General features: G+C 47.9%; 4 protein-coding genes across 5 annotated transcripts; 2 read left to right on the forward strand and 2 right to left on the reverse strand.

The window, feature by feature from the left end:
- Positions 1 to 28,069: 28,069 nt before the first annotated feature.
- Positions 28,070 to 36,380, reverse strand: FKBP6 (FKBP prolyl isomerase family member 6 (inactive)). The gene is made up of 8 exons (XM_059037254.2): positions 36,212 to 36,380; positions 35,877 to 35,994; positions 35,443 to 35,532; positions 34,471 to 34,673; positions 33,107 to 33,226; positions 29,583 to 29,777; positions 29,348 to 29,457; positions 28,070 to 28,160 (listed from the first exon to the last, which is right to left on the reverse strand). Exons 1-8 carry the CDS (start codon positions 36,266 to 36,268, stop codon positions 28,070 to 28,072), a joined length of 984 nt encoding a protein of 327 aa, XP_058893237.1. The 5' UTR covers positions 36,269 to 36,380.
- A 5,285-nt stretch (positions 36,381 to 41,665) lies between these two features.
- LOC131740879 (E3 ubiquitin-protein ligase TRIM50) lies at positions 41,666 to 49,418 on the forward strand. 2 transcript variants are annotated; one of them, XM_059037234.2, is made up of 6 exons: positions 41,666 to 42,064; positions 45,248 to 45,343; positions 46,279 to 46,509; positions 46,619 to 46,641; positions 47,739 to 47,863; positions 48,820 to 49,418. In XM_059037234.2, the coding sequence occupies exons 1-6, from the start codon at positions 41,666 to 41,668 to the stop codon at positions 49,407 to 49,409; spliced, it is 1,464 nt and encodes a 487-aa protein (XP_058893217.1). In that variant the 3' UTR covers positions 49,410 to 49,418. The 2 variants fall into 2 exon arrangements, with proteins under 2 accessions (XP_058893217.1, XP_058893218.1); XM_059037235.2 differs by having other exon boundaries at positions 46,622 to 46,641.
- A 5,944-nt stretch (positions 49,419 to 55,362) lies between these two features.
- On the forward strand, positions 55,363 to 95,798 carry NSUN5 (NOP2/Sun RNA methyltransferase 5). The gene is made up of 10 exons (XM_059037236.2): positions 55,363 to 55,510; positions 55,615 to 55,737; positions 56,235 to 56,409; positions 56,506 to 56,614; positions 92,799 to 92,937; positions 93,029 to 93,144; positions 93,851 to 94,029; positions 94,235 to 94,445; positions 94,521 to 94,661; positions 94,737 to 95,798. The coding sequence occupies exons 1-10, from the start codon at positions 55,418 to 55,420 to the stop codon at positions 94,849 to 94,851; spliced, it is 1,401 nt and encodes a 466-aa protein (XP_058893219.1). The 5' UTR covers positions 55,363 to 55,417; the 3' UTR covers positions 94,852 to 95,798.
- Positions 95,066 to 121,166, reverse strand: POM121C (POM121 transmembrane nucleoporin C). The gene is made up of 13 exons (XM_059037223.2): positions 120,514 to 121,166; positions 119,351 to 119,566; positions 118,894 to 119,052; positions 116,993 to 117,073; positions 114,898 to 115,069; positions 103,368 to 103,459; positions 102,650 to 102,723; positions 102,092 to 102,216; positions 101,875 to 101,977; positions 101,450 to 101,626; positions 98,885 to 100,555; positions 97,642 to 97,764; positions 95,066 to 97,286 (listed from the first exon to the last, which is right to left on the reverse strand). Exons 1-13 carry the CDS (start codon positions 121,080 to 121,082, stop codon positions 97,189 to 97,191), a joined length of 3,660 nt encoding a protein of 1,219 aa, XP_058893206.1. The 5' UTR covers positions 121,083 to 121,166; the 3' UTR covers positions 95,066 to 97,188.
- Positions 121,167 to 121,896: the final 730 nt, after the last annotated feature.

Raw genomic sequence — 121,896 nt, forward strand, 5'->3', positions numbered from 1 at the left:
TTGTCCATTTATTATTTATTGTGATCAATTATGTATTTTGGACTGTGCTGTTTATCTTCCTTTTCCTTCATTTCCTTTTCTCCTTTATTGTTTTCCATTATCTTGGTTACATTTTCTGTATTCTTTTCTTCCCACTCCCTGCTCCGCATATTACTTTGGAAGTTATACATCCTATTTCATTCCCTTTGTAGGTTACCCTTAAATTTTTAACTTGTATACTTGAACTAACAATGTCTGCAGCATATGCCTACCCTTTTAACTAATACAAGGAACTTAGTCACCATTGGTGCCCAGTACTTTAATTACATCTTTTTATACCCCCAAATTGGTTACTGTTATCATTAGATTTACTCACATTCACTCACTTTTATTTGTATTTTTGTTTATCATTCTGCTTTCTTTTTTTTTTTTTTTTTTTTTTTTTTTGCGGTACGCAGGCCTCTCACTGCTGTGGCCTCTCCCAATTGCAGAGCACAGGCTCCGGACGCACAGGCTCAGCGGCCATGGCTCGCGGGCCCAGCTGCTCCACGGCATGTGGGATCCTCCAGTGCATGAACCTGTGTCCCCTGCATCGGCAGGCGGACTCTCAACCACTGCGCCAACAGCGAAGCCCCCATTGCTGCTTTCTTAACACCACTTCTTCCTGGGTTATAATATATACCATATATAGGAGATATGTGTACCATACAAAGGATATATAGGACACATACTTTTATATAGATATATAGTCAGTCCATAAAAATTCTGTTAGTAGTAAAATTTCTCAATCTTTATAAAAAATAACCTTATTTTTATCCTTGCTCTTCAATAATAATTTAGCTAAAGAATTTCTAGATACACTCTTATTTTCTCTTAGCAACTTGAAGATACTTTTTAAAATTAATTAACTATTCATTTTTGGCTGCGTTGGGTGTTTGTTGCTGCGTGCGGGCTTTCTCTAGTTGAGGTGAGTGGGGGCTACTCCTCGTTGCGGTGTGCAGGCTTCTCATTGTGGTGGCTTCTCGTTGTGGAGCACGAACCCTAGGAGCGCAGGCTTCAGTAGTTATGGCACACGGGCTCTAGAGCGCAGGCTCAGTAGTTGTGGCACACGGGCTTAATTGCTCCGTGGCATGTGGGATCTTCCCGGACCAGGGCTCGAACCCGTGTCCCCTTCGTCAGCAGGCGGATTCTTAACTGCCCCACCAGGGAAGTCCCCGAAGATGCTCTTTAACACAGTCTTCAGGCTTCTAATGTTGCCATTAACAAATCTCCTGGCCGTGTCATTGTCATTCCTTTGAAGGTAATCTGTCTTTTCTCTCTGGTTGCCTTTAAGATCTTCTTTATGGTGTTTGGCAGTTTCACAGTGATGTGTATAGTTCTGAATTTATTCGTCTTACTGGAACCAGTGCTTTTTCAACCAGTGCTGAAACTGAGGATTTATATTTCTCACAAAAACTGGAATTTTGTAGACATTATCTCTTTGAATATGTCGTCTCCACCATCTGCCTGTTCTCTTCCCCATGGAGCTCCTGTTAGATGTGTGTCAGGCCTTCTCATTCTATTCATGTCTCTTGCGCTCTCTGGATCAGTAAGCTTCCGTTGTATAACACATCATCCCCAAATGCACTAGCTTAAACTAACAACCATTTATTCAGTTCACGATTCTGTGTATCACCAGTTTAGGCCAGGCTCAGTCGGGTAGTTCTTACGGTCTTGGCTGGGCTCACTCATGCATCTGTGGTCAGTTAAGGACTGGCTGGTCTGGGATGGCCTCAGTTGGGATGGCACTTCTTTGCTCCACACTGTCCCTCACCTTCCAGCAGACTACTCTGGGTTTATTCATTAAGGGTTTTAAGAGAATGAACAGAAGTGCCCAAGGCCTCTTGAGGCCAAAGCTCAGAACCAACGTCACTTCCACCACATTTTATTGGTCAAATGAAGTTGCAAAGGCAGCCTAGATTAACAGGGTGGAGGAAAAGACTCCGCTTCTTGATGATAGGAGCTGCAGCTACAAAATCACATGGAGGAAAATGGAATTTTATAAAATTAAGAAAGTGCTACTATACCTCTGTATTTGTGTCATTTTTCTCTCATGTTTTTTCTTACTCCTTTCTTTATCATTTTAAACATACTTATTTTGGACTTCCCTGGCGGTCCAGTGGTTAAGACTCCATGCTTCCATTGCAGGGGGCATGGATTCAATCCCTGGTGGGGGAACTAAGATCCCACATGCTCTGTAGTCTATCAGATTGGTTTTGGGTGTTTAATCTTGCTGTTTTTGTATCTCCAGACTTTTGACTGGGGTTGGGTTTTCTTCTGCACACTACCAACTCATCTTCATCAGGGCTTTATCTGTGGGAGTCCTGTGTGACCTCAGTTGAGGACTTGTTCTTTTAGAGCAAGTTTTGTATTTGTTTCTGTTAAGTAACCCACAGATATTACTAAGCCTGGGACCAATATTTATGTTAATCTCTCAGTTATAGGTTAACAGGTGGAGTTACGTTGAATCTAAGACCTGTGTCAGCACTGGCTCGTGGTTCACAAACTCTCAGGAGGCATTTAAAAAATTCTACCGGCCACGCTGAGACAGACAAATTTCCTTCTTGTCCTTTTGTGCCTAAAGGTCTTGTTGTTGTTGTTTTTTTCCTTTCTTTTTTGCACATTATTTCACTGAAGGTATAGCCCCAGACAGTTCCAGCTTTAGTTGGGGTCTCTGTTTCAAACCCCACTCTGGGTAGATGCAAGGCATCACCTTCTCCGGATGACAGCCTGCCCCCATTTCCTGCCTGTGCCCTCATCCCCCTAGCAGGGCAGCTGTGGTCCATTTACCTTTGTTATCCTCTTCGTTTCTAGCTCTTGGAGATTTCCTTTTGGTTCTTAATTTCTTGGATTTAAAAGGCAACTGTCGGTGGCAGTTTTTTGTTTTAGTTTTAGCTGAGCTTTCCTAGGTGTTCACAGCAGGATAGTTTTCAGGTTATATAATCTACTCTATTGCTCAAAACACAAGTGCAAATACAAACACAAATTCACTTTTTTTTTTTTAAGGACTGGAATCAAAATTTCCTGGCTGTCAAAGCAGGTAGAAGATCTGCAGAGCACAGTTTGAAAACCACTGAAACAGAAGAGCAAACCCAAGCTTCTTGCCACCTGCTTCCACAATTCTGGCCCTCACGCCCTTCATGTTCTGGGACTTGGGGTAAGTTACTTAGCTTCTCTGAGCCTTTTGTTTCTCTTCTGTATGGATGACCATACCTAACTCCCAGAACCTGGGAACTTGCATGGAAAGCCCTGGCCCTGCGATGCTTGAGGTGGGAGTCTCTCCAAATGGCAGTCTTTGGTGTAATCTAGAACGTTGCCTCAGGCGTTAACACCCCTCTGCCCAGCCAGGTGAATGGAGGGCTGGCTGGAGGCAGGTTTCCAGGCATTGTTGCAGGCTGCTCTGAGCTTCCTCACAGACAGGAGTACAGAGCAAAGTCTCCCCAGGCAGAACCCCGGACCCAGCGGTCCTTTCTCTCCTTTGCATCCATTTCTGGGAGGACAGCCCGTGCTGGCCACACCTGACCACAGTGCTTTCCAACCAGCCCTGGGCAGGGACCCCTTGAGAAGGCACCTCACCCCCTCCCCGCTGACCTCGGCTTCCCAACAGCCCATTCATCCTAGGGGTCGGGGGTGGGCTGCGGGCGGTGGTGGAGAAGGATCCCCGTCCTCTCGCCCCAGATCCCGGGGCCGGGATGGGGGACACCCCAGCGGAAGCGGCGACCCCCAGGGAGGCCCGTGCACAGGAAGAAAGGCATTTCTGTCTCGCTCTGAATCCGCCTCGGGTTTCGCACTTCCCTTCCCCGGGACAATCCCGACCTTCACCGTGAAGGAACTTTTGCAAACACACACACGCACATGTATTTTTGGAAGAAGGGGAAGAATTCCAAGAGAACCTCTGCTCGGTTAAAAATGAAGTGAAGATTATATTAAGAATGAAAGGCGAGCGGGGCCGCTCAGGCGCAGACAGAGGGCCCTTTCATCGGCCGGGCCGCGCGCCGCGGGCAGCTGCCAACACAAACGCGGGCGGAACAGAACCTGCGGAGCCGCCGGCCGCTGCCAGGCCGCGTCCCCGCCGCTCGCGGGCTGGCGCCGTTCCCCGTTTCCGCTCTGCTGACGCACCGAAATCGCCAGGCGGCGGGGACCCCGGGCCGGGCTGGGGGGCGCTGTTCCTGGCCAAGCTTCACCTGAGCGCCTGGAGGCCCCAGGTGGGGCCCGGAGTTTCCCATCCGCGCGCTTCGGTCCACACCGCTGCCTGCCTCCCCTCGCTGGGGCCGCCCCTCTGCCCCGGGCTGCTGTGCGTCCTCAGCCCAGCCCCCAGCGCATCGTGGGTGCTCACTGGGCTCCAGGCAGCCTCCTCCGTGAAGCCCGCCTGGATCATCCCTGCGCTGGACTCCGACGGGGGGCCGTACCTGGTCCTTCCTCGAGACCCGTTAGGCCCAAGCAGAGTCTGCAAACCTCCTGCAGCCCCTCACCCAGTGCGAACCTCTCCCATCCCCAAAGGTGTCCGTGGGGCGAAGAGAGGGTCCATGCCTGACGCCAGCCCCAGCCGTGGCTGCCGAGTGTTCCCCATACAAATCTCCCCCTGGAGGATGGGCAGCCTAATGGTTTGCTAACCCAGTAATGGTTATTAATTAATGGTTGTGAAAGCCATTCAACCTGACCTGTTCAATGGGCACAGCCAAGTCACCCTTCCCGACTTCTCAGGACTCGTGTGAGGCTGAGGAAAAAGTCTGAGGAGCAGTAAGCACAGCTTGGGAACTGCAGGGTGCCCAGGCCTTTCTCTATGAGGCAGGCACTCCTGGCCACTGCCCAGATCTGCCCTACTCATCCCTCCCCCAAGGCACTGCTTCCCACCCCCTCACAGGAGGATTAATCACTCTATTCAGAAGCTCCAGGACTCCCCGTAGTGGGAGAGGTTATGTCAGCCCACAGCCTGGCCCCTGGGAATCTTCCTTCCCAATCCCACCTCATCACTTGGCTCCCACCCCGATGCCAGAGGAGGGCACTGGTCCTGTTGGCCAATCAAAGACCACCACCCCCCTGCCTGACTGGTTCTGGGATGGGCAGTGACCCACCCTGTGAAAATCAAAGCTTCCCTGTGAAAGCCGGCAGTGAGGCTCTGGGTCTTGGTGCCTGAGAGGAGTGTGAGCTTGAGGCTGCCAGGGGTTCCCCAATGCCTAGAGGAGAGCAGAGGTGAGAGATGCGGTGAGGGGGCGAGAAAGACGAAAACGGAGACACAGACGTCATCCTGGGTCGGCAGGACCCAGCTGTGCTGCAGACAGGGCCGCCCCGGGCCACCCACGACAATGACCAATCCATTCTCTTTGGGTTTGGGCCCCAGTAAGTTGGGTTTCTGTCAGCTGGAGTCGAGAGTCCCACCTAATATCCTCTCCACACCTGAACAGTAAGACCTGAGCCCTTGCACTTGGTACTTGTGACCTTCACAATGTGCAACCTGCTTCCCTTTCTGGCCTTGGGCTGCCTTACCATTTACGAAGGATTTTCACAAGCGTGATGGGAGGCGATCCTGACGGCAACCCAGGTGTTGGATAAGGAAGCTGAAGCTTCAGGGTTAAGTGCCGTATCCAGGGTCACAGAGGTACAATGTGGACCAATTCCAGCCTAGTTGTCTCTGACCACAGCCAGTCTCCCAGCCACAGCAGCCAGCCTCCCTCTCTCGTCCTAAGCCCTCCCTCCCACCCGCTCCTAAACCCCACACTCGGGTGTCTCCACAGTGCAGTGGCTGTGGTTCCCCCCACCCCCCGCCTCCGCTGCTGACCGCTGTCCTTCACAGCTCAGTGTGTGTCCGCCTCCCCTCCCCCTCCTCTGAGCCTGCAGTCTGCACCAGTCATTTGGCGTTTGTGCTTCCAGTGCTGTGGGCTGGGTTGCTGTATCCCCACCTTGCTCCCCAATGCACGGAGTCAGGGCTAAAGGCAGGAGCCTGTCCCATGCGGCTCTAGGTGTGCCTTCTGAATACTGAGGGGGCAGAAACCACAGGATGTGACAATGGATGAGATTTGGGAAGTGAGGATGGGAGAGGAGAGTCAAATATGACGACCCCCTTGGTTTGTTTCTGGCTTGGGTGTGATCATTAACTACACTCAGAAACGTGAGAGGACACCCGGGTTACCCAGAAGAGACCAGGGAGGGGAGGTCTCAAGGCCCCTGGGGATACAACACAGAAGGTCCAGAGAGGACAGGGCTGGAGGAAGAGGTTCAGGAGGCTCTGAGGTGAAGGTGGAGGCTGAGCCCCTTGGGAGTCGATGCGTTCACCCGAGAGGAGCTCATTCATGTGGGAGAGAAGATGATCAAGGACAGAACCCCAACATTTGCGGGACTGGCAGAGGAGGGGGGCTAGGTGGGGGGGGGGAAAGTGGGGAGAGAAGAGGAGGAGGGTCAGTGGAGAAGACAGAACAAGGAGAGGCTTTGTGAAAGCTACATGAGAAGGTGCTTTAATAAAGGATTGCTCCAAAGTGGCAAGTGATTCCAGAGGTCCATGGGAAGAAGACTTCTTTCCAGAAGGAAGGTGCCCCTCTGGACATTCAGCTCAGGGGTCACTGAGTAGTTAGTGTCCACGGATTGGTGGTGCTGATGTGTGACAGCAGTGGGCCAAGGGGCAAGCGATGGCAGGGACGCCGAGAAAGCAAGTGCAGGCAGCTCAGCCGAAAGCCCAGCGAGTGTGGGCTTAACAGAGAGGAGGAAGATACGCTGAAAACCACGTGACATCACTGAAAGACATTAGAGACCTAAAAAGACTTCATGTTGCGAAAATAGCAATACTTCGCAAATTCCTCGATGCAGTCCCTACTGAAATCCCACCCCAAAGCTGCCTTTTTTGCAGAAATTGACAAACTGATCCAAAAACTCACATGGAAAAATGCAAGGAATCCAAGTAGCTAAAACAAACTTGAAAAAGAACAAGGTTGGAGGATTCGCAATTTCTAATTACAAAACTTACTACAAGGCTACATTCATCGAGACTGGTAGTGGCATAAGGATAGACATATAGATCACTGAAATAGATTCGACAGTCTAGAAATAAACCCATACATTTATGATCAGTCGCTTTTTGACAAAGGTACCAAGACCATTCAGTGGGTTTAGTCTTGAATATTCTCTTCTACAAATGGTGCTAGGAAACTGGATACCCACATGCAAAAGAATGAAGTTGGTCCCTTACTACATACCATATACAAATATTAACTCAAATGGATCAACGACCTAAATATAAGAGCTAAAGCTATGAAACTCTTAAAAGAAAACATAGGGGTAAATCTTCACGACCTTGGATTTGGCCATGGTTTCTTTGATATGACACCAGCAGCATAAGCAACAAAAGAAAAGATAGGCAAATATGGACTTCATCAAAAATTTTGTGCTTCAAATGACACCATCAAGAAAGTGAAAAGCCAATCTACAGAATGGGAGAAAACTTTAGTAAGCCATAAATCTGATATGGGACTAGTTCCAGAATATATAAAGAACTCTTTCAATTCAACAATGAAAGGATGAATGATCTAATTAAAAAATGGTCAAAGGATCTAAATAGACATTTCTTCAAAGAAGATATACAAGTGGCTGGTAAGCACATGAAAAGATGCTTGACTTCAGCTGTCCTCAGGGAAATACAAATCAAAACCACAATGAGATACCAGTTCACACCCACTAGAACAGCTATAAAACCACTACTAGTATGACGACTACTACTACTATTACTACTACTACTGCTGCTACAACTCCAAAATAACAAGTGTTGGCGAAGACGTGGAGAAATCAGAACCCTCATACATGGCTGGTGGCATGTAAAATGGTGCCGTTGCTGTGGAAAACAGTATGACTGTTCCTCAAGAAATGCCATGTGGGTCTACCACATGACCCAGCAATTCCATTCCTAGGTATATACCCCAAAGAACTGAAAACAGGTGTTCAAACAAAAATATACACCAATGTTCACAGTAGTATTATCCATAATAACCAAGAAGTGGAAACAAAGCAAATGTCTACCACCTAATGAATGGATAAACAAAAGGTGGTGTATACATACAATTGTATATTATTCAGCCATAAAAAGGAATAAAGTATTGATACACGGTACAATATGGATGAACCTTGAAAACATTATACTAAAGTGAAAAAAGCCAGAGACAAAAGGCCACGTAGTGTATGATTCCATTTATGTGAAACGTCCAGCACAGATAAATCCATAGAGGTGGAAAGGAGATTGGCGGCTGTCAGGCCCTGAGAGAAGAGAGCGGAGTGTGATTGCTGATGCGTATGGCCTTTCTTTCTGGGGTAATCAAAATATTCTTGAATTAGATATGGTGATGGTTGTACGACCTGCGAACATGCTTTTAAAAAAAAAAACCAAACCATTTAATTATGTAACTTAAAAGAGTGATATTCACAGTATGTGAATTTTGTCTCATTGTTTTAAAGGAGGAGGAATATATGAAGACATCCTCTTGTACAAGTTGTTAACTCTCCTGGAAGGGTAATGAGGAAATTGCCAACAGTGAAGGGACCAGGAATGGGGCAGAGGGCGAGGGTCGGAGGGAGGGCCCTTGTACATCAATTCTGAGTCATGGGAATGGATGACATTTTTCAAGAAGTAAATAAATAGAACAAAATAAATGGCTGTGGGTGAAAGGAGGAGGCAGGATTGAAGGAGTCTTTTTTTAGGAGGGAGAGACTGGGCCGTGTTTGGAGGCAGAAGGGGAGAAGAAGCCTATGTGTCACAAACAGAGGAGGCTGGTGAACCGCTGAGCCCGGATCGACAGCACAGCAAGGGGCAAGGGGTGGGCATTTCCCCCACCCCTAACTCCTGCCCCGAGGACCCTGGGGAGGAGGTGAGGGGGGCAAAGATACAGAAGTAGGGGTGAGGGGAGAGGGGGGTCTTATTTCATGCCTAATGACGTTTATGGTCTCTGTGGAGGAAGAGGCCAGGTCACTGGACCTGGAGATAGGAGAATGGGGTGCTTGGAGAGGAAGGAGGGGCATGGGCATCACGGGCAAGGCGAGGAAGGGCTCCCTCATGGAATCCAGAAAGGAACCAGTGACGCAGGCAGGGGCTGCTGAGTAATTCTGAGGTTGGAAATCCACCTCGGTGACTTTCACATCCATTCCACGGAGCTTGAGTAAGGCTCTTTGTGTGCCGGGACACTGTGCTATTGATGGCGGGCAGCTGTGGGCTGTGGCCAAGCAGGGGTCAGCCCACCTAGGCGGCTGCTTTAGACTCCAAACGCCACCGCACGGGGTGGAGGCGCCGGCCCTAGCAGAGGGCCACAGCGGGGGTGGTGCCCGGGGAGTGACCCTCGGGCTGGGGAGCCACGCCATCTCTGGGGTGGGGACCGAACTGGGTAGTTCAGAGGGGCTGACATCCTCGTGACCTTCAGTCCTCCTAGTCAACTGCACATTTTCCAACAACTATTCACAATTAAGTTGGAAACCCTCACTGCATTTCCAGCCAACTAGTTGCTGTCTGCTGTTGGCTCCTAGGGCTCCTCTGACACCGAAGATGCCATCGGGTTTGGCTTTCACAACCACCACGGAGGGAGGTAAGCCCTGTTGTTAAGGTGTCCCTGTGCCCGCGGCCCTTCTCTGGGTCGATGATCGTCTCCAGATCTGCAGCCTGCAGACATGCCCGGGGTTCTGCAGACACGGCCCCCACTTGCCCCACCAGCGCTTGCCCGGACCTCTTTAGCAGTCGCTGCCGCCCATGGCTCATGCTGAGTTCACAGTCTTTTTGTGTCTGACCCGGTTTCGTCTTTTTTTTTCCATCAAGGGTCCTTGAACCAGATTTCCTCAACACAGCCAGCCAAGGCAGACCTCATCTCAAGCCACCTATTCTGCATTATCTTTCTGACTTGTCCATAAGGATTTCATGAGGTATGTGAACATAGCTCATAAGTGAGCTCCATTTATTCTTTCAACAAACCGGGGCTCCTCTCTGACTGTGCAGGGGAATGGAGGACCACAGTCAGGTGACATCCCATCCCTGTCCTGGAGGAGCTTACAGCCTTGGGGAAGTCAGGCCACACCATCCAGTTACTGTGGGGTGTTGGGAACCAAGGGCCTGGGCATCTCAGAGGCAGCTATGTCAGGGTGGTCAGGGAAGGCTGCCTGGAAGAGGGGACGTTTAAGTTTTTTTTTTTCTTTCCAGGTTTATGCATGTATTTATAACTATCTTATACATGTGGTTTTTGTAAAAAGAAATTAAAATAATTTTTTAAAATATGAGAAATGTTTTAATACCAAGAAAAGAGGAAGCTTTATGATTTTATTTGCCAGACTGGGGGCAGAGAAGTTCACTCTTGTGCTGAATGGCCCCCATCCCATGATTGTTGGGATGACTGACGGTTTGCTGAGGACACGTGTCCTGCCTCTTTGTGAGCCCTGGAGGCTTCCACTCAGGATTCTGTCTTAAGTTAAGCTTTGGAAGAGGAATGGAAATGTGGTCTGGTCTGAGAGCAACACATGGGGAGGTACGAGGGGTGGAACGGTGTGAACATTTAGGAACTGCAGGTGGCTCAGCGTGGCTGGAAGGCAGGGAGCCTGGCAGGGAATGGCTGGAGATAGGCCAGGCCTCCTGCACTAAATTAGAGAGTTTGAACTTTATCTCAAAGGCTACTGGGAGCAATTGAAGCATTTAAGCCGGAGCAGGATGGGGCTAGCAGGTGGAGGAGGGATGGAGTCTAGGACTGGGGAGGCTAGGGGGAAAGGTGTCCAGTGATCAAGGAGAGAGGTCGTTACATCTGATCCAGGAAGGGCAGAGGGATGGAGAGTTAGGGGCTGATACAAGGGACGCTACGGAGGCAAAGCCCTCAGCTCTGGGATGAGGCTGAGCGGGAGGAGGGAGGGCAGCAGGGCCCCCGAGGGTCTAGCTCAGGGCTGGGGCCGGGGGGCAGCAGCGTGAGGGAGATGACTTTCACTGCCTCGTGTGAGGGTGTGGAGATATACTCTGTATGTGCGGAGGTCTCACGAGTCACGCAGGAGTCCCTCCAACACAAGCCACAGTAGCATGAGTTTGGCAAGCCTGTTCCTGATGAACAGATGACGACGCTGGCATGTCTCCGCTTACTTATCCATCTCGCAACTCACCTCGAGAGGTTCTCAGAAACCAGCTTAGATTTTGCATCGGCAATTTGGATTCAGGTTCCACTGGCATCCAGTGAGCACCTGTCACAGTTGCTGCACAAACACCGAGTCACTAGGCAGGAGAAAGTGTGGGGCTCTTTCTGGGGCCATGTGACCCTTTTTCTGGAGTCCATCTTTTCCAAAGTGGCCGTTTGTCTGGAGTCCACCTCCTGGTGCTGTTCTTATTTCCTGACGTTTCTCAAAGAGCAGCCACAGAGCCCCCGCCCCGCACCCCCCAAGTCAGTTCCCATCTTGGATGGTGAATTGTCTGGGTCTGACACAGAAGGGCATTTCTCCTTCTGTCTGAGAGGTCAGTGAGGACGAGCCCAGCAGGAGGGGGCTGTAAAGGGAACCGGACGGGGACACAGAGATCTGACTCAAGTCCTGCTCTACCTGCAGCTGCGTTTTTAGTGTGATGGGTTTTGAATTAAGAAAATCACATTTGTAAGAAACATAACATGTTTGGGTTTATTACAATATTTATATCATATCACCTTATTATCTATCTTCCGGCATTTCCGTCTCTTTCTAGAACGTTTGCCTCCTAGGCCAAAAACACGAGTGCCATGTGTGCAAACGCAGACACACAGGCTTAGACGCCAAGAGGGAAGAGATATGGGAACATATGTATATGTATAACTGATTCACTTTGTTGTAAAGCAGAAACTAACACACCATTGTAAAGCAATTATACTCCAATAAAGATGTTAAAAAAAACAAAAACAAAACACACAGGCTCTTTTGCTTAACTGATGCTTTGGATTAAGTCTGACTCCTCACTGTTATGATGTCACTATCATGACTGGGTTGACCAAAGCGATTAGAGAGGTCAAGGTAAGCTTCTTAATGAGGTCAGGAGAGAAGGAGCCAAGTAAAGAGCCCGGCCCTTCCCTGCAGCCAGCCTGGCTCTTGAGGCCGAGAGAGAACAGACATCTCCAGGATTGCTGTTCCCCTGGGGACGAGTCTGCAGGGCTCCCCAAGGCGCAGAGGAGGGTGTGATTTCTCAGCCCGACACAAGCACAGCTCTCCGTGACGTGACCCATCCCGTCTGTCCGCCCAAGTGACATCCACGCAAAGACTTACTTTCGCAAATGTGCAGATTCACAGATGGGTCACCTCCGGGCCTCTGCCCCTGCCATGCTCTCTGCCTGCCTGCAGCGGGCCCTTCAGGCTCCTCCTTTGTCACAAGTCACCTGCCTGCAGAGCCTCTCCGCCTCTCCAGCTGTGCTGAGGACTGACCGCACTTGCTGCCTTTTCCTCTTGGAGGACAGGGGCCCAGGAGTCGGGCCCCAATGCCCAGCCTGACCAGTCTTCTGGAGCGACCATGTGAAGCAGCTGGGTCGAGAGAGAGGCCTAGAGCCGTCCCAACAGGTCTCCACCCCATCCGGGGCCCTTCCAGTCCCCCAGCCCAGGGCACTTGCTGCTGCAGCCCAGGCGGGCTGGCCCGGAAGCATAGAACAGGTTTTGTCGCCACCTATTGCCCGGTTTGCTCAGCAAAAGTCAGCCGGGGCCTCAGGCCTCGTCTCGAGGGAAAAGAGCCCAAACCCTCTTTAGAAGACAGCAACCGGCCTGGGGGGCGAGTGGGGAGAGGTCCCTGAGCACCTCACAGAAAGGGTCCCCCTCCATGCTAGAAGCGCTCCAGCTCGGCCCTAACTGCGTGACCCGGGCCAAGACCTTCCATCCTACGCTGCAGCCATGGCTCTCAAGTAAGATGGGAAGTTGTCGGCGAGGGTCCAGGAGGGGACAGCAAGGCTCGCAGAGGAGGGTTAAGCACCGCGGCTAGGTGGGGACGACCAAGCCCTCTGCGAGCCAGAGGCCTGGCCAAACCAGGCCCGCTGCCCCGGCTGTGAGGCAGTGATTTACATCCGGGCTCTAACGGGAAGAGCCCGGAGGCCCTGGGGGCAGCGTCTTACTCTCTGGGCCAGCTTGTTCCTTCCCTGGTAAGTGCGGGGCCACTGCTCACCACCCAGAATTGTGGCAAGAACGAGCTGCAGCGAAGCTGTGAGGCCCTGGGCTGCCCCTCAGGCGGCGGCTGTCATCACCCAGCACCACACTGTCCAAGACACCACGGGGAGGCTGGCTTTGTAACACCTCAAACACACAAGTTTTGCAAGACCCGAGGTGCACAGAAGTGCAGGAGGACTGGCTGGCTCCAGGGTTTCCAACTGTCTTGAAACAGCTCCCCAGAGAAGGGAGCAGATTTCAAGGGAACCCCAACCCAAATGCACAAACGCTTCACCCTTAGGTCAATCAAAACGAATTGCTCTGGCTCCAGCAAACAAACCCAGCTCCACTCACTGATCCAACTGGTCTCAACGAACGGCTGTCCCTCTACCCTACCTACTGACTTTACAAGTTTAAGTGAATTCACACAATTTACACTGGATCTTGCAAGGACAAGGAAGTCTTTTATTTGCTTACAACAAAAACATCTGTAGCATAATTCTCTCTCCTCGAAACTGAGAGCCCTACAGAAATACACACAGCTGTGTCTATTTGTATTTACCCGGAGACAGGAGCAGCGGGAAGGGGCTTGGGGCTGGAGAAGAACCAAGGACTACTTCTATTTGAAAAAACAAGAAACCGCCTTTACAAAATAGCATTTTTCTACTTGTCAGTAGCTACCCTTTCCCCTCCTCCGTATGAAAACGTGAAGCAGAAAACAGCACCTGTGAAAACACCTCAGCAGCAGCATCAGAGATGAGACAGTGGCCTCGGGCTGCGGAACCCCAGCCCCTCTTCCAAGCCGGTCACTGCCATGCAGTCTGCCCTGGGGAGTTTCTTCCAGAAAGCTCCCTCCCCACCCCCCATGACGACGGAGAACTGGGCAGCCTCGCTTCTCTTGCTTGTCGTTAGCTGAAGAATCTAGGAATCAAACACAGCAGTTAGAAACACAACGGGACTCAGACATCCCAGAGGGGCGCCCAAGCCAGTCCCGGGTCTGCGGTCGGAGACAGACGCCAATGCTGCAAGGCCCCTAGGGGGTGGGTCCGGGGAAGTGGTGACCGATTAATACGGTGGCTTTGAAACTTCAAATCAAGAACACAGTCTCAGAAAACCAGACTAGAAGGGACCCTGAGACCATCCGGTTCAACTTCATTGTTCAGATGAGGCCCCAGAATAGATGACTAATTCCTGAATGCAGGCAGGGCTTTTATTCATTAGACTTTCTCAACTGTTCCACAAGGACTAACACTCCTTCCACCATTCAAAGACACGAAAAGCACCCCCCAAGAGCCAAACGTACAGCAGCCGCTTTCAATGGGACACACAAAACCCGTGACACACCAGACAGCGCGAACCGCTCGGGATGTGACCAGACAAGAAGCCTGGACAGGCCTCGCCAGGCAGTTCCACAGGACGACTGGCTTCATTCACCACACAGACGGGTAACGTGGGCGCTGACGGAAGAGACACACTGTGGTACTTCTTCCAGAGCCCAGAGACCCAAGCGGACTATTTCCGGCTCTGTGATCCTGGACAAGTAATACCTCCTGTTCCTCACCTATAAAATGTGCCTGACAGTGTGTACTTCACCGGGCTGTCACAAGACCAGTGTGACACTGTCTGAAGGCCGGAACACAGTGAAAGCTAGTATGACAGCCCATCGATGGCTCTGTGGTGCTGGCTCTGCTGGCACTGCCCCCTGCCCCCTCCCCGGAGCCCAACGCCGGCCCCAGAGCCACGAAGAACGCTGCTTGGTACACAGGGTTGGGTGCTGACTGATGCGCCACCCCAGCCTGGTGCCCTGGTGTGAGCAGCTGTCTGGGCCATGCTGTGTGGTCCAGGGGGTGGGGGTCAGAGTAAGAACACATCCTTCACTCCCATCTTGCTGAACAGCAGTTTCTGAGTCGGGGGTGAGACCTGCCCTGAGACACTCCCCCCAACCCAACCCCTGGGCAGAAGCGGGTGGGCTCAGCGCAGGCAGGAGGGAGGGCCAGTGCTGCCTCCAGATGTCCATCTTGCTTCTCATTTAAATCTACCATGAAGGGTGCTTTTCCGTGCCTCTAAGTGCTGTGGCGCTCCGCTGGCTACGCCTTGTTGGCCGGCCTTTATGACAAATTAGAGAAAAACATGGCACCAGTGAAATGCAACGGACAAACCTCAAAGTCGCCACCTCCTGGGACTCTCTTTAGAGGGATAAAGAGATGAATAAACCAAAACACATAACTGCTGTGAAGAACAAACCGCAGCGTGTTGGGATGCAGATGATGCAGGTGGTTGTTGAACATAAAGTAACTGGAAAGACATCTCTGAGCTCTGAATCGCCAGAAGGGCTTTCCAGGTTGGAGGACCGTCGATGCGAAGGCCCAGAGTCAAGACCACGACTGGAGTGTGTGAGAGGCACCAGGAAGCCAGCGTGGCCAGGGTGGAGTGAACACAGGGAAGAAAGACAGGAAGGGGCCCCGTCACACGGGCCACAGGGGCATTAAAAGGCAAGTCACTGGAGCTTCTGAACAGAGAAATGACTTTTTAAAAAGATGATTCTGGCTGCTCCGTGGAAGACATTGCGAGGCTTAAGGACCATGGCAGGCAGGGCAGCCCCCTCGCCTGGGCCCTGCCCGACAAGCCAAGGTGAGGTCGTGACGTGGTGCCCGTTTCCTAGTCCAGGCGCTCGAAAGCTGGCAGCTTCACTCCTCATTTTGAGCACCTCACTTCCCACTCATTTCCCATTTATTCCTCTGCAAACCCACGCCGCCAATAAGCCCAACTATTCTAAGAGCAGCACACTGGAGAGGCCGCTGTGGGCTGCAGCTGACAGTCCACTCACATGCCTGCCCAGGAGGAGGGCCACCCCAGCCGCGGAAGCGGAGGCATCTGCTGTGCTGTCAGCATCCAGGAGAGGAGGGGATGGGGCAGAGCCAGAGCAGCTAGATGGGGCCACGGCCACACCGGGATGCAGGAGGGCAGACACATCAGACGCACTTTCCTGTCCAACCCCACGCAAGGTCATGGAGAAACAATGGGGTCTTGTGATGATCTGTGATGCAATCACACTGAGAAATGTCCAGTCTTGGGGCCGAAACCGACCTGACACGCCCTCTGATCTCCTGTAACTGCCCTCCAGCTTGAGTTCCAACAGCAGCTGGAGTGCTCAGGCCCAGAACCTACTGATGAACCAAGACAGAGCTGCAGCCACAGAGACAGTAAGGAGAGAGGGAGGCCCACGGGACCACTGACTAATTCCACTACTATATGCCAACTTCGTTATACAAACATACAGACTCATTCTAGCATTAATGTGAAGAATGAATTTACCCTGTATAGGTTTAAACTCTTTGATCAGGGTAATACAAATGGTATTTTAAGTCAGTAAGCAGAAGGTTTGGGTACAACTGTTTAGACGTTTGATTAAAAATAAAGTTAGAGGGCTTCCCTGGTGGCGCAGCGGTTGAGAATCCGCCTGCCGATGCAGGAGACACGGGTTCGTGCCCTGGTCCGGGAAGATCCCACGTGCCGCGGAGCAACTAAGCCCGTGAGCCATGGCCACTAGGCCTGCGCTTCCGGAGCCTGTGCTCCGCAACGGGAGAGGCCACAACAGTGAGAGGCCCGCATACCGCAAAAAAAAAAAAAAAAAAAAAAATAAAGTTAGAGGGACTTCCCTAGCAGTCAGTGGTTAAGACTTCGCCTTCCAATGCAGGGGGTGCGGGTTCCATCCCTGGTCCGGGAGCTAAGATCCCACATGCCTCGGGGCCAAAAAGCCAAAACATAAAACAGAAGCAATATTGTAACAAATTCAATAAAGGCTTTAAAAATGGAAAAACAAATAAATAAAGTTAGATCCCTACTTTAAATTAAGGATGTAAATAAACTGCTGATATCATAAAGATTTAAACATAATAAGTAAAACTATAAAAGTATTAGACGGAAACAAGACATTACTTCTAAGTTAAGTAGTGGAAATGCAAATAAATGAGATGCTGAACTTTGCTAGTAATCAACGAAACACATTAAAACATCAAAAAGGTATAATGAGGCCCTTCCCACGGGTGTCCTCACTTACTGAAATCCTTTCAACAGAGCCCATGAATCTGGGAAGAGCTAACTGCCTCAGCCCGCCCAGCTGGGAGCCCCACGCTACCAACATGCTCTCGCTCAGGTTCCCTCCCTGCCCCTCCTCCGGAGCTCCTGGGCTCTCCTTGTGCTTTTTTCTCCAAGTCCGTGGTCCCCCCAGACTCCTCCCTCTTGAGCATCAAGCAGCCTGAGGAAAACAGAGAACTCCTGTTAACCTATGAAGAACAAATTTAGTTTCATTTTGCCTCAAATTCTCCTACTGAGTTTAAAAGTCTTTCATAAAAAACTAAATAAATAAAAAAGTCTTTCATTACAAAATGTCCTATGAATGCATTTGCTTAGGGAAGGAACATGCTCTTTTGTGTTAGAGGAACTCTGCTGCTCTCCCAAAGCAACCAATTAAAATTGCACAATATTTCTGGACTTCCCTGGTGGCGCAGTGGTTAAGAATCCGCGGGCCAATGCAGGGGACACGGGTTCGAGCCCTGGTCCTGGAAGATCCCACATGCTGCGGAGCAACTAAGCCCGTGCGCCACAACTACTGAAGCCCACTCACTCTAGGGCCTGCGCGCTGCAACTACTGAGCCTGCGTGCTGCAACAACTGAAGCCCACACGCCAAGAGCCCGTGCTTCACAATAAGAGAAGCCTCCGCAATGAGAAGCCCGCTCACCGCAACAAAGGGTAGCCCCCGCTCGCCGCAACTAGAGAAAGCCCGTGCGCAGCAACGAAGAACCGATGCAGCCAAAAAAAAAAAGCACAGTATTTCTATCCCTGCCATGAAGATTCAATATTATAAACCATAATAAGAGGTCAAAGGCTAAAAAAAGCTTATCTTCATGACAGGAAGGCATTTGATAACAATCTTTCCTGATAGAAGCCTTTAGTATAAAAACATTTCCTTAACATGGTAAAAAGAAGAATATATCTCATTCCTTAACATGGTAAAAAGAAGAATATATCTCAACCGCAAGTCCGCATCATGCTGAGCAGTGTAGCAGCAACAGGTCACCCACTATGGTCACGAAAGATGCGGTGCTGAGCCGTCACCACCACCTAACGCTGTTCTGGAAGCACTCAGCCCACATGGTGAGATGGGCTCTGAATAAAATAAGAGAAGGTGAAAAGGAGAAAACAAAGTTACCATTACTTGTATACGATGATCATATGCCTCGAGTATCCAGGGAAGCAACTGACATTTTAATAACTCTCAGAAAACTGAAAAATTCAGAAAGGTGTTTGGTTACAGAGAAACAGGCAATTTATAGAAAGGACACGTGACTGTAAACATGTGAAAACATGCCTGATCGGGGACATGCCAATCCTGATAACAAGATCCCATTTTGGATGCACCAAACTGGCAAAGATTAAGACATCTAACAATACAAATGATGGCAAAGCTATGGAGTGGAATCTCAGACACTAACTACCAAAGGGCATGTAAAGTGGTATAAACACTTGAGAGGTCAATTTAGTGAGTCCCGGTCCAGCTGAAGATATACATGCTACCACCCAGTGACACGACATTTAAATAAATACCACAGAAAACTCAGGTGTGGGGATAACTATGTCATCTCCATCCATCTACCATCTATCAATCACTGCTGATTCCTTCCTAGGATGGAATGCTATTGGGTCTTTTTTTTTTTTTTTTTTAATGAGGTAGTTCTTTGTGTGCTAACCTAGAAAACATCCAAATTGCATTACGGTACAAGATGTATAATTCTATCTGTGGGGAAGATTACACTGACACCCACAATCTCGAATATCCATAAAAACCTTTAGGGAGGGACACAGATGAAACATCAGTGGTTACCTCTAGGGAGTAGGTTTGGGGACTGGGAGGTTTTTATTCTCCGCTTTTTGGGTTAAAACTATAAGCAGGTAGCATTTTTATAATTTAAATTAAAATATGACAAAAAGTTATGGGGTGGGGGGTGGTAGAGGAAACAGAACAGCAGAATGCTGATAACTCAGACTGTCATGCTATTCTTTCTAAACCTGCATAGGTTTGAAAATGTCCATAATAAAAAGTTTAATAGTCATCAGTGAAAAAGAAAACTCAATCTAGTCTGTGCCCCATGAAATGACTGTAGAAATAAACCCTGTATTCAATATTCACTCAGCACGAACATGTGCCCGGGAATGCAGATGCGTAGGGAGAGCCTCCAGGATCAGACACTGGGATTTTATGAGGTTCAGTCAGCTGAATTTTCAACTTGAAACCGATAAAAAGAAACACTTTAGCATAAATGAAAATGCATCAAAACAGAAAAGTTCAAATTTCATTTTGAAAATCCAATACTTATTGCACACTGAGGTGCAAAGGGCAGAGAGAAAAGCCATCATGTACCCAGAGCTCAAGGAAAGATCAGCCAGGAGACCCTCAAAAACAAAAGAAGTCAGACTCAGGCAGAGAACACAGACAAAGGTCCAGCAGGGCAGACTCCAGCTGAATATATTAATACTAAACAAGCTGCTTCTGAAGAGAGTAAACCCCAGGCCTGGGGAAAAGGCACAGTCACTGTGAAATAGAAACTCAAGCAATGATATGATAGGTGTCCACAACAGTTGCACAAAATAATGGGCAGTAATCAAAGAAGAGTGTGAAAATGTAACAGAGAAGACGGAGAAGTGATGTAATCCTGGAACCAGGAGCCGGAGGCTGCGGAGCCTGGGATGTTTATGTTTGAAACCCGAGGACAAAGAGCCAAGGATCAGGGCAGGGTGAGCAGAGTTCCCACGGTGTCGTGCACCATCCGCAGCCCCGGCCCAGGGCCCTTCCCTCCGGTCCTGCAACGGTGAGCCAGAGTGAGCAAGCCGACATGAACAGCACCTGTGAGAAACCTCGAGAACAGTCGGTCTTCACCTGTTATGGGTCATACAGCCCCTTGAAAAAGCTGGTGAGAGGACTTCCCTGGTGACACCGTGGTTAGGAAGCCACCTGCCAACGCAAGGGACACGGGTTCAATCCCTGGTCCGGGAAGATCCCGCGTGCTGCAGAGCAGCTAAGCCCGTGGGCCACAACTACTGTGCCTAGAGCCCGTGCTCCGCAACAAGAGAAGCCACCGCAGTGAGAAGCCCGCGCACCGCAGTGAAGAGGAGCCCCCGCTCGCTGCAGTTAGAGAAAGGCTGCACACAGCAACGAAGACCCAACGCAGACCAAAACAAACAAACAAACAAAAAACCAAACAAAAAAAACTGGTGAGAGCTATGGATCGCACTTCAAATCCCAGAAAATGCACAAATGCTGCACATTAAGGTGAAGATTCCTAGCCCCTCCCTGAAGCCAGTTAACTAGTTCTCTTTCTCAAAACGCATTACTTAATCGGAATAACCTAGTCTGGGTATCTCAAACATCCAACTGGGGGAAAAGAATTTTACAAGGAGTCCGAGCCCACTCACACACTCTGTGATGTGCTGTGCTGGCCACCTCACCAGCTGGCTGTGTCCTCTGGCTTGTCTGGTTCTCCATCCTGCCCCTCCTGCCCCCACCACCGCGCCTGGCGACCGTTCAAAGCCAGCGCTCGCTGCCGCGCCCACCTTCATCTGCCTGTCCCCGCCTTGGCCCTGGCCTCTGGAGGCCTGCTCCACAGCGACTCTTCCTGCTGCAGTCCCCGCAGCCTCCCTGGTGCGCTCCCCAGCCCCAGCCGGCTACGCCTCTCTACTTCTCACCGCCGCAGCCAGCGTGAGGCCGGCTTCACCGTGTGTCCCCTCCCTGCTGGGAACACACATCACGCTCTCTGAGTGGTCCCCCGAAGCCCACACCTTTTAGCTCTAAACTGAACCAGAGAGCACCCCCAGGCCTCTGCCCTGACTCGCGGGTGGCCTAGGACTCTCAGCACACTTCCTCTGATGACAGCCGTCAGAGTGCACAGCCATCAGGTGCCACAGTGCCCCGGTTAAGGCAACAGAAGACAAGATCAAGGAGGGGTCAAAAGTGCCACTCAACTGCCACCCTGGTTTCAAAACAAGCTTTACATTATTCAGCATGTTTCTAATTACCATCCACCTGCTCTCTTCTCTGGTTCAGACTCCCAGCTGAACCTCCCACTCGTCCTCCTGGCTGCTGGCCTCTCTCCTCAGTTCCACGTCGGTGCTCCCAGGGTCCGTCCTTGGCCCACGGCCTTCCTCTCTCTACACCTCCTCCTGGGTGACTTTGTCACATTCCTGGATTTTAGCGCCCTGCATATATGCGTGGCTGCCACGTGCTCTCCAGCCAGACGTCCTCTCTGACCCCCACACTCACAGTCAACTTCCTGCCGGCTACCTTCACCTGGACGTCCTACACGTACCTCAAGTTCCTCAAGCCCACAAAAACAATACCTGCCCCAAGCCTCCTTCAGTTGCTAATGCCTCCAGGGACCCAGCCATCGAAGCTGGAAATCTGGAGATCATTCTTGATTCTTTCCCTCATCCCAACACCAAAGCATGTGACTCTGCCACCTGAAGAAGTCTCTCCCTCGGCGCCCTGCTCCCCACGTCTGCATTCAGGCCCTCGTCTGCCGGCTCAGAGGTTGGCTGCGACTGTCTCCTGGTCTAGTCCTTTCCCCTTATACCATTTTCCCCCCGGCCACCAGCATTTCCTTTCCACACAGAGGAAATGTTCCAAGGAAGGCTGTTACGATTCTCTTATCTGGGACGGAAGGGCCTAAGTGGAGAACATTTAGGACGTATGGTTCTGAGTTATCTTTAAAGAGAACGGTAGTTCCCAGTTTGTGGTGATACATAAGAGGGTGTGACAGATAGAATAATGGCCACCCCCCAAAGGTGTCTACCTCTTAATTCACGGAACCTGTGACTAGGTCACCGTATGTGGCAAAAGGGAGTTTGTGGTTAAATTAAAGATCTTGAGATGGGAGAGTATCCTGGATTATTTGGGTGGGCCCGACGCATTCAGAAGGATTCTGAGGGAGACAGGAAGGTCAGAGTCAGAGAAGGAAACATGGCTACAGAAGCAGAGGGGAGGGAGGGCCTGAGAGAGAGGGAGACGCTGACCAGGGCAGGAGGGCATGGCAGTTTGCAGATGCTATGCTACCGGCTTTGAAGATGGAGGAGGGGCCACTAGCCAAGGGAGGCAAGCAGCGTCTCCAGGCCGTCTGTTACAGCCGCGGTAGGAAACGAGCGCAGAGGAATTTTCTTACGCTCACGGCTACCACATGCAGCTCACCGAAACTCATCACCACCAGCAGCAGCACCAAGCCCTGTGATGTGCCGGGTGCCGAAAAGCACGAAAGGGCCAAGGCCTGCGCCTGCCTCTCGCAGCCGTTTCTGTGCAGACTGTGAGGATGACCGCGGTGGGGCTGATGCAGACCGCATCCCTGTGCACATACCCCGTCCCCTGTGCTACACAGGGTCTGTGCTCATTCCCTTTGTCTAACAGCTCTGAAAACCCTTCTCTGGGTTCTGGAGACTCTGAGGCTCATCGCCATTCACCTCGGCTTCATCCTGGGTCCGGGACGGCTCTGGCAGGGCCCTCAAAGGGCAGTCAGGAGAACCAGACCGAGGCTCCTCATCCTCTCCCTGAAGTGTCTCAAGGCACTGAGAGGCTTACTACATGTTCATTCCTCACTGCCCAGGCTCACTTCTTTCACTATTTGCCTGTATCCTTATCTACCCAAATCAGGGTCTGGCTTACGTAGGCCTGGAGACAAGGCTTCTTCATAATTAGCTAATTATGAATCCAAGAAATTAAAAACAACTGAGCCAACATCTGACAGGAGAAAGAGGGGTACAGAGTGGCCTTAAAGATCTAACCGCTTCATCCTACAGGTGACAAGACCGAAGCCTCTGCAGAGGGGTTCGATGACTCGGCTGGTGTCACAGAAAGCAAAAGCTAAGACCGAGGACCCCTGTTTCCCATTTTTCAGCCCCATAAGGAAAGGTGATGATGGCACTTCAGTAATCCCTGGTTTGAAGCTTAGAGAAAGGAACCTAGTCATCGCCTGACATTTAATTAACTAGCCCTCACTGATAGCTCACCTACTAAGAACACAGAAGTAAATCTCAGTAGGCAGCAGGTTTGGGGCCTGTTACGGCGGCCAAGAGAGGCTGCAGAGAGAGGTGAACGGGCCAAAGAAGCTCTACCAGCGGAAACGTTTCCCAGGAAGGGGTAGAAGGAAGAGGTGCCAACCTCAGTGGAGTTATTTATAGTCGCACAACAAAGGGATGACTTCAGTGACAGCCCTGAGCTGGGAGAAAAGGCATTTCACAGATTTCCTAACGATCAAGAGACTGTGTCTAACAGTTTGCCTGGCAAACAGCACGGCCCTCGTCTGAGAACAAGAGGATGCCTGCCTGGCCCTGTTCCTCTGGAGAAAATACATCTCCATTTGGAGGAGAAAAAAAAAAAGTGAAGATGCAGGGAAAGTCCGTCAGAATTAATACATAAAATCATAAAGATACACTTAAGCAAGTTATTATTTGTTCAGGATTCAGACGAGTCGCTAACTGGAGGCATGAGATATCTTTATAGACTCAACAGTGGATTTGAGAGTTGCTCCTTAATCCCTTTGGGAAGAGGCGGATCAAACGGCTTCTCCGTCTGGATCTGGCCACACACTGTGAGGGACGATGCTCTGCTCCCAGGGTGTCCGGGCAACTGACCGGTAGGGCCGGACACAGGAAGGCTATCTTGGAACAAGGGAACCCCTGACCCCAGAGGACCCCTCGAGCCTCGGCCCCGAGCTCTGTGGGGCCTGCTGCTCCAGGGCTCACTCCGGCCTACATTTTGAACCAGGACTAAACGGATCCCAGAATCTCAACTACAGGAGTGGACTCTCCACAGCTCGGCCTCTATTTCTACCTGAGCCTCCTGGGAGCTGCTTTGACTTCCCAGAAAACACTTTTTATTTAGTCTGTTAGGATCCTCTTTCCCTGAGGCTGGCCAAGCAACACGCCTCAATCCTCTTTTTTTTTTTTTTTTTTTTCCGGTACGCGGGCCTCTCACTGCTGTGGCCTCTCCCGTTGCAGAGCACAGGCTCCGGACGCGCAGGCTCAGCGGCCATGGCTCACGGGCCCAGCCGCTCCGCGGCATGTGGGATCCTCCCGGACTGGGGCACGAACCCGCGTCCCCTGCATCGGCAGGCGGACTCTCAACCACCGCGCCACCAGGGAAGCCCAATCCTCTTAATTCTATAGCCCAAAGGCTTCAGTTTCTCTTAAGTATGGAAAAGCAGAGAAGAGGGAGGAAACTCCTAAACACTTAAGAAAGGAATAAAAAAGCCCTGACCAACCAGTGATAACGCTCCAGCTGAAGAAAGAAGCTGAATATATTCAAAGCCTCAGCTATCACCTGGGGTTTACATTTCAAATCAAATGAAAATGGTCACAGTTGTTTACACACACGCAAACAGCAAAAGGGTCTAATTCTCTGAGCTTTGTTCCTTCCCCAATCTGTAAAACGGAGATAATTTCTCCCTCAAAAAATGCTGGGAAGATTAAACGGGCTTATGGACATTACGGAGCCCTGTGGACATGGAATGATACTCAGACTCCAGGAAGAACTGTTAGGAAACCCGTCACCCGTGAGCTCTCCTGCCCACTCATTACAGACCTCTGCTACTCCCACAGGTCAAGTGTAAGCATCATGTCAATTCCAGAGACCACACAGCAAACAGCGATACCTGTAAATGTATAAGTACTCAGAACAACTAGAAGAAAATATGTGAACTTACATAACAGACATTTAGTGAACATCCTTCACACAAAAAAGGGTTCTTACAAAACAATGAAGAAAAGACCCAAGAGTGAGCAAAGAATATCAATAGGAAATTTGCATAAGGAATATACGGGGCCAATAAATATGCAAGAAGATGCTCAACTTCACTAGAAATTGAGAATATACAGATTAAAATAATACAGGACTTGTACCCCCTATTTTAGGGGGGAAAATCCACCCGAGGAAACTCTGGGAAGCTAGTATAGGAGTTCGTGCCCAATGCAAAGCCCCTCCCTGTGGTATTTAAGGATCTTCAAGCACTTCAGTGAGCTCCCATCTGTTCAGCCTTAAGGAGGATGAGTCGAAAAGCCCTGCCCAGGTGACAGAGCTCCTGGTCAACTTTCCTTACTGTTTCATTCTTACATGTGAATAAGCAAGCAAGAAACACCAACCATTTGTGGAAAGTCTACAACACGGAAAAGAGAAAAGTCAAAGCAAGTGAACAGAAAAATAAGCAGTTAAGAGAATAAAAGAAAATGTGCAAGAGTGGTCCTTATCTTTTAGAGATACACAGGGAAATCCTTTTGGATAAAACGATATGATAACTGGGACTCCACACCCTCCAAACCAGGCCAGAGCCCTGCTTCGAGATTTTTCAAACTGGAGCTACAGTTGGTTCAGGAAGAGGAGGGAGGTGTGGGTAAGGAATACCCCTCTCCAATAGAAAGGCTGTGTAAATGGATGCCTGGGCATTCCTTAGGGCAGGAGAGAATGAAGCAAAGATGAGACTGATTCCCTGGGGCCCAGTCTCTACCTGCCCGACTACTGACTGTTCACCATCTCCTTGGATTCTGCGAGCCACCCCAGGATCCCCTCAGTAAACCTCTTTTTTAGTGGACACTAGTTAAAAATGGGTTTCTGTTACTGGCAGTGACATGAGTCCTGAGAGCCAATACAAGAGTCAGCCTGGAAGGTATGGTTTCAAAGAGGCTGGGCTAGCATTTCAGCTATTTCGTATTTGATCCAACTGACATTTACTGAGCGTCAGTCACGTGCTAGGCGTGGTTCCAGATGCTGCAAAATACAAAGGTGAAAAGGACGTGGTCTGTTGATCTCAAAAAACTGCGTCTATCACCAGAGGCTTAGAGAATATAATTGACAGAACTCTTGTTCCATCAGAAGTATCTAACATCTTTGAAGACAAGATGGAGACGAGTCAGTAGCATCTAACATCTTGGAAGACAAGTACACATTTTGAATGATCCTAGTTAGTTAGAACTAGTTGGCAACATAATCTAAAAACCTAGACATTTTAAGTGACTCACTAGGCACAAGTACAACAGAAAAAAAGGGGAGCAGCAAGACCAACGACGTGAAAGCCGAAACGCGTTACAGCCTCGATGGCAGTGAGAGCCTGAGGACCGTGGCCATTGCTGGTGATAAGACAAGCTCGAGACTTAGGGATATACCGCCGGAACCACCTAAGAATCAGCGGCTCCAAAACGTCTGCCAGATGCAGAAGGCTGGGAGGTGAGGACAACAGAAAGGACGCTTGTTTCCCTGCTGGGTTTTCCAAAGTCTGTTTCTAGGACAGAGCTGGGAAGAATCAGATCTTCATTAAGTGGCAGAACGTGCCGGCTCACAGCTCAAAACGTCTGGCAAAAAGCCACTGGGCGTCCATTTCTGGCGGACACTGACAGTCGCCAAATGAGAAGAGTCCTCTGGCTCACGTCTCAGCTCAGGAGACCTGCTAATACGCCAATGTCCCCGCAAGACCCGAAGGCCAAGGTCACAGGGTCACGGTCAGTGGTGACGGCCACGTTACGTCTGATACCGACTGGCTGTTTCTGACGGGGCAGGGACAAGAGAGTACAGATCACTTGCGAAAGCCCTGAGATGAATGGGCCTTTTCACCGCCGTCTTCTCTCAAGCCTCTTTTGTAGGGAGATGGAGGAGGCAACAAAGGAGAGATTTATCATCACGAGCCCGTCCAGCAGCTGTTTTCTTGTTGTCCCTTGTTTAACTTCTCTCAAGAGAGCAGAGCTATCGACCCAGCTAAGCAGGTGTTTAAGGCAGGTGATTCTGTTTCCATTAGTCTTCTGAAGTAACAGTAAACCAGACAAGAGGGTTATGTCATGTAGTCCTGGGGAAACGGCAACCCCGAGCAGCTAAACCCTGGGTGCAGCAGGACCGCGCGTGCCCACCCCCTGCCGCTCTGAAAACCTTCCGTCTCTAGTTCTCAGGATACTTGGAACTTAGCAGTCACCAACCATTCCCACCCTCGACGTGTGGATCGTCTTTAACAACGTGTTAGATGGAAGGTGAGGTTGGAGGCTTTCAGGTTTTGGGGAGAAACCAGATTAAGAAAAGCATTATCTTCAACACCCAGATAAACCATTGCATTAATAACTATACTCACAGCTTCACGTTTCCACGCTACTGTGAGGGAGGTGAACATATACCATGAAATATTTCTGTTTTCAACTTTAGGCTTAAGGCTTCCCAAACCTATGAATCTGACCTCCAGCCCTGGATGGACCTCCCTCACTTCTGAGATCTTCTGTGAGAAGGCCCACAGCACGTGCCGTCCCCCTGCACCGCAGCGGCCCGTCAGCTCCAGGAAGGAGGGCTTCTCTCCTCATTGTAGGCAGCACTAGTCACTGGAGGCCAAGGAGGAGAGCCCACCTCCTCACCAGACGGCCCCCGGCTTACGATGATCTGACTCACGACTTCTCCACCTTATGATGGTGCAAAAGCGATACACGTTCAGCAGAAATGGTACTTGAAATTCTGGGTTTGGATCTTGGCCCGGCCTAGCAGCATGCTGTCCCAGTGGCTCTCTGATGCCGGGCAGCGGGCCAGAGCTCCTGATCGGCCCGCAATCACGAGGGTAAACGACCGACACGCTGACAGCCATTCTGAACCCAGACGACCATTCTGGCTCAACTTTCAGTACAGCGCTCAATGAACTGCGTGAGGCAGTCGACACTCTGTTATATAATGAAACCAGGCTTTCTTTGGGCTGATTTGGCCCAACGGTAGGCTAACATCAGCGTTCTGAGCACGGTTAAGACCAGTGAGGCTAAGTTAGGATGTTCCGGGAGGTCAGATGTATTAAATGCGTGTTTGACTTAGGATATTTTCACCTTACGATGGGTTTATTGGGACATAACCCCACCGTTACAGGGAAGACCTGTACTAGACAAAATCCTGAAGCTTTTCATGCATCAGTCCTTTCCTTACCTTTAGTTTTCTCCTACTGTAGAGCCGTGTTCACCAGGAGCAAACATTCGGTGACACATTTCTTTCTCTTTACCCACGTAATCCCTGTAATAGCTGTCGGAAGAAATACACAGTAGTTACCGAAGGGCTGTCTCTGTGGGAGGTGACACCTGGTGGCTGGAATTCTCCACTCAGGTCCAGAAACACCGAAACTTCAGCAGGCCTTAAACCGAATCAGGACTGGGAGGAAGCAATGCTGGGGGGTAGGGGGTGGGGGGATGGGGGAGGCTCCCGAGGGCTGTTCCGAAAGCCCTTGGACAAGAAGCGCACCGTCTGCAAAGATGGCAGCCTCGAAGGCCGGGAGCCGCTGTCAGTGAGGCTGCCCGGCACCTCACACTCAGAGACCTCAAACTTATCTTGAGATTTTCCTGCTAAAGAACGGTCAGACGCCAAAATTTCTACACTTAACTTGACAGGATATTTATAAATACCAGAAAGGAAACTGCTAGAAAGTGTTAGAGGCCTGAAATGCAAACAATCGGATCCAAATAAGACGCACACACACCTCAGACCTTTTTTAATGGCAAGAAAGCTTTAACTAGCAATCTGGATTAAACATTTAAAAATGTTAACAGGAGTAGAAAAATCTCACCAATACAGAGGAACAAAAGAACACCAAAAAAACAAACAAAAAAACCCAGTGGTTATAATATGAAGTAATGGAATATCGGTGATTATGTTGAAATCTTCAAGGTTTTCTACAATGAACGTGTAGCTTCTACAATCAGAAAAAGTTAGATTACTTCAAGGTTGGTATCAATATCACCTGGGTAACAAGAGGGTCACCCTAGGGTATGACTAGACTCGAAAGAGCCATTTCACATCAAACCAGGATCTGCAGTCAGTTGAGAACAGCAGTCCTCAGTTGGTGGCGAGTAGGGAAGAATATCCCAACACTGCCCTTTCTGAAAGTCACACTGGCCATCTCTTTAGGGTGCTTCCTTCTGGGGGAGGACAGGGAGGTGGGCGATGGTCCAGGCATGTGTGTTTGGAGGCCTGTCCTACAGCGCCCTCCCCGCTGCCTCCCCCCCCCCCGCGCCGCGCCCCGCCCCCCGCCACCTGCTGCCTGGGAGCTGTGGGTCAGAGTGCCGAGCACTTCACAAAGCCAGCTCTAGGGGGCGCTGCCTCCCAGCACAAGCCCGGCAACATCAAACAGGCCTACACCCCAGAGGGCAGGCCCGAGTGACAGCCACACCACACGTTCCTTCCTCTGTTTGCACTCCTGCAAACACAGGTCTCACCTGGCCAGTTTCTTCAGCTCGTTATTGATGTCGTGATTGAAGGGCTGTTCCTTCTGGGCTCGGACTAGAAAATCCCGGGCCTTCTGATACTCAGTCATGAGGAGACAGGCCTGTCAAAAGGACAAAATGTTAAAAGCACACTTTAGGGAAGACAGCACTTCTGCAGTGCCCAAGCTGCACACCACTGCCGCCTTTCTTCGGGCGTTCATTCCCAAGTGCCTGCCCTCCAGCTCACCTGTCCACATCGGAAGAGGGCCTTGGTGTTCTTTTGGTCAATGATCAGAGCCTGCTCTCCATAGCGCAGGGCCATGGTGGGTCGCTCCAGCTTCAGGTACGTAAAGGACAGGTTAAGGAGAACAAGGAGCTTGGCGGTCTCCACCAGGTGCTGCTCGTCAGGGGGTGCTGATCGTCGGTGGAGAAGCAACAAGGCCTGCGGAGAAGGAAGACAGGAGGTCAAGAGAAGGTGGTCTTATATATAGCAAACCCTAGGAACACACACACACACACACACACACACACACACACAATTAGTGCTAAAAAATGAGCTTAGCAGAGTTACAGGACACAAGATAGGAGAGTTAGTTGTATTTCTTTACTCTTGCAATAAATAATACAAAAACGAAATTAAGAAAACAACTCCATTTATAACAGCATCAAAAAGAATAAGAAAAGTGGCAATAAATTTAAAGTGTAACCCTTGTAGACTGAAACCTATAAAACATTGTTGAAAGAAATTAAGATCTAAATAAATGGAAAGACATCTCATGTTCACAGATCAGAAGACTTAATACTGTTAAAATGGCCAGAGTGCCCCAATTGTTCTACATTTGCAATGCAACCACTACCAAAATTTGCAAAAATGGACAAGCGGATCTGAAAATTCATATGGCAATTCGAGAGATCCTGAATAGCCAAAAAACATTAAAAAAAAGAAAGAACAAAGTTGTAAGACTCATACTCTCTAATTTCAAAATTTATTAATTACCAAGCCAGTGTGATACCCATAAGGACAGACATATAGATCAGTGGAACAGAACCAACAACGCAGATTGAGAATCCAGAAACAAACCTATATACATCTAGAGTCAAATGATTTTCAACCGGGGCCACACCATTCAATGGAGAAAGAGCAGTCTTTTCAACAAACGGTGCTATGATAAACGGATGTCAACATGCAAAAGAATGAAGCTGGATTCCTACCTCAGACAGCATACAACAATTAACTCAAAATGGACCACAGACTTAAACCTAAGAGCTCAACTGTAAGACTCTTAGAAGAAAACACCGGTGTAAATCTCTATGGTCTTAGATTAATGATGACACTGAAAGCACAAATATCTAAAGAATAAATAAACTGGACTTCATCAAAATTAAAAGCTCTTGTGCTTCAAAAGCCACTATCAAGAAAGTGAATGAAGAAAATGACTGAAGGCTGACTGGTGTTTAAGAAAAATTACTATAGGGACTTCCCTGGTGGTGCAGTGGTTAAGAGTGTGCCTGCCAATGCAGGGGACACTGGTTCGAGCCCTGGTCTGGGAAGATCCCACACACCACGGAGCAACTAAGCCTGTGTGCCACAACTACTGAGCCTGTGTTCTAGAGCCCGCAAGCCACAACTACAGAAGCCTGTGTGCCTAGAGCCCACGCTCTGCAACGAGAAGCCACCTCAATGAGAAGCCTGCGCACCGCAACGAAGAGTAGCCCCTGCTCGCTGCAACTAGAGAAAGCCCACGTGCAGCAACGAAGACCCAATGCAGCCAAAACTAAAATAAATAAAATTTTACAAATAGTGTATATGTCAATCCCCATCTCCCAATTCATAAAAAAAGAGATATATGCACCTTACATTCATTGCAGCATTATTTACAGTAGCCAAGATATGGAAGCAACCTAAGTGCCCCAAAATAGATGAATGGATAAAGAAAATGTGGTATATATACACAATGGAACATTATTCAGCCGTAAAATAGAACGAAATCTTGCCATCTGTGACAACACGGATGGACCTAGAAGGTATTATGCTAAATGAAATAAGTCAGAGAAAGATAACGTCTATTGGTATTTCCCTCCTCTTCTAACAGAGCCTCCATTTCATTCAAAGCAGCAATGTACTAATTAAGCCACACTTCCCAGCTTCTTATACATATACAGCTAAGGGCAAATGCACATTTACCACGGGTCTGGCCAATGAGATATAAAGGGAAGCTGGGGTAGGAAGAATTCTGGAAAGCTCTTAATATAAATAAACACACCAGACTCTTCTCCCCTCCCTTCTTCCTGCCCAGATGACCACATGATGCTGCAGGTTAAACTACCATCTTGGGGGGGAAAAAAAACCCAACAAAAACATGCTTAAGGGCAGCTGAACAGAGAGACCTCTGGAACCTGAATCCCTGGTGGCTTTGTGGAACTGCTATGCCAGGCTTCGACTGCCTCCTTTCTTTAAATTTTATTTATTTATTTATTTTTGGCTGCGTTGGGTCTTCGTTGCTGAACGTGGGCTTTCTCTAGTTGCAGCGAGCGGGGGCTACTCTCCTTTGCGGTGAGCAGGCTTCTCATTGCAGTGGCTTCTCTTGTTGCGGAGCATGGGCTCTATGGTGTGCAGGATTCAGTAGTTGCAGCACACGGGCTCAGTAGTTGTGGCTCATGGGCTCTAGAGCGCAGGCTCAGTAGTTGTGGCGCACGGGCTTTGTTGCTCCGCAGCATGTGGGATCTTCCCGGACCAGGGCTTGAACCCGGGTCCCCTGCATTGGCAGGCAGATTCTTAACCACTGTGCCACCAGAGAATCCCCGACTGCCTCCCTTCTTATGTGAGAAATATTACGTCTCTAGTTTATTTGAAAAACTGTTTTTCAGGATTCTGTGGTTTACAGCTGAATGCAAATCCTGAATGTTTAGTGTCACTATGCAAATGAGACAAAAATCAGAACGCCTCTAAACTCTATCCTGTTTGCCTCTAGAACTTAGGGTGCAAAGTTTGGCACACAGAATATGTTCATAATATTTGCTGAATGCATTTCAAGGCCAACAGTGAATTCCTGTCAGGAAAACCTCCACAGGAAGCCAAATCACAATCAGAAGCTTGATGAGAATGGAGTCACAATTAGATGAATCTCCACTGTCAGAGAGACATGAAATGAAGACGGCAAATGGGGTGGAGAAGTCAGTAGGCAGAGAACCCTAAACTAGAAGGAGAATTTAAAAAAACTTTTTAATTGAAAAACACACACAGTTAAGTACAAAAGTAAGTATCCAGCTCAGTGAATTTTTTTTGTTTTGTTTTTTTTGAGCTCAGTGAATTTTCACAGTCTGAACACACCCACACAATCACATCCAGATCCAAAACCAAACATTACCAGCTCCCCCAAACCCCGTGTCCCCTCTCCTAGTCTTTAGCCCTCTGGCATGCGGATTTTTAAGCAAGATTTTTCTTTTCTTTTTTTTTTTTTTTTGTGGTACATGGGCCTCTCACTGTTGTGGCCTCTCCCGTTGCAGAGCACAGGCTCCAGACGCACAGGCTCAGCGGCCATGGCTCACGGGCCCGGCCGCTCGGCGGCACGTGGGATCTTCCCGGACCGGGGCACGAACCCGCGTCCCCTGCATCGGCAGGCGGGCTCTCAACCACTGCGCCACCAGGGAAGCCCTAAGCAAGATTTTTCTTAACGGCTGTGTGTGAGGAGTAGGAACAGAGACAAAAGTCTGTACCTTTTAAAGAAGGAAGTTTGCAGGGTCTAAACTTGTACCTTAAAGCAGTCTTACCCGTTTATATCTCACTTTGGCATCATAGAGACGATTCTGGCGGAAAAGGTAGTTGCCAAACTCCCGTTCAGTAGCTGCCACTTTTAGGACCTTCGGAAGTGGAAACCGATCCTGTTGCTCCTGAGGATCACAGACAAGGACACTGAGCGCCCCAGGGCCACAGTGCCAGTGTCATTGCAGCCGCCAGTTCTGCTCCTTTAGATTAGGGACCTCCGTTCACTGCCACGGGTGTGCTGAGCGCTGGGCTAGGTGGCTCTGCACAAGTCACCTCTGTGAATCCCAACAGAAGCCACAGCAGGTCGGTGCCACTACTGCTCCTGTTTTACAGACTAGAGGCAAAATGAAGTCTACTAGTTTAGTCCTACCCAGAGATGCTCCCTAAAGAAGCAGTTCCTCCTAGAATTAGCGACTGATGGAACTTGCCAAGCACAAAAGTCAGGTATCAGAACAACCACTCACCCAGCAAGCAGTTACCACGTCTTGGTCCGCCCGGGGCCCTGCTGGCCCTTCTGGCCACGAGGCTCTACCCGTGGTACACATCGGAATCACCTGTAGAGCCTCTTTTTAAACAGATGTCCTAGCCCCACCCCCAAAGATTCTAAATCAGTACACAAGAGTAGGGACCCAGGTTATCTGCAAGAACCTCTGCTTTGTGGAAAGATGAGAAAAAGGTAAAATCTCTCACTTGAAGTGGTGACAGTTTAGCTGGGGAGATGTCATATACAGATGTGAACCTGGGGTGGACATCTAAGGCCACAGGTACAGCCAGGGTGAGACACCATAAATAACAAGGAGCGCATGGGACGGCCGGCAATCAGAAGCCTCGTCTCTACCGGATGAGTTAAGTGAAAGGCTACAAAGGAAAGGCAGTTTTTAAGTTATGAAGACAGAGGCCATCTGTCCCAGTTTGCCTGGGATTGTCCCAGTTTACACCCAATGTCCTGGTATCCCATCTGGTTAATAGTACCTTTCACTCTCAAGGGTCCTGGGTTGGACAGTAAATTATATGACCACCTCAGTTATGAGCTATCAGTGCTTGACTTGCTGGGAACCAAACAGCGTTGAGAAACAAATGTTCCTTGTCTTTCAGGGAGAACTAGGCAAACAGTGACTGAAAGGTCAGTTCAGCCTGGTGGTCCATAACAAACCCTTGGCCTAGCACATGTAACCACACACAAGAGCCAGCAGAACTAAGACAGACACATACTAACAAGTGGTGGGACACTCCCCCGCTCCCCACCACCACACAGGAGGCTGGGGCGGAATCTGGGGCTGAGGATCATCATTAGGGCAGGATAATTACCAAAAACACAAACCCGTCCCAACTCTCTGTCAAGTGCTGACATCTGTGCTCCAGAACTTACAGCTGAGAGGGCACAAAACTTGTCTGACTCAGCAGAATCCAGGAAGTCAAGCAGCTCGATCTCGAACAAGACGGTAGAGTTTGGGGGGATCAGGGGAGGACAGCCCAGCATTCCGTAAGCGTAGGTCGGTTTGAACAGAAACCTGGCCAGCTCTCCTCTCCGCATGCTCAGAAGGCCCAGTTCCATGCCCCAAAGTGTGATATCTGGAAGAAGGGACGAAAAATACACGGTGGAAGCTTGCCTAGTATCCTGTCCCAGTGCTATCCATTTCCTCCCCCTTCACGTCCACATCTCTCCACATGGTATCCCAAGCCTTCTACACTGTGGTCCCAACTCACTTCTCAGCCTTGTTTCCCACCACCCCAGACTCTAACTCCTCCAGGCTCTGCAGCATTCTGGCCTCTACATCTCTGTTCAGGCAGTTCCTTCTTCCTGCAATGCTGTCCTCCTCCCCCAGGGCCCAGCTTCTACCCTGAGTGAACCCTTATTCAAACTTCAGGCCTCATTTCAAATGCCCCCTCTACCAGGAAGTCTTCCCAGCTGGAATTAATTGTGCCTTCATTAAGCACTCCCATAGAACACTGCTTATGCCTCCATGAGGTTAGTTGTCTGGAGTTTGCCAATCTCCACCATACTGACCCCAGCCTTTCTAATCATCTGAGTACATCCTCTCTGTTCACCCTGCCTTGTAAAAGAGTCATTCAATAGATGTCGACTTAGTAAACTAACAAAGAAGAATGCGGCACCCCACGTTTAAGTCAGGATGCAAAGGTCACCTTCCTTGCCAGGCAGGCCATCTCCCGAATACCTAGGTCTCAGGGGTGAATGTGGGAGACAATGTTTAGCAAAACCCAGCTTCAGAAAAACCAACTTGAAGACTCAGTTCTCTAGACAGCTTTCCAGTCCTAGGGCGCTGCCCTGCATCAGTTCCCCAAGCTGCGGCGTCTTTTCCAGCTCCTTTTCTGAACTTACCCTCTCCAAGTTTCATGAGCTGAGGGGTTTTCCTAAAGCAATTGGAATCAAAAGGCTTGTCCATGTGCTCCAGATACCCAGAATATTTCACTAGGACAGAAGAAAGAGACAGTGGGAGAAAAACAGACCAAAGCACTCACGCCTCCACATGTAATCTCTTTGTCACACAAAAGCAATGTGAGTACCAGATACCCTTAAACTGCCCCACACTCTGAGCGATAGGAGAAACCTTTGCTCAATGTCTGGATGCCGGCCCTTTGGCTCTGAGGTTGAAGAGCTGGGCTGGGGGGCCTCCCAGAGCCCCTTGGTCACAGCGGTCTCACACAAAGGGGTAGTGAGTTCCCTCGCTTATCCCTTAAAACCTGAGGAACCGCCAGCACTAGGGCATCGCCAGCTTCCCAAGGGCAGACGGCACCCAGGGCCGCACGACATACCGAGCACCGAAGCGTCCGGTGTCACCAGCTCTCCAGAACCCTCTCGGATGACATCCTTCAGCACGCCCCGGTCCCCGGAAAGGTCCAGCATCCTTTGACTTAACCGCTGGTACGGAGACTTGTGGGGAAAGAAACACAAGATCTCAGAGTCCTCAGCTGACACCCGACTCCGGCGGCCCCAGCTCCTGACTCCCCAGCGCCCGGGCCCTCACCTGGCTGGGGGCGTCGTCCCTTTGCAGGACTCCCAGGTTCCGGGCGCTGCCCCCCATCTCTGCGCGGCCTGCCTCTCCATCCCGCTGCACTCCCCCAGTGGAGACTCGGCCTCCCCTTGATACCCTGCCGTCCGCATCCCACGGCGGCAATCCGTTCAGGGACCGCGAGGAGGCGCTCATCGCTCCACTCCAACCGCTGCCAACCGCCTGCGGGCTCACGCCGTGGCTGAGTGCCGCGGGCTGCACCCCGCGCCAGCGGATGCCCGGCAACGCGCGTGACCCGTCACGTGGTGGGGCCGCAAGGAGCTTGATCCCGCGCGAGTCGAGAGCTCGAAGGGCATGACGGGAAACGTAGTGAGGGCCCACGGAGCGTGACGCGACACGTGGAGCGTAACTGGGCACATGACGGGGGAGCGCAGAGCAAGATCAGGCATCCGGTGAGGACGCAAAGAGCATGACAGGGGCCCGTGGCAGGGGCGTGTGGTGGCATGGGGCGTGTGGTGGCATGGGGCGAAGGCGCAAGGAATGGGACACGCAGGTGGTGAGGATCAGCAGCCGGGCCCATGATGGCCGAGCTGCGGGCACGTGGCCAGCAGAACACGCTGGTGGGGACAAGGCCCCAGAGACGGCGGGCTGCTGGAAGGGTCAGGCCTCACAGCCGTGGGTTATTTACACCCTCCGTCCTTCTCCATCGCCTTCAGGGGAAACGTAGATGCAGACAGGACTTTAAAGTCAAACTGCCTAGTTCCTGAGAAGACAAGGTGATGGCCCTCACCTTCCCAGCACCGGAGCTGCAAAATCTGCCGCGCCGGCACTCTTGTGGAGCAAAGGAAGAATAGCCCTAGATTTCATCCCCTCCAGCCTGTTCCCTGCGTCCTCCCACTCTTGCCAAATCGAAGACTGGATGCCTTTGGGTATCCTCTCTCTCCTGCACCTGCCTTGCCTTGACTACGGATCACTTCCTTCCACTTGTATGTGTCCCCAGATACCCCGCCTTAAACCAAACACGCCTCCCTTTGTCCCAAGTGTCCCCGCTGGTACGGGTGGTCTCATTCCTACTCTCCGTGGGAAAAACTTCTCAAAAGGGTTGCTGCAAAGGCTTTCTCGGCTATTCTGTCTCCACCTCCTTACCCTCCATTTTCTTTTCAACTCACTTCAATACCACTTTCCCCTGTTCCACGCCACCATTCTTCTGTTGTTGTTGCCAAATCCGTCAGATGCCTCTTTGTGCGCAGGTTACTGGATTCTTGTCAGCATTTGATGAACCTGACCTGACTGACCTTTAAATGCGTTTCTTCTCTTGGCTTCTGTATTTAGTTTTCTTTCCCTCTTGCAATAGAGGACCACGAAACTAGCTGTTTAAAGCAACACGTATCTGTTGTCTCACGGCTCTGTGCATTAGAAGTCTGACACCAGTCTCACTGGGCTAAGATCAAGGCATCAGCCTCACTGGAGGCTCTGGGGAAGAATCCACTTCAAAGGCCATTCAGCTTGTCGGCAGATGCAGCTCTCGGCCTGAGGTCCCCATGTCCTTGCTGTCAGCCAACAGTGATCCTTAGCTTTTAGAGGCGACTCTGTGGTCCTTGCACGTGGGCCCCTACGTCTCAGAGTCAGCAACAACATGCCACTTCCTTCTCAGGCTTGGAGGGAATATTATCTGATTGATATTTTTATAGGCTTTCCTCATTTTTATAGGCTTTCTTCCTCTATCTGCTGCATCTCTCTCTGAGTTCAGACAGGGAAAGTTCTCTGCTGTTAAAAGGTCATGTGATTAGATTGGACCCACCCAGATAATTCAGCTCCATGACTGTAATTACATCTTCAAAGTCCCCTTTGCCCTGTAAGGTGGCATATTCACAGATTCCAGGAATTAGGGCATGGGTATCTTTGGGGAACCATTCTGCCTGCCACACCTTCCTGGTCACCACATCCTCCTGATTCTCCTCCTACCTGCCTGGCTGTCCCTTCTCAGTCATCCTCCTCGTCCTGACCTCTAAACATTAGCAACCTCGGGGCCCTGTCTGTGGACCCCTGTCCTTCTCTATCCCCAATCCCTGAGAGAGCCCAACCATTCCCAGGTTTAAGTATGTGATATACCAGGCCCGCCTAGAGCCTCCCCTGGGAACCAGAGCTCTAGGTGCCTGTGTCCAATTGACTTTTTCAGTGGTTCTCAAAGTGTAGTCCCCAGACTAGCAGCATCAGTGTTGCCTGGGAACTTATAAAAATTGGGACAAAATGGTTGGACCCATCCCTGTCCTCCTGAATCAGAAAGTCTGGGGCCTGGGCCCAGAAGTTTCTCTTTTAACAAGCCCCCATGTGATTCTTGTGTCTGCTGAAGTCTGCAGGCCACCGGGCTGCTCAGTGGCTCCACCTCGTTGCCCTCGGTCAGGCATCTGACTCTGGATTGTCCCATCTGCCTTTTTCACCTTGATCTCCTTGGCATCACGATCCACCCACCCAGGTGCTCTAGCCACTACAATCTATTATCTACACAGTGGCTAGAGGGATCTTTTAAAAATATAAATCAGATCATATTCCCTTGCTTTAAAACCCGCCCATAGCTCCCACTGCGCTTGAAATTAAATCCAGACCTTTGCCCTGGTCTACAGGGCCCTCCCTGCCAACCCCTCTGACCTCATCTTCTGACGTTCCCTCTGGCTTGACTGCGATCCAGCCACCCAGGCGCCCCCTCTGGTGGATCTCAAAATACCGTTGACCCTTGAACAACAGGGGTTTGAATTGCAAGGGTCCGCTTACATGCAGACATTTTTCAATAGTACGTATTACAGTACTGCACCGTCCGTGGTTGGTGGCATCCATGGGTGGAGAGGGCCGACTCTAAGGTATATGAGGATTAACCCCACGCTGCTCAAGGGTCAATTGTACTGAACTCTTTCCAGCCTCAGGCCTGTGCACTTGCTTACCCGTTGCCTGGACTGCCCTCCTTTCAGGTGGCTGGCCTCTTGGTATCCTTCAGTTCTCAGCTCAACCATCCCTCCTGAAAGATTGTCCTGCCCCCTTCTAGAATGCATCTCACAATCCTGCCACTCCATCTCCCGCCTTCTTACCACACCATTTACTTCCTGCATAGCATTTAACGCTATTATATTATCTAGTTTATTTATGGCCTCACCCTACTCCTACCCCCATATATTATAAAATCCAAAAGGACAGAAGCCTTGTCTGTCTTGTTCTCTAATGGATCCCTAATACCCAGCCTAGTGCTTGACTCATAGCAGGTTCTCAATAAATATTTGTCCAATTCAATAAAATTGGCTTTTTACCTGCCTATACCAGACCTTGGTCTAGCTTGTCACTGGGGTAGAGACCTCACCCCGCTGACAGACATGGGTGCTTAGGCCTGCAGGGGTCGTGGCCTGCTGATCCAAAGCTCCTTGTTTCTTAACACTTCTGGAGACCCTCACCCACCCCCGTCTTTTCCATTCAGTGAGTTCCCACCACACAGCCGTGATACGAATAGTAGAGTATGACCATAATATTTATTAGCTATATAACAAAATGACATTGAACTTCTAAACCTTTGAAATAACCTTAATAAAAATGATTGTAGGGCTTCCTCGGTGGCGCAGTGGTTGAGAGTCCGCCTGCTGATGCAGGGGACACGGGTTTGTGCCCCAGTCCAGGAGGGCTGGGCCCGTGAGCCATGGCCGCTGAGCGTGCACGTCCGGAGCCTGTGCTCCGCAACGGGAGCCTGTGCTCCGCGATGGGAGAGGCCACAACAGGGTGAGGCCACAACAGTCAGAGAGGACTGTGTACTGCAAAAAAAAAAAAAAGTTTGTAATTCAACAATATTGAGTAAGAGAAGTTGGACACAAAAGAATACATGCTATGGGGCTTCCCTGGTGGCGCACTGGTTGTGAGTCCGCCTGCCGATGCAGGGGACACGGGTTCGTGCCCCGGTCTGGGAGGATCCCACATGCCGCGGAGCGGATAAGCCCGTGAGCCATGGCCGCTGGGCCTGTGCGTCCGGAGCCTGTGCCCCGCAACGGGAGAGGCCACAATGGTGAGAGGCCCGCGTATCACACACACACAAAAATACATGCTATGTAATTCTGTTTATTTGAAATTCAAAGCCAGGCCACATTAATCTGTGATGATGTAAGGTCAGGATAGTGTTAGGGGTTCTGAATGGGGGGTGCATGAGGAAGCCTCTGGGTGCTGAAAATGTTCTGTATCTTGATCTTTTTAAAAAATGTTTACCAGTTTATAGTAAAGAACGCAGATGAATGGCCATATGAAAAGGTATATAGGGTGAGTCTGGAAGGGTCCAGAGTGCAGGGACTTCTGTCCCCGTGGAACCGGGTGCACCACCTTCCCGGCACATGGATGTGTTCACCAACTCCGAAGCTCCTCCGTATCTTGACCTTGTGAATGAGTATACACGTATAAGTTGTACTGCAACTGTGTGGTCAAGATTTGTGCACTTTATAGAAGTTATACATCAGTTTAAAAATCTAGGTAACTAAAAATACCTTCATTATTCTAGAGAGAGAGAGGGAGAGATTGAGATTCAGAAAGAATTGTGTCAAAGCACGAGTCCACTCCCGTTCGGGGTCTGTGAGGTATGAATAGGTACCCGGTCCCTCTGTCTCCGCCCCTCCCCCATGCCCGGCCAAGGTGAGCACCTGAGTATTGCCGTTATCAGAGCCGGCTGAGCAGAGGCTGCCTCCCTGGTCCCGTGGATATGGCCTAGTTCCAGCAGATTCTGAGTGACCTTGAGGACACTGGGGTGTTTCTGGGAAAGGGGAGGAGGAAAGGAGCAGAGACTAGGTAGAACTGCCTGGTGTCCAGCTACAATCCCTAGATCTCCGCCCCTGCTGTCCCATCCTGGGGAGAAGAGAAGGCAGAGCAGGTCGAGTGGATGATGCTGGTGTGAGGCCCCGGTGGGGGGCTCGGCGGATCCCGAGAGGCCAGGTAGTCCAGTGTGGGCTTCCCCTGGCCCACTGCCGAGCTCTGGTGAGACGCCAGTCAGTTTTTACGGAGGAGCAGGCTGGGGGCTCAGGAGACCGCTCTCCAGGGTCCCAGACTCTCTGGAACAGTGTTGTTCTAAGACAGAGCTCTGCTTTAGAATGGCCTGGGGGTGGCAATTGTCAGTGCAGATTTCTGGGGTCCATTTGAGATGTCTGCAGGGGTGACTCAGGAATTCTATTGTAACTCTGCTTCCAACAGCTGCTCGCCAGTTTGAGAACTGATCTAGAAGGTGGGAAAGACCTTGGCTTGTTTTGGCTCTCCAGTTCTAGGTCAGGACACCTGCTGGGCTGGAGCTTGCATTAGTAGCGCCACTCCAAATGCCCCTGCAGATGGCCTCTTTCGTGTTTACCTCCAAATCCGAGTTAAAAATGTAGAATCCTGGACCTCCAAGTGACCACACTTTTCATTTAAGCCCTTTGTTTTAAAGATGGGAAAACAGACCCAAAGTCATAGCGGGTCAGGACTGGAATCGAAGACTGGCGTCCTTAAGAGCCTCTCCTTTCAGGGCCCTTGGGGGCTGGGGGCCAAAAGCGTGGAGGGAGCAGGCTCCAGGGAGGCCGCCCTGGGCTCCAGCAGGCTCCGTGGATGGCGTGGCAAGTGAGCGTGCCCGAGCTGGAGGACCGCCTGCAGTGCCCCATCTGTCTGGAGGTCTTCAAGGAGCCCCTGATGCTGCAGTGCGGCCACTCCTACTGCAAGGGCTGCCTGCTGTCCCTGTCCCGTCACCCGGACTCGGAGCTGCGCTGCCCCGTGTGCCGGCAGGAGGTGGACTGCAGCAGCTCCCCGCCTAACGTCTCCCTGGCGAGGGTGATCGAAGCCCTGCAGCTCCCCGGGGACCCTGAGCCCCAGGTCTGTGCGCACCACCGGAACCCTCTCAGCCTCTTCTGTGAGAAGGACCAGGAGCTCATCTGCGGCCTCTGCGGCCTGCTGGGCTCCCACCAGCACCACCGGGTCACGCCTGTCTCTACCGTCTACAGCCGCATGAAGGTGGGCAGCGAGGCTGCTTCGGGGTGGGGAGCCGGGCCGCCCCTGGGGACACAGAGCCGGGGCCTGAGCCCTCGGGGCCATCGCCCGGCACAGAGGGGTCCAGGGCCAGCCTCGTTCTGGAGCACAACTTGCGCAGCGTTTGCTCATCCACCGATCGATCACCTTTTGAGCAGCGCCTCCAGTCTCCAGGTGCTGGGGACTAGGTGATCCACCGGATGGAGAGCCCCCTGCGTCACGTGCTAGCCCCCTCCCCTGCTTTAGTCTTCTCTGTAGCCCTCGTTAGATTCTCGAGCGCTCAGGGCACCGCACTCTCAGGCAGGTGAAGACAGGGAGTTTGTTTCATTCCCTGGGATATTTCCGTGCCTGGCACCGTGCCGGCCAGGTAGTAGATGCCCCAAATGTATTTGTGGAATCAATGGATTCCTGCCCTCATGGACTGTTGCGTCAGGACTAGCAGATCACTGTTTACGATGAATAATAATAATAACGATACCATCTTAGGTTAGTCTGTTGATATAAGATTTATGAAGAGTGGGGTTATTGTCGTACTTGCAAATGAGGAAACAGGCTCCGAGACGGTAAGGGTCTTAGTCAAGTTCATACAGTTTGTCAGTGGCAGAGCTAGGACTCACACCAAGGCCAGTTTTCATTCCCCTGGCACCAGATCAAGGAAGGACAGGAAGGGCTTTTGGAAGTAAATTGTAATAGGGTACCTGGCCCGGTGTTTGGGTGGGTGGGGGGCTGGGGGCACTAAGGATGAGGAATGAGGAAATTCAGGGGAGGGCGCAGGACGAGGGAAAAGCATCGAGATCCGTAGACAGAGGGGCCCCTGGAAGCTGTTCCAGGGCTTTCCTGGCTGAGTGCTCTGGGCAGCATTTCTTTGCTCCTTCAACCCTGGGAGAGAAGTAGGAAAGGTGCACAGGGCCAGCCAAGTCAGCCACCAGCTTCCCCTACCCACAGACATTTCCTGGGCATCTGGTATGTGCTGGGTGCTACACTGGTGCCCATGGTACAGCAGTGGGCGAGAAGGTCACCCTGCACCAGGGCTCACAGTCTGGGGGTCTGACAGAGTCCCGTGTGTCAGGTGCTGCTGTCAAGGTTAAGAACAGGCAATGGTGAGACCCTCTGGAACACGGCTCCTGCATGGTCTCAGGTGGTCAGGGAAGGCTTCTTGGAGGAAGAGGACTGGTAAGCCAAGGCCTGAACCATAAGGAGGACTTGAAAGGAAAAGAAAGGGAGGAAAAGCGTCCTAAGTATCAAAAGAGCACGTGCAAAAGACCAGGAGGCAAACAGCATGGCACATTTGGGGAATTATACATTGTTCCAATAAGCACGAGGGAGAGTGAGGTGGGAGTGAGGTGAGGTAGGCGGGGGTCAGGTCATGAAAAGGCCTGTGTGACATGAGACTGGATTAGGGGTTTATTCAGAGAACCAGGGCTGGAAGATTTTAAGCAGAGTCGTGATGTGGCTCGATTGCTCTGCCAGAGGATACGTTGGGAGGAATCTACATACAGGCGGTCGCTGAAGCCACAGGTGTGGAGAAGAGCAACCAGGAGAGTCTGCAGGAGTGATGGGGAAGCTGGTGCCCCCAGGAGCGTAGGACTTAAGATTTGGGTAGAGAGAAAACTCTGAAAAGGGGCCGGAAGGAATTCACTGAGGGAGCAGGAACGTTGGCTGAATGTAGCCTCCAGAAAATCAGAGGAACAGAGCATTTTGACTAGAAGGAAATCACTTGTGTGAAATGTCTGCTGAGGATTGAAAAGAGCCTGTCTGGTTTCACAATAAGAATTGGTTATCTTGGCAAGAGTGGTTTTAGGGGAGTGTGAAAGGAGGAAGCCGAATTGCAGTACCGTGAAACTGAGTGGAGCTTTATTAGCAGAGGGCTGCCTGGCGGAGGAGGAGACTTTTGGGAGCTCGTCATCTCTGGCTGGGAGCTGGGAGGGCTTGGCTCCTGGTTTTGGATGTGGGTTTTTGTGATTTCAAGACTCCTCCATGTGTGGCAACTCAGTTCCGTTCCGTTATCAGACCTCTTTCATGCATTCCTGTTTTCTCCTAGCGATTGGGATCTTAAGATACTTTATTTATTTGCATAATTTTGTTCCCACTCACTGTGGCCCAGTTGATGAGAAAGAACTAGTCCCATCTCTCTTTGCCTTGGGAGGGTTACCACTGGGATGCCCTTCGCAGGCTCCTATGACATCGGATGCCTTGTTACGGAGAGCAAGGACTCCGTGTTCATTTATCTCCATGCTGGCTCTATGTTTTTCTCAGCTCCCTTCCGGAAAGGCTCTTGCAGCTGACTTCTGCTTGGGCGCTGTCTAAGCCAAAGGTTCTGCACAGTCCCTGGGCACCAGTCAGCAGGGCTCCATTAGGTCGTGCAGCCAGACGGTGCTCTAGGTGGTTCCGGTTGGATCCCTAAGGTTAAGTCAGATGTGGGGCCAGGGCGACCTAGGAGACGTTTACTTCAGCCTGGGAGGCCCTAAATCCAGGCTGGGCTCAAGCCTGCTGGAGATGGATTCAGGTCTTTTTTTTTTTTTTTTGTGGTACGCGGGCCTCTCACTGTTGTGGCCTCTCCCGTTGCGGAGCGCAGGCTCCGGACGCACAGGCTCAGCGGCCATGGCTCACGGGCCCAGCCGCTCCGCGGCATGTGGGATCTTCCCGGACCGGGGCACGAACCCGTATCCCCTGCATCGGCAGGCAGATTCTCAACCACTGTGCCACCAGGGAAGCCCGGATTCAGGTCTTTATAGGGAGTGGGAGGCCACCAGGTGACCCCTCCCTGGGCCATTGCATGCACCATTGGCTTCACTTGGGGCCAGCCTTTGTGTGATGACTCTTGATGAAATGCCCACTAATTCTGGACCTGCTGGTGACCAGCAAGTTTACCAGGTGGGTTCCCTACGGGCAGCATTCTATGCAGGGAGTGTTGACTTCAGATCGGCAGTCGCCCCGCTCGGATGTTGCGTGGTGACTTCTGGTGGCTGTAGCAACGTGTAGCATCTCTGGCCACGGCGTAGAGAGTGATGACCTGGAGATCTCTTCTGTCCAGGCAGTCCGTGCTGTCAGCGTGGAATATTCTTGAATAGCCTTTCCTGTTCTGTGCTTGTGGCCGTCGGGCTGCCCCCGGGAGCCGGGGGAGGGGCGGTGAAGGGGCCGGTGGCTCACAGGGCCCATTGCCTCCAGGAGGAGCTAGCAGCCCTCATCTCCGACCTGAAGCAGGAACAGAAGAAGGTAGAGGAGCAAATTGCCAGGCTGGTGAACAACAGGACCCGGATTGTCGTGAGTACCCCGCCCCCTGTGCCCTCCCCTGGGACCGGCCACCCGCCTTCCCTTTCCCGCAGAGCCCGGTTCTCATCTGTCCTTTACAGGAACCCATGCCTTCCATATAAAGCCAGAATTGAAAGCGTCCAGGGTGGGCTGCGGGAAGTGCAAAGGCTCTTAGAGGAATTCAGCACAGTTGTCAGGACTGTCGCCAAGTTGGCTTGTGTCCTCCACGCCCTTGAGACTGAGATAACCTAGAACCCAAGTCCCGGAGGCAAACAGCTTAACACGTGGGCATGACTGCCCGCCCTCTGCCACCTGTGTCTGCTTGACATTGACAGCCTGGGCAATGCCCTCCCAGTCCCTTAGAGGACGGGCACGGAAAGGCTTGAAGCCCTTGGTGGCTGTCTGCTTTTCCTAAATGAGGGGCACTTGGGTCTGGGAGTCTGTGGAGCCGGGGCCCTACGGGTAGTCATGAAACGAGCAGGAGACCAGCATCCGCTGAAAGTCAACTCAATTAATCTTCCTCATCCTGGAGAGGGAGCCCGCTTTACCCCGTCTGATGGAGGCAGAACTCAGGGTCACACGGGGAACCCTTGTTATCTCACTCCAAAGTCTGCTCTCCAGGGCCTTTCAGACTTTTTTCCAGTCGTGGAACCCCGTGATAAAGCAAACTCTTCTGTTCACACTTGTTAGCAGAGACGGGCACAAGCAGAGCCACTGTGTTGGATGTGAGGGCCGGGGGCCCAGCCCCTGCGCTGCCGCTGTCGTCCCCCCCGGGACCACACCCGGGTCCCCAGGCACAGCGTGTGAACACCTTGCGGGAGTCAGCCCTGGGGCTTGGGTACCGGGACCAGCCCGGTCAGAAGGCCCCGGAAGGCCTGAGCTGCCAGGCTCTGGGGACGCTGAGGTCAGCCATGGCGCCTGCCTTGACCGGCCCCTCCCTGTCCCAGAATGAGTCTGATGTCTTCAGCTGGGTGATCCGCAGTGAGTTCCAGGAGCTGCACCATCTGGTGGACGAGGAGAAGGCCCGCTGCCTGGAGGGGGTGGAGGGTCACACCCGTGGCCTCGTGGCCTCCCTGGACATGCAGCTGGAGCAGGCCCGGGGCGCTCGGGAGCGGCTAGTCCAGGCTGTGGGTGTGTTGGAGCAGTTCGGCAACGAGAGTCACCATGAGTTCATCCGGGTGAGTGGACAAGGGGGTGTCCCCTGTGCCAAGGCCGCCGGGGCTCCCTTCCTGTCGGCTTCCGCGTAGCCTCGTCCATGCTCTAACGCTCCTCCCTCTTGTCTTCCAGAAGTACCATGCCATGGCCTCCAGGTAATAACCTCGGAGGGCGCTCTCAGCGAGGGCCTGGTGGCTGCGGGCGTGGGCGTCTCATCCCCACTAGATCCTCCCTTCAGTTTTGCTGGTGCCGGGAGCAGCTGCCCACATCTGGCTCTGTACTGAGCCCAGGGAAAGTGACAGCCTTGCCTTTAGGGGTCTCCAAGCCTGGTGGGAGGCGGCGGTGAAGTATGGTTACATCGCTATGGGCCCCTAGAACAGTAGAAGTTCACACAAGCTAAAGAATTAACACAGAGGGGGAGGTGACTGGGGGGAGATCGGCAAAGACAGCGCCCAGGTGGGACGGCTGAGAAGGACAGAGGACAGGCGTTTGCCAGGCACGCTGACTCACGTGAAAGGGTCAAGTGTGTGCAGGTTTGGAGTGTTGTGAGCATTTCAGTATCACGGGTGTAAAGGACGATGCAGAGCAGAACAGGAGAGGAGGTGGGTGATGGTGGGTAAGGAAACACGCCCCATGGCTTGTAGGAAGGGGGTGGATCCATGTTCCAAACGCAACCAATGAGTCACCTGCGCAGTTCCTGAGCCTTCCCGTGCCACGTTTATGAGAGTCTCCTTGTTTTCTCCAATTTCCCCTAGTCTTAAGGACAATTTGGTTAGGATCATTGGCTTAAATGAATGGACAGAGGATCTGATTGGCCGAGTTTGGTTTCCACTCCAGCTGGAGCTGGGGGCCAGGGTCACCCGATACAGAGAAGTGGTCCTCAAACAGTGCATCAGAACCACCTGGAGGGCTCAATTAAAACAGAGGTCACCGGGCCCCAGTAATGGGTTCTGATTCTGCAGGCCCGGGGGGGGGGGGGGGAGCCAAGAAAATGTGCATTTCTAACAAGCCCCCGGGCGCTGCTGCTCTCAGACCTGCACTTGGAGAGCTACTGATGTAGAGTGTTTCCCCTCCCAGGAAGGAGGCAGGTCCTCAGAGGGGGGCGGCAGGGGGTGAGGGCAGCGGGTACATGGTGGTCATCTTCAGTGCACGGTCTTCTGAGCTGTGGCTTGGCTGGTTGGACCTGCGTCTGGGTGAAGGGCTGGGGTGCACGGTAAGCAGCTCCACCATCACTGTGGACCTTTGCCCCCAGTGCAGAGCTCCAGCAGGCCCGGCCCCTGGAAGGCGCGTTCAGCCCCGTCTCCTTCAAGCCAGGCCTGCACCAGGCTGACATCAAGCTGACTGCGTGGAAAAGGCTCTTCCGAAAGGTTCTGCCAGGTGAGACCCCACCCACCCATCCTCCTTCCAGGGTATGAGGCGCAGAGAACTGCAGGGGGGGCTGGCACAGCTAAGGGTGAGGGCGCGGTGGTAGACTTCTGCCAGCAGGGGGAGCTCAAGCCCAGTTCCATCTCTTACTAGTGACTGGGAGACTGGTGTAATTTTTGAGCCTCAGTTTCCTCATCTGTAAAGAGCCCACCTTGCTGGGCTGCGTAGTTTCTAAGTAGACGTGTGTGTGTGTGTGTGTGTGTGTCTCTGTGTGTGTGTGTCTGTGTGTGTATGTGTAGTTTAGTGCTTAATAAATGGCAGCGGCTGCTCTGCCAAAAAATAACTCGGACCTTTAATTAACTCCTTCATTACTAGCACATAAGGAAGATCAATCAATAGACTGATTTCATCCAACAAAGGCACAAACAGCGTTGATATAAGAACAAAAGGGGGAAAGGGGAGTACAAAAAGTGCAGATAATCTCTGAACCATGAATGTTGTTTGCACGTTTTGGGTGTAAACTGATTAGCTGGCAGCGAGCAAAGAGGTCAGTTGGGATAGTTTGTCCTTGACTGGGCTGCTAGGGTATCCAAGAAAGCCACTGCCGTTGTTAGAGTCTCCAGAAAACCTGGGGAGTGAAGCTGAGGCGCCCACGTGACGGGCCGTCTCCCAGATCCTTCCATGGGCACCTCCGCCTTAGGCAGGCCGCCTGCACCGTTTCCCTTGCCAGAACGCCTGGGCTTGCAGCAGCCCATCCTCCACCCTTCAGGCATCGTTCACTCATTCGGCAAATGTCCTCAGGGTTGCCTGCTCCAGGCCCCCAGCCCCTTCTAGGCCCCGCGGACACAGGGAAGAGGCCGACTCAGTTCTGCTCCCGAGGAGCTCAGGGCCTGCCATCGGCCTCCCTTGGGGCAGGGCCTGCCGCCTTCTGCGAGGCTTGAATACACATCTCCTCTGATCTCTCCCAGCCCCGGAGTCCCTCAAGCTGGATCCTGCCACGGCTCACCCGCTCCTGGAGCTCTCCAAGGGCAACACGGTGGTGCAGTGTGGGCTCCTGGCCCAGCGGCGCGCCAGCCAGCCCGAGCGCTTCGACTACAGCACCTGCGTCCTGGCCAGCAGCGGCTTCTCCTGCGGCCGCCACTACTGGGAGGTGGTGGTGGGGAGCAAGAGCGACTGGCGCCTGGGGGTCATCAAGGGCACAGCCAGTCGCAAGGGCAAGCTGAGCAAGTCCCCGGGCCACGGCGTGTGGCTCATCGGCCTGAGGGAGGGCCGGGTGTACGAGGCCTTCGGCTGCCCGCGGGCGCCCCTGCCGGTGGCCGGCCGCCCTCACCGCATCGGCGTCTACCTGCACTACGAGCGCGGCGAGCTCACCTTCTTCGACGCCGACCGCCCCGACGACCTGCGGCCGCTCTACACGTTCCAGGCCGACTTCCAGGGCAAGCTCTACCCCATCCTGGACACGTGCTGGCACGAAAGGGGCAGCAACTCCCTGCCCCTGGTGCTGCCCCCGCCCAGCGGGCCCAGCCACCTCACCCCCCCGCAGCCCACCAAGCCGTAGCGCTGCTCGGGGGGGCCGCCTTCCCAGCTGGGCACGGGCGCTCGAGGGGTCCCACCGGCTCTGGTGAGCAGAGGTTATGTAGTCGTTCGGGGAGGGCTTCCTGCCTGGGTGTCCCTAGAAACGTTTAACGATAGGGAGAGAAGGACCACGGTCCCACCCCCAGCAGTCAGGGGTGTGTTTATTAACCTCTTTCCAGGATCTGAACCTGCTTCTTAACCAGCGGAGCCAGGCCTTGGGGCCCGCGGGTCAAGCTGGGCTTCCCTTGGTCCCTCCTAACTGCGATCTCTGCTTACCCTTCCCCGCGAGGGTGGAAACGCTCCCACACGTGACCTCCCCCCATCACTGTGAACTTTAAGTAACTTTAAGGATAATAAAATTGACGTTACTTCTTCCTTTTCAAATGATCTGCAATTATCAACCGCTGTACGTACCCACTGCTTTATGCTCAGGCCTTTAAAAGCAGCTCCAGCCTCTGGTGGGGCCACATCTTGCTTCCACCCCCTGCCCATCGGTCTCTGGTTAGTCACAGCAAACACCCCGTCATCGCTCTGTCCCCAGAGACTTCTCTCAACTTCCCTCTCTGTTAGAGAAGATGGAAATGACACTCCTGCAGAGCAGAAGTAAGTAGGGGCCCGGTGGGTGTACGGCCCATCCCTGAAAGCTGCCGGGCACGTGGGAGTGGGTGCAGAGCCCGGGTCTGTGCGTGCTGAGCCTGCCCTGTGGTCGCCCCAGACCAAGGCTGGGGCAGCCGAATCCCTTCCCAGGAGCGTGAACGTGGGAAGGGAGAGCGCGAGTGGCTGGGGCTGAGTCGTCTGAGGTCTGGTGCTTTAGAGAGAAGCTCCCCGGCCTTGCGCCCTGAGGTCTGTGGACCCGCCCAGGAGCCTTCCTTGGGCCACAGCCCTGCCCTGTTGCCCTGGCACGAATCCACATCGGCCACACAGCCGGAGTCTCAACCCACAGCCTAGCTGAACGATCCTCCGGGAACAGAGGAGGAAGGAAGACCGTGAGGCGCTACCTCAAGGCCATCTTTACCCACCTCCTTATCCTCACGGGAGGCTCAGGACACCGCCTCCCTGGCTGTGAGAAGCTCTGAAGCTTTCTGACCCCCTCCCCTCCCAGTAGGGCTGCAGTCTATAAAAGAGCTTAGCTGCGTCTAGAACTGGCTCCTCGGCAACGGGCTAGCCCACAAGCCGAGTTGCAGCCACGAGCCCTTTGATTTCCACACCATCCTTTTTGGAGTGGGCAACAAGGCCCACGTGCAGCTCCCACCTTTGGCTAATCTTCCTCCTGCTGTCTATGTAAGTAAGAAACTGAATCAAAAGCTGGTTGTTGTCTCTTGATCAGCTGAATCTGTCGGGCCTTGACCTTGGTCCGCTGTATGCTTAACACCTTCCAGACTTGGTTTTTGGTTTTGCAGCTCTTCCTTCAATTCCATGAATCTACCTCCAGTCTCCACCCTTCTCCACCATGCTGTGTCCTGGGAGGCTGGCCCCGCTGCAATGCAAACCCCTCTGGCTTCCTGTTGGGTTCAGCTGAGGGCAGGGACTGGCGGGAGATCCCAGGGCAGGAGAGGGAGTTGGAGGTATTTATTTTCCTGCTTTTCTGCCTGCTGGGCTATGCGCTGGCGCCTTCCCTCTACCAAAGACTCCTGGCAGGCAGCCCTCCCCTCTGCTACTCTTCCTTCGTTCCTGTCGGTGAACAGCGAGCGCTACACAATCTTCCGTAGGTCCCCTTAACTCTGACTGTTCTTTTGGAAATAGTCCCTTCTTTAAACTCCCCTCAACTAGTCCCTTATGTGCACCTTTCTGCCTCCGGCCAGACCCTGACAGACACAATGGCATACTTCTGCGCCCATTTAATAAATCCCCTCTTTTGTTTGGCTAACCAGAGTTAGTGTTTGTGCTCGCAACCGAAAGGTCTAAACTGATACACATCCAATATGCAGAAGGCAGAGGAAAGAGCAGTTAACTCTTCATGTGGAGTTGGCATTTAAGCTGAAAGAAGTGGAGGACAGGCAGAGGAGAAGAGCCTTCAGGGATCTAGGGCCAAAGGGGATGCTGCAGCTGGAGCTGGGCCTGGAGATGATGGTGGGAGCTGATCCGGCGGGGGGGGGGGGATCTATGCTACTCTAGTGTATGTTAACTTTGTCCCGTGATAACGACAGCATAGGAGTGGGCGAGTCTGCCCAGGGAGAAAATATCAGACTGACAGAAAGGAGGTCAGAGAATGGAACACCAGAGTCTAGGGGAGCAGCTTAGACGGGGTTGCCAAGCGGGGTTGCCAAGGAACCTTAGAAACGGGCAGAGAGATGGGAGGGGACGCTGGCAGGAGAGGTCATAGAAGCCAAAGCTTTCCAACAAAGAAGGTGTGTTCAACAGTGCCATGAAACCCCAGATTCAGCAGGAAAGGCCTAAGGAATCTTTGGAGATTCTTGGTAGTTTGGGAGGGACCCATCTCAGTGCAGCTGGCGGAAAACGGACTGCAGGCAGTTAGATAATAGCATGTGATGAAGAGGTAAAGGCAAGGATTGCTGATTCTCCATTTTAAAAGTTTGATAGTGGGACTTCCCTGGTGGCGCAGTGGTTAAGAATCCACCTGCCATTGCAGGGGACACGGGTTCGATCCCTCATCCAGGAAGATCCCACATGCTGTGGAATGACAAAGCCCGTGCACCACAACTACTGAGCCTGTGCTCTAGAGCCCGCGAGCCGCAACTACAGACGCCCACGCGCCTAGAGCCTGTGCTCCGCAACAAGAGAAGCCACCACAATGAGAAGCACATGTATCACAACAAAGAGTAGCCCCCACTCACCACAACTAGAGAAAGCCCACACGCAGCAATGAAGACCCAACACAGCCAAAAATAAATTTTAAAAAAAGTTTGATAGTGAAGGGAAAAAGTAAACTGGGTCAAGAGATTGGGAGAAGGTGGGATTAAGAGAAGGCATTTTTAGGACAGAGGCAGTGCTGTCCAGCAGAAGTATATGAGCCACATATGTAGGTTTATGTTTTCTAATGGTCACATTTTAAAAATTAAAAGACTCAGGGCTTCCCTGGTGGCGTAGTGGTTAAGAATCCTCCTGCCAATGCAGGGGACGTGGGTTTGAGCCCTGGTCCAGAAGAGTCCACATGTTGCGGAGCAACTAAGCCCATGTGCCACAACTACTGAGCCTGCCTGTGCTCTCGAGCCCGTGAGCCATAACTACCGAGCCTGTGTGCCACAACTACTGAAGCCTACGCACCTAGAGCCCATGCTCTACAAGAGAAGCCACTGCAATGAGAAGCCCACACACTGCAACAAAGAGCAGCCCCTGCTTGCCACAACTAGAAGAAAGCCCGCACACAGTAATGAAGACCCAACACAGGCAAAAATAAACAAATAAAATAAGTAAAACATTAAAAAAAATTTAAAAGACCCATGTCAGCTAGCACTCAGATCTTGATTTCTTCTTTTTTTTTTTTGCGGTACGCGGGCCTCTCAACGCTGTGGCCTCTCCCGTTGCGGAGCACAGGCTCAGTGGCCATGGCTCATGGGTCCAGCCGCTCTGCGGCATGTGGTATCTTCCCGGACCGGGGCACGAACCCATGTCCCCCACATCGGCAGGTGGAATCTCAACCACTGCGCCACCAGGGAAGCCCAGATCTTGATTTCTTAATACCAATCTCCAATAAAAGGAATGAGGGCTCCTTGGAGAACTGGCTGATTCTGGGACTAGAACAGGAAATACACCAAATGAGCCTTAGTATCTTGTAGTGCCAGGAGGCAAGGAAATGCTCAAAACCAGACAAACATGAAAAAAAAAAAAGTACAGTAGTAGAGCCCTGTGAAAAGGATATAGGAGCCAACTGAAAGCACTTCCAGTGGCCAAAACAAGAATAATTTGAGCAACAAAATATTTTGGATTACAGTCCAAAGTATAAAATAAAAACCCCTGAATCCATACTGATATAAATAAATGATTGTTTAATTAAATGGGGGAGAAGAGATAAATCTGTGCAGAAGAATTCCCAGTAATTTACATAGCTACTCTGCCCTCAAGGAGGGGGAGCATAATCCCCCTGCTCCTTAAATGTGGGCTACACGTAGTGACTTCTTCCCAGAGAGGACAGAGGGTTACAGAGTAGCTTTACAGTGGAGAAACTGGACAAACACTCCCTCAGCCAGGTGATCAAGGTTAACATCAACAGTGATGTCACTTTGGTACTATGTGCCCTTGCTCTGATGTAATGAAAATGTCCCTTTACCTGTGGTCTTTCTCCCCAAAACTCATAACCCTAGTCTAATCATGAGAAAAGCATCAGACAAGTTCCAAGTGAGGAACGTTCTACAAAATACTGACCAGGACTCCTTAAGGTAATCAAGGTAACCACAAACAAGGAAAGTCTGAGAAACCTCCTGTCACAGACAGGAGGAGCCTTGAGAGACATGACTAAATGTAATGTGGTGTCTTGGATGAGATTCAGGGACAGAAATGACATCAGGTAAAAACTAAGGAAATCTGAATAAACTGTGGACTTGTATCAACGTTGATGTACCTGTTACCCACTCACCTGAAGGAGGGGGGATTGTTTTAGGATGGGTCAACTCTAGTACAGCTGGTTGTCCAGAACCACATCAATTTGTGCTCTGTTCATCCATTCACTCCTTCACTCATTCAACAGATATTTATTAAGTCCATACTGTGAGAAAGACACTGGTCTTGGAGCTAAAGGGAGATGAGTGTCAAGACAGACAAGGATTTGCCCTCAGGAGTCAGATGGAGAGACAGAGAATAAATCATAACCACATATGGAATAGGTGCTATGAAGAAAACAGATGATGTAATTTGACGGGGGGCGGGGGAGGAGAGTTCCACTAAAGATCACTTATGAACCAACCTAAAGCTACAGGAGTGCGTTAAACCTTCAAGTGACTCAGTGATTTTATTGTAGCTAGAGTCAACCTTCTTGCAAAACGCTTGCTTATGTGCTATTAGTAATACAGAGAATATACAGGCTGGAATATTCTAGTTCATGGAGTCCTGTCTACTTGAATGCTTGAGATACAAGTGTACTGGTTTTTGGTTTTTGGTATTTTTTCTTCTCAATCAGCCCATTATGTAACCAGTAACCGCATGGGTGCTGTAGACCCAAATACCACACAATCCCTGTCCTCCCAGGGGTGAGGCTGGGGAAACGTTCCTATAGATGAATCCTCACAAGGATTGCATAAAAGGCTAGCCATTGGGAAACAAAGAGCCATTTCTCACATCACGTGCCAAACCTAATTCTAAATGGATTTAAGTGTGAAATGATGAAGCCGTAAGTGATTTCTATATTGTAGTGGCGTGAAGCAGTTTTCAAGCATGACACCAAAGGCAGAAACCATAAAGGTAAGTATCTTAAAAATGAGAACTCTATATTGCCCAAAACAACTATAAACTGCATTAAAAAGCAACAATGGGGACTTCCCTGGCAGTCCAGTGGTTAGACTCTGTGCTTCCACTGCAGGGTGCGTGGGTTCCATCCCTGGTTGGGGGAACTAGGATCCCGCAGGAGGCACGGCCAAAAAACAAAAAAAAGCAACAATAAATTGGAAAAAATGGCAAAACCTAAGATAAGAGATATATATTGTTAATCCATAAAGAGCACCAAGGGAAAGATGGTAGAAGAATGAACAAAAGACATCTACATGTCACAACAGAAATACAAATGACTAATAATATATGAAAATATTCAACCTGAATCACAGAAATTAAAACATCAATAAAATCTCATTGTCTGTGAAATCGGCAAAGATTGAAAGAAAAGAGAAGAGCTACGAAGACGTGGTGAACCGGGCTCCCAGCATCGGCCTCCACTCTCTGCCAGGCACCTGGCACACGCCTTGCGAGTACCTGGATGGGCACTGTGGCTCCCGGATCCGGAACCTCCTGCCCTTTGACCCCGGAAGTCCGGGCGGGATGGGCGGCGCGGAGCCGGGCGCGCTTCGCGACAGAGCCGTAAAGGCGTGCGCGTGAGCGCGGAGGATGGCGTTGTACGCTGCAGCGGCGGCGGTGCTGGCGGGCGTGGAGAGTCGTCAGGGCTCCCTCAAGGGGCTGGTGTACGGCAGCAGCTTCCAGGTAGCGGGGTACGGGGTTCGGAGTTCGGGCCCGGGAGGGGGGCCCGGCGGGGGCCTTCCCCGGCCCGGCCCCCGCCTCACCTGGGTTCTCTCGGCCGCGCGCAGAACGTGAAGCAGCTGTACGCGCTGGTGTGCGAGACGCAGCGCTACTCCGCCGTGCTGGACGCAGTGATCGCCAGCGCCGGCCTCCTCCGCGCCGAGAAGAAGCTGCGGCCGCACCTGGCCAAGGTGACGGGTGGGGTGGGGTGGGGTGGAGTGGGGCGGGGCGGGCGGGGTGAGCCCCTCCTAGCCCGGTCCCAGCTCCGCCACCGTGCACGGTGTGACTCTGTCAAGTCGCTCCTCCGAAATGAGGAGGCGCAGTCCTTCGCTGGGTTATGAATTGAGGTGGGATGAACATGCTTTACCTTCGAGCCTTGTGTGAAAGATAAAGAACGGAAGTGCAAAGTAGCGACGGCAGGGACTCTCTAGGTAAAACAAAACGGTGATGTTGACTAGGGAGGAGGGTTGGCATCCAGAGCTTTCCTGGTGAGAAGCCGTGGGGAAAGGGTTCAGGACTGAGAAGCAAGGCACCAGGTTCAAATCATATATCTGCCATTAATTTCTTGTGTGACCTTGAATAAGGTATTATCACTTTTACCTGTTACCGTTTAGCTCTTCCAGTTCCAACACTGGCATTCCAAGATATTCATGCTCAAGGTTTTCTGTCTTCCTTCCCCCATCCCCAGGTGCTAGTATATGAGTTATTGCTGGGAAGAGGCTTTAGAGGGCGCGGGGGCCGATGGAAGCCTCTGCTGGACCGGCACCAGGCAAGGCTGAAGGCCGAGTTGGCTCGGCTCAAGGTTCGCCGAGGTGTGAGCCAGAATGAGGACCTGTTGGAAGGGGGATCCAAACCTGGCCCAGGTGAGCTGGAAGGAGTTGTGGAGGTGGAGGTAGCCATCGGGCCCTCAGGAGAGGGCCATCCATGTTCCTACCCACTCACTGCTGATGGTTGCCTAGCCTCCCAGGTGCCTCGATTTGTGCGAGTGAACACTCTGAAGACCTGCTCTGAGGATGCAGTTGATTATTTTAAGAGACAAGGATTCTCCTACCAGGGTCGGGCTTCCAGGTGAGTTTAGAACTTTGATTGGCTGCCCTCATCTAGGAAGGAGCCTGGTGAAAGGGATCAGTGGGGAGAGAGTCAGGGTGGTTTTGACTGCGCTCAGGTTTTCTTCCTACTTTTCCAGCAGTTTCTCCATTTCCTTTCAAGGCCTGTCTTCCTTCATGCTTTAAACAGTGGTTCTCTTGGGAGCCCTGTTGTACTGATACATTTTTCTAAGTGTATCCCTCAGTTTCTTCGCTGGCTCTGACTCCTGCTTCTCACGAGATCATTCTGTCTCCCAATCTAGACTTCTCTCCTGTTGTCCTACTCTCAGGTTCATGTTACTGCTTCACAGACACCACAGTCGCAGCATGTGTAAAACCAAATTCATCTTTCTTTTGAACTTTGCACTGTCTCTTTTTAACGTTAAATTATTCATTCAAAATTTAAGATTTAAGAGAAATGCTGCCAAAATGGTGTGCTTAAATGCATTATTGGATTATTTTGCAGTATCTTTATATATATATATATACACACACACACACATATATATATATATATATATTTTTTTTTTTTTTTCTTGTGGTACGCGGGCCTCTCACTGCTGTGACCTCTCCCATTGCGGAGCACAGGCTCCAGACCCGCAGGCCCAGCGGCCATGGCTCACGGGCCCAGCCGCTCCGCAGCATGTGGGATCTTCCCGGACTGGGGCACGAACCCATGTCCCCTGCATCGGCAGGTGGACTCTCAACCACTGCGCCACCAGGGAAGCCCTGCCGCATCCTTTTTAAAAATAGACGTATAACACGTTATTAGTTTCAGGTGTACAATGTGATGATTTGGTATTTGCACATATTGCAAAATGGTCACTAAAATAAGCCTAGTTAGCATCCGTCACCGTACATAGTTGTAAATTTTTTTTCCTTAGGATGAGCACTTTTACCATTTATTCTCTTAGCAGCTTTTAAATGCGCATTGCAACATTATTAACTGTAGTCACCATGCTGAACATTACACTCCCGGGACTTGTTTTATAACTGGAGATTTGTGCCCTGTGACAACCTTCACCCATTTCACTCTCCTGTACCCCACCCCCTGTCTCTTGTGACCACAAGTCTGTTCTCTGTATTTATGAGCTTGGTATTTTGTTTTTGTTTTAGATTCCACATAAAAGTGAGATCATACAATGTATGTCTCTCCGTGTGACTTATTTCATTTAGCATAATGCCATCAGGGTCCATCCATGTTGTCGCACATGGCAAGATATTATTCTTTTTAATGGCTGAATAATATTCTGTTGTGTATATATATCAATTTCTTTATCCACTTCTTCCATTGTTGGACACTTATGTTGTTTCCATGACTTGGCTGTTGTTAATGCTGCAATGAATGTGGGGACGCGTGTATCTCTGAGTGTTTTTGTGTTCTTTGGATAAACACCCAGAAATAGAATTGATGGATTGTATGGTAGTTCTTTTTTTAATTTTTAAGGTGCCTTCATACTGTTTTCCATAGTGGCTGCATGAATTTATGTTCTCACCAACAGTGCACAAGTGTTCCCTTTTCTCTACATCTTTGCCAACACTTGTTATTTCTTATCTTTTTGATAATAGCCATTCTAACAGGTGTGAAGTGATAATTTGGGGGGTTTTCATTTTGTTTTTATACAGCAGGTTTTTATTAGTTATCCATTTTATACATTTTAGTGTATATATGTCAATTGCAATCTCCCAGTTCATCACACCACCACCCCCGTCCCCTGCGCCACTTTCCCCCCTTGATGTCCATACGTTCTCTACATTTGTGTATCAGTTTCTGCCCTGCAAACTGGTTCATCTGTACCATTTTTCTAGGTTTCACATATCTGTGTTAATATACGATATTTGTTGTTCTCTTTCTGACTAACTTCACTCTGCATGACAGTCTAGATCGTCACTACAAATGACCCAATTTCGTTCGTTTTTATGGCTGAGTAATATTCCATTGTATATATGTACTACACCTTCTTTATCCATTCGTCTGTCGACGGGCATTTAGGTTGCTTCCATGACCTGGCTATTGTAAATAGTGCTGCAGTGAACAAGGGGGTGCGTGTGTCTTTTTGAATTATGGTTTTCTCTGGGTATATGTCCAGTGGTGGGATTGCTGGGTCATATGTAATTCTATTTTTAGTTTTTTAAGGAACCTCCATACTGTTCTCCATAGTGGCTGCATCAATTTACATTCTCACCAACAGTGCAAGAGGGTTCCATTTTCTCCATACCCTCTCCAGCGTTTGTTGTTTGTAGATTTTCTGATGATGCCCATTCTAACTGGTGTGAGGTGATACCTCATTGTAGTTTTTTTTTTTTTTTTTTAACGTCTTTATTGGAGTATAATTGTTTTACAATAGTGTGTTCGTTTTCCCTCTACAACAAACTGAATCAGTTATACATACACACATGCTCCCACATCTCCTCCCTCTTGCATCACCCTCTCTCCCACCCTCCCTATCCCACCCCCCCAGGCAGTCACAAAGCACAGAGGTGATCTCCCTGTGCTATGCAGCAGCTTCCCACCAGCTATCTAATTTACATTTGATAGTGTATATATGTCCCTGCCACTCCCCCACTTCGTCACAGCCCACCCCTCCCCCTCCCCATATCCTCAAGTCCATGCTCGAGTAAGTCTGTGTTTTATTCCCGTCCTACCACTAATCTCTTCATGACATTTTTTTCCCTTAGAGTCCATATATATGTATTAGCACATGGTATTTGTTTTTCTCCTTCTGACTTACTTCACTCTGTATGACAGACTCCAGGTCCATCCACCTCATTATAAATAACTCAGTTTCATTTCTTTTTAGGGCTGAGTAATATTCCATTGTATATATGTGCCACATCTTCTTTATCCATTCATCTGTTGATGGACACTTAGGTTGCTTCCATGTCCTGGCTATTGTAAATAGAGCTGCAATGAACATTTTGGTACATGAGTCTTTCTGAATTATGGTTTTCTCAGGGTATATGCCCAGTAGTGGGATTGCTGGGTCGTATGGTAGTTGTATTTGTAGTTTTTTAAGGAACCTCCATACTGTTCTCCATAGTGGCTGTATCAATTTACATTCCCACCAGCAGTGCAAGAGGGTTCCCTTTTCTCCACACCCTCTCCAGCATTTATTGTTTCTAGAGTTTTTGATGATGGCCAATCTGACCGGTGTGAGATGATATCTCATTGTAGTTTTGATTTGCATTTCTCTAATGATTAATGAGGTTGAGCATTCTTTCATGTGTTTGTTAGCAATCTGTATATCTTCTTTGGAGAAATGTCTATTTAGTTCTTCTGCCCATTTTTGGATTGGGTTGTTTGTTTTTTTGTTATTGAGCTGCATGAGTTGCTTATAAATTTTGGAAATTAATCCTTTGTCAGTTGCTTCATTTGCAAATATTTTCTCCCATTCTGAGGGTTGTCTTTTGGTCTTGTTTATGGTATCCTTTGCTGTGCAAAAGCTTTTAAGTTTCATTAGGTCCCATTTATTTATTTGTGTTTTTATTTCCATTTCTCTAGGAGATGGGTCAAAAAGGATCTTGCTGTGATTTATGTCGTATAGTGTTCTGCCTATGTTTTGCTCTAAGAGTTTGATAGTGTCTGGCCTTACATTTAGGTCTTTAACCCATTTTGAGTTTATTTTTGTGTGTGGTGTTAGGGATTGTTCTAATTTCATACTTTTACATGTAGCTGTCCAGTTTTCCCAGCACCACTTATTGAAGAGGCTGTCTTTTCTCCACTGTATATCCTTCCCTCCTTTATCAAAGATAAGGTGACCATATGTGTGTGGGTTTATCTCTGGGCTCTCTATCCTGTTCCATTGATCTATATTTCTGTTTATGTACCAGTACCATATTGTCTTGATTACTGTAGCCTTGTAGTAGAGTCTGATGTCAGGGAGCCTAATTCCTCCAGCTCCATTTCTCGTTCTCAAGATTGCTTTGGCTATTTGGGGTCTTTTGTGTTTCCATACAAATTGTGAATTTTTTTTTTTTTTTTTTTTTTTTTTTTTTTTTTTTTTTTTTTTTTTGCGGTACGCGGGCTTCTCACTGTTGTGGCCTCTCCCGTTGCGGAGCACAGGCTCCGGACGCGCAGGCTCAGCGGCCATGGCTCACGGGCCCAGTCGCTCCGCGGCAAATTGTGAAATTTTTTGTTCTAGTTCTGTAAAAAATGCCAGTGGTAATTTGATAGGGATTGCATTGAATCGGTAGATTGCTTTGGGTAGTATAGTCATTTTCACAATGTTGATTCTTCCAATCCAAGAACATGGTATATTTCTCCACCTATTTGTATCATCTTTAATTTCTTTCATCAGTGTCTTATAGTTTTCTGCATACAAGTCTTTTGTCTCCTTAGGTAGGTTTATTCCTAGATATTTTATTCTTTTTGTTGCAATGGTAAATGGGAGTGTTTTCTTAATTTCACTCTCAGATTTTTCATCATTAGTGTATAAGAATGCCAGAGATTTCTGTGCATTAATTTTGTATCCTGCAACTTTACCAAATTCATTGATTAGCTCTAGTAGTTTTCTGGTAGCATCCTTAGGATTCTCTATGTATAGTATCATGTCATCTGCAAACAGTGACAGCTTTACTTCTTCTTTTCCTATTTGGATTCCTTTTATTTCTTTTTCTTCTCTGATTGCTGTGGCTAGAACTTCCAAAACTATGCTGAATAAGAGTGGTGAGAGTGGGCAACCTTGTCTTGTTCCTGATCTTAGTGGAAATGGTTTCAGTTTTTCACCATTGAGAACGATGCTAGCTGTGGGTTTGTCATATATGGCCTTTATTAAGTTGAGGAAAGTTCCCTGTATGCCTACTTTCTGCAAGGTTTTTATCATAAATGAGTGTTGAATTTTGTCAAAAGCTTTCTCTGCATCTATTGAGATGATCATATGGTTTTTCTCCTTCAGTTTGTTGATATGGTGTATCACGTTGATTGATTTGCGTATATTGAAGAATCCTTGCATTCCTGGGATAAACCCCACTTGATCATGGTGTATGATCCTTTTAATGTGCTGTTGGATTCTGTTTGCTAATATTTTGTTGAGGATTTTTGCATCTATGTTCATCAGTGATATTGGCCTGTAGTTTTCTTTCTTTGTGACGTCTTTGTCTGGTTTTGGTATCAGGGTGATGTTGGCCTCATAGAATGAGTTTGGGAGTGTTCCTCCCTCTGCTATCTGTTGGAAGAGTTTGAGAAGGATAGGTGTTAGCTCTTCTCTAAATGTTTGATAGAATTCGCCTGTGAAGCCATCTGGTCCTGGGCTTTTGTTTGCTGGAAGATTTTTAATCACAGTTTCAATTTCAGTGCTTGTGATTGGTCTGTTCATATTTTCTATTTCTTCCTGGTTCAGTCTCGGCAGGTTGTGCATTTCTAAGAATTTGTCCATTTCTTCCAGGTTGTCCATTTTATTGGCATAGAGTTGCTTGTAGTAATCTCTAATAATCTTTTGTATTTCTGCAGTGTCAGTTGTTACATCTCCTTTTTCATTTCTAATTCTATTGATTTGAGTCTTCTCCCTTTTATTCTTGATGAGTCTGGCTAATGGTTTATCAATTTTATTTATCTTCTCAAAGAACCAGCTTTTAGTTTTATTGATCTTTGCTATTGTTTCCTTCACTTCTTTTTCATTTATTTCTGATCTGATCTTTATGATTTCTTTCCTTCTGCTAAATTTGGGGTTTTTTTGTTCTTCTTTCTCTAATTGCTTTAAGTGCAAAGTTAGGTTGTTTATTCGAGATGTTTCCTGTTTCTTAAGGTATGATTGTATTGCTATAAACTTGCCTCTTAGAACTGCTTTTGCTGTATCCCATAGGTTTTGGGTCGTTGTGTCTCCATTGTCATTTGTTTCTAAGTATTTTTTGATTTCCTCTTTGATTTCTTCAGTGATCACTTCGTTATTAAGTAGTATATTGTTTAGCCTCCATGTGTTTGTATTTTTTACAGATCTTTTCCTGTAATTGATATCTAGTCTCATAGCGTTGTGGTCGGAAAAGATACTTGATACGATTTCAATTTTCTTAAATTTGCCAAGGCTAGATTTGTGACCCAATATATGATCAATCCTGGAGAATGTTCCATGAGCACTTGAGAAAAATGTGTATTCTGTTGTTTTTGGATGGAATGTCCTATAAATATCAATTAAGTCCATCTTGTGTAATGTATCATTTAAAGCTTGTGTTTCCTTATTTATTTTCATTTTGGATGATCTGTCCATTGGTGAAAGTGGGGTGTTAAAGTCCCCCATTATAATTGTGTTACTGTCGATTTCCCCTTTTAAGGCTGTTAGTATTTGCCTTATGTATTGAGGTGCTCCTATGTTGGGTGCATAAATATTTACAATTGTTATATCTTCTTCATGGATCGATCCCTTGATCATTATGTAGTGTCCTTCTTTGTCTCTTGTAATAGTCTTTATTTTAAAGTCTATTTTGTCTGATATGAGAATTGCTACTCCAGCTTTCTTCTGGTTTCCATTTGCATGGAATATCTTTTTCCATCCCCTTACTTTCAGTCTGTATGTGTCCCTAGGTCTGAAGTGGGTCTCTTGTAGACAGCATATATATGGGTCTTGTTTTTGTATCCATTCAGCCTGTCTGTGTCTTTTGGTGGGAGCATTTAATCCATTTACATTTAAGGTAATTATCGATATGTATGTTCCTATTACCATTTACTTAATTGTTTCGGGTTGTTCTTGTAGGTCTTTTCCTTCTCTTGTGTTTCTTGCCTAGAGAAGTTCCTTTAGGATTTGTTGTAGAGCTGGTTTGGTGGTGCTGAACTCTCTCAGCTTTTGCTTGTCTGTAAAGGTTTTAATTTCTCCATCAAATCTGAATGAGATCCTTGCTGGGTAGAGTAATCTTGGTTGTAGGTTTTTTTCCTTCATCACTTTAAATATGTCCTGCCACTCCCTTCTGGCTTGTAGAGTTTCTGCTGAAAGATCAGATGTTAATCTTATGAGGATTCCCTTGTGTGTTATTTGTTGTTTTTCCCTTGCTGCTTTTAATATGTTTTCTTTGTATTTAATTTTTGACAGTTTGATTATTATGTGTCTTGGCGTGTTTCTCTTTGGGTTTATCCTGTATGGAACTCTCTGTGCTTCCTGGACTTGATTGACTATTTCCTTTCCTATATTAGGGAAGTTTTCAACTGTAACCTCTTCAGATATTTTCTCAGTCCCTTTCTTTTTCTCTTCTTCTTCTGGGACCCCTATAATTCGAATGTTGGTGCGTTTAATGTTGTCCCAGAGGTCTCTGAGACTGTCCTCAGTTCTTTTCATTCTTTTTTCTTTCTTCTGCTCTGCAGTAGTTATTTCCACTATTTTATCTTCCAGGTCACTTATCCATCCTTCTGCCTCAGTTATTCTGCTATTGATCCCATCTAGAGTATTTTTCATTTCATTTATTGTGTTGCTCATCGTTTCTTGCTTCCTCTTTATTTCTTCTAGGTCCCTGTTAACTGTTTCTTGCAAATTGTCTATTCTATTTCCAAGATTTTGCATCATCGTCACCATCATTATTCTAAATTCTCTTTCAGGTAGATTGGCTATTACCTCTTCATCTGTTAGGTCTGGTGTGTTTTTATCTTGCTCCTTCATCTGTTGTGTGTTTTTCTGTCTTCTCATTTCGCTTATCTTACTGTGTTTGGGGTCTCCTTTTTGCACGCTGCAGGTTCATAGTTCCTGTTGTTTTTGGTGGCTGTCCCCAGTGGCTAAGGTTGGTTCAGTGGGTTGAGTAGATTCCCTCGTTGGGGGGACTAGTGCCTCTGTTCTGGTGGATGAGGCTGGATCTTGTCTTTCTGGTGGGCAGCTCCTCGTCTGGTGGTGTGTTTGGGGATGTTGGTAACCTTATTCTGATTTTAGGCAGCCTCTCTGCTAATGGATGGGGCTGTAGACCTGTCTTGCTCTTTGTTGGGGATAGGGTGTCCAGCACTGTTCTTTGCTGGTCCTTGAGTGAAGCTGGGTCTTGGTGTTGAGATGGAGATCTCTGGGAGATTTTTGCCGTCTGATATTACGTGGAGCTGGGAGGTCTCTTGTGGACTAGTGTCTTGAGGTTGGTTCTCCCACCTCAGGGACACTGCCCTGGTGCCTGGCTGGGGCGCCAAGAACCTTTAATCCACAAGGCTCAAAATAAAAGGTAGAATAAATAGAGAGGAAAGAAAAGGAAGGAAGGAGGGAGGGAGGGAAGGAAGGAAGAAAGGAAGGAAGAAATGAAGGAAGGAAGCAAGAAAGGAAGGAAGGAAGGTGCAGAGGAAGAAAGGGAGGAAGGAAGAGAGGAAGGGAGGAAAGAAGGGGGGAAGGAAGGAAGAAAGGAGGGAAGGAGGGAAGAAAGGAAGGAAGAAAGGACGAAAGAAAGGGAGAAGACAGAGTAGTATAAAGTATAGTTATTAAAATAAAAAATAATTATTAAGAAGAAAAATTTCCTTTAAAAAAAAAAAAAACAGAAAAATGGGTCGGTCTAACCCTAGGACAAATGGTGAAAGCAAAGCTATACAGACAAAATCTCACACAGCAGCACACACATACACACTCACAAAAAGAAAAAAAAGGGGAAAATAATAGTATATCTTGCTCCCAAAGTCCACCTCCTCAACTTGGGATGATTCGTTGTCTATTCAGGTTTTCAACAGATGCAGGGCACTTAAAGTTGATTGTGGAGCTTTAATCCGCCACTTCTGAGGCTGCTGGGAGAGACCTCCCCCTCTCCTCTCTGTTCGCACAGCTCCTGGGGTTCAGCTTTGGACTTGGTCCCGCCTCTGCGTGTAGGTAGTCCGAGGGTGACTGCCCTTCGCTCAGACAGGACGATGTTAAAGGAGCAGTTGATTCGGGGGCTCCAGCTCACTCAGGCTTGGGGGAGGGAGTGGCACGGGGGCGGGGCGAGTCCGCGGCGGCAGAGGCCGACGTGACGCTGCACAGGCCCAAGGCGCGCCGTGCGTTCTCCCGGGGAAGCTGTCCCTGGATCCCGGGACCCCGGCAGTGGCGGACTGCACGGGCTCCCGGGAGGGCCGGTGTGGAGAGTGACCTGTGCTCACACACAGGCCTCTTGGTGGTGGCAGCAGCAACCTTAGCGTCCGACACCCGTCTCTACTGTCCGTGCCGACAGCCGCGGCTCGCCCCCGTTTCTGGAGTTCCTCTACGCGGTGCTCTTAATCCCCTCACCTCACACCCGAGGAAGCAAAGAGGCAAGAAAAAGTCTCTTGTCTCTTCGGCAGCTCCGCGCCCGCTTCTGGGGCTCCTTTAAGCGGCGCACTTAATCCCCTCTCCTCGCGCCCAGGCAGCAAAGAGGGAGGAAAAGGTCTCTTGCCTCTTCGGCAGCTCCAGACTTCTCCCGAACTCCCTCCTGGCCAGCCGTGGCGCACTAGCCCCCTTCAAGCTGTCTTCACTCTGCCAACTCCAGACCTTTCCCTGGGATCCGACGGAAGCCCGAGCCTCAGCTCCCGGCCCCGCCTGCTCCGGCGGGGCGAGCAGACAAGCCTCTCGGGCTGGTGAGTGCCGGTCGGCACCGATCCTCTGCGGGAATCTCTCCGCTTTGCCCTCCTCACCCCTGTGGCTGAGCTGTCCTCCGCGGCTCTGGAGCTTCCCCCTCCGGCACCCGCAGTCTCCGCCCGCGAAGGGGCCTCTAGTGTGTGGGAGTCTTTCCTCCTTCACGGCTCCCTCCCACTGGCGTAGGTCCCGTCCCTATTCTTTTGTCCCTGTTTATTCTTTTTTCTTTTGCCCTACCCAGATATGTGGGGAGTTTCTTGCCTTTTTGGAGGTCTGAGGTCTTCTGCCAGCGTTCGGTGGGTGTTCTATAGGAGAAGTTCCACGTGTAGATGTATTTCTGATGTCTCTGTGAGGAGGAAGGAGATCTCCACGTCTTACTCTTCCGCCATCTTTAAGCCGTCTCCACCTCATTGTCCTCATTGTAGTTTTGATTTGCATTTCTCTAATAATTAGTGATGTTGAGCAGCTTTTCATGTGCTTCTTGGCCATCTGTATTTCTTCTTTGGAGAAGTGTCTATTTAGGTCTTCTGCCCATTTTTGGATTGGGTTGTTTGTTTCTTTAATATCAAGTTGCATGAGCTGTTTATATATTTTGGAGATTAATCCTTTGTCCGTTGGTTTGTTTGCAAATACTTTCTCCCATTCTGAGGGTTGTCTTTTCATCTTGTTTATGGTTTCCTTTGCTGTGCAAAAGCTTTGAAGTTTCATTAGGTCCCATTTGTTTATTCTTGTTTTTATTTCCATTACTCTAGGAGGTGGGTCAAAAAAGATCTTGCTGTGATTTATGTCCAAGAGTGTTCTTCCTATGTTCTCCCCTAAGAGTTTTATAGTGTCTGGTCTTACATTTAGGTCTTGAATCCATTTTGAGTTTATTTTTGTGTATGGTGTTAGGGAGTGTTCTAATTTCATTCTTTTACATGTAGCTGTCCAGTTTTCCCAGCACCCCTTATTGAAGAGACTGTCTTTTCTCCATTGTATATCCTTTCCTCCTTTGTCATAGATCAGTTGACCATAGGTGCGTGAGTTTATCTCTGGGCTTTCTACCTTGTTCCATTGATCTATGTTTCTGTTTTTGTGCCAGTACCATATTGTCTTGATTACTGTAGCTTTGTAGTATAGTCTGAAGTCAGGGAGTCTGATTCCTCAAGCTCCTTTTTTTTCCCTCAAGACTGCTTTGGCTGTTTGGGCTCTTTTGTGTCTCCATACAAATTTTAAGACTTTTTGTTCTAGTTGCCTAAAAAATGCTATTGGAAATTTGATAGGGATTGCTTTGAATCTGTAGATTGCTTTGGGTAGTATAGTCATTTTCACAACATTGATTCTTCCAATCCAAAAACATGGTATATCTCTCCATCTGTTGGTATTATCTTTAATTTCTTTCATCAGTGTCTTATAGTTTTCTGCATACAGGTCTTTTGTCTACCTAGGTAGGTTTATTCCTAGGTATTTTATTCTTTTTGTTGCAGTGGTAACTGGGAGTGTTTCCTTAATTTCTCTTTCAGACTTTTCACCATTAGTGTATAGGAATACAAGAGATTTCTGTGCATTAATTTTGTATCCTGCAACTTTCCCTAATTTATTGATTAGCTCTAGTTTTCTGGTGGCATTTTTAGGATTCTCTATGTATAGTATCATGTTATCTGCGAACAGTGACAGTTACACTTCTTTTTTTCCAATTTGTATTCCTTTTTTTCCTTTTTCTTTTCTGACTGCCGAGGCTAGGACTTCCAAAACTATGTTGAATAATAGTGGCGAGAGTGGACATCCTTGTCTTGTTCCTGATCTTAGAGGAAATGCTTTCAGTTTTTCACCATTGAGAATGATGTTTGCTGTGGGTTTGTCGTATATGGCCTTTATCATGTTGAGGTAAGTTCCCTCTGTGTCCACTTTCTGGAGAGTTTTTATCGTAAATGGGTGTCGAATTTTGTCAAAAGCTTTTTCTGCATCTATTGAGATGATCATATGATTTTTATTCTTCAGTTTGTTAATATGGTGTATCAAATTGATTGATTTGCGTATATTGAAGAATCCTTGCTTCCCTGGTATAAATCCCACTTGATCATGGTGTGTGATCCTTTTAATGTGTTGTTGGATTCTGTTTGCTAGTATTTTGTTGAGGATTTTTGCATCTATATTCATCAGTGATATTGGTCTGTAATTTTCTTTTTTTGTAGTATCTTTGTCTGGTTTTGGTATCAGGGTGATGGTGGCCTCATAGAATGAGTTTGGGAGTGTTCCTTCCTCTGCAACTTTTTGGAAGAGTTTGAGAAGGATGGGTGGTTAGCTCTTCTCTAAATGTTTGATGGAATTCACCTGTGAAGCCATCTGGTCCTGGAGTTTTGTTTGTTGGAAGATTTTTAATCACAGTTTCAGTTTTATTACTTGTGATTGTTCATATTTTCTGTTTCTTCCTGGTGCAGTCTTGGAAGTTTAAATCTTTCTAAGAATTTGTCCATTTCTTCCAGGTTGTCCATTTTATTGGCATAGAGTTGCTTGCAGTAGTCTCTTAGGATGCTTTGTATTTCTGCGGTGCCTGCTGTAACTTCTTTTTCATTTCTAATTTTATTGACTTGAGTCCTCTCCCTTTTTCTTGATGAGTCTGGCTAATGGTTTATCAATTTTGTTTATCTTCTCAAAGAACCAGCTTTTAGTTTTATTGATTTTTGCTATTGTTTTCTTTGTTTCCATTTCATTTATTTCTGCTCTGATCGTTATGATTTCTTTCCTTCTGCTAACTTTGGGTTTTGTTTGTTCTTCTTTCTCTAGTTCCTTTAGGTGTAAGGTTAGATTGTTTATTTGAGATTTTTCTTGTTTCTTGAGGTAGGCTTGTGTAACTATAAACTTCCCTCTTAGAACTGCTTTTGCTGCATCCCATAGGTTTTGGATCTGTGTGTTTTCATTGTCATTTGTTTCTAGGTTTTTTTTTTTTTTTTTTTTTTTTTTTTTTTTTTTTTTGCGGTATGCGGGCCTCTCACTGTTGTGGCCTCTCCCGTTGCGGAGCACAGGCTCCGGACGCGCAGGCCTAGCGGCCATGGCTCACGGGCTTAGTTGCTCTGCGGCATGTGGGATCTTCCCGGACCAGGGCACGAACCCGTGTCTCCTGCATCGGCAGGCGGATTCTCAACCACTGCGCCACCAGGGAAGCCCCTCTAGGTATTTTTTGATTTCCTCTTTGATTTCTTCAGTGATCTCTTGGTTATTTAGTAACGTATTGTTTAGCCTCCATGTGTTTCTGTATTTTACATTTTATTCCCTGTAATTCATTTCTAATCTCGTAGCATCATGGTCAGAAAAGATGCTTGATGTGATTTCAATTTTCTTAAATTTACTGAGGCTTGATTTGTGACCCAAGATGTGATCTATCCTGGAGAATCTTCCATGCGCACTTGAGAAGAAATTGTAATCTGCTGTTTTTGGATGGAATGTCCTATAAATATCAATTAAATCTATCTGGTTTATTGTGTCGTTTAAAGCTTCTTTTTCCTTATTTATTTTCATTTTGGATGATCTGTCCATTGGTGTAAGTGAGGTGTTAAAGTCCCTCACTATTTTTGTGTTAGCAGTTGCCTTATGTATTGAGGCGCTCCTATGTTGGGTGCATATATATTTATAATTGTTATCTCTTCTTCTTGGATTGATCCCTTGATCATTATATAGTGTCCTTCCTTGTCTCTTGTAACATTCTTTATTTTAAAGTCTATTTTATCTGATAAGAGTATTGCTACTCCAGCTTTCTTTTGATTTCCATTTGCATGGAATATCTTTTTCCCTCCCCTCATTTTCAGTCTGTATATGTCCCTAGGTCTGAAGTGGGTCTCTTGTAGACAGCATATATGTGGATCTTGTTTTTGTATCCATTCATCAAGCCCGTGTCTTTTGGTTGGAGCATTTAATCCATTCACGTTTAAGGTAATTATCGATATGTATGTTCCTGTGACCATTTTCTTAATTGTTTTGGGTTTGTTTTTGTAGGTCCTTTTCTTCTCTTGTGTTTCCCACTTAGAGAAGTTTCTTAGCATTTGTTGTAGAGCTGGTTTGGTGGTGCTGAATTCTCTTATCTTTTGCTTGTCTGTAAAGCTTTTGATTTCTCCATCAACTCTGAATGAGATCCTTGCCGGGTAGAGTAATCTTGGTTATAGGTGCTTCCCTTTCATCACTTTAAGTATATCATGCCATTCCCTTCTGGCTTGTAGAGTTTCTGCTGAGAAATCAGCTGTTAACCTTATGGTAGTTCCCTTGTATGTTATTTGTCATTTTTCCCTTGCTGCTTTCAATAATTTTTCTTTTTTCTTTAAATTTTGTCAATTTGATTACTGTGTGTCTCGGCGTGTTTCTCCTTGGGTTTATTCTGTATGGGACTTGCTGAGCTTCCTGAACTTGGATGGCTATTTCCTTTCCCATGTTAGGGAAGTTTTCGACTATAATCTCTTCAAATATTTTCTCTGGTCCTTCCTCTCTGTCTTCTCCTTCTGGGACCCCTATAATGCAAATGTTGTTGTGTTTAATGTTGTCCCAGATGTCTCTTAGGCTGTCTTCATTTCTTTTCATTCTTTTTTCTTTATTCTGTTCCGCAGCAGTGAATTCCACCATTCTGTCTTCCAGGTCGCTTATACGTTCCTCTGCCTCAGTTATTCTGCTATTGATTCTTTCTAGTGTAGTTTTCATTTCAGTTACTGTATTGTTCATCTCTGTTTGTTTGTTCTTTAATTCTTCTAGGTCTTTTGTTAAACATTTCTTGCATCTTCTCGATCTTTGCCTCCATTCCTTTTCTGAGGTCCTGGATCATCTTTACTATCATTATTCTGAATTCTTTTTCTGGGAGGTTGCCTATCTCCACTTCATTTAGTTGTTTTTCTGGGGTTTTATCTTGTTCCTTCATGTGGCACATAGCCCTCTGCCTTTTCATCTTGTCTACCTTTCTGTAAATGTGGTTTTTGTTCCACAGGCTGCAGGATTGTATTTCTTCTTGCTTCTGCTATCTGCTTTCTGGTGGATGAGGCTATCTAAGAGGCTTGTGTAAGTTTCCTGATGGGAGGGACTGGTGGTGGGTAGAGCTGACTGTTGCTCTGGTGGGCGGAGCTCAGTGAAACTTTAATCTGCTAGACTGTTGATGGGTGAGGCTGGGTTCCTTCCCTGTTGGTTGTTTGGCCTGAGGCAACCCACCAGTGGAGCCTTCCCGGCTCTTTGGTGGGGCTAATGGCTGACTCTGGGAGGGCTCAAGTCAAGGAGTACTTCCCAGAACTTCTGCTGCCAGTGTCCTTGTCCCCATGGTGAGCCACAGCCACCCCCCACCTCTGCAGGAGACCCTCCAACACTAGCAGGTAGGTCTGGTTCAGTCTCCCCTGGGGTCACTGCTCCTTCCCCTGGGTCCCGATGAGCACACTACTTTGTGTGTGCCCTCCGAGAGTGGAGTCTCTGTTTCCCCCAGTCCTGTCGAAGTCCTGCAATCAAATCCCACTAGCCTTCAAAGTCTGACTCTCTAGGAATTCCTCCTCCCATTGCCGGACGTCCAGGTTAGGAAGCCTGACATGGGGCTCAGAACCTTCACTCCAGTGGGTGGACTTCTGTGGTATGAGTGTTCTCCAGTCTGTGAGTCAGCCACCCAGCAGTTATGGGATTTGATTTTACTGTGATCGCACCCCTTGTACTGTCTCATTGTGGCTTCTCTGTCTTTGGATGTGGGGTATCTTTTTGGTGAGTTCCAGTGTGTTCCTATTGATGATTGTCCAGCAGTTAGTTGTGATTCTGGTGTTCTCACAAGAGGGAGTGAGAGCACGTCCTTCTACTCCACCATCTTGGTTCCTCTCTGATATTTTGGTTTTTGATTTGCATTTCCCTGATGATTAGTGATGTCGAACATTTTTTCACATATGTTGGAGGACAGAGGGAACAAAAAGCACCCACGGAACTGAGGAGGCATCTTGAGACTGAGAACTAGGCAGGCAGCTCCAGGTGATCAATGCATCAGTTTATTATAGGGTAACTTACAGGATGGGATCTGGATCAGGCAGACAATGATCCGGGAGCATTCATACCTGTACTGTGCACCACCAAGGGGCCATTGGGACAATTTTATAGTTAACTTAGGGTATGGGGGTAGGTGCTTGGGGACAGGATGTGCATTCTTACGTCACGATTTATGAACAGGTAACTAGGCCTTTGGGCACTGGGAGTATGTCAGTGAAGGTTTCATCACTGGGGCCTCGCGGAGCACGGAGGCCCCCTGGTCCTAATGATTATTAACACTATTGGCTACAGAGCCTTTGATGACATAGCAGTGATTTACTGCACCGTACAGTTCTGGGTAGGATCAGCCGAAGGACAGGAGAAACTGTAAGGGCCCAAGATTGTGGCAGTTATGTTAACAGCCATATACTCCACTCCTGACATCTTGATGGCCTGTATAATCTTGTCCGTCATTTTTCCACATAGACCCTAGGGCTAGATATCGAGAGGTGGCTTTTGTATTCCTAGCCCAAAGCAACAGTATAAGAAGTAGCACGAACAAAGGGTCCCAAATAAACAAAAGTATAGTAAGAACTATGGTTCTCCATTTACCTGGGAGAGAAGGAAGCCAGTGGGTAAAGCATCAGCAAAGGGGATTTCTTCCATTGGATTAATGACTGTTTTCATATGGGAGTGTTAATCAGTTTATGTTGGATTCATGTGAAGGTGTAAATGCAGCATTCCTGCCCAGTTAAGGTCCTTAACATGTCCTTCCCTGTGAGGCTGTCAGCATATCTAAGGCCATATGGTTTTGCAGCACCACATTTCTCATTTGAGTGGTTTCCTGATTTCATGGAGAGATGGGAGTCATTCGAAGCTGATGGGGTAAATTGCTAACAGCTGGATTTCTAGTTTAGCACTTACACTGGTTTGTCGGCCATTCCCACCATGACCTACTATGATGGGCCCACCACCTGGACTTAATAGCAGGAAGGTTATAGGGAACTCCTGGTAAAGAGGTGTATGTACGGCCCAGAAGGGAAGGCGCATTGGCCCGTCCACTCACAGGGCAAATAAGGCCACAGATAAGCTCCACATTTCCAGATCCCTTGTTTGGGGGCCATGAAGTCGCCTGTTCTATAGGAAGCTGCTTCCGTTCCTGTCCGTTCATCGTTTGATATGTTGTGAGTTCCTCAGTAGACTTCAAATGGAAGCCCCCCATACGTCTGTGATTTGTTTGGGTGTGGTTGGTCCTTCCTATGCAGGTGGGGGCTCTGGACATCAAGGCTCCTTGTGCAGCTCCCAGCCACACTAAGCCATCCCAAATATAAGCTGTGGGAATCCAGGGATTACTTGACCGGTTTTGCACCAGGGAAAAAACATACTGTTTAGAGTCACTATAATCAAACAGAACTTTCATGTATAAGAACCGGATCACCAAGGGGATTTTTGGTCACCAAGCCATCGTCCCGTTCTGTGGGACAGATGAACTGTCCACAGCATCTCCTCTGCATTGGAGACAGGCCGCAGACCCAGCACTCAGAGCGATTGTGGACTTTTGCATATGTTGAGGCCCAGGAGAGGAGGACATTTCCGGTAACCAGAGCCAGGGAGTCTATGAGGCACACACTATGAGTGATAAGACATGTTTTAAGGGTGAAAGGTAGGCAAATCCTCATTTGTGAGTAGCACTGTAGCTGTTTGATCACTGTTGGCCAAAACCACCCCTGGTTTTGGCATTTTTCCTGGCAGGTGGTACGACTCATTTTGTCCTTTAATGTCTTCAGTACCTGGGGCCTCAGCAGGAACCCACATGAGCAAACCCACTTCAGCTCCTTGTGCTAATGCTTTGGAGAGGAGATTTGGGTCTGAGTGGGGCCCATTCCCATATAAAAGGCCTGATTGAAGGAAGGCAATACCCAGGCAAGTCCCATACCCCAAGGGATTAGGATACCAAGCCACCTGGGAGGGGGAGACCAATTTAAATGCTAATGAATTACAGTAACACTAGATCAGAGGTCCTGTGGCAGTGGTGAAAGGAGACCTTCCTACAGCGTAGGCTTAAGGCCTCCCTTCTGAACCTGCACTTTCAGGCTCTTGGTGTCCGGCCAGGTAGCCATTCATCTGCAGATTGTCATCCTGGGGACAGCATTTGCTTGTCTGATAGTTTCAGACCTCTTAACGTGGAGGGGGTGGGGAGGGACCAACCTCTTAACAGGCAGTCGGGAGATGGGGCTTTTCATGTGGCTTTCGACGTGTTGACATGCTCTGTAAGGCCAGCCGCGGTGGGATTGTATGGTAGATGGAAAGTTCAAAGTATTTCTTGGGGTTTCGGCCCACTCTTGTATTTCACGTCCAGTGAAATGATTCCTTGTCATGTCAGTTTGGGCTGGTGTTCCATACATAGCTTCCAATTTTGACAGGCCTTTGATTGTTGCAGCCTAGTTGGTTTTCTTACTGGTGAAGGTTTGCATCAATCTAGTGGCTGTGTCAGCACAGGTTGGAGTATATTTATGTCCTTCTGACACTGGCAAAGGCCCTGTGTAGTCCACTTGTCATCTGGTAACTGGATGGTCAGAGCGTCCAGTGTACCCTGGGGTGTGTCGAAGAGGGTGGCACTTCAAAGGACACTGAGGGCCGTCCTTATCTGTGACTCAGAGGTCTGTGTATTGGAGAGGCAAATGCTGCTTTTTTACTGTTTCCCAAGTTTTGGGGCCTCTGTGTACCGACTTTCGGTGGAGCCAGTCTGCCATGTCAGAGGGGGTCTGTAATTCTTCCAGCAACAAAGCTCTTGCTAACGCAGCTGCTTCGTGATGATGACCAGGCAGAGCTGACAAGTGCCATAAGGTCATGCTGGCACCTGGTTGCGTGCAGGCAGTCCAAATATCAGCCCCCAACAGAGGTTTATTTAATATTTTCCAATTATTTTGATGCCAAGTGGCAAGCTTGAGCGGCATGGGTTTGTGGGTAATCACCAGCCACGTGGCTCTGGGTTCTGCCCACTGACCACTTTGTTCAGTTCCTTGAACCAGATGACATGCGGAGCCAAACAGACAGCTGCGGGGGACCACCAAGTGGCTTGGCCCTACAGCTGACATCGTGTATCATGTATTAGCAGGGGGCATCCCGGTATCCTCCTGTACCTGTGGTAGAGGGGGTGCAGCAGGTGATGTTGCGGGGGTCTTTGGTGGGTTGCTGTAGGTCACTGGCCCTAATCAGGCATGCACCTCCCGGGAGAGGGTGCTTTTCTGCTGAGTAGGCTTACGCTTTGTAAGGTGCTCGGTCACACACAGGTAGGAATTCTGTATGTCAGCCGGTGGTAGGTAGGTGGTCAGACCCTTGGTTTGTTGTAAGGATAGATAAACTGCTGACAGTTGTTTTTCTTTAGGACCGTACTGGTTCTCTGCCCCTTTCCGTTATTGAGACCAAACTCCTAGCAGGACTTAGTTCCCATTTTGTTTCTGCCAGAGCCTCCACCCAAACCCATCTGGATATATACTTAAATTCAATTCGCATCTGGCATCTGGCATTAACACCCTCAGTCCTTGGACAATCAGCTTGGCCTTTGCAGAAGCCTCTTGTTGTGGGGCGTTCCAGTCCCAGATTGCTCTCTTTTTCATTCAAGCATATATAGTGGCTTTAATCTCTGTGCCAGGTGGGGATTAGAAGGGTGCCAGTACCCTAGCAGACCTATAAAGACCTGTGGTTCTTTTACATGTCAGAACATGGGATACACCTGTGTTTTATCAGAACAGCCTCAGGCATCACTTTAGTCTAGCCAGACCAGGGAACTCCAAAGAGCTTTACTGACTGTCTCCGTCCTTGCCCCTTGTTGGTGTTTGCCTCCCGTCCCTGTGCTTTTAAGTGTTCCTGAAGAGGCGTAGTGGCCTGGGGAAGAGAGCACAGGGCGTCACAGCTTGACATGTCATCCATGTAATGATAGAGAACTATCATTAGTTCTCTGGGAACTAATGGGAGGGGAAGCCCAGTTCTCCAAATCCCAGGCCACCATCCCATGACATACGGCAGGACTCTGCAGACTGCCTTGGGGTACTGCAGTAAAAGCCTGTTGTCTCCTGTCCCACGTGCAGGCGAACTGGTCCTGGGGCTCCTTACCTGAGGGTGTGCTGAAAAAGGTATTAGACAAACCTCAGACACAGTGATCTGTCTAGAGGGAAGAGGAATTGGATCCAGGGGTTGGGCTGTTTGGAACTGCTGCATAGATAGGGAGGTGTTGCCTTGTTTAATTCTCTGTCATCTACTATCATGCGCCCCGTTTGGTTTTTCCACCAGCCACATGGGGCTTTTTAGCGGGCTTTTAACCTCCACCTTCCCTAATTCCTTGACGGTAGCTGTTATTTTTTCCTGTCCCGCAGGTAGGTGACATTGTTTTATTGCCACCACTCTCCACGGGATAGGCAACTTTACAGGATCTCATTTACCGTGATCCACCTTTGCAGCCTTGACTGCTTGGATCCGTAAGTGGAGCTCGCTCAGGGTGGTTATGAGCTCCAGGTCCTGTAGGACATCCACACCCCAAATATACTCGGGTATGGGGAAAATATAAACCAGAAAGGGACGAGCAGGGTCTGGGCGGTGGGAGGGGGTCTTCCAATTTGTAAATACAGGCTCTCTTGTTTCATCCTCACCTCTGGCCTCCATATCCATCAGTGGCTCGTATTTCCCCTTGGAACTTGGATGGATTCCCATAAATCAGGGTGCACTTGGCACAGTGTCTGTTAAAGCCAGGACAGTCTGTTTACTGGTGTGGGACTAATAAATAGTTCAGTATGGGACCTCCAGTTGCCCCCTATGGCCCGCACCAAGGAGCAACCTTGACTTCACCCCTAACCCCTAGGAGTGGGGGGTATGCACCCCTGTTCTTTACCTTGCTGCCCCATGTGGAGCATAGGCTTAAGCCTGTTCCTCTTTTTCTCTTGCTGTCAGAAGAGTAAACTATTTCATTGGGTAATGCTTTCCATGAGGTTAAAAGGGTCAGATTAGGTTATCTATATTCTCCTTACGGGTTCCAGCTAATACCAGGTCTTGCCAATTAATTGTGGGAAATTCTAGTTGGGCCCCTTTGTTTAGTTTCCTCACTTTTTGTTTTTTTTCTCTTTGCCTTTATCTCCCCTTCTATTTCCCTTATGCCAGATCTTTTCAGTTTTGCTTAGATCAGGTATCATGGCCGCCCTGTCTGAATGAGTCGATTAACCATTGGGGCCAAAACTGAAACTAAGGTCCGGTACCACGCTCCTAGAGTAGACTGCAGGATACCATCATTGATGCCTGTTGTAAATAACTCCTCATGAAGTTCTCGGAAATCAGGAGCATAGATAGCACGCTTTGTTCCCAATTCCCCTCGCTATTTCTTGTAACTCTTGCATAGATGCCCATCTTCAGGGTGGGGACGGCACACCCCCCTCATTTGGCCCAGCCATGTGTATACCTGCACGTGTCTAGTCAATCAAGGTGGCTGTAGCCACCCTTGGGTCTCTCCCAACCCAGCCTCATACAAATGTTGCTGGAGGGTGGGCTGTGCCGTGACCAAGGCCATTTTTGACATTTCTGATTCATTTAACATAGTAACCATTTCTCCCAGTATCCCATGAACGGAGCGGAGCGCCCAGGCTGCAATTCCTTTCCTACTCTTTCGTTTAAACCTGCCAGTGAATTCTAACTTAGTGGAGAAATATCCCCGCACAGTTGTGTCTTGGCTTCTAGGGATCTCCTCACGTTTATCTCCTGGCTCCCTAGTGGCCTGTGTTGTAGTTTGGATCAGAGGTCTTGCCTGCAGGTCTTCCTCCTCTAGAGTTATGTCCACATCTTCTGACATGTAGTTATCCCAAGGATCCCACCTCTTGGAGTCCCAGTTCTCCTGTGAAAAGGTCCTCACGTTTGAATGGAGCAGCCTGTGGCCCTGCATTTTAGGCATCTTACATGTTATCACTTCAACATGTTCTTCCTGTTGCATTGTCTTTAACATATGTCTGAAGTGGTGGAACATGCCGTCTGGACATCCCTTTCTAATGCCGGTGCCTCTTTAGTCTTCTTCAACAGTTCCCTGTTGAGCTGTAATTCTTTTTCTGTTCCAATCCTTAGAGCGCATAACAGAGGTCATGCAATGCAATAGCTTACTTTGTTTTTCCACTTTTTGCTTTTCCACCGCTTCAGTTGATATATCTAATAAGCCCTTTGGTGTTTTGGGGGCATCCCTGTACTCAAACACTGGCTGGAAGTGTTCCCTAAGCCTAGCCAAATCACTGCATGTGGAAGTGGCTGGCCAGCCTGGGATTTCCCCTACCATCAATGGGCTTTACTGCCCCTTTACCCATTCCTGTGTCGTTTTCAGTTTCCTGACTGGCTTGCCAATTGTTGCAGGATGGAGGGAATGAAAAGTGCCCACTGAACTGAGAAGGCATCATGAGGCCAAAAAATGAGGCAGGCAGCTCTAGATAATCAGTGGATCAGTTTATTATAGGGTAACTTACAGGGTGGGATTGGTCAGACAACAACCTGGAAGCATTCGTTGCTGCACTCTGCACAGCAGAGGGGCCAGTGGGACAATTTTATAGTTAACCTAGGGTATGTGGGTAGGTCCTTGGAAACAGGGTGTGCATTCCTAAGTCAAGATTTATAAATCGGTAACAAGTCTCATGGGTGCTGGGAATACACCAGCGAAGGTTTTCATCATTGTTTGGGGACTAACGGAGCATAGAGGCCAGCTGGTCCTAATGATTATTAAACAGTATCTATTAACTACAAAGCCCTTGACGGCAGAGAAGATTTACTGCACAGTACAGTCCTGAGTAGAGTCAGCAGGACGGGAGAAACTGTCCCCTGGCTTATGATGGTGTCATTTATGCTAACAACCATACAGTGTACCTGTTGGCCATCTGTATGTCTTCTTTGGAAAAATGTCTCTTTAGAGGCTCTGCCCATTTTTTAATTGGGTGTTTTTTATAAACTATTGAGTTGTATGAGTTTGCTGTGTGTTTTGGATATTAAGCCCTTATCAGATATATGATTTGCAAATATTTTCCCCCATTCCATAGATTGCCTTTTCATTTTGTTGATGGTTTCCTTTGCTGTGCAGAAGCTTTGATGTAGTTTCACTTGGTTTTTGTGTTTGTTTGTTTTGTTTTCTTTTGTTGCCTTTGCTTTTGGTGTCAAATCCAAAAAATCATTGCCAAGAATGATGTAAAGGAGCTTACACCTGTTTTCTTCTAGGCATTTTATGGTTTCAGGTTTTACATACAAGTCTTTTATTTTCCTTTCAGTTTTATTGAGATGTAATTGACATATACAGCACAGTAGAAGTCTGAGGTGTACAGCATAATGATTTCACTTACATACATCATGAAATGAGGACCACAGTAAGTTTAGTGTACATCCATCATCTCACATACAGAATGAAAGAGATGGAAAAGAAATATATTCTTCCTTGTGATGAGAACTCTTAGGATTTATTCTCTTAACAACTTTCATATATAACCTATGTCAGTGTTAATTATATTTATCATGGTGTGTGTTACATTCCTAATACTTTATTTATTGTATAACTGGAAGTTTGTACCTTTTGACTACCTTCATCCAGTTCCCCCTTGTCTCTGGTAAGCACAAAAATTTTCTATGAGTTGGTTTGTTTTTGAAGTATAATTGATCTATAATGCTGTTAATTCATGTTACACAGCATAGTGATTTGATATTTCTATACATTTCAAAACGATCACCACAATTGATAAGTCTAGTTACCATCCATCACCATACAAAGATACTACATAGTATTGACTATATTCCCCATACTGTACATTTCATACCCATGACTCATTTTTTAAAAATATTTATTTATTTATTTTTGCCTGCATTGTGTCTTTGTTGCTGCGCGCGGGCTTTCTCTAGTTGCAGCAAGCAGGGGCTACTCTTCGTTGAGGTGCACAGGCTTCTCATTGCAGTGTTTTCTCTTGTTGTGGAGCACGGGGTCTAGGCACACGGGCTTCAGTAGTTGTGGCACGTGGGCTCAGTAGTTGTGGCTCGTGGGCTCTAGAGCACAGGCTCAGTAGTTGTGGCACACAGGCTTATTTGCACCGCGGCGTGTGGGATCTTCCTGGACCAGGGCTCGAACCCGTGTCCCCTGCATTGGCAGGCGGATTCTTAACCACTGTGCCACCAGGGAAGACCGACTCATTTTTTTTGGAACTGGAAGCTTGTACCTCTTAATCTCCCTCACCTATTTCTGTCCTCCCTGCCACCCTCCTCCCCTCTGGCAATCACCTGTTCTCGTTATCTATAACTGTTTCTGTTTTGTTATGTTTATTCATTTTTTTTCTACATTCCACATATAAGTGAAATCATATAGTATTTTTCTTTCTCTGTCTGACTTATTTCACTTAGTATAATAACCCCTAGGTCCATCCATGTTGTCAACAAATGGCAAGATTTCATTCTTTTTTATAGCTGAGTAATATGCTGCATACATTCAAGTCTTTAATCCATTTTGAGTTAATTTATTGTGTGCGGTGTAAGATAGTGGTCCAGTTTCATTCTTTATTTGCGGCTGTCCGGTTTTCTCAATGCCGTCTGTTGAGGAGACTGTCCTTTCCTCATTGTATATTCTTGGCTCCTTAACTGTATACTTGACCATATATTTGTGGGTTAATTTCTGGGTTCTCTATTCTGATTCGTTGATCTGTGTCTATATTCATGCCAATACCGTACTGTTTTTTTTTTTTCCCTAAATTGAAGTGTAGTCGATTTACAATATTATATTAGTTTCAGGTATACAACATAGTGATTCAATATTTTTATAGATTATACTCCATTTAAAGTTATTATAAAATATTGGCTACATTCTCTGTACTGTACCTCTTAATCCCCTACCTCTATCTTGTCCCTCCCTCCTTCCCCCTCCCCACTGGTAACCATTGTGGTGGTCTCTATATCTGTGAATCTGTTTCTGTTTTGTTGTATTTGTTAATTTATTTTTACATTCCACATATAAGTGATAACATACAGAATTTGTCTTTCTCTATTTCACTAAGCATAATACCCTCCAAGTTTGTCCACGTTGTTGCATATGGCAGAATTTCATTCTTTATGGCAGAGTAATAGTCTGTTGTGTATGTATACCACATTTTCTTTATCCATTCATCTATCGATGGACACTGAGGTTGCTTCAGTATCTTGGCTATTGTAAATAATGCTGCTATGAACATTGGAGTGCACGTATCTTTTCAAATTAGTGTTACTTCATTTTCTTCACATATATACCCAGGAGTAGAATTGCTGGTTCATGTGGTAGTTATATTTTTAGTTTTTTGAGTGACCTTCATACTGTTTTTCCATAGTGGCTGCACCAATTTACATTCCCACCAGCAGTGTACTAGAGTTCCCGTTTCTCCACATCCTTGCCAACATTTGTTCTTTTTGTTCTTTTTTTTTTTTTTTTTTTTTTTGCGGTATGCGGGCCTCTCACTGCTGTGGCCTCTCCCATCGCGGAGCACAGGCTCCGGACGCGCAGGCCCAGCGGCCACGGCTCACGGGCTCAGTTGCTCCGCGGCATGTGGGATCCTCCCAGACCAGGGCACGAACCCGTGTCTCCTGCATCGGCAGGCGGATTCTCAACCACTGCGCCACCAGGGAAGCCCCTCTTTTTGTTCTTTTTGATGATGGCCTTTCTGATGGCTGATGGGTGTGAGGTGATATTGTGGTTTTGATTTGCATGTCTCTGATTAGCAATGTTGAGCATCTTTTCATATGCCTGTTGGCCATCTGTATGTCTTCTTTGGAAAAATGTCTATTCATGCCTTCTCCCCATTAAAATCAGGTTGTCTGTATTTTTGATGTTGAGTTGTCTTAGCTGTTTATATGTTTTTGGATATTAATCCCTATCAGTCATATCATTTGTGAATATTTTCTGTCATTCAGTAGGTTGTCTTTTCATTTTGTCAGTGGTTTCCTTTGCTGTGCCAAAGCTTTTAAGTTTAACTAGTCCTATTTATTTATTTTTTATTTTGTTTCCTTTGCCATAGCTAGTTTTTTTTTTTTTTTTCTTTTTGGCTGCACTACGCAGCTTGTAGAATCTTTTTGTTCGTTCCCTGACCAGGGATTGAACCCGTGCCCCCTGCAGTGGAAGGACAGAATCCTAACCACTGGACCGCCAGGGAATTCCCCTGCAATTTATGTCAAAGAGTGTTCTGCCTATGTTTTCTTCTGGAAGTTTTTTGGTTTCTGGTCTTACATGTAGGTCTTTAATTGATTTGAGTTTATTTTTGTATATGGTGTGAGAAAATGTTCTAATTTCATTCTTTTACACATAGCTGTCTGGTTTTCCTAGCACCACCTATCGAAGAGACTTTGTCTTTTCCCTTTTGTATATTCTTGCCTCTGTTGTCATAGATTAACTAACCATAAGTTTGTGGGTTTATTTCTGGGCTCTCTGTTCTGTTTCATTGATCTATGTGTCTGTGTTTTTGTCAGTACCTTACTGTTTTGATTATTGTAGCTTTGTAGTAGAGTCTGAAGTCTGGGAGCTTTATACCTCCGGCTTTGTTCTTTTTTCTCAAGATTGCTTTGTCTATTCAGGGTCTTTTGTGGTTCCATATAAAATTTAAGGTTATTCTAGTTCTATGAAAAATGTCATGGGTATTTTGATAGGGATTTCATTAAATCTGTAGATTGTTTTGTTGGATAGTATGGACATTTTAACAGTTTTAATTCTTCCAATCCCTTAATATGGGTGTCTTTCCATTGCTTTGTATCATCTCAGTTTCCTTCATCAGTGTCATAGTTTTCAGAGTATAGGCCTTTTACCTCTGTGGTTAAGTTTATTCCTAGGTATTTAATTCTTTTCGATGCACTTTTGAACAGGATTGTTTTCTTGCTTTCTAATAGTTCATTATTAGTGCATAGAAAAGTGTATGATGATAATCTTGTACCCTGTAACTTTACTGGATTCATTTTTTAGTTCTAATGAATAGTTTTTTTGTGGCAACTTTAGGGTTTTCTTTATCTTGTCATCTGTAAATAGTGATAGTTTTACTTCCCTTCCAATTTGGATGCATTTTTATTTCTTTTTCTTGTCTGATTGCTTTGGATAGGACTTCCAATACTGTTAAATAGAAGTGGCTAGAGTGGGCATCCTTGTCTTATTCCTGATTTTAGAGGAAAAGCTTTCAGCTTTTCCCCATTGAGTATGATGTGAGCTGTGGGTTTATCATATACAGACTTCGTCATGTTGAGATATGTTTCTTTAATACCAACTTTGATGAGAGTTTTCATCGTGAATAGATGTTGAATTTTTTCAAATGCTTTTTCTGCATTTATTGAGATGGTCTTGTGATTTTTATTCTTCCTTTTGTTGATGTGGTGTATCACACAGATTGATTTGGGGATATTGAACCATCCCTGGAATAAATCCCACTTGATTATGGTGTATGATCCTTTTTATATATTGTTGAATTCAGTTTGCAAATATTTTGTTGAGGATTTTTGCATCCATATTCATCAGAGATATTAGCCTGTAATTTTCCTTTTTTTTAAAGTGTTTCTTTGTCTGGTTTTGGTAGCAGGGTAATGGTGACCTTGTAGAATGAATATGGGAGTGTTCCATCTTCAGTTTTTTGTAATAGTTTGAGAAGGATAGGTATTAACTCTTCCTTACGTATTTGGTAGAATTCCCCTGTGAAACCATCTGGTCCTGGACTTTTGTTTGCTGCGAGTTTTTTGATTACTGATTCAATTTTACTGCTAGTGATTGGTCTCTTCAGATTGTCTATTTCTTCCTGATTCAGTCTTGTAGGATTGTATGTTTTTAGAAGTTTATCCATTTCTTCTAGGTTGTCTTTTGTTGGCATATAACTGTTTGTTCATAGTATTCGCTTATGTTGTTTTTTTCAGATTGATTTTTCTAAATTAGTTTTTTTTGGAGTATGGTTGCTTTACAATGTTGTGTTAGCCTCCACTGCACAACAGAATGAAATCAGCTGTACACATACAGATATCCCCTCCCTTTGGACTTCCTTCCCATTTAGGTTGCCACAGTGCATTAGGTAGAGTTCCCTGTGCTATACAGTATGTTCTCACCAGTTGTCTGTTTTATACATAGTATCAATAATGTATATACATGTATCAATAATGTATATGTGTCAGTCCCAGTGTCCCACTTCCTCCCACCACACCCCTTTCCCCCTTACTATCCATACATTTGTTCTCAACGTCTGTGTCTCTATTTCTGCTTTGCAAGCACCTATACCATTTTCTAGATCCCACATATATGCGTTATTATAAGATATTTGGTTTTCTCTTTCTGACTTCACTCTGTATGACATTCTCTAGGTCCATCCACGTCTCTACAAATGACCCAATTTCATTCCTTTTTATGGCTGAGTAATATTCCATTGTGTATATGTACCACATCTTCTTTATCCTTTCCTCTGTTGATGGACATTTAGGTTGCGTCCATGTCCTGGCTGTTGTAAATAGTGCTGAAATGAACATTGGGGTGCATATGTTTTTTTGAATTATGATTTTCTCTGGGTATATGCCCAGTAGTGGGATTGTTGGGTCATATGGTAGTTCTATTTTTAGTTTTTTAAGGAATCTCCATACTGTTTTCCATCGTGGCTGAATCAATTTACATTCCCACCAACAGTGTATGAGGGTTCCCTTTTCTCCACCCCCTCTCCAGCATTTATTGTTTGTAGGTTTTTTGATGATGGCCATTCTGACCAGTGTACCTCGTAGTTTTGATTTGCATTTCTCTAATAATTAGTGATGTTGAGCAGCTTTTCATGTGTTTGTTGGCCATCTGTATGTCTTCTTTGGAGAAATGTCTATTTAGGTCTTCTGCCCATTTTTTGATTGGGTTGTTTGTTTTTTTGATATTGAGTTGTATGAGCTGCTTGTATATTTTAGAGAGCAATCCTTTGTCAGTTGCTTCACTTGTAAATATTTTCTCCCATTCTGAGGGTTGTCTTTTCTTCTTATTTATGGTTTCCTTTGAGACCTCAAATAGCCAAAGCAGTCTTGAGAAACAAAAATGGATCTGGAGGAATCAGGCTCCCTGACTTCAGACTATACTACAAAGCTACAGTAATCAAGACAGTATGGTACTGGCACAAAAACAGAAATATAGATCAATGGAAAAGGATAGAAAGCCCGGAGATAAACACACACACCTGTGGTCACCTAATCTATGACAGAGGAGGCCAGAATACACAATAGAGCAAAGATAGCCTCTTCAGTAAGAGGTGCTGGGAAAACTGGACAGCTGCATGTAAAAGAGTGAGATTGGAACACTTCCTAACACCATACACAAAAATAAACTCAAAATGGATTAAAGACCTAAATATAAGTCCAGATACTATAAAACTCTTAGAGGAAAACACAGGCAGAACACTCTGTGACATAAATCACAGCAACATCTTTTTTGACCCACCTCCTAGAGTAATGAAAATTAAATGAGATTTTATGATTTTTTTATTCTCTATGATATCGGTTGTTATATTTCCTTTTTCATTTCTTTTATTTGGGTCCTCTCTTTTTCTTGATGAGCTTGGTTAAAGGCTTATCAATTTTATCCTTTCAAAAAAAATCAGGTCTTGGTTTCATTGATCTTTTCTATTTTTTTTTTGTTTGTTTTTTGGTCTCTATTTTATTTCTTCTCTTTATTATTTTCTTCTTTCTGCTTACTTTGGGCTTTGGGCTTTGTTTTTCTTTTTCTGATTCTTTTAGATGATAGGTTAGGTTGATCATTTGAAAGTTTTCTTGTTTCTTGAGGTAGGCCTGTATTGCTATAAACTGCTGTCTTAGAACTGCTTTTGCTGCATCCCATAGGTTTTGGAAAGTTGCATTTTTATTTTTGTTTGTCTTAAGGTATTTTCTGATTTCCTTTTTGATTTCTTCATTGACCCATTGGGGCTTTTTTGTAGTGTATTGTTTAGTTCCCATGTGTTTTGTGTTTTTCCCATTTTTCTTCCTGTGATTGATTTCTAGTTTCATACTGTTATGGTTGGAAAAAATGTTTGATATATTCTCCTAAATTTGTTGAGACTTGTTTTGTGGCCTAACATGTGATTTATCTGGAGAATATTCCATGTGCACTTGAAAAGAATGTGTATTCTGCTGTTTTGGGATGAAATGTCCTGTAGATATTGATTTAAGTCCAGCTGGTCTAATGTGTAATTCAAGACCGTTTCTTTATTGATTTTCTGTCTGTCTGGACAATATGTCCCTTGATATAAGTGTGGTGCTAAAGTTTCCTACTGTTGTATTACTGTCTGTTTCTCCCTTTATGTTTGTTAATATTTGCTTTATATATTTAGATGCTCCTATATTAGGTACATATATGTTATTGAGTGTAATATTCTCTTCTTTTATTGATCCCTTCATCATTATATAATGCCCTTCTTTGTCTTTTGTTACAGACTGTGTTTTTTTTTTTTTTTTTTTTTTTTTTTTCCCGGTATGCGGGCCTCTCACTGCTGTGGCCTCTCCCGTTGCGGAGCACAGGCTCCGGACGCACAGGCCCAGCGGCCATGGCTCACGGGCCCAGCCGCTCCGCGGCATGTGGGATCTTCCCAGACCAGGGCACGAACCCGTGTCTCCCGCATCGGCAGGCGGACTCTCAACCACTGCGCCACCAGGGAAGCCCACAGACTGTGTTTTAAAGTCTACTTTGTCTGATATGAATATTGTTACCCCAGCTTCCTTGTCATTTCCATTTGCATGACATACCTTTTTTCATCCCCTTACTTGTCTGTGTGTGTCTTTAGCTCTGAAGTGAGTCTCTTGTAAGCAGCATATAGATGGGTCTTGTTTTATTTTAAATACAGTCAGCTACCTTATGTCTTTTGATTGAGGCATTTAGTCCATTGACATTTAAAGTGATTGTTGATAGGTATATACTATTTTTTTGCTTGTTTTCTGGGTGTTTTTGTAGTTCTTCTCTGTTCTTAGTTTCTTCCCTTGTGGTTTGATGATTTTTCTTAAGTGGTATGCTTGTGCTCCTTTCTCTCTGATTTTTGTGTATCTACTGTAGGTTTTGATTTGTAGTTACCATGGGGTTCATATATGTTGATCTATAACTGTATCTACTCGTTTTAAACTTATAGCCATTTAAGGTCAGACACATTCTAAAAGATGTATGTTTTTTCACTGTTCTCCCCTATGTTTTGTGTTTTTTTTAATTTTATTTATTTATTTTTTTAATTTTTTTTATTTTTTTATTTTATTTTATTTTGTGTGTGTGTGTGTGTGGTACGCGGGCCTCTCACTGTTGTGGCCTCTCCCGTTGTGGAGCACAGGCTCCGGACGCACAGGCTCAGCGGCCATGGCTCACGGGCCTAGTTGCTCCGCGGCATGTGGGATCCTCCCAGACCGGGGCACGAACCCATGTCCCCTGCATCGGCAGGCGGACTCTCAACCACTGCGCCACCAGGGAAGCCCCTGTTTTGTGTTTTTGATGTCATGTTTTATATCTTCATGTTTATCCTTTAACTGTTTATTATAGTTAGTTGATTTTACAATTTTTGTCTTTTAATCTTCATACTGGCTTCAGTGGTTGATTCACAACCTTTACTATATATTTGTCTTTACGAGCGAGATTTTTCCTTTCCTGTAAATTCTTACTTCATGTTATAGCCTTTTCTTTTCCACTTAGAGAAAACCCTTTAACATTTCTTTTAGAGTTGGTTTAGTGTGATGAGCTCTTTTAGTTTTTGCTTCTCTGAGAGGTTCTTTCTTTCTCTCTTCTTTAATTCTAAATGATAATCTTGGTGGATAGAGTATCCTAGGTTGTAGGTTTTTCCCTTTCAGCACCGTAAATATATCATGCCACTCCCTTCTTGCCTACAAAGTTTCTGCAGAGAAATCAGCTGGTAGCCTTCTGGGTATTCCCTTGTATGTGACTCTGTTTTTCTCTTGCTGCCTTTAGAATTCTCTCTTTATCTTTAACTTTTGTCATTTTAATTATGATGTCTTGGTGTGGGTCTCTTTGGGTTCATCTTGTTTGGGACTCTCTGTGATTCCTATACCTGGATATTTGTTTCCTTCTTTGGGTTTGGGAAGTTTTCAACCATAATTTCACCAAATACATTTTTGACCTCTCTCTCTCTCCCCTCTTTCTGGGACTGCTATAATGTGAATATTAGTATGCTTGATGTTGTCCCAGAGATCCCTTAAACTGGTCTCATTTTTTAAAGATTTTTTTGTTGTTCTGATTGGGTAGTTTCCATTATTCTGTTGTCCAGATCAAATGTGTCTTCTTCTCTATCACTTGATCTGATGTTAATTCCTTTTAGTGTGTTTTTCATTTCACATACTGTATTCTTCAGCTCTGACTTGGTTCTTTTTTATATTTTCTAGTTCCTTGTAAAAATTTTCACAATGTTCGTCTGTTTTCGCTAGTTCAGTTAGCACTCTTATTACTAATGCTTTGAACACTTTATCTAGTAAATTATTTATCTGTTTCATTAGTTGTGTTTTTTCAGGTTTTTTTCCCTGGTTTTTTTGTTTGGAATAAATTCCTCTGTCTTCTTATTTTGCTTAACTTTATCTCTGTGAAATTAGGTGAAAAAGTTACCTATCCCAGTCTTGAAGGGGTTTCCTTGTGTGAGAGCATCACCATGCAGTCTCTGTGTGCCCAGTGCCTTTGGTGGGAGACCTGGATCTAAAGTAAGCACAGGTCATGTCTTTCCCCAGTGTGTGCTGGCAGCTATCACCTTGGTGGGAGGTGGGGCTGGAGGTGGAGGGTCTAGAGCTAGAGCCAGAGCCAGGTGTGAGCCAGGGCTTCTCCTATTCTCAGTGGCTGTCACTGCCCTACTGAGAGTGGCGTCTGGTCCCAGGATACTGGAGCAGAAGCCGAGGTTTGGGTCTGAGCTGGTTCTGTTTCCTCTAAGTGTGCTTTCTACCCTGCTCCCAGCAATGGCACCTTTGCCCCAGAGGGGGCAGTGCTGGAGCAAGAGGGGCTGGAGTGGGTGCTTGGCATGGGCTGGGGCACACTCTGGGGCAGTCCTGGCACTCCAGTCAGAGCTCCAGACCACCCCTGATCTGCTGCTTCTGCGAATGCCAGTAATGGCTGCCCTTGCCCCAACTGAATGCCATGCCAGGTCTGAGCTTTGTGCACCGCCCCCCCCCCCCCAAACTGTGCACTCTCCTAGGCACCAGCAGCTTTCTCCCTACAGTGGAGCTGTGCCAGAGCCAGGGAATCAGTGCAGCTGCTTGACATGGGCTGGGGTGTGCACTGGGCTGGGGCATTTGCAGGAAATCAGCTAGAGTCCCAGGCTGTTTCAGTCAGCTTCCTGCACCTTGTTTCCTGGAGTAAGCAAGCATGTGCTTGTTTTTCATGAGTGGAATCTAGGTTTCTAACAGCTGTTCTCTGAGTCCTGCTGGTTTCCAAACCAACTAAGGGGATTCATCTTCCTGGTGTCAGACCCTAGGGCTGTGGTGCCTAATAATGTGGTTTGAATCACTCACCTGTGCATCCTTTCTTTTTTAAAATTTACTTACTTACTTACTTAATTAATTTTTGGCTGCATTGGGTCTTCGTTGCTACTCACGGGCTTTCTCTAGTTGCGGTGAGTGGGGGAGCTACTCTTTGTTGTGGTGCGCAGGCTTCTCATTGTGGTGGCTTCTTTTATTGCAGAGCATGGGCTCTAGGCAACACGAGCTTTAGTAGTTGTGGCACGTGGGCTCAGTAGTTGTGGCACACGGGCTTTGTTGCTCCGCGGCATGTGGGCTCTTCCCAGACCAGGGCTTGATCCCGTGTCCCCTGCATTGGCAGGTGGATTCTTAACCACTGCACCACCAGGGAAGCCCTGTGTGCCCTTTTTGAGCAATTTTGCTTTTAGTCATTTATCGTTAGATTGTGCTTCTGAAATGTTCATAATTTTGTTTCGAATAGGGGAAAATTGGGCTCAATCTACATTTATTCTAAAATATCCCAACGATATGTATTTGGTTCAGTAAATTTTGGTTTTATCCAGACTGTGAAATATCAGGGAGTTGCTTACATTGATGGTGTGAATGTTTATTGACAATATAGCAAATGGGAAAACAAGTCATGGAGTCATATGTTAAGTATGAGCTCCATTTTTTTTCCTGGTTGTTAATAAATACTGATTTTTTAAAAGTCTACAAGTATTACACCACAGTATCAATAGGAGTTCCTCCTGGTAATGAATAGTGAGGGTGTCTGTGGCGGGGAATCAGCTTCCATGTGATCCTTCAAGTGATGCCACCCAGATGGTGCCAGCATCCTGAAACCCAAGAAGGATTGTGTAATCCCTCTCTTCTTTGTCCCCTCCTAGGGGCACAGGTCCTGACCTGATTGCTTCTCTTCCTACCCATATTCCATGTGGATTTTTCTTTACACCCTTGGTTGTATAAGAGTCTTTCTGCCAGTCTCCAGTTTGTTGTCAGTGGGAATTGCTCCACATTGTAGATGTATTTTTGATATGTTCATTGGGGGGGAGGTGAGCTCAGCATCCTCCTACTCTGCCACCTTGATCTTCTTGATGCCATACTGTTTTGATTACTGTGGTTTTGCAGTATAGGTTTTGCAATATAGTTTGAAATCAGGAAGCATGATGCTTCAGCTTTTTTCTTCCTTTCTCAAGATTGCTTTGGCTATTCATGGTCTTTTGGGCTTCCATACAAATTTTAGAATTGTTCGTTCTGTTTCTGTGAAAAGTGCTGTTGGAATTTTGATAGGAATTGTGTTGAATCTCTAGATTTCTTTGGGTAGTATGGACATTTTAACAGTATTAATTCTTCCAGTCCATGAGCACAGAATGTCTTTCCATTTATTTGTGTTATCTTCAGTTTTTTTTCCATTAATGTCTTATAGTTTTCAGTGTGCAGGTCTTTCACCTCCTTGGTTAAATTTATTCTTAGGAATTTTTTACTTTTGATGCAGTTGTAAATGGGATTGTTTTCTTAGTTTTTTTCCTGATAGTTCATTGTTAGTGTATAGAAATGTAACAGATTTTCGTATACTGATTGTTTTGTTTTTTTGGGGGTGCCATGCCACACGGCTTGTGGGATCTTAGTTCCCTGACCAGGGATTGAACCCGCGCCCTTGGCAATGAAAGCACGGAGTCATAATTACTGGTCTGCCATGGAATTCCCTGTATATTGATTTTGTATCCTGCAGCCTTACTGAATTTATTAATTCTAATAGTTTTTTGGTGGATTCTTTAGGGTTTTCTTTATATAAAATCATGTCATCTGATATAGTGACAGTTTTACTTCTTCCTTTCCAATTTGGATGCTTTTTATTTTTATTGCCTGACTGCTCTGACTAGGACTTCCAATACTAGGTTGAGTGAAAGTGGCGAGAGTGGGCATCCTTGCCTTGTGTTTGATCTTAGAGGAAAAGCTTTCAGCTTTTTACCATTGAGTATGATTTTAGCTGTGGACTTGTCACATATGGCCTTTATTATGTTGAGGTGCGTTCCCTCTATACCCAGTTTGGTGAGAGTTTTTAGGAGTGGATGTTGAATTTTTTCAAATGCTTTTTCTGCATCTGTTGAGATGGTCGTGTGATTTTTATCCTTTTTGTTAACTGTGTATATCGCATTGATTACCTTGTGGGTGTTGAACCATCCTTGCGTCCCCGACATTGGCATCTTGTGCATTCCCTGTTTTAACCTAACAGATATCATCATTATGCACCCATTTGGTCAAGGCAGAAACTGAGTCATCATAGATGCTTCCCTCCTCTCCTTCCAGTCATTTACTGCTGTGCTTTCGGCATCTTTTCTTTTTGCCCTCTTGGATACTGCCTAGGTTTAAGCATCATATCCTATCATGATTGGCAGAAAAATCTCCTAAACTGGTCTCCCCACTTCCAGACTTTCTTGTCATGTTTGTATTCCTTGTGTTGGCTGCAGAGAGATCTGCAACCAGATCTGCTGCTTTACTTCCCTGCTGAAAACCCTTGGCTCTCCATTGTGCTGTGACCCCTGCTTCCTTTCCAGGCCCATCTGCCATGCACCTGTGTTATCACAATGGTTGCTGCTCCTCACCCCAGGCTTCCCTGCACTCACCTACCTCCTGGTCTGTCCTTTGGCAGCTCTGGGAAGCTGCCTCTTCTCCCTCCCTTTCTCTCCATCTGTTGTAATGTTCCCCCATCTGCCTCTAGCGTGCTGCTTAGTGACCAGGGTGGTAGAGAATGGTTGTGTTTGGGTTTGAATTCCAGCTCTGCTACTTCATAGCTTTCTGAGTTGTTATTCTCTAGGCCTGTTTTCTACGTGGGTCAGGTGAATGAACAATGCTCCTTTGCAGTGTGGAGAATACAGTTTTCACCTCACCTCCTCAGGTTACTTATTCATCCATCAGGAATCAGCTCAGCATTTACCTCCCTGAACCAGGCCCCTCTCCCCAGGGTTGTGTTTTAATAGTACTGGCTGGTGCGCATCTAATTTGTACAGAATATTTTCCTAAGTATTTTGCATGTCATTTAATCCTCACGAGATCGACCATTTTCCAGAAGTGTAGACAGAGGCTGAAGTGCCAATGCTCCCGCCACTGGTAAATGATGGAGGTGGGATCCTGAACCTAGAGTCTGGCCTGAGAAGTCTGTTCTTTTAACTGCTGCCTCTATCTTATCAGCTTGTTAATTTACTCATAGCAGTTTTAACCGTTTGTTGCATAAATAAGCAGTTAGGTGACATGTGAAATGTCTGGCTTGCTGCCTGGCATGGAGGGATTCAGAAATCAGAAAATGTGGAATGAACAGTTCTTATTCCCTGGCAGCCTCGAGGACATAAGGGCCCTCAAAGGGAAGTGTTTTCTTCTGGACTCCTTGCTGCCGGAGTTGCTCGTGTTTCCTGCCCGAACAGATCTGCATGAACATCCACTGTACCAAGCTGGTCACCTCATCCTACAAGACAAGGTAGGGTGGATGGGTGGAAAAGGGAGGCGCGGGAGGGGAGTGATCAGCCTGGCGTCCCTTTCAGCCAATCCCCTGTGCTCTGCGCCGCCAGGCGAGCTCTCTCCCGGCCATGCTGCTGGCTCCACCTCCAGGTTCCCATGTCATTGATGCATGCGCTGCCCCAGGCAATAAGACCAGTCACTTGGCTGCTCTTCTGAAGAACCAAGGGTGAGTGCCATGGTCAGACAGGAGTGGGGTGGGTTCTGATCCTGTATTTTGTAAGAAATAAGGAACTCTTAACTCCAGTAGGTCACAAAGGCTGAAAGCCCACCTTCCCTTTAAATATTTCCTCCTGGACCTAGGGCAGTTCCCTAAGCTTCCCAGTGGGTTACACGTGTGAGATGTGAATCCCTTAGCCCTTGGGGCAGAGTGCCCTGGGCAGTTATTTCTAACCGCTGACCTTTATTTTTTTAAACTTTGTTTTAAACTTCACATGGCTCACTTTAATTTTTTGTTTTAATCTTTTTTTGGCTGTGTCGGGTCTTAGTTGCAGCACACAGGGTCTTGGTTGCGGCGTGCAGGACCTTTCGTTGCGGCGCGGGCTCTGTAGTTTGAGGCACGTGGGCTCTCGTTGAGGTGCGCGAGCTCGGTCATTGTGGTGCACGAGCTGAGTTGCCCCGCAGCATGTGCGACCTTAGTTCCCTGACTGACCAGGGATCGAACCCACGTCCCCTGCATCAGAATGTGGAATCTTTACCACTGGACCACCAGGGAAGTCCCCCACTGACCCTTTTTAAATATTGAGAATTAAAAGACATTTAAATACGATTTTCTGTGTGTCCTGACTTCAGGTACGTGTTGCTGTGTCAGACCTGTGGGCTTTTAACGTGTTGCGTAAATTCTCAGTTCACCTCAGCTCTGCCCTCCTCCCTAGGAAGATCTTTGCCTTTGACCTGGATGCCAAGCGGCTGGCTTCTACGGCTACCCTGCTGGCCCGGGCCGGGGTTTCTTGCTGCGAGCTGGCTGAGCAGGACTTCCTGGAGGTCTCGCCCTCAGACCAGCGTTATCGTCAGGTCCAGTACATCTTGCTGGATCCTTCTTGTAGTGGCTCTGGTGAGATGGGGGAAAACGCGGCCGAGGGCCCCGCAGATCCAGAGCAGCCTTAGAGCGGGGACGGGGGTGTGTGGCAGTGCTCGTTCGTTTTGGCCTCGGGTTTAGTTCTGGCTCAGGTTATCCTGTGAATGGTCAGACGTGCTCATCTGTATGTGGGGATTTCATACGAAATCAGGCAGCGTGTGGTGAAAGCACTCTTCGCTAGGGATGCTGACCAGACAGCTGGAGGAGCCCGGGACCGGCGTACCGAGCCAGGAGCGCCTGCGAGCACTGGCCGCCTTTCAGCGGCGGGCGCTGAGCCATGCGCTCACGTTCCCCGCCCTGCGGCGCCTCGTCTACTCCACGTGCTCCCTCTACCAGGAGGAGAACGAAGACGTGGTGCAGGCCGCCCTGCAGCAGAGCCCAGCAGCCTTCAGGTAGTGGGTGTCCACCAGGGTCTTGGGGTGGGGCCGCCCTCTTACCTAGAAGCCCATTCCATTTCCTCTCTGCAGGCTGGCTCCTGTCCTTCCCTCCTGGCCGCACCGAGGCCTTGGCACTTTTCCAGGCGCTGAGCACTGCCTCCGGGCCTCCCCTGAGACCACGCTCACTGGCGGCTTCTTCGTTGCTGTCCTTGAACGGGTGGAGGTGCCCAGGTGAGTGAGCAGGGGGCCTGCTTGGAAGACGCTGGAGGATTGGGACACATCTAACTCACTCTTCTTTTCTTGCAGCTCCGTCTCACAGGCTGAAGCATCAGCCCCAGAAGTTACACCCAGCCCGGCCCCAAAGAGAAAGAAGAGGCGGCGAAAAGCAACAGCCGCCCCCAGCTCGCAGCCTGGCATGTAGCAGGTGCCTGGAGCTTTGACCCCTCAGGTCCTCCCCGCAAGTTTAGTCTCGGGCCCTCAGCCCCAGGCAGCGGTTTTGTTTGCAAAGGCTCTTTTTACCCCGTTTCTCCGGCTGGAAAGAGCAGATATCCCTGCGCTGTGGGTCCCTTCCCTGGGCTCTGTTCTTGCTGGTGAGACGCACTGCTTCCCACAAAAACAAAAGGCAGGACATGGTCTACGATAAATCACAGTTCTTTTTTAATGACATAAGCAAGGAGAACAATCTCACGTTCATACTAAAAATTCCAACTAGACTCACAGGAATTCAGTTTTTATTTGTAATGGAAAGTCCCAGCCTCCCGTCCCTGTCCAGTGCACGTACACGTCCACACCCGCACTCACGCGCTCACACTCAGGCTGCGCCAGGACGCCCGCTTCAGGGGGGCTCCTGGACCAGCTGTCCTGCCTGTGGAACTGAGGTAAACTAGCTGCGAGTACTAAGCCGAGAGGGGCTACCTTATGTCAGGTATAGGCAGAAGCTTGATCTCGAGACCCGCGCCCACCCCGCTCCAATCCTAGCAGGCGTCTGAGGCTCGGGCCCCTCCTCAGCTCCACACACAACGGTTAAGCACTAACAGAGCTCTCCCTGGGGCCGGGGAGGCGCGGTCCCCTGCCACACAACATTCACCCTCATTCACCAACACCAAGGGGAGGGGGACTAGTGACATCTACATCACATTATTTATAAAATAAGAATTACATTTTGTGTTTCCAGAAGGAGCTCTAGTCCCTCAGGAAAGCTGCCTGGGACAGCACTTGAGCCTCTTCACACCGGCATAACTTAACTATACAGCTAAATTTCTAGTCAATAGCATTTATACTTAACCACCTCAATGAACCAAGCTTGAAGGAATTTAAAAGGCAATTTAGCTTAAATACAAAAATAAATTTTTATTTTGTTAAAAAATGTTTAAATATTTTTCCTTTTAATTTAGACACACGCATTCATACTTCTCCCAAAGAGGATGGGCATGGCAGCAAGGTTTTTGGGCCTGGGGTTTGTGGTTTTGGAACCAAGGAAGAAGGAAGGAAGGGGTGGAGGAAGTAAGATACAATTTTAAAATGTGGTTCATTAATTTAGGTTTTCTAACATATGCTACAAGTGGCCTAGCCTACAGTGAAGTTAGGCAGGTGGGAAAGAAACAGCAGAGGGAAGAGGCCTTTGCTTCCCCTCAGACCCATCCTCCTTGGGCTGCCAGCCCTTAAAGTCAAAACACCATTTGAAAATTCAAGACTCGGCACTTGTAGCCATAAAGTGGTGCTACTTTCCACATTCAATTAGCGAGGCCCCAGGAACTTGAGAAACAGTTAAGTCCGGCACTACCAACATGCCGCCACTCATACAATTCAGTTCTTCCTCCAAACTCGATTCAAAGAGCAATAGACATGAGCATCAGACAAAGTAACAGGACAAGGCTTTAGACGTACAATCCCGGAGAGGCAGACGAGCCCAATGAGGCCAACGGGGACGGTGGGCGAGGAGGCAGCTGAAAGCAGCGGGGGAGTCCTGCCTGCTCCAGGAGCTTCCCCCTCCTGGGGAAGGTATCACCCCTGGGCCTGCCAGGCTAACAGTCTTGAGCCACCAAGCTTTTAGGGGCCAAACTGGCAGAGAGGGTCGGGGATGAAACACCGGCTGGGACTTGGAAGGAAGAAGTGGAACAGCAGGAGCAGCACCCACTGGGGGTCTCCAAGGCAGAGCGAGAGTCAGGGTCATTTTAAATGGAATCGATCCTGCAAGGAACCAGTACGGGATGAAGCAGCAAGAGATGGGGAAACAGCCCCCTAATGGGACCAGAGGGGGAGAACCACTTTTTATAGCCAAGCCAAGCAAGGTAAAGTTTTAGGGATAATCCATCCCCCAATCCCATCAAATGCGTATCAGAGATGCAAGTGGGTGAGGGATCTACCTGCTGCCCTCTGGCAAAGATGGCTCTCAGGGAAAAGGCGGGAAGGGAGGCCGCCTGACCAAGCTCATACACTAAACGAGAGTCAAGGAAGGCAGTGGACGATATGTACAGATGTTTCTTTAGTTCGCTCCAGCCTCACCAGTGGAACTGTTCAAGTAAAGTAGTAACAGGCTTCTGCCCTGCCACATCCTGCCTCCCCCTCCTCCCTCGAGAGGCCTGAGGCTTCTGCTTCCTGGAAGAGGGAAACAGCCCCTGGGGCTGCCACCATCTCCCTGGTGGCTGAAGCCAGAGGTCTGGGGCAGGTCTGTGTCATGGAACTGAAAGGGTCAGAGGCTCTTCCTAGCAGGTGCTGAGGTCCAGATTTGGGCAAGGGTGGGGGACAGGGGCAAAGGCTATTTCTTGCGGGTGTGCTGCCTTCGGGCCTGCAGTCGCTGTCGAGCCCCTGGGGTCTTGGATCCCGCACCAATGGAAAAGGAGGGGGCCGCCGATCCTGGAAAGATTCAACAAGATCTCATCAGGGTAGCTGCTACCTGAGAGCAGTCTCTAAAGAACACCGAGTGCTGGGAGAAAGCCTCGCCAAGCTCTAGCAATTCTTCCGGGGGAGGGCTTATTAAAAAGGCAAAATCCCAAGACCACAGATAGGCTGGGAGCAAGGCCCAGGAAGGCATTTTTACCTGGCGTCCCAGCAGTCTGGCTCCTTCTCATCTCTGCTGCCCAACTCCAAACCCGGCTTGCGCTGGACTCCCAGACGGGCCTCGGAGAGCCGGAGCTGCCAGCCCACCCCACCCCCTCTTCAGAGAGGAGATACGCAGGTCACACTGGCAACAAGAAGACTGGCCGCTTACCGAAAGGTCCAACTCCGACAAAGCCTTGGGCAGGTGTTGAGGACGCCCCAAAGGAGAGGCTGCTGCCTGATGCGCCCACCCCGGGGGCAGGGGTGTTCTGACCAAAGGCGGGTGTGGAGGTGCCTAGAATGAAGAGACAGCAGAGAACTGTAGAAACCAGGCCGGTGAGCAGAGGGAATGAGCCTAGTGGGGAGGTCTGCTCCCCGGCAGGGCCTTCCCCACGGGACCCCTTAGCTCCCATTCAGCCCGCTGAAAGGAGGCCTTAACACGCGTTCCCCAGGTGGGCCTCCCAGCCTGCTAACAGCTGTGCCGCAGTGGAGACAAACCCCTCCGGTTGCCTTCTGACCACGTACGGTGCAGGGCCTCTGAATTCCCTTGCCCACCAGATACAGCAGCGGATGACCATCAGTGGACCGCCACCTCTAGCCTGACCGGGTCACCTCCCTTCCACCAGGACTAGAAGCGTTATGCCTCTTCTCCTTGTTCAGCCGTCTCCTCCCCTCCACCCGGTGGGTCCCCTGATCTCCCCCAGGGGCCCACTGGGACTCAGCTGCCAGCAAACGCCCCGCCCTCACTAAGTGCCGCTGTCAGCACCAGCCCCGCGGGGGTGGCCTGCTCTCCCGGCTCTTCCTTCTCCCGGGCAGGGGGCGCGCCGGGGCGGGCATGTTTCTGGCTTCCTGGGGCCCGGCCTTGCCCCCGTCTCTCTCCCCACTCCCGCCTCCCCTGCAGGCACCGCACTGTCTCCCCTCTCGGCCACCGCTGCAACTCCGGCTCCTGCTTTTCCTCAGCCTCAGAGGACCTCCCGGCCACCGCCCCTGGTGCTTTACTTGGTTGGTGAGTTGCAACAGGCGGGCCTTGCCGGCTACCACTTATTTTAGGTCTGTATCTCGTAACTGAATGATGCTGGGGAAAACGAACGGTGCCGACTGGCCTCACTGTAACTTCACAAGCACGCTTTTCCAGCCTCAAAGCTGCCTGCGATCCCATTCCATCTTCTCCCCAGCTCCAAAGAGACCACTTGCAACAGGCCCTGCGGTGCCCTCACACACACCACCCCCCAGCCACAGCCCAAACTCTAATTGTCAGTCTCGGAGGTTAAATTTGTTACTTCCTCAGAAAGGCATTCCTCTATTGCTACCTGACATGCTAGTTACACACTTAATACCTGTTTCTTCACTACCACAGTGTAAAGCTCCACAAGAGCAGACGCCGCCCGGCAGACCAAGTCGACTCCCGACCTTACCTCCAAACACAGGTTTGCTGTCCGGCGCGCTGGCCACGCTGAAGGCAAAGGGTGTGCTCTGGCTGGGCGCGCCCAAGCTGTTCTGACTCAAGCCTCCCCCGAAAGGGGTCGTGCTGCCAGTGGTCCCACTCTGTCCTGCTCCAAAGCTGAACGCTCCAGAGGCAGAGCTGGTGCCTGGGGTGGCCGCACTGATGCCAAAGCCCCCGCCGCCGGCTGGGGCCGCCGATCCCCCAAATGTGAAGGGCGATGGTGTCGTGCTGCCAAACACTGAGCTACTGGTCCCACTGCTGGCGGTCTGGGTTGTAGCTCCAAAGCCAGAGGTGGTGGCTGCACCGAAGGAGAAGGCAGCCGTGGTGCTGCCAAAGGCCGGCTGGGTGCTGGCAGGGGTGCCGAAGGCAGAGGCTGTGGCCTTCAGACCACCGAAGGCTGACTGCGCGGTGCCACCAAAGGCAGGCTGGGCCGGGGCTGGCGCCGGAGCCGCAGTCGGGGCCGGGGCTGCAGAGTTTCCAAAGGTGAAAGAGCTGCCGAAGCTGGGGACGAGGGCTGACTTGGCAGCCCCCTGCTGCTGCCCATCTGCAGCCCCGAAGGCGGGCTGGGGGTTGGCTCCCGGGTAGGACGGGGGAGGCGGCTTGGCGCTCGAGCCGAAGGGAATGTTGAACGCTGGGGCGGTGGTGCTACTGAAAGTCGGCGCGGGCTGGCTGCTGCTGACTGGGGCCGAGGCGGTGAGCGTGCTGCCAAAGCCGCTAAAGCTGGCCGTGCTGCTGCTGCTGCTGCTGCTGCTGCTGCTGCTGGGGGCGGTCTGGGCGGCACTGGGAAGGGACTCGCCAAAGGTGGCGACTGCTGTCGAAGCGGGCATGGCGGGAGGCTTGCCAAATTGGAATATGGGGCCCACGGCTGGGGTGAAGCTGGCGCCGGAAGCAGGGGGAGTCCCAAAGAGGAAGGGCTGGGAGGTGGACGCGGTGGTGTTGGTCACGCTGCTCAGGGTGCTGGTCGCGGTGCGCATGCCGAAGCTGAACGCGGGCTTCGGAGCAGAGTCTGCGGAGGTGCTGGCTGTGGTCGTGGACACCACTGCAGAGGTGGCGCCGGCCTGGCCACTGAAGAGAGGGGCGCTCGTGGTGGTGGCGGGAGTAGCTGTTTGCTTGAAGGAGAAGGGAGTTAACGTGGGCACAGATACAGGTGGCCCCATGTTGCTAAAGATAGGCTTGAAAGTGAGGGGTGGGCTGCTGGTCGTCGTGGGCACGGCTGAGCTGGAAGATGCTGCGGCTGTGACCTTGGAAGGGCTAGAGCACAAGGGGCCCTCGTTCTCGCTTTTAGGTGGGACCACAAAAATGGGCTTGAACATGGGAGATGCTGAAGACACAGCAGGGGCCGCAGAGGCAGGAGGGTTAGCAGGTGGGGTGCTCAGCATTCCAAACAGAAGGCTCTGCTTGGGGCTGGGAGACGGGGCGGACGGGGCTTGGGATTTGGCAGATGTCTCAGCCTGAGGGTCTGGAGGTGACTGGGTGGCATCAGTGACTGGTCCTGGGGAAGGAGCCGGGGTCAGCCCCAGGAAAGTGGTGGTGGATTTGGAGTCTGAGGAGGTGCCTGGAAGGGGTGCTGACTCTGAAGAGCCCAGAGGGCTGGGTGTCTTCGGAGGCGAATGGGCCACAGTGGTTGCCACGCCAGCAGATTCTGGGAAGAAGAGCAGAGAAAGTGAATTTGGAACATCTCAAACATGATGCACTGTTCAATGCCTAGCACAGTGCTAGGGATTCGACAATTATGACTAAATCTATATCACAGGCCTTTAAACTGTTCATTCTGAAAGTCAAGGAAGTGTTCATAATTTCTACCCTTCACAGGTCATAAGAAAGACAGAAGAGGATAAAACTTGGCCCAGTTGGGGGTTAAATGTGTAGGAACTAAGAAAAATCCAATTACCTGAACTCAAGTCCAATTAATTATGTAGATATACCTTATTCATCTAACAAAGGTGTACTATATTACATTCACCCACGAGGCGCTAAGTACAGAGCATATGACCATGAATGAGATGGTCTCTGCCCATGAGCCCTGGGAGAGGCTGAATACCTAATATATTCTACACTATGATAAAGTGCAGTAGAGGAGTGTGTATATATGCAGGGCCAAGAAGGCAAGGGGCTGGAACAGCCAGCAGGTCCTTGGAAGCCTATTACCTTGTGCCTGCGGTCTAGCAAGCATGTGACAAGACACCTTAACCATGTGATGGTTTATACTTCAGGGACGCCTCATGAGGTGAGCACTGTTCTGCCTTTACAGGTGAAGACAAGGCTCAGAGCAGCTGCGGGACTGGGTTTCAAATCAAGAGCGAGCTGACTACCAGAGCTGAGCTGCCTCCCCAGCTTTAAGTGTTGCAGCCCTTCCCTAAAATGTCCTGATTACAGATTGCTGAAGCTCTTAAGCTTGCACCAGCTCAGGTTTGGGAAGTTAGAATAGGTTCAACCTTTACAGCAATTTCCAGCAACTGAAGGGCACGGTGCTTTTACTTCCACCTAAACAAAGGCTGATGTCATTACGTGCTCCAAAGTAAGCTCTCTCACTCACCAGGGAGGGATGGTAGGCCTGGGGGATTCTGCATCTTCTTCAAGCTCTCCAAGAGTGGGTTAGTGCTTGGGGCTGGGAGCGAGGCTGGGGACGAAGCAGCCCCAGCAGCAGGCGGGGTAAAAGTGAAAGAAGACTGACTGGTAGCTGGGTTCTCAGTGACAGAGCTTGAGGCAGTATCTAGGGAAGAAAGAAAAGATGACATTGTCCTCCCTTGTTTGGGAATTCTTTCCAGTGGCATATCATGGAGGACGGGGAGTTCAGGGCCTCAGTACAACCCATTTAGGAAGGCTTCCCTTCAATCTCAATGCTCACTGTTCTCCAGATTCCACTGAGGACCCAAATGGATTTCCCAGATGAGAAAGACCAAAATAAAACCAAAGGAAACAAACCCTCTCTGGGGTGTGCAACTGATCTACATTCCTTACCAGTCTTATCCTCCAAGACCTTGTTAAACCACTGTAAAGAAGCTTTCTTTTCCAAGTCTAAGTCTTCAGCAGTGATTGAATAACCAAGCTGGGGAGGTGGAGGCTACCAAAGAGAAAAAGAAGTTGTCAATCAGGAGAAACTGGAAGAATCCTATATTTAGCCTTTCTAAGACAGAGTTAAGCTGGGGTGGGCAGAGGTAGATGGATAAGACCATACCAAGGTCAGCTGGTCCCCTCGCCTGGAGGGCAGCAACTGAACCTTCCGTTTACGCTGCCCAGAGCCGCCAGGTGTTGATGGGGAATTCCAAGAGTTCTGTTTCTTCCATGTGGTTTTATCTGCAACTAAAAAGAGAAAGACTTGTTTTCTTCCTCTTCTCTGCCAGATATGGGTAGGTTTGTCTATCCCGTTTTTAACATTGAGTTTTCACTGGGTGTCTCTGAAAGATTCGATCTTCCATGATTTGGGCTCTTGGATGGTATCTGCAAGATTATATAGTCAAGAGGATATAAAGACAGAATCGCTCCAAATGCAGGTATACAACTGCTTGCTGGACAATAATTACCTGGATTGGTCACAGATACCTCAACCTAAGCTTATCTGTAGCCCACTGTTACCACACGTTATACTGTACCTGTCTGTGTCACCTTTCTCCCTTACCTGACTATAAATTTCTGAAGGACAGAAACTCCTATCTCTGTATCTAACAGGCCCTTCACAAGGCAATGCTCAACACTTCCACCACCAAAAGCCACTCTAGTGCATTCATCAACTTACCCTTTTCTCCCTGCGACTCCTTGTCTGTTACCAATGGAGTTGAAGAACTAGAATGATGAGAAAGCTCCTCTTCTCTGTAGGAGGAAAAGGCAGAATTAAGTTTAAGAAAGACTTGCTGACAAAAAGTACTGGATAACTTCTTGTACCTGCTTACCTACCAACTGGTCTAGAACAATCACGATATAAGACCTCAGTATGCCAGGACAAAAAATAAAAGAAGTCAAAAGAAAATTCGAACAGAAAAGAACGGAGGCAGTTCATGGAAACCAAGGAGAAACCTTTGTCTTACAACAAGCACAAATCAATAATCTTCAAAACCTTACTCACAACCCACAAAGTTCCTGATCTAGTCACAGATCTGATCGCTAACAGAGTGACATTCAACTTGACTGTAGGTACCCAGAAGGTCAGCTGGAGTCAAAAACATGAAGTCCACTGCCCGATGACATCACTCACTCTGTTCATTCTATTCTGTGTGGCCTCTACTCTTGCACCCCCGTCACTCACGCTACAGTGTGAGGAAGAGAGCCAGAGGCCTCTACAGTTGGTACAAAAGAACTATAAGAGATGAGAGCAATTCAGGTGGGCACTTCACTGTCCTCTAGATGTTAATTTCTTTGATCCTCCAAATCAGAGTTGCAGAAAGCCTAAGAGCCAAGTAAATGTCCCTCTTTTCCTGACCTCTCATTAATCCACACAGCAAACAATAATGCATTACCTTATTTTCTTCGCTGGCCTCTCTGGTGTCTGGGAGCGAGATGAGGCTGGGCTAGAGAAGGGAGATGAACTGGGACCACTCCTCTTCCACACCTAAAAGTCAAACAGAAGTAACATGACTGACCCTAGTTGATAGTTTGTCATCTGACCTTTAATATAATGTTGTGGTTCTATTCATCACTGCATATAAAATCTCCTTTTAGGTAACAAAAACAATATTTCTTTGTGAAGGAAGGCTCCTGAAAAGAAAGTCAATTGCCAGTATTAACTACAGGAGAAAAAGTCTGAAAAACTAATGGAACGCTAAATAATAAAGGAATGAATGTACTTTTGGTGTATATTAAAAAGTGGACTGGGGCTTCCCTGGTGGTGCAGTGGTTGAGAATCTGCCTGCTAATGCAGGGGACACAGGTTCGAGCCCTGGTCTGGGAAGATACCACATGCGACGGAGCAACTAGCCCCGTGAGCCACAACTGCTGAGCCTGCGCGTCTGGAGCCTGTGCTCAGCAACAAGAGAGGCCACGATAGTGAGAGGCCCGCGCACCATGATGAAGAGTGGCCCCTGCTCGCCGCAACTAGAGAAAGCCCTCGTGCAGAAACGAAGACCCAACACAGCCAAAAATAAAATAAATAAAATTTTGTTAAAAAGTGGACTGTCACATCCAGTGATGGTTTAGAGCTATGATGTGCATACACGTTTACTCTATATTGTCTGTGGAAATGATAAAAGTAAATTAAACTGTTCCAATGAGGGTAAGCCAGTAAACTGATTTAGTTTTGCTCTCATTAAATTTTCAGTTTTACTTTATTAACTTTACTTTTTAAAAATATACGATAAAAGGGCTTCCCTGGTGGCGCAGTGGTTGAGAATCCGCCTGCCGATGCAGGGGACACGGGTTCGTGCCCCGGTCCGGGAAGCTCCCACATGCCGCGGAGCAACTAAGCCCGTGAGCCATGGCTGCTGAGCCTGCGCGTCCGGAGCCTGTGCTCCGCAATGGGAGGGGCCACAGCCGTGAGAGGCCCGCGTACCGCAAAAAAAACCAAACCAAACAAAACAAAAAACCCCAATCATGACATCTATGACTTTTGCAGCATCAGTGGTATTTATTGTTATAATTATCCATGCATCTGTCTCTTCACCAAGTGGAGTCCCCTGATAGCAAAGGTAGTCTGTTTTCATCTCTGCCTCCTTCGAAGGGGCCTAGCAGCAAAGTACTTGACAAAGAGCAAGCTCTCTGCAAATAGGTTCACTGTCTCTGGCCTATTTACAAAGATACTGAACTATCACCATAGGCATTTTCCTATTGAGAAGCTTCTAGTGATTTCTTACTCAGTAAAATTGCATCATATAAGCACAAACAGGGAGGCAACAATGCTTAATAAAAATTTTAAAAAGGTAAAGAGAGTTTTAAATCAAAGACAGGTGGTAAAGCTGTAGAATAGTTTCGTAAGACTAATGTCAGGAAACCAAGACTCAGAATGAGCTTGTGAAAAAAGCTGAAATCAGTAAGAGTTTTTTATGTTATGCTCAGGTAAATAAAGAGAAAAGACAGCCACCTGAAAAAACAACAAATGCTTAGGCCTCACACCTGTACTTTTAACGAGGTGCCAAAAGGTGATTCTAAACTTCACCCAGGGTGGAAGGCAACCTGGTTCAACAACTAGAGGAGGAAACTGCTCCATCTCCGCCTCACAGACTCCGCGTGCGCACACAGCCCGGGAAGAAACTGCTCCATCTCCGCCTCACAGACTCTGCGCACGCACACAGCCCAGGAGGAAACCGCTCCATCTCCACCTGACAGACTCCGCGCGCGCACAGCCCGGGAGGAAACTGCTCCATCTCCACCTGACAGACTCCGCGCGCGCACACAGCCCAGGAGGAAACTGCTCCATCTCCGCCTCACAGACTCCGCGCGCGCACAGCCCAGGAGGAAAGTGCTCCATCTCCGCCTCACAGACTCCGCGCGCACACACAGCCCAGGAGGAAAGTGCTCCATCTCCGCCTCACAGACTCTGCGCGCGCACAGCCCAGGAGGAAACTGCTCCATCTCCACCTGACAGACTCCGCGCGCGCACACAGCCCAGGAGGAAACTGCTCCATCTCCGCCTCACAGACTCTGCGCAAGCGCACAGCGCAGGAGGAAACTGCTCCATCTCCGCCTCACAGACTCTGCGCAAGCGCACAGCGCAGGAGGAAACTGCTCCATTTCCACCTCACAGACTCTGCGCACGCACACAGCCCAGGAGGAAACTGCTCCATTTCCACCTCACAGACTCTGCGCGCGCACACAGCCCGGGAAGAAACTGCTCCATCTCCGCCTCACAGACTCTGCGCAAGCGCACAGCGCAGGAGGAAACTGCTCCATCTCCGCCTCACAGACTCCGCGCGCACACAGCCCAGGAGGAAACTGCTCCATCTCCGCCTCACAGACTCCGCGCGCACACACAGCCCAGGAGGAAAGTGCTCCATTTCCACCTCACAGACTCTGCGCGCGCACACAGCCCAGGAGGAAACTGCTCCGTCTCCACCTGACAGACTCCGCGCGCACACACAGCCCAGGAGGAAAGTGCTCCATTTCCACCTCACAGACTCTGCGCGCGCACACAGCCCGGGAAGAAACTGCTCCATCTCCGCCTCACAGACTCTGCGCAAGCGCACAGCGCAGGAGGAAACTGCTCCATCTCCGCCTCACAGACTCCGCGCGCACACAGCCCAGGAGGAAACTGCTCCATCTCCGCCTCACAGACTCCGCGCGCGCACAGCCCAGGAGGAAACCGCTCCATCTCCACCTGACAGACTCCGCGCGCGCACAGCCCGGGAGGAAACCGCTCCATCTCCACCTGACAGACTCCGCGCGCGCACACAGCCCAGGAGGAAACTGCTCCATCTCCACCTCACAGACTCCGCGTACGCACAGCCCAGGAGGAAACCGTTCCATCTCCACCTCACAGACTCCGCGCGCGCACACAGCCCAGGAGGAAAGTGCTCCATCTCCGCCTCACAGACTCTGCGCGCGCACACAGCCCAGGAGGAAACTGCTCCATCTCCGCCTCACAGACTCCGCGCGCGCACAGCCCAGGAGGAAAGTGCTCCATCTCCGCCTCACAGACTCTGCGCGCGCACAGCCCAGGAGGAAACTGCTCCATCTCCACCTCACAGACTCTGCACGCGCACAGCCCAGGAGGAAACTGCTCCATCTCCACCTCACAGACTCCGCGCGCACACAGCCCAGGAGGAAAGTGCTCCATCTCCGCCTCACAGACTCTGCGCGCGCACAGCCCAGGAGGAAACTGCTCCATCTCCACCTCACAGACTCTGCACGCGCACAGCCCAGGAGGAAAGTGCTCCATCTCCGCCTCACAGACTCTGCGCAAGCGCACAGCCCAGGAGGAAACTGCTCCGTCTCCACCTGACAGACTCTGCGCGCACACACAGCCCAGGAGGAAACTGCTCCGTCTCCGCCTGACAGACTCTGCGCGCGCACACAGACCAGGAGGAAACTGCTTCGTCTCCACCTGACAGACTCCGCGCGCGCGCACAGCCCAGGAGGAAACTGCTCCATCTCCGCCTCACAGACTCCGTGCGCGCACAGCCCAGGAGGAAACTGCTCCGTCTCCGCCTCACAGACTCTGCGCGTGCGCAGCCCAGGAGGAAACTGCTCCATCTCCGCCTCACAGACTCCGCGTGCGCACAGCCCAGGAGGAAACTGCTCCATCTCCGCCTCACAGACTCTGCGCGCGCACACAGCCCAGGAGGAAACTGCTCCATCTCCGCCTCACAGACTCCGTGCGCGCACAGCCCAGGAGGAAACTGCTCCGTCTCCGCCTCACAGACTCCGTGCGCGCACAGCCCAGGAGGAAACTGCTCCATCTCCACCTGACAGACTCTGCGCGCGCACACAGCCCAGGAGGAAACTGCTCCATCTCCGCCTCACAGACTCTGCGCGCGCACACAGCCCAGGAGGAAACTGCTCCATCTCCGCCTCACAGACTCCATGCGCGCACAGGCCAGGAGGAAACTGCTCCATCTCCGCCTCACAGACTCCGCGCACACACAGACCAGGAGGAAACTGCTCCATCTCCACCTGACAGACTCTGCGCGCGCACACAGCCCAGGAGGAAACTGCTCCATCTCCGCCTCACAGACTCTGCGCGCGCACACAGCCCAGGAGGAAACTGCTCCATCTCCGCCTCACAGACTCCATGCGCGCACAGGCCAGGAGGAAACTGCTCCGTCTCCGCCTCACAGACTCCGCGCACACACAGCCCAGGAGGAAACTGCTCCATCTCCGCCTCACAGACTCCGTGCGCGCACAGCCCAGGAGGAAACTGCTCCATCTCCACCTGACAGACTCTGCGCGCGCACAGCCCAGGAGGAAAGTGCTCCATCTCCGCCTCACAGACTCCGCGCACACACAGCCCAGGAGGAAACTGCTCCGTCTCCGCCTCACAGACCGCGCGCACACACAGCCCGGTGTCATAAAGTACTATTTACAGACACCAAATGAGCTCTTAAAGAACTTGGGGTAGGGAAAAGACTTTCTATTCCAGAAACAAAGGAAAGAAAACTGACAGACTGTCATAGGACGACTTGAAACCTCTCTAAAGAAAAATGTCTCCGTGTGGGAAGGAGACTCAGCTCTGTACTCTGTACCACCTGAATTGTCAACCACAGTGAAGTTTCCATAAACTAGAAATAAAATGTACGTCGACAGGAAACAAAAATACTCCAAAATGAAGCAAAAACATAACTAGAAACAAAATTAAAAGGTAGATATATTCAACTAAAGTGGTAAGCTAATAGCCTTAACATGTAAAAGTGAAAGTCTTGCAGTTCCATATAAACATAATAAAGATATCAAATGAAAAGTGGGCAAAGGCTGTACCAAGGCAAGTCATAAAAATAAACAATCTGTATCCAGCAGTCAATTTAGTTCTTCACTGTAATTCAATTTTTGTCAAGTTCCTACTTCATAAAGGTACTATCCTTTATACTTTACAAAGAATACAAGGATAAGCAAGACCATTCCCATCATCAAGAAATTTACAATCTAGAAAAGAGACAGGATGGTACACAAATTGACTACAATAGACAAGAGATGAACAAAGTCTCTAAAAAGGAGTCCAAGAAGAGAGAGATTATGCAGAGTTCAGTCACAAGAATAATAAAGGATGAAGGTGACATTTGTGATGGTCCTTCATAATCTGACAAAAACACCAGAAGAAGGACAAACTTTATAGGCTTGCAGTAGGATGGACACATGATTCCGGATGGAGAACAGAACAAGAAAAGGAAACAAAGCAGGAAGGAATTAGGTGCTCTTACAAGAAAACAAATATGCTGCTTTGGCTTCAATATAGGGTATATGTAAAGGAATAATAAGGGACAAGGTCAGAAATGCAAGCTAGGGTTTTGAGGTTTTGAAGGCCAGGGTTACTATTCCTACTTTGGAAAATGACAAGTCTTATATAAGACTTATGAAGATATCAATGTCATGCACAACAAGATCTAAGGACAGTTCACTTTCTCTAATTGGCACCAGTCTAATATTTGTAATGATTTTATAATATCAAAGCTAGAACTTTTAGTTTGGGCAGCTGTGGGTTGGCTATATACTACCGCTCCTCTGGAATAATACAATTAAGTCAAATATCTCTACTACCACTTGCACCAAATAGAAGGGCTGTCATCTATATTGACTACTGAGGATGTTTACTGCTTCAGTACACATTTCTTTGAAAGAGAAATTTCAACATAAAGAACTTTCATATTACTCTAATCTCCGCTTCCAAAGACTTCCTTACTTTCCTGATAATTTAAAATAACTCATGCCATGGACCATTTCAAAGATAATTATGAACAAAACTGAAAGTACACTATGCTCTCCGTTCTAGAACTTCTCCTTCTGAGAGTATTATATATTCAAATATCACACACAAACAGGGGACTGGTAACTACTTACAATAAAACACCCAGAAGCCATTAGTGTCAGTGAGTATATTACTTGCCGTAGGTCATAGGCTCTACCAGGGGTGAGGGTACTTAAAAACAAAATCTGACCATGTTTCAGGCTATGGATTTGTTTGGTTTTTTTTTTAATGCATAAGCACCATTTATTTATTTTTTACTGATATACAGTTGATTTATAATGTTTCAGGTGTATAGCAAAGTGATTCAGTTATACATACATATATGTGTGTGTATACATTCTTTTTCAGATTCTTTTCCATTATAGGTTATTACATATTGACTGTTGTTTCAGACCATCCCTGCTGTGGAGGACAAATAAAAAATGCTGAAGAAAATATAAAATACATGTTTGAAGGTATGGTGGTATGGAGAAATACCAAGGCAGTGAGACACTGTGGAGGTAAGACAGAGAAGAGGAGCCTCAGGGCGACTGCCCATTCCAAAAGTAAAAGCTGCAGTTGAGAGGCTGAGAAAAGCTTTTGGCAGCCCTGTAGGGCTGGGAAGACAAAAACCAGAATTCAGGGCTTTCCAAAGAAGAGGGGCCCTAATATACACCTTAGGCTTTTGGTTGGAATCCCAAAGGCTACATAGTAGGGCACAGGGCAAATCAGAAATAAACCAGCCCTCACAAGAACTGACAGCCAACTCAGAATCATGTCAATTCCAACTATACAGGGGTAATCAGTCCCTATCCTAGCTGCCTGCCAGAGGCAAAAGACAAACCTCTCTGGAGGAAGATACCATCACTCAGAGCTTCAAGTCATTGTCCCCCCCCCCCCCAATGTCTGACAGTAAAACAAAACAACAAAAAAGTATGTAAGAAGATAATATTCAAGGACTTCCCTGGTGGTGCAGTGGTTAAGAATCCGCCTGCCAATGCAGGGGACATAGGTTCGAGCCCTGGTCCAGGAAGATCCCACATGCCGCGGAGCAACTAAGCCCGTGTGCCACAACTACTGAGCCTGCGCTCTGGAGCCCACGAGCCACCCCTACTGAGCCCACGTGCCACACCTACTGAAGCCCGTGTGCCTAGAGCCCATGCTCCGCAACAAGAAAAACCAATGCAATGAGAAGCCCGTGTACCAAAACGAAGAGTAGCCCCCACTCGCAGCAACTAGAGAAAGCCCGCACGCAGCAACAAAGACCCAACACAGCCAAAAATAAATAAATTTTAAAAATTAATTTCTAAAAATCTAAGAAAAAATACTAGAATTAAAAAGAAAGAAAAAAACTGTTATTATTGTAGACAACATGATGTACATACAAAAGTCCTAAAGAATATACAGATGAATATTCAGAATTTAGCAAATTTTCTGAATACAAAAATCAGTTGTATTACTATACATCAATAACAAATTTCTAATATGCTATTTATAATAACATCAAAAACACGTACCTAGGAATAAATGTAATAAAAAATATGTAAAACCACTGCACACATAAGTTAAAGTTGATGTAAATAACTGAAGACTACCCCATGTGCATGGACTGGAAGATTCAATATTGTAAACGTCAACTCTCTCCAAAATAATTGGTAGATTAACAGCAATCCCAATCAATATCTTAGCAAATTTTCTGGTGTGGAAATTGTCAAGATGATAAAAATATATAGAAATGCAAAGGGCCAAGATCCAAGACAATTCTGAAGAGGAATGAGAGAAATGAGAAAGTTGGATGACTTACTCTACTAGATAACTTAAAGACTGTGTGGCACGGGGCAGAAAAACAGACCTGTGCAACAAAACAGAATCTATCAACAGAAATGGATCTACAGATATACTGACACAAATTATGACAAAGGTGGTGCTGCAGAGCAATAGGAAAAGGATGGGCCTTTCAATAAACGGTGTTGAGTCAAATGGATATTTAGATTGAAAAAGACTAATTTTGACCCCTACCTTACATCATACACAAAAATCAATTTCAAGAGGATTATAGATCTAAATGTAAAAAGGAAAGATAATAAAGCTTCTAGAAGGTGGCATAAGAGAATATCATCATGACCTTAGGGAGGCCAAGACTTCCTCAACAGTACACAAAATACACTAACCATAAGTGAAAAGGGTGAAAAGAATGAAACGGTGAGCCAAAGAGCAGGACACTTACTTGTTGCAACACATATAATTCACAGAGACCTTGTATCTAGAATATAAAGACCTTACATAAATCAGTAAGAAAAAGACAGACAACCTAATAGAAAAGAGCCAAGAAACTTGAACAGGCCCTTCATAAAAAAGGACATACAAATGGCCAATGAACAGTTCACACCTCTATTTCATTATTAATCAGAGAAATACAAATTAAGACCACAATGAAATACTACTTCACACTCACTGAATGGGTAATTAAAGAGACAGGCAACACCAAGTGTTAGTGAAGATGTATAAATGCAGGAACAAAATCTCATACTGCACTGGTAGGAGAATCAACTGAAACATCACCTTAAAAAGAATTATACAGGGAATAAATAACCCTAGGCCACTGGTGGTCCAGTGGTTAGGACTCTGCGCTTCCAGTGCAGGGGGCACAGGTTTGGTATCTGGACAGGAAACTAAGACCCCACAAACTGTGCAGTACGGGGGAAAAAAAAAAACTTATACAAAGCAGCACTATTCACAACAGCCAAGACATGGAAACAACGTAAATGTCCATCAACAGATGAATGGATAAAGAAGATGTGGTACATATATACAATGGAATATTACTCAACCATAAAAAAGAACGAAATAATACCATTTGCAGCAACATGGATGCAACTAGAGATTATCATACAAAGTGAAGTCAGAAAGACAAATACCATATGATACCACTTACATGTGGAATCTAAAATATGACACAAATGAACCTATCTATGAAACAGAAACAGAATCACAGAGAACAGACTGGTGGTTGCCAAGGGGGAGGAGGTTGGGGGAGGGATGGAGTGGGAGGTTGAAGTTAGCAGATGGAAGCTTTTATATACAGGATGGATAAACAACAAGATCCTACTGTAGAGCACAGAGAACTATATTCAATATTCTATGATAAACCATAAGAAGAATTTTTTTAAAAAAAGGATGTATATGTATGTATAATCATCACTTTGCTATGTAGCAGTAATTAACACAACATTGTAAATCAACTATGCTTAAATTAAAAAAAAAAAAGACATATAAGAATGTCCATAGCAGCATTACACATAACAGCTCCCAACTGGAAACTCAAATGTCCAGTGGTAGAATGGATAAATTAATTGTGGTATATTCATATAATGGAACAGTATTCAGCAATGAAAATGAAAGACCTACGACCACATGCAACAACATGAATGAATCTCACAAGTAAAATGTTGAATGAAAGAAGCCAAACACAAAAGAAAGCATATTCTGTTTCCATTTATATAAAATTCAAAAACAGGGAAAACTATATATGATGCTAATATTGAGGAAGGAAGGAGGGAAGAAGTAGTGACTGTGAGTGGGTATGAGAGGGGCTTCTGCACATTGAAAATGATTTATTACTTGACCTGGGTGGTGGTTACATGGAGCTGTATATCTGTATTTGTTTTTCTGCACATTATACTCTAATTTTTTTTTTTTTTTTTTGTGGTACGCGGGCCTCTCACTGTTGTGGCCTCTCCCGTTGCGGACGGAACACAGGCTGCGGACGCGCAGCCTCAGCGGCCATGGCTCACGGGCCCAGCCGCTCCGCGGCATGTGGGATCTTCCCGGACCGGGGCACGAACCCGTGATCCCTGCATTGGCAGGTGGATTCTCAACCACTGCGCCACCAGGGAAGCCCTATACTCTAATTTTAAAACAACCATTAGATAGATTACATGACATGGAATGCTATGCAATATATAATGATTTAAAAAGATGCAGAGAAACCATATATGCTATGATTCCATTTTGTTAAACAGACCAGAAATCTTGTGTATCATCTGTTTGCATATATAGTAGGAATGTTAACAATAGGTACCTATGGGATGGACACTGAGATAGCCAGGACAGGGGAATTTTTACTTAACAGTTATCTATACTTAAAAAAAATTCTGAAACCAGGAAAGGTAATATTGTAGCACATGTTACAAATTCCAACAAGAATTCAGTAAAAAGTTTCCTTCCTATCCAATAGTTATTACAGTTTCTAATATATCCTGTCAACATTATTCTATGCACATCAAAAGATTAAAGAAAGCAGAAGCATGAATAGAGGACACTATACACACAGTTCTGCACCATGCTTTTTAAATACAATATTTTGAGCTCATTCACATCAGTGCCTATTAAAGCTGCCTTACTGTTTTTTAACAGTTACACAGTATTTCAACTTACGGAAATACTGTAAGTCATTCAACCAGCCCCCTAAAAAGGTATGTTTACGTTGTTTCCAAGCTTCTGCAAAAATAATGCTACAATCAACATCCTTATATATGTCTTTGAGTACATGTGTAGGGTTAATTCCTAAAAGTAAACCTGCTGGATCAAAGGGCATGTGCATCTCTAATGCTAATAACAGTGGCCACACTGCTCTCTAGGGAACTGTACCAACTGATGCTCCCACTAGCATCCTTTTTTTTTTTTGCTGCGGGTTGCACGGCTTGTGAGACCTTAGTTCCCCCACCAGGGATCCAACCCAGGGCCCCCAGCAGTGAAAGCACCGAGTCCTAACCATTGGACAACCAGGGAATTCCGAGAAGCCTGCTTTTGCAAAGATTTATTTTTATGGTTTCTATTTTACATTTAAACCTTTAGTTCATTTGGAATATGTTTCTCTAGTACTGCATATGAAAAGCTGCTCGAACTCACTCATAAGAGACACAAATTAAATACTATTCCTCACCTATCAAACTCATCTTTCATTTATATTACTGTAAGAGCCTTCTGGATTGATTAACTTATCTCAAAATTTTTCTCCCCTCAAAAATCTTCCTCCACACATGCTTTATTTTTTCCTAGCTACTATATATTGGGTACCCACTTATTAACAGGCACTGTAATGGGTACTTTTCAAACACTACCTTCAGTCTTTACAATAATGATTTAAAAATGAGACAAAGAGAGTTTAAGTGATTTACTTGCCCAAGGCCCCAGAGCTACTAGGGGTCAGAGCCAAGACTGGAACCCACACCTGTCTGGTAGCAAAGCTTGCTCTGTTCCCTAGGTTATACTACATCCTCTTTCTAAAAAAGAATTACAACCACTTCTTATTTTAAAAACTTTCATTAAATTCTCAATGCCTATAGGATAAATTTCTTTTATGATCCAATGCAATCTGGACTCAATCTACCTTTTGATTAAATTAGTATCATTTACTGAATTATTCGTCCTTTGCCCATTTATCTGTAATAATGCCTCTGTCTTGTATCAGGTTTCCACATATGATTGCTTTACTTTTTGGGCTTTCTATTCTGTTCCACTGGTCTATAGTTAACACTCAAAGGTTTGTATCTTCTGTTAATGGTAATCCCAATATCTGACAGATAGAAGGTATCTACAGATAACCAGGTAGTAAACATTGGCTGATCGATTAATTAATGCTAAGAACCCATTTCTCCCACAGCGCAAGACAAATGTACCTGAGAGAGACCTCGAGTAGAACTGTAAGAACTGGTAATGGCATTGCGGCTGGAGCTAGGGATGCCACCTGTGTACGTGCTTGTCAAGGAGCTCATAGAAGAGGTGCGGGATCTCTTATTCGAGTGATCATCTGAGCTCTGGAAATTAAGACCTCTCTTCAGAGACCCAGGCCTAATAAAAAGGGGAAAAGATAGTTAGATGTATTATTAAAGACATTCTTTTTTTTTTTTTTTTTTTTTTTTTTGCAGTACGCAGGCCTCTCACTGTTGTGGCCTCTCCTGTTGCGGAGCACAGGCTCAGGATGCGCAGGCTCAGTGGCCATGGCTCACGGGCCCAGCCGCTCCGCGGCATGCGGGATCCTCCCAGACCGGGGCACGAACCCGTGTCCCCTGCATCGGCAGGCGGACTCTCAACCACTGCGCCACCAGGGAAGCCCTAAAGACATTCTTTTAAGGCTTTGTCCATGGACACAAAATCTTTCTTAAAAAAATAAAAACTTAATAAAAGAGCATAATGCTCTTAATTTTATTATTAACAATTTGGCTAAACATATCTGACAGTCAGAAAGAGCAAGCCAAATATTTTAAAAATCAAATATATGAGTCCACTGATATAATATTCTAGAAAATGCACACTAATCTACAGTGACAGAAAACAGATTAGCAGATACCTGGAGATGGGGACAGGATGGAGGGAGGTATTACTAAGGGGCATGGGGAAACTTTTGGAGGTGATGTTTACATTCATTATCTTGACTGTAGTGATGGTTTCACAGGTGTATGCAAGTCAAAACTTATCAAATTGTACACTTTAAACAGGCAGTTTATTATTTGCCAATTATACCTCAATAAAACTGTTTTTAAAAAAATCAGGGCTTCCCTGGTGGCGCAGTGATTGAGAGTCCACCTGCCGATGCAGGGGACACAGGTTCGTGCCCTGGTCCGGGAAGATCCCACATGCCGTGGAACAGCTGGGCCCGTGAGCCATGGCCGCTGGGCCTGTGCTTCCGGAGCCTGTGCTCCGCAGTGGGAGAGGCCACAGCAGTGAGAGGCCCGTGTACCACATACACATACACACACACACACACACACACACACACACACACACACACAAATCAGAGTTAAGAGAAACCAACCATTTTTTCTCAGCTTCCAACTGAAACAGAAATTCCCTGTACATCTTTCCTGTAGAGTAAGTCATCCAACCCCTGTTATGATACTCAACCACAGATCAGTTTATTCTTATACTGGATGAAAATGTATTTCCTCTAACTTTCACCCATGGATACTATTTGGAGCCAAACTGAGCAAATTGTTTTTCTTTTTTTCACATGACAGTCCTTCCATATTTTGGAGACCATTATCCAAATTTCCTTATTCTCCTTGAGATTTTTCTTCTCTGGGCTAGTATTCATACCCCTTCAAAACTGCCTTACCCACCACCAGCCCATAACATCTTAGCTGCTCCACTCAGAATGAATTTCAGTTTGTGTACATCCTTACAGTGTAGTACACCAAACCAAACACACTCACTCCACAGACAATCTGAGAAGAGCTAAGAGGAGCAAGATTACCACCCACTGGCCTCATTTTAGTCTTTGTTCTTCTATCAGCACAGACTAGGAGCACATTAGCTTTTTGGGCAGCCATATCACACTGCTGACTCAAATTAAGCATATACATTACCACAAGGCTTTTCACACATATTTCCTGGCCACTTTTCCTCCCAGCCAGTTCCTCCTCAAATGTATTTAAACTCAAATGTAGAGATTTAATATTTATCTTAAATTTCATATTGTTGCATTTTATCCATTGCATAAAACTTGTGATCTTTCTGTTTATATACTTGGTTATTAAATATATTTATAAACCCTCTTAGCCTTAGTGTGTTTTATCCATATTAATGAAAACATATTAAAAGGAATTAGAAGATAGTTATTGTGGCAAGTTAATCAAAATGTTCCTTTCTGACTTCAAAGATTTGAACCTGAACTAATAAAGCAATGCAAAAAAGCAAAGAAAGTCTACAGGACAATAACTCTGATAATTCCCTTTTCCCAAACAGTCTATATCTCACCCATGGATTCTCACTTACTTAGGCACAAAAGAAGCAGGGACTCCATTGGCCACCAGGGGCTCAAATGCTGAATGTCCGCTCCCACTGCTATCATGGCGCCTAGACAAATAAAAAAACTCTCAATTAAATGAAGTTACTTTTCTTTCCCATATTCTTGGGACCCTATACTATTCCTATGGAGCATACGTTCCATGCTAGACAAGAAGAGGGATGCTTCAACTCCAAAGATTCCAAAAGGTAAATTTATGCTAAGAGCGTCCAGGTAATAAGAAAAGTATGAAAATACTTCAAGACCTTTTGAACTCGTCAGGTGTATCAATTATTTGCTAACTTCTCACCAAAGTATCAGAATCACAAATTTAACATCCCACCATCCTCAAACTGAAAACAAAAACAACCCTTTAGGGCTTCCCTGGTTGCGCGGTGGTTGGGAGTCCTCCTGCCAATGCAGGGGACGCGGGTTCGTGCCCCGGTCCGGGAGGATCCCACGTGCCGCGGAGCGGCTGGGCCCGTGAGCCATGGCCGCTGCGCCTGCGCGTCCGGAGCCTGCGCTCCGCACCGGGGTGGGGGGCCCACAGCGGTGAGAGGCCCGCGTACCGCAAAAAACAAACAAACAAACAAACAAAAAACAACCCTTTAGGGATTAACCCACACATCCTATAGTGCTCTAGAGGTTAATATGGCAAGTCTATTAAGGAAAAACTTTACATATCACATACAAGAAGGGCCTATGCATGGTGCACATAACCATTGCTTATTCCCATCATGGGAAAGATAGTACAGAATCCTCAGTTATAGGCTCACTGGGGTCAAGCAAAATTACCACCCTGCAGAACATGAGAAACCTATCTGCACCATAAAAATAGTTGTTATTTCTTCTCCCACCTCCACACCTCCCCACCCGCTGCCACTCCTACTTAGCTAGTTGACATTAGCTCAAATTGCTCACTTGTCAATCCTACCTCCAGTCATGATTACGTGATCTTCCCGTTACAGACATACACTTGCACTGATTAACATTTCCCTAATCAATTTTGTCATCTACAGCATCAAAGGTGACCAATTTTGAACCTATAGGATATGAACAATCTTCTCTAGGTAATGGGGCCAATGATTTTACGTGTGGGGTTCACTGTCTCCTCAGAGAGCACTTCATTGCCCACCTTATATAAAGAAGCCCCCTTCTCATTACCCTCTGTTATATCACTCTGTTTTTTATCTCTATACACTTATAATTGATAATTATGTTGCTTATTTTATTATCCTTATTTTTTGGTCTCTTTTCCTCAAACAAGTCCCATGAGGACTCTGTCTTGTTCAAAGCTCTCTCCGCTGTACACATAGTGGGTACTCAATTTATTGAATTAGAAAAATGACTGGACTTCTTAACTGACTCCTTTGCAGCCTGTTAAAGCCTTAACACCCATTTTCATTAAGTTACTGAAAACAAAATAATGAAACTGGTTTTACTCTCATTACTGATAAGTCTACCATACCCTAGTCCTCACTTTTCTTTGCCAAGCACTCTCCTCTGCACAATCACAATACTGCAACTGGTGGTTACCCAAATAATTAAACAACACGAGATTGTGAGGGGAAGACTTTAAGCATGCTCTCTCAAAAATAAAACGTTTAACACGTTTGTATCAAAAGTATGAGGCTAACATGGCTAATAGTTATTGGCGTATCTCTAGCACTCATGGAAAAGGTAAATTACAAAATTTATCTAACATGTGTCTTAGGAAATGAACAGCATTAAAGCCCTTGTTACCAAGCTCTTCCATGAAAGCCAAAGAACAGGACCTACTAAGGGTCACAAACTGGAGCTGGCCTCTATATCTTTTGGAGAGTGATCTATATTTCAACAAATCCCGGGAGCCCACCCGAGAGGCCTGTTATTGCTCTGCTGGGACTGTTACCTTCTTTTATTTTCCTGGCCATCAGCAAATATTTGGTCTTCCTCCTCCACTGTCCTTTTCTTCCTCTCTTTGAGGGCATTCAGTACAGTCTCCTTTGCACATGGGTCTGGGGCACTAGTTGATGGTGAGGACAGTGTTGAGTTGATAATTTGCTCTCGTCTACAATGAAAGATAAGATTCCAGCACCAAGATATTTTAATTACCATGCCATATAGCACAGACTTCAGTCACTGGACATCAGAAGCTAACCAACAAGTATAATTTATACACTCACAGAAATCGCCCTTTGCAATTAAAGCTACAGTCCAAGGCAAACAAAACAAAAAGATGGTTCAATTACTAGAATTTGGGATTTCTCATTCAAATAAGCAGCTACTTCTTTTTCTGCTTTGTCACAGGAATAACCAAAGAATAAAGTGGACAAACAGGAGTCTATTCTTCCAACGACAATACTCACATCGGAGAACGAGTCAATCTGCTATCCGGAGGGGCAATCCTCACTGTCACTGGGCTGCACACCATTTTGGAATTACGAGCAGACAGTACAGTCTTCTTGTGATAACCATTCCAGCACACTGTGGGAAGTACCCCCAGCAAGGAATATTGGGTCTGTTGAATTGGATATCTTCTTCGAGGCGTTATTACAAACCGATGTGATAAAGCCCCACAATCCCTGTGAAGAATGGGAGATACCAAAGAAGCTTAAAGGAGTGTCAGAAAATTTAAATGACTAAAGAACCACGTGGGTTCAGATATTTTCCAAAGAGTTTAAACCTCTTTCTAAGCAACAAAGAACACATGGTATTTTTATGGCAACTTTCCCCCATTTCATCTAAGGGCAGAAAGTGACAGCTGCTTAACAGCTGTCCCTACAATGCACTTCAACAATTTGAGAGGGAAATTGAAAACCTTGCCCACACAAGTAAACTACGATGGAAGAAAAGTGTGTGTCAGGATGTGTAGGGAGAAACTTTTCAAGAATGCTTCACTCTTTTATGCTGATCCACCAGTAACATACACTCAAAGTTAAACATTTTTAACATCTAATAACACCTAAACATTCATCTTCTCAAATAAATGTACTTTTCAAGAATCTAATATTTTCACCAAATTTTTGTATTCTCTGTATCACTGAGCTATTGGGACTAAATGAAACTGTCTCTTTGATTTGATCATCTTTATCTACCAAGTTTTATCAGTCAAAGAGGTGTTTCCTGGGAACACCTCTGAGTTCGGCTAACCACAGAATTTCTCTTAGTGGTCCAAAGAAAAAATATCTAACAAAACATACTCTATGACTACACTCGAAAGATAAAGCCATTTTCACTAGAAGTAGGGATACTTAATGGTGTATCAAGTATTCTGCTAAATCTATACTGCATGAAAATTCAGACAGGTTTAAGAACTAAAAAGAAGGGAACAGCTGTGGCATCGTATCTCATTCCAAAGGGTAAAGGGGGGAAGGAGACGACTGACACGCATGAAGGTGTTTAAGATGACGAACGACACAGAATCCACTTTGGACTTAATGAAAAAAGAAAATCGTATTTGAAAGTAAAGTCCTCAATTCAAAGCCCGTCGACAGAGAGGAGAGTGTTGGAAAGAGCAGGGTTATCTTACCGGTGGGAAGGCCTCCTAGAGGATCGGAGGAGAGGAGTGGGGAGGAAGGGGTGAACTTGAACGCCACGGGGATGCGCTGACTGAGCGGGCGGCGCGGTGCGGGCGGGTGGGCGTCGGCCCGGCCTCTCCCGCAGGTCCCTGCTCTCCGGGGCGGAGGCAGGCTGCGGGGGGCCGGGCTTGCCCAGGTAACTGCCCAAGAGGAGCAGTTCAGCGGGGTCGGGTCCTTCCAGCAGGTTCCGCGGCTCTAGAAGATTTCCGTTTACTGCCGACTTGGCCGGAGGCGAGGAGAGCAGTGTTCGCTGACGCCTGGCGTTCCGAACCAGCGAGAAGGCGCGCGAACCCCGGGGCTCGCGGCTCAGTCCCCACCAGGCCGCGGTAGCCCCCACAGCCAGCCAGGCCAGCGCAGCCGCCGCCGGCACCAGGTACAGCAGGAGGCCGAGCAGCGACAAGACGAGAAGCGCCACCCCGGCCGGCCCGCCGCAGCCCCAGCCCCGGCCCCGGCCGGCCCTGACACTCGCTAACGGCCGCCGTCGGTCGCCTCCTCCAGCCGCCGAAGCCGCCGGAGACATCGCGGCTCCGCGCCGCGGAGAAGACTTAAATATCCCAGCGTGCACCGCGCCGCGCGCGCGTCACCGCGCGCCGACTACGTCACTGCGCACGCGACTCGGACGCGCGACAGCGAAGGGAAAAGATACTCTCTGGCGACGCGCTAGACACGACCCATTTCAGAAAATGCCGCCTCGCTAAACGCTGAGTTGTGATTCTTGTCCCGCGTGTACACCCGCACAGCACCCGTCCAGAGGTGAGCCTCTTGGAAGAATCGCGTTAGAAATAAAAGTTCCGGAAAGCGACTGCTCACGTAATGCTTATTTTCTAGGGGGCTAAACACCCTAGAAGAGATTATCAGGCACTTTCACAATTGCTACCTGAAGCTGCGAGTTTTTTCAGTTACTCTGTTTTCTGCCAAAGTATAAACTGCTAAAGGGAGTTGACTTCAACAGCAATAGTAAAAATCAAGACCACCCCACACTATCCACCCTCATTAAATGTGGATCTGGTACTAATAAATTCCTGATCAAACTGCCTAATAGTCTAATAAACTGCAGCTCAGACCTGAAGCTGCAATAGAAGTTTGCGTTTCTGCAGTACACACTGATAAAGGGGGGCAATTATCTACCAAATTTCATATTATGCTCCAGAATCGGGTAGATTTTTAGGATTTGTGATCAATTTACCTTTGTTAAGTTTGGTGGCCTGAGAAAGTAGATTAGTGTTTGTCTAGGTCCGGGGAGTGTGCCGGGCGTCGGGGGATGGAGAGTGACTGCTGAAGGGTAGAGTTTACTTTTGGCAGAGACAAAAATGTTTAAAAATTAGATTATGGTG

The sequence above is a fragment of the Kogia breviceps genome, chromosome 14 (assembly GCF_026419965.1).
Source record: "Kogia breviceps isolate mKogBre1 chromosome 14, mKogBre1 haplotype 1, whole genome shotgun sequence".
In the NCBI taxonomy this organism is placed as follows: Eukaryota; Metazoa; Chordata; class Mammalia; order Artiodactyla; family Physeteridae; genus Kogia; species Kogia breviceps.

Excerpts from the sequence above, each read along its gene's own strand:
- NSUN5 (XM_059037236.2), top strand. The coding sequence starts at position 55,418 with ATGGCGTTGTACGCTGCAGCGGCGGCGGTGCTGGCGGGCGTGGAGAGT. Across the intron at positions 92,938-93,028 it reads ACCTCATCCTACAAGACAAG|GCGAGCTCTCTCCCGGCCAT; the intron begins GTAGGGTGGATG and ends CTGCGCCGCCAG. Across the intron at positions 93,145-93,850 it reads GCTCTTCTGAAGAACCAAGG|GAAGATCTTTGCCTTTGACC; the intron begins GTGAGTGCCATG and ends CCTCCTCCCTAG.
- FKBP6 (XM_059037254.2), bottom strand. The coding sequence starts at position 36,268 with ATGAGCGCCTCCTCGCGGTCCCTGAACGGATTGCCGCCGTGGGATGCG. Across the intron at positions 35,533-35,876 it reads ACCGGACGCTTCGGTGCTCG|TGAAATATTCTGGGTATCTG; the intron begins GTATGTCGTGCG and ends CTTCTGTCCTAG. Across the intron at positions 33,227-34,470 it reads AGTTTTGTGCCCTCTCAGCT|GAGCAACAGGATCGGTTTCC; the intron begins GTAAGTTCTGGA and ends TGTGATCCTCAG.
- POM121C (XM_059037223.2), bottom strand. The coding sequence starts at position 121,082 with ATGTCTCCGGCGGCTTCGGCGGCTGGAGGAGGCGACCGACGGCGGCCG. Across the intron at positions 119,567-120,513 it reads TCTAGGAGGCCTTCCCACCG|GGATTGTGGGGCTTTATCAC; the intron begins GTAAGATAACCC and ends CATTCTTCACAG. Across the intron at positions 101,978-102,091 it reads GAGGGGACCAGCTGACCTTG|CCTCCACCTCCCCAGCTTGG; the intron begins GTATGGTCTTAT and ends TCTCTTTGGTAG.
- LOC131740879 (XM_059037234.2), top strand. The coding sequence starts at position 41,666 with ATGGCGTGGCAAGTGAGCGTGCCCGAGCTGGAGGACCGCCTGCAGTGC. Across the intron at positions 46,642-47,738 it reads TACCATGCCATGGCCTCCAG|TGCAGAGCTCCAGCAGGCCC; the intron begins GTAATAACCTCG and ends CTTTGCCCCCAG. Across the intron at positions 47,864-48,819 it reads CTTCCGAAAGGTTCTGCCAG|CCCCGGAGTCCCTCAAGCTG; the intron begins GTGAGACCCCAC and ends GATCTCTCCCAG.